This window comes from Carcharhinus amblyrhynchos, chromosome 12, assembly GCF_965287045.1.
Source record: "Carcharhinus amblyrhynchos chromosome 12, sCarAmb.v2.hapA, whole genome shotgun sequence".
NCBI lineage: Eukaryota > Metazoa > Chordata > Chondrichthyes > Carcharhiniformes > Carcharhinidae > Carcharhinus > Carcharhinus amblyrhynchos.
In genome coordinates, this window is record NC_137335.1 from 65,550,968 (window position 1) to 65,695,146 (window position 144,179).

Here is a 144,179-nt window from a genome sequence, read left to right on the forward strand (position 1 = left end):
TTTAAGTAAGCAAGATCCCAGGTTCCAATGGATTACACCAACAATTCCTCAAAGCAATTGGAGAGGTGACAGCAGAGGTATTAGGATCAATCTATACAGATTAATTAACTAGAAAATGGAACCATGCTGCAGAAGGGTTATAGAGAAAATGTCAGGGGCGATTAGCACTACAATTTACACTAATGCATTTAATACAAATCGTATAAATTAAGGTTAAGTGTTATGGGGCGGGGGATCTCACTGGGCAATTATTTATGCACATATAAAGAGACATTTATTGACACTGGTGGTGGGCTGTAGAGTTAAGGAATTTTAATTTGTTGGCAAAATCTTTTGGTCCCACAAGCAGTGAAAAGGTTGGCAGATGGGGGAACTTAATTTGGCCAAAAATCAGTTTCCCGGGATGTTCAAGGTGGATTAAGCCAGGACAAAGTTCATGATGTACAATGTCAGGAAGTCCTTTTGCATGCATTAATATGTCATGCATGCTCATCAAAAGGCATGCATTGAGTCATGTATCCCTTGAAATTAAGTTCCCTACCAGCAAGAAATTAGAATGTTCATTTTTTCAACTGCATATAAGAAGCGTGCACCTTGTGAGCTTCACTTCTTCCATGGCTTTGAGGTGAGTAGACGCTACTTCTGCCTTCTTGGGAGCTACTCATACCTTGACATATATCAGCTGCTGGTAAGACAAGGGTGTAGTGGGCTAGACACAGGAGGCAGGCTAAGGGTGAAGGATGGGTATGGAGGCTGGATTTGAAGGGCAGGCAAGGGCTGCAAGGGAATAGAAAGCGTCAGGAAGGAAGACACTGCCCAGAGAAGAACAAGTGTGTTCAGGAAAGGATGAGGTAAATAACATCTGGGGGAAAGAAGAGACTGTTGGGGTAAGGGGGTGAGGCAGTGAGGGGAATGTGAAAGTGCAGCAACATGAGATGGAGGGAAAGGCCTTTCATGTTAAGTTTGAGAATCTTATGGCTGGGTGGAAGAAGGGGGTTTATAACAATGATAGTTGGAGAGAGATGGTCCTATAGGATGGGCCTCAGTGCTGTCAATGGTGGGATCCTGGGGTTGAACTGAGGGCACTGGGCAGAAGAGGGAATAGTCAGGGGGAGAACGGGATGTGGTAGGATGGAAAGTTCAAGGTAGAAGTACAGTGGATGAAAGTTTCATAGGGTGATTGAAGCGGACTATGCAGGTTGCTTGGATAATTGGGGGCACGGGGCAATTTCAGCTGAGCATGGGGACAGCCCTGGAACGAAGGAAAGCATATGAAGGTGGAGGTGAATGGTAATCGGGTTCGGGGTAATGGAGGAAGTTTAGGGGTGTCAGAAGGGAGCGGAATGGTGATATTGCGTGGGTCTAAGCTGATGGGAGGGAAGTTGGTGATTGACAGTGGGAGGGTAAAAGGTAGTAGAGTCAGTCTCAAAACTGACTTGCACCATTTTTCCAGTAGCAAAGCAACACATTTTAAAACGGCAATGGCTAGAAGTGGAAGGGAGGTCTTTTCTGTGGCTGGTATTCAGGGGCAGTGTAATTGCCGACTGTAGGGACACCTAAATAAACAAGAGACAACTGCATGCCAACCATGCTCAATTATATTCTCCACTCCATGGTGAAGCCCACTTGGCAGCAATACAAATGTCTCAACTTTAAGATCCCAACAGGATGAACAGGAAGAACAGGATGTCCTCCAGGATGTCTTTCACCTGGAAGGGCTGGAGTGGGAAAGTCATGTCCAAACAGAAGCCAGAGACAAGGCTAAGCAATGGCTTGGTGGCTTTAAGATGGAAGCAAACCTGTAAAAAATATATTCAGTAGATTAATTACTTCAATTCATTCACACATCCACTGAGGCAACAGGGTGAGGAGCTGCCATTCATTCTGTGCCATTTGCCATCTGCTACTGTCAGAGACAGGGCTAAAGGGAGGGAGGTGGATGCTTCAAGGAGCACAGCTTGTGGATGGCAGCCAACTCCCAGCACCAAATCTCCGTCCTCCCAGGTGAATGGTCATGTCTGACAAGGGCTCATGTGATTAGTCTTTCTATGCTGTCAAGATAATGATCTTTCTATAGAGTCTGAAGAACAAGCTGAATAGTGTTGGAGGAAGGCTTCTTGCACATGGCTCTCAGCGCCCTGGTCAAAAAGCAATGCTTCCTTGTGCAGTCATTTATGAACAGAAAGAACAGGATGTCCTCCAGGACATCTTTCACCTGGAAGGAATGGAGTGGGGAAGTCATGTCCAAACAGAAGTCAGAGTCAAGGCTAAGCAATGGCTTGCTGGCTCTAAGATGAAGGCAAACATATAAAAAATATATTCTGTCAATTTATTTCTTCAATTCATTCACACATCCACTGAGGTATAGATGATGCAGAGTCCAAGAAACACTGCCTTTCTATTGGCTCTCGTCCAGATGAGGAGAAGGAGGCTGCAGGTTGGCACAGGGCCATGAGGAGCATGGCCTGAGCAGCAAGAAGCAGTGGGATGTCAAGAAGGTCAAGATGCTGGCAAATAGGGTTCACTGCATTGGAAAGCAATGGTTTGATCACAGCTATATCACAGGTAGCACAGCTATCTACAAATGAACAAAAGGTAATGTTGGAGGCGTCTTCAGATGTTTAGGAATGCGATGGCACAAAGCTTCTCCATGCCAGTTTCTCCACGATGACCTGCAGCCACAAAGAATTGGTGTAATCCCATGCTGGTGGCATTGAAGGTCACTGCCTAAATCTTCTCTACAAGTGCTCCTTCCAGGATTCCACTGTGGCTCCATACTGCATCTCCCTGTGTCAGCATACTCAAGTGCATTTGGTGGTGAGATGCCCTCTTCAGGAGAGCGCACCAATTTGTTCAATTCTGCCTGGATCTCAGAAGCCAGGCTCCAAGACAGTTGGGATTTGCAGCAATCTCAGGTTTGCTACAAGTGCAGGGTGCGATTGATAATATGCATGTGGCCTGAGAGCTTTTGTTTGTGCTCAGTTCCCAGGGAGCTCTCATGGCACCTACATTCTGACCCAACCCCAGGTGCCACAGGGTTCTGAAGAACCTCAGCGATTGCAGGGCTGGTTCCTTGAGGACAAGAAATACCCCCAAAGGACCTGAATAATGGCACCAGTTCGCTGTCCACAGAGTGCTGCAGAGGAGAGGTACAATTCCACATTGGCTCCTGGCTAAGCAAATAATAATTTTCTAAAGAAGAAGTTCAGATGTCTAGACTGCTTAGGCAGGACTCTCCAATACTTATCATTGTGTGTGTCCCAGATCGCAACTGTCTGATGCACCTTACACAACCTAACGCTACAAAGGGAGGTTGCCTTGGCTGAGGGAGACAAGGAGGACTGAAATGTAATCTCTGATAGGAGGATGGTAAAGGGGATGGAGCTAACGAGGACCAGGATGTCACCGAGCCACATGCAGAGGCCACAGCAGGACTGCAACGTGGCAGACAGACCCTTAACAATTTGATAACTATCAGATGCCAGGCAGTGTCTGCAAATTGCTCATTTATTTCTTTAATCTTCTGTTTTTTATCCTCTGCTGGCTGGAAGGCACAAGCTCATTTTTGGTTACAGGCACTGGTGGGGGGTAGGGGGGTTCTCCTAAAAAAAAAATCTTAAGTGTTGAATTTGTGTAAAAGCTGGAGTAAATCATGCTGGTTTACTCAGTGGGAATTTCAAAATGAATCTCCCACACTCTCTGCACTGCAGAGTGCACTCATGTGAATCAGTCCAAAGAGCCGTGGGTGGGGCCTATTCCCACTAGAGAGGCCAGCAGCATAGCACTGAGCAGGAAATTTCACATGTGCTGATCTCTTGGCACCAAGATTGGCGCATGCGCAGTGACCTCGCATTGCTGGTCTCCTGATTGCTGGCTAGCTCAATTGCTGGCCATGCAACCCCCCAACATTGCTGAATCACTGGCCCTCCAAACATGCCCAGGCCCGCTTCGACTTTTCACCCTCTTACCCACAGGCCGCTTCACTGTTCGCCCCCTCCCCACAACCCCGATCTGCCTCGTAGTCCCAATCCCCCCCCACCAGTATCCCAGAAGACCCCATAGCAGGCTGACCGCCCCTCCAACCATTCCCCTCCCCCCCACCCTCCCCGATGGCCAGCTCCAATCGCTGGCCTCCCTCCTTCCCTCTGTCACTCAGTCCAAATGCAGGGTGGCGGCAGGACCCCTCACCCCACCAATCGCCCCCAGAGCCCCATCCCCATTCAGCCTCACCCCTTGGCACTGCCCAATGAGTGATGGGAAGTGCCATGATTCTCCCTGGACATCAGTACTTTGCCTGTTGGGCAGCGCCAGGGGGTCCAGCTGGCATTGCTAAGATGGCAATGCCCAAGGGGCACCCAGCTCACCACCCGACCCTCTGGTGGACCCTTGATGGCCAGCCCCTTTACAACAGCGAGGTCAGATTGCCAGCACCTTGCAAGAGCAGAGCTATACTAAACCCTGCTGGAGTGAACCACTCCTGGCCAGGGCGGGGAGCAGGAGAAAGATACTAGCGTGCCTGGAGATTTCAGTCATGGGCCCGCTAATGAGATTGAAGTTGAATGCAAATGAATATTTGCATAAACTGTGCAGCTCCACACCAATTTCTGCAGCGAAACCAACGGCACCAGAAATCCGGCTGCCAGAGATTGCGGAGGCTGTGGCGCCCAGTGGGGAGCCTGCAGAAAGTCCTCTGCTAGAGTCTCCTGGCCCGCTGCAGTACAAAAGCAGTACAGTGGACTAGGAGAATTGCCTGCTATGCTTTTTTCTAGTGTACCTTGATAGCTGAATTAAATTGCACACGTTACCATTTGCCCTGCTGTTGGTTTGATCCTTTGTATGTATTAAACTATACTAATGTGCAGAACTCTGGTACTAAATGTACACATTAGAACCTGTATAGCACGCCATTCTCTCACAACCTTAGGCACCTGTAAGTAAAATTGTAATTGCACCCATGTCCTCACAAAGTTCTTATGTATGGCAACTTGGAAGGATTAGTAAATCTAATCTCGGCAGGAATGCACTCTTGAGTGACTACTTGCTCTCAATGGAGGGCTGATGCAGAGAACCAGATAGATGGGTCCACAGAAAACAGCAGCAACAGTACACCATTTGGCCACTCAAGATCATTCCTCCATGCATGTTGATGGAAGATCGTGTTCCTGTCTCCTCGCTCATAGAAAACCCATATCCTTTTACATCCTTATCCTGCAACAATATATTAAGTTAACTCTGGAGTCCACTCACCAAGAATGCCTCATCTGCATCATGGGTTTCTGAGGTGCAACCACTCAAGACCCTCCAATCATTGAGGCCCCTAGTCCTAGATAGCCTTAGCATTAATGCAGGAGTATGATCCATCATTGTGGACATCCCAACCAAGGTAAATTTTTTTGCATGGACTTTGCAGAGGCCTGTTAGAGCTGCTGATGTTTCACATGGATAGTCTCACTACCCTCAGCACTGTCCTCAGCACGGTCCAGTAGGTCTGTTCTATTCTCTCATCTCATGCACTAAAAGCCCACCCTTCAATGTTATCTGAGGCACTTTGGTAGCAAACCCTTTTTTTGAGTTTAAGATCAGGAAAAAGAAGGCTTAAGGGAAATGACTGGAGGCAAATTTACAATAAGCTGCTTCTTCGTGAATGGTACATATATTAGAAATAAGATGCCAGAACTGGATGAGAATATCAGAAATAAGCCCAGCTGTGGCATTCTGTGACACTATGGCAACTGACAGTGTTGGAAGTTTGAACATGGGGCAACAGGAGACTTTTAATGTTTACACCACACAGTATAAAAAGGGAAATCATTGCCTTCTTATCTAGGTTGTGTTTTGTTCCGCAGTGTAAATAAATATAAATTGAGTTGCATACAATACCAGCTTAAATGCTCTTTAAATTACTATATTTCTTCAATAATTTGTTCTTCTCATTGAGTATATTGTTCAAATGTTTTTGGATGCATCTTATGTTGTATTTTATATCTGTAAAGGTAGATGATGTACATTGTAGACAAGAGTTTCAACAGGCTTAAAGGTTTTCCCTTGAAGTACAAATCCATTTGATGTTGAAGCAATTCTGTAAATACAATAGGAAAACAATTTGTTATAACTGGATAAATTAACAGTAGCAGCATTAAGTGTTATTCAATATCTTTGAGAGCTGCATGTTATTGAATATGTCATATTATTAAACATATTTATTTGAGAATTGCACATTATTAAATATATTGGGGAACTGAATTCAATCATTTAGACAATTGAATGCTGTTAAACAAAAGCTTGTTATTGCTGGTTTATAATTCAGAATTGCTCATTGCTGAATATGTTTGAGAATTGTGTCTTACTGAATAACTTTGAAAACTGGGCATTGTTGCATGTGTTTGAGAAATATAAATTATTGTAACTTAAGTTTGAGAATTATGTCTTACTGTGTGTGAATTGTACGTTCTTGAATGTTGCATATTCCAATTGGATGGTTTTGACAGTATTTCAGAATTCTACAATATTGAAGAACTGTGTCATATTGAATGTATTTAGATTTGCATACTTTGAAGGCATCTCTAACGCCATTGACTACTTCATCCTCCTCCAATGTCCTTCCTTTGGTCCATCTCTGAGATACTAATCGATTTGGTTCCATGCTTACCTGACCTAACACAGGCACTAGGTTGTTGATAATGATTTCTCCTCCTCTCCTTTACAATTATCTGCACACTGCCCTTTGGAAACATTTTAGAGAAACATAGGGGGGAATATTACCAATAAATGGTAGAGTGTTGGTTCCAGTGAGAACCCAAGTTGTTTCACACCATTATGCAGCGGGGTAGGGCCTCAACATGCCAGCAAAACCTGGATGCACTGAGAATGGGGTGCCATCTTTAAAGGGCACCCCGATCATAACAGGAATAAACCTCTCCCAAAACCCACCACTGAGGTCTCAGGGGCTCTCCTCCCCAGAGTCAGCACTTCCTCCCTTCCCTGATCATTGACCCCTTCTCCTGACCATCAGCCCCTTACCCCCTCACCCCTCTCACAATGCCCCCCCACCCCCGATCTCCCACTCTATTGCTAGCATCCCCTGCTCCTCCATCTATTCTCAGTCCACAACCAAATCTGAATTAATTCCCGCCCCTCCCCATATAAGACTCCCATAGGGGTCAGTTCCTTGGTATAAATGGGCACAGGCAGGTTGGAATTGTCAGGTTGGCATGGGCATGATGCCAAACTGGCAGTGCCAACTTGTGCCAAGAGACAGTGCCAAGAGGCCAGGCCACTACCTGCCCATGAACCTCTCCCTTGGGGGCTGAACGTGCCTTTATGCCCCTGAGGAGACCCTCACAATATGTTTACATCTTGTTGTAAATGGCATCAGTGTGACGTCATGCGGATGCCCATGAATATCCGGCGGGAGGGGGGCAGAGGGGGGTTGGCCCAGAGATAATAGCTTATTATTGACATGCTAACGTATTAAAATGAGCTTCTTGGATGCCTGCGGCATTTTGCAAGCTACTCCGACTGGAACGTGGAAACCAACTGACATGAATTGCGCTGAGTCTCTCTATTTTCAAGTTTGCTATTTTGCAATTATGCTTAAAGGCATACATTCCCACTTGCTGCTGTTTAATAATTAATAATCACCTTCGACCTGCGGTCATTTCAGCAACTGAAGTTTTGTTTAAATAGATTCAATATTTCCTCCTTTTTTGAAAATACTAACGCACTGGGATAAATGGTAACATATTGTCCAGCTGCCCAATTCTGTGTGTGAGTGAAGACAGTGAATGCATGTTATTAGAACCTAAAAACAAGCATCAGAGGTAAATTTGAGCCCAGAATTTCCTGCAACTGCACAATCTGTGTTTAAATTACACAGTTTTGTGCTGTAAAACAAATACCATGGTTTCCTGGAGAAGTAATTTGATCATACTGCAGCAAGCAAACCAAGGGTCACAAAAGTGGTGCAGCCTATGGCTAATCATACTATATTGACGACTTAACTGGGCACAACCTGAATTATTGAATTCTTTTCACTAAGAATTAAACATGTTAAGAAAGAACAAACATTTTACTTTACTCAGTCAATTAGTGTAATTCATGAGTTCAAACATTCACGTTTTTCAGTCTCAGTAGTTACAGCAAGAAAACTTACACAAATTCAGCAAATGTGTTGCTGCATTGATATAATGCTGTTGGGAGGGAGAAGTGTAGTAGCACAGCTAGGATTATTTTGCACAAATTTTGATGACAATGCTGCCTGAGCAGCAAAACAATCCCATGAAATTATGGCATGGTATAAATAATGACGCAACTTACTTATGCTGTAATTTTATCTATCATTTGTGACAAAAAACTAATGCATTATTCCACTGGTGCAAGTATCTAGAAAATTCTGGGTCTTTTTTTTGATCTTATCCTCACCCTGACATTCACACATGCACAGTTTCCAACTGAGGTCACTGTACTATATTCACCAATGTGTTTTTTGCCTTCCTCTAGTCCAATGGCACAGAAGTAGATGTTAGTATTTACGCTACTGGTGAAAAGTTACCACAGTTAACTCAAAACAGACCAGAGATCAGAGCTAGAATCTCTTGAGTCTGTGTGTTTCATATTTGTGATGTGGACATGCCGGTGTTGGATTGAGGCCAGAACTCTCCATTCACCTGATGAAGGGGCTAACCCAAAAGCTAGTGAATTTACTATCAAATAAATCGGTTGAACTGAAACCTGGTGTTGTCAGACTTTTTACTGTGTTTCATATTTAGCAGCAAATATATTTGCCCGGTATGAGAGACTACTGATTAGACAATTATTTTGAACACATCAGGCTGGCACTTGCTGTTGATCTCTAAGAATGCTGCCAACAAAGGTCTCAATCCTCCCTGGCAAGTGGATTTTCCTTTTCTCAACGTCAGTTTGAATCTGGCGCCAAGTCAAGGGGATCTCCTCATGTCCAGCAGCATTGATGTTATCAAGCACAGTAAGCATTTTCAGACAGCAAACCGGGAAGCAACAATCACTTTTAATTTTAAATTTTACGTATAACAAAATAGATAATGGGGCCCACAATGGAATTCATGTAGAAATGTTAATTCTGATTTACTATTTTAAAAGTCTGTAGTATCAAAATGAAGAATTTGGCACTCAATAAATACAAAATTACTCATTCAAGGCAAGTGAGGCTATGTAACAGTAATTATGAACTTATTATCCACTTAAAAACCCTATCACACTGCATTTAACAAGATATAATTTTATCAAAGATCTTTACAATGTGACTAAAAGCATAAGAGTGGAAGTTCTCATCAGTTCATTGATTTAGAATTGATTCCATTCTGGGAGAACCTCAAAGGTTCACCCTTAGGGGAAGTGTAAAATAACTGACCGCAATGTCTCGATTTCTGCTTTTGCTTGTGAAAGTGTGGACTACAGAAATTGCTGTCAGTTGCAGAGGAGTAACAATGGAAAATATCGACAGTTTCAGTATCATTACAACTGTTGTGTTTAAAGCTGAGCATACTTACTCTGCTTTCACTTTCCTTCTAATGCAATAGTAGAAAATTGGTAATGCAAGCAGAAGTAACAGTAATGGGATTCCTATTCCCAACACCAGGCCTATCAGCAGTCTGTCTTGGTTGCCAGCATTGTCTGATTTAGAGTTAACATAAATGAACAGTGGTGAGAATTATACAGAAATATCTTACTAACTGATATTTTTACTAAGTATTGGAAGTAAGTTTTGCTTCAGTGCTAAAAGTTCTTATATTCATAGTTAAAATTAAAAAAAGCTAACATCATAATCCATACATAACTTTTTTCCTTCCAGTTCTCATTTAACTTGACTTATGTGCTTTCTATATATTAAATTCTCTTGTAGAACTTTCTAACATAATGGTTATGTTATTAAAATTATAATCCAGAGAACAGGAGCTCGTAGTTCCAACTTGGCAGCATAAAAAATCTGAATATAAGAAACTGGTACTAGTATATGTGATCATAAAGTTGTTGGATTATTGGAAAAACCCATAGGCACCTGAATAAGCTTTAGGCAAGAGAGCCAGTCAGCTTTGCCCACAGGTCACTCCAGTCCTGAAACAACATGTTTGACATTTAACTGCCCTTTCACCCAGTTGTATCACAAACTGCAGCACTTTCTTCAGGAGAACCAGGGTTTTACTCCTTAGAACAATCCAAAAACGTTAGTATAAAGATTTGTGCTATATCTAGGTGGATTGGCCCTGTTAGATTGCCCCCGAGAATTGGGGATCAGCAGGGTAAATATGTGAGGTTACGGGGATAGAACGTGGCTGGGGATTATTGTCTGTGCTCAACAGGCTGAATGCCCTCTTTCTACACTGTATGGATTCTATGATCCCATAATTTTATATCTCCCAATGATTAGAAAGCAAATCTGCATATTATTAGGATGAAATTTCAGCATTTAGACAGTTGCAATAGAAACATTTAAAGGAGGATAATGAATGAATAATGACATTATGAGCTTTGTTGATGACAACAAACTGCATGTAGATGATCTTTGTAAAGATGAGTAATCATATTCAAATGGGGAAGATGAGCTAAGGAACACAGGTGAATTTAATATGAATACATGAACTTGTGTTTTTCGACAAAAATGGACAGACAAGCTGTAGAACTTCACCTGGCACCACACCAAGGTGCTGCACATAATACTGAACAGACATTTTAAGTTACTTGTGCTTGCTGAGAACACCCTTTCCAAACTTACTTAAATTAACTCTGCACATAGGCAACATTGTAACTTTGGTCCCTGGGATTAAGGCTGCAATGGAAATGCTTTGAGATAGGTCAAAGTTTTATTGAATTTGGGATGGGATCGGTTTACAGTTTGTTACTACCCTATTTTGTCAGCAATGATGTTCAGGCCTTTTATCTTTAAACAAAGGAAAAGGACACAAAAAAATGATAAATTTTAGCTAGAAGCAAGATCCTGGACGTTAGCCTCCTAAGATGGGCAAGAGAGGGTCAAAATCTAAGATACATATAATATGAACCCAAACAGCTATGCAAACAGTGGCTGCCTTTGCTTTTATAGTGTCAGGTATCAGGGCATCTGAGTGTCTTGCACTTGACAAGTGGGATGTTAATTAATACATTTGTATCAGACAGTCACTGTGCACTTAGGAATCTGATATCAAATTTACCGTGCCATACAGGTTTCACAGGCATCTGGAAACTCGACCAAGAAGGAGTGGCAGGAGCAATCAGTTCCTAAAGATAACTGCCTCTTTCAGAACTACTGTGGACAAGGAGATTCAGGAGTGCTTCCCCAAGTTCCCACAAAAAGGATCTTCAGCTGCCCAGCCCTGATTGTAAACCCCCGTCAGCAATAACTGCCAATCATTCACCTGCTTTCCCACTGTGCGCCTCTTCCCACTTTTGATTTCAAGAATCTTCCTCCTGATTATCAGGGACTATCCCCAAAGGTGTCTTGTCACTTTTGTTGGCCCTCGTCCATTCACCAGATTGTCCATTTGGGCAGCAGGCGGATGTGAGACAATTCTATAAAATGGTCCTGCTATTGCCCGAGGCCCTGTTGCATCCTTCAGCCATTTTCAGTCTCACTCACACCTTGCTTCTCCATAAACATCAGGACTGAAGTGTTTGTAATCTGTGAGGTAAGGTGCAGCTGTAACAGTTTCTAATGGGTCAGAAGGACCATAAAAGAACGCTGAGGAACTATGATGGAAAGATAAATGCACTAGTGTTACCTGTGAGCTGACACTTGTTGCTCAGTCCACCCAAAGTGCACAGTAACTCATTTCTAACTAACAACCTCATTTTCAAGCTCCCTCTTGAACACATGGACTGCAATGGTTCAGGAAAGCTGGCCCATCACCACTTTAGTCAGGGCAATTAGGGATGGTCAACAAATGTTGACCTTACCAGTGACACCCACATCCTGTGAATAAGTGAGAAAAAAAGTATTGCTTGTTCTTGAGTAAATTAAGTTCCTACTGGAGCATGATTGTGATTCCATTTCATCTCTTCCATTACAAATGCACTTGAAGCCACCATAAGTGTTCTCACACAGGGCAGTTCCCTGACAGTTTGCTTCTCCACCGATACATTCATTTAAGTCTGGAAAACATAAGAAATTTTATTGTCATGCCTAGCCATGTTAATTAAATCAGCTGTTCTGCTGAATGTTAACCATCCGTTAGCAGTATTTAAAAAGGATTTGAGAATTATCCTAGATTTCTGCCTAACAACTAACACAACCTAAAGAAAAGATAAATTGGTTAAAAAAAGCACATTTCTTTGTGGGATTTAGTTGTGCAGAAAACAATTGCTGCATTTCTCCACAAAGAGAGTGTAACAGTACTAAAGTAGTTCATGGTAATTAAAAAATGTAAAGAAGATACTTCAGGGAGATGTGATAGAGTATTTTCCTTTTTTTTAACAACTCCCTATCCTCCTTTGATGAAAGTTATTTCAGGATTTCTTTGGAATACAGAAAATGCTGAAAAATCTCAGCAGGTCTGACAGCTTCTGTGGAGAGAGAATAAAGCTAATGTTTCAAGTCTGACAAAGTGTCATTCAGACTTGAAACGTTAATGCTATTCTATTATAACTTGACCATGGTTTGGCTTAACTTGATTCACTAATTAAATCTGGAAAAGTCCCATTATGATAATAATAATAGGTTGTAGAAAGCAGTCAAGCATCAATAACAGTATAATGGTAATACTAGGGTTATGACAACAAACAAACCTTTAAACTGTCTCAGATGCAGGCAGGCAATTTGTTTTAATTTTTAAAGGACTGGCTATTCAAATGACTTGACAGTTGACAGTCTTAAAGACCTTATCCGCCATTTATGACTTTTCTAAAGATTCAGAATTCCCAAACTGTGGGATGAGACCTCATAAGAACATAAGAAATAGGAGCAAGAGTAGGCCAACTAGCCCTTCGAGCCTGCCCCGCCATTCAACCTTGCTCCAACAAAAATGTGATCTGCTTCAACTCAGCACCCAGTTCAACTGGTCCTGCTGAGTTGGGATTCTTGCATGTCAGACTTACATCCCACCCCAGTTCCTCACCCACTCGCTAAAAATAAGATCTGTCAGAAATAGAGGTGGAACTTCCAAATCAGAGTCCTGACTATTGTATTGGAAGGTCCTTGCAACCTCCACGATTCTGAAGAAATCCGGGCTGAAGTATCCATTTCTTGCATTCATTTCAATGGTTTAAAAAGAACAATGATGACATTTTGCTTTGAGAAACAGATGAAAATGTACCTTCTACTGAAACTGATGGATCAACTCCATAATGTTCAGCAACTTGAATCAAGAAATCCTGTACAAACCAATGGGGAGTATCACTAGAAATATTCACTCGGTATTCAGCTGCAGGACCTCCACCTGGGAATGACTTCAAACTAAGATTGTAGAATTTATTCTCAAATCCTAGAGTCAAAATATCATTCAGCTGCAAAAGGAAACAAAAAACTTAATGTAATTTAAACAAGGGCTAATTTCCCATGCAATCAGTAGCTCCATTTTTTAAAACATCTATTGTGGTATAAACAGTACACAGTCAATGGTCAGCACAACAGGGCTGGTGGGAAGAGCTAGAAAATCCTGCCCATTTGTTACAATTTTTTCGCTCCACACTGCATTGTAGGAAGAAAAGATAAGGCACATTCGGCCAATTTGATAAATAATCCATGCCACAAAATTGTTTTAATGCAGCGTATGGTTACATTGCAAATAAGAAACTTTTGAATAAATTTCAGAGAACAAAATACACATCCTACCTTGTTGGCATATTTCTTGGCCTCTGTCTTGAACAAAGTACTGTTAACATTCAAGAGCACTTCAGACTTCCTTAATTTTTTCCATTTAAGAGTACAGTTGAAAACATTCCACCCTGAAAAAATTACAACTGCAGAATAAGTATAACTTTCTCAATCAAAATAAAACATTATTCTTTTTCTTAACTAATAACCTTCCTTGCAAGTAATCTTAATCCTCCTTTACATATACTCCTTGCAGTATAGTGTACAGCAGTTATGGATGTCATAATACATAGACCCATCTTTGAACTTGAAACATTTTCTTACTACTGATTCCAAATGAGAAAGAACAAAATTTGTTATTTCTGCTTCACAGACTGGCCTCTTCCAGCAGCAAAGGATAGAATTTTATGAAGCTTCCAGAAGGAAGAAATGATGCTGGCAGGGATCACTTCATTTAGCAGGGGACAAACTGTCAGCTTTCTGACAGTGGGGTGTAAGTTCTTTATTAAGCTGGTGGCTGATTGAGGGTGGATCATGTTTCTCAAAGGTAAGTAGTTGTAATTTTTTTTTAACATACAAGAATACCAAAAGTGCTCTAAAGTACAACTTTGTCAGATTAAACCACACACTTGCAATTATGTCCATCCATTGATTCTGTCTACACTTCCTGCTGCCTTGGAAAAGCAGCCAGCATAATTAAGGACCCCACACAACTGGACATACTCTCTTCCACCTTCTTCCTTCAGGAAGAAGATACAAAAGTCTGAGGTCATGTACCAACCGACTCAAGAACAGCTTCTTCCCTGCTGCCATCAGACTTTTAAATGAATCTACCTCACACTAAGTTGATCTTTCTCTACACTCTAGCTATGACAGTAGATCTGCACTCTCTCCTCTTCTTGTCAATGAAGGGTATGTTTTGTCTATATAGCGTGCAAGAAACAATACTTTTCAGTATACTAATACATGTGACAATAATAAATCAAATCAAAATCTGTGCAGCAAATGAGAAACACAGATTAAAGGTGGCATGCAGCAGGATGAAGGAGGAGTTGCTTTTCTTGAATGGGGAAATTTGTGAAAGGGGAAAGAGGCATGACTTACCGAGGGAGGGAGGTGGCAGTCTTATGAAAGCTCAAGTGGGGACACATAAGTTGAACTATATATGGAAAATATACCTATGGGTGGTACATCAAGCATGATTGTAAAGTAATCAATGGTTATATAGGGAAAGTCTTGAGTATTGATGGCAACACAGCAGGTCAAGGATGATAGAAGGAGGGTCACAGATGGCTGATCATGGGTAACAGGACTGGGAGGCTGACTGATGATGAGGGAAAGTTCTAAGGTGAAGATTAGTTGGTCAAGGATGAATGGTTACAAAAGTAAGGGGTGATGGAGTGAGGGTTGAGGGTGATGGAGGGAAGGTTGAAGTTGACTCAGGGAGCTGCGGGATGATGACTTCCAGCTCCAGGCATCCAAGGGGTGACAGATCCCAACTCCTCACGAACAACCTAACTGATGCAACCGAATGGCAAGGATTAAATGCCTGACCAAGTGCTATATGTGGCACCTGGACCTTTGACCTTGTGAGGTAATGATGGGATTGGTGACTTGCCCCTGAGCATGATTGGCCAGAGCTCTTGCTTCTGTATATCTATGTGCTATGTGATTGGATACAGCCAGCCATTCTACCTCCAGTCCAGCCATCAGAACCCTCAACTCGAGAAGAAAATTCCACCCATCTCAGGTAAGCACATGCAAGGAAATCAAACCTGGGCAAACCAGATAATAAGTGCTGATTTTCTTCTAAATCCTTGGAAAACCAAAGGCACCCCAACCACTTGTAAATTGCCATGGGCCATTACGTTTATTATACAATTGATGCTTGCTTTGCTGTCCCTGCATGTCAGGAACAACAATGGTGCCTGAATGCAATATAAAACAAACTATAAAGAAACTAAAAATAAGAATTACTTCCCAATGAGTTGATTCCTGAAAGCACATTGAGCATTTTACTAAGCCATACAGACCAGAAGGTTTCAGGTTCTGTGACAGAAGGTTTGGACACTGCACTAGAGATCTTGGTGGAGGAAGTGGAAAGGAGAAGAGATATCTTGTATCCACAAGGAGGATGGGGAACCTCCAGACAAATGATCAAAGGGCAGAGGGAGCAGACGGCTATGAGAGTCAGTGCTTAGAGCCCTGAAGTTCTGGATGCATGATGCATGACTGGAGAGCACAGTCTGGCACAACAGGTGAATTTTCTGTCCCTTCCCGAAACACAGAAGATAGGAGCAGGAGGAGGCCATTCAGCCCTTCAAACCTGCTTCCCTATTGTAAAGTGAATACCAGAGCCATTTTCAGAGTCCATCACTCTCCCAACTGATCGACGAATGAGAAGTGGAAAGGTTGTAAGACCAGCAGACCACCTGAATCGCTGATACAGGAAATTAAGGAGGTGGGGGTTCACATACTAAGAGTTAATTCATGCCATTTGTGTTAATGGTGTTTATGTTTATAATGAAATATAGAGTTAGAATAGTTTATAATGTTAACATTACATTTGGGAGAGAAGACTTAAGTAATGTAAGACTTGGAGCAAACTGTAAGTAAACTAATGTCAGTGTCTATCGAGGAGACAAAGATATGGGGGAGGAATGGGGGAAGCTGTAGTAAAAGGATCTAGTGCCTAAAGGGTTAACATGGGACTGAATACAGTACTGTCCACATGGCACCATAAGAAGGCACCATGACCTAGAGCTAGGGCTAGTCTACAAATGAGTAGCAATGTGTAAGAACCTATAATGGAATCCTCTTCACAATGTAAATATGTACATAGTTAAGCATTGTTAATAAAGACTAACTTGTAACATATACAAGACTGCTTCATGGTGTAGTATCCTTCAAGTATAATGACAATAGAATATATCATGGTACCTGCAATAAGTACTACCACCATTGTGGTTCCACCCACTTGTCTCTGCTACCATGATCTGACATTCAAAAATATCCAGAGAATTTGGGGAACAACCACCTTCCAGCTAGTTCAATTTAAATTTGGACTTACCTGGTGGATTTGTTTGTTCATCTGTGAAAAGAAACCATTGAGTATATCATAAAATAGTCTAAAAGGAAAATGAAGAATTCACTTATTATATGAAATGTACTAATTGTTAAACTTCCGTGTTGAATATTTAAGCTGGAGAAAAAAAATTACATTAGACATTTCCACTAACAAAACTATGACCATACTAGTCTGAAAGCTAAACTGTCAGCTAGAATCTGAAATATATCCACAATTCACTTTATGTTATTTTTATTTCATTCCAAATTTTAACAATGATTACTTTTTATAATAACATTATTTTGAAATATAAAGCTTGATTTTTTCCTTTGCAGACAATTGCAAATGGGTTCTTTAGTACAGACAAAAATAATTTTGAATCAAGCTTTTATTTCCTCCTTTTCCAACATCAGAGGTTTGGAGGGGAGAAATGATACTGTGCTGATGGTGTTGTCCCATTCATTGATGGCTGAAGTGTCCACAATGAAACTAAAACCAGAGAATAAGCTAGTCTTAGCTCTATAAAATGAACACTTTACTCTCAACTATATCATGATAATGAGTTAGTAGTCAGCAAATTGCTACTCTTTGCATTAATTGAGGAAGAGAAGAGAATCTTGGATAAGTTATTCAAAAGCTTGTTTTTGGCCAGTCCATATGGCTTCTTTACCCCAAAAGTATTGCTGCTCCAGAAGTATGCCAAGTTAAGTATGAGTCTATCGGTTTAGTAAATTAACATTTAGTTTATCAGGGATTTATGAATAATATATAAATATAAAAAGGTAAATGTAGGACAAAGCAAGTTATTAATTTTCGAAGCTTTCCAAAGGATTTCATGAGTATGACAATGATTTGTTTCACAAGAGTAGTATGTGTAAAACACTGTCACCATCCTCTATTTTGTCAAATTCTTACCCATATAAAATTACATTAAACTGGGCTTGGAATTAAATTTATTGTTAGCTGTTGTAATTTAATATTCAGTACCACTGCAAATAGTTGGCAGGGGAAACAATAGAATGCATCTCAAGCACAGCAATTTGATACTGTCCATTGTATCAGCACACAATTCTCATCTGTATCTTTGCTTGACTCAATGCTAGCTGGAATGACTCCTCTTAAGCTTTAACAGAGAAAGAAAGTGATATTGCAGACCAGTAGAGCAATTTTCAGATGTGCATATTTGGATGCTCTTATTATTTTATATATAGCTTGTATTCAAGTTCCTATTGCCTCTACTTAAATATAAATTATGAACAGAAAATGGCGACAAGAAAAATGAAATAATAAATTATATAGTTCCCTATCTTCATTTGAGACGTGTGGAGGAGTTCAGCCACAAATGTCTCCACTCATGCTATTAATTCAATGACCTAACAAGTGTATTCCAGAGTAAAATAAGAAGGAACATAAAACTTTTTTCTTTTCCTGAACCTTTCCTCCTAACTGACACTAACAAAATTCAGCTATTGAACTTGAGCTTGAATCCCATGTATTAGAAATTTCAATTATCGGAGATTGTTCACCATGTCTGACTAAATGGATTGAAGATTGACTAAATGAACTGTTTCATGCCTCACTATAAAGTCCTAATTTCTGAATATGTCCACTATTTTTATACCCACCGCAAGCTGCAGAGCCGTCCTCACTGTGATACCTGCAAACACATCGAGCAGAACCAATAGAGTTGATGCATTTATATTTTGCGTTAGTACAGAAGGACACATTCTTACATTCATCGATATCTGTAAACAGAAAAGAATTGTAAGAGGAGATGACAACAAGATGAAATTTAATGTAACAACATAATTGCAAAAGAAACATTGGGTGCGATTTTTCAGACCCATCAGCAGAGGGGCCAAAACTTCCTGCCCAAAGATAACGGACCTTTGGCTGATCTCCAGTCCACTCGCACTGAATCCTGCCACAGGTGAGACTTGAAAATCGCGGCCACTGTTACTCACTCTCACGGTCTCAGGAAACAGCTCAGACACAGACACTTTAGAGGACTACATAAAGACGGGACCTTCACACATGACACAAGAAGCCTGCAGGGAGGGCGGCGGACAAAGACAGTAGAGATGGCAGCATGCCAGAGGTTGAGACTGCATATGAGTTGTACAGTAGAGGAATGAATGAGGGCTTTAAATGGAGCAATCTGTAGAAGAGCACTGAAGCTTACAATGCTTTCTGGCAGGCCTGCCAGAAAGCCTGTGGTAAAGGTCAAGAGAAGTCTGACACTAACTTGGCATAGTCCTTTGCACAGAGCTTGGAGCCATCCTCTCCAGTGAGGAGGTAATGGCCTACTCCATAGTATACTTGCTGGGTGGTCCAGGCATCAAGTACATTTGCTGAAGTTTTCCAGCCCTTTCCACTGATCAGATTTTCCAGTCCAGTCAATGGTGACCCCGCAGTGCATCCCCTAGTGATATATGGTGCAGGACATGTAAAACCCCAGAGCCAACAGCGAGAATGGAAGTTCCTGCCACCAGCCATTGTCGGGAGTCTCCTTCATCCCACCTTGTGTAGCTGCTGTCCATGTGTACACACTGGAGTTATGATCCTTTGATTTGTCATGGTGGCTCAAAAGCATATGGTATAAGGTACTGCCACAGAATGAAGGCACCATGACTGCTGCCAAGGCATTGACCTGATTGATGCAGTGCGTATGGCTGCAGATCAGCTGAACATTGATCAAGTGGAAAACTTTCAGTTGTGGTACATTTCCGGGAGTTGACATGAAACCCACAAAATGGCCCTCATGTGGTCAATGGCACCCTGCAACCCTCACAAGGTCACGTGCTCATATCACCTGCTACTATTTGTCAAGAGAGAATGAAATGTATTTGGCTGGAAAATGGAGCTCATTGATCTTCCTTACACAATGAAAAACTGGGAGTTGTTACAGATATCTCAATCACAAGTTCCATCCCAGAAGCAACAAATAAAAGTTAACAACCACGTGATCTTCACAACCAATGGCCATGCTGTCATGTTGCAGCTTTATAGAACCTTAGTTCTATAAAGAATATAGTGTTGCCTAACTAATTCTGGTTGCCACATTACCAGAGGATATGGAGGCTTTGGACAGGTTACAGTAAAGATTTACCAGGATATTGCCTGGTATGGAGGGCATTAGCTATGAGAAGGGGTTGGAGAAACTTGGTTTGTTCCTACTGGAACAACAGAGGTTGAGAGGAGACCTGATAGAAGTCTACAAGATTATGAGAAGCATGGACAGAGTGGATGATCAGAAGCTTTTTCCCAGGGTGGAAGAGTCAATTTCTAGAGGGCTCATATTTAAGATGCGAGGGGCAAAGTTTAAAGGAGATGGACGAGGCAAATTTTTTTACACAGAGGGTGGTGGGTGCCTGGAACTCATTGCTGGGAGAGGTAGTGGAAGTGGATGCGGAAGTGACTTTTAAGGGACGTCTTGACAAATACATGAATAGGATGGGAATAGAGGGATATGATCTCCGGAAGGGTAAGGGGTTTTAGTTAAGTCAGGCAGCATGGTCAGTACAGGCTTGGAGGGCAAAAGGGCCTGTTCCTGTGCTGTAATTTTCTTTGTTCTTTGTCACCTGTTCAGAGACTACAGTTGTGGTTGTAACAAGTGCCAGATTGCAGTGAGGATATCCTTAGTGAAGTGGAGACATCTGTCACACTTGGTGGAATTTAATGCCCCCCCCCCGCCCCTCTTCCCGCAACCCCCCTTCCCCTCCACAATCTCCCCAGGATTTATAAACAAAATATAGCCTGTCAACTTTCTCAGCTGATGTCACCCAAATTTAGGAAACAACAAAACATAACTTTCACGCTATGAGAAAAGGATGAGGGCTGTGATGCTATGCTGTGTCAAATCCCATCATTCATCTGAAGCAGAGCTTGATTAATTATCACTGCTGTAAGTTCTCAAAGCACACTGTGTTTGCTATGATGATAATGTCAGTTTATTCCATAATGGCAGATTACAGTATTCAGCATATGCATCAGCGCAGAATTCAGTTGCCATCTGTGTATTCTTTCCATTCTCCCTCTAAAGTTTCCTCTCCTCTTCTCTAAAAGGCAGTAATACCATGCTGACCCACTGGGCTCTACAAAGTGGTCAACGTTCATGCATAAACCTGAATATCCACACATGTATGCTTTCATGGGATGTGGGCATCGCTAGCAAGGCCAGTTTTTGTTGCCCTCTTTAACTGCTCTTGAATTTAGTGACTTGTTAGGCCATTCAGAGGGTCTTTAAGAGTCAGCCATATTGCTGTGAATCTGGAGTTAAATGTAGGTCAGAGTAGATAAAGATGGCAGATTCCTTCCCTAAAGAGCAAGAGTGAAACAGGCAGATTTTAATGATAATCTCATACTTGCTATTAACTGAGACTCACCTTTAAATTTCACCAGCTTTCAGGGGGGGATTTGAACCTATGACCTGGCATGTAGCCTGAGCCCTACTAGATTACTAGCTCAGTTATATTACCATTACGCCACCATCTCTTCTTTCCAAGTTCCACCAGAAAGCAATCCGTAGTCAGAAGTATGGCTGATATTCTTTCAGAGACTTGGTTAGGCTATCTCTAATGCCTTTACCACCACCTCGGCTGAGTTAAGATAACTTAAATTGAACTGATTTTGTGCAGTTCAGAATCAGACTTGATTATACTTGGTAGCATTATAAAATCCTTTCCATTTATTGACACTGTTCAGTCAATGAGAGAACCATACCTATTCTTTAAATTATCATTTTTTTTTCAGAACCTTATATCAGACCCTGATAGACAGTATGGGCAATAAGCATCTATTAGGCTTCTGAAGCGGCTTCCTGTCATCAGCTGCTAAACAAAGGTGTCCAATCTCATGTATCAATTTTTTTTTTCACTGTGTCTTGCCTTCAATCCAATTACTTTAGCTATTGCTGAAAGTCCGAGGTCTTTTTTTGGATTCCTTTCTCCTGCCGAGTGTTGTATATAATGTTGTACAATAGCTTTTCCATGGTAAGCTGTCCTTACTACCTCCTGTCAGTTCGTGTTTACCCATCCCTTGATGTTGCTTGACTATGTAACCTTGGCAATCAGCTCCATTTACATTGATGTGATCTTCAAGTAGTGTTGTGTGTATATTGTTACACCTTATCAGATGGCCAAAATAAAATTTGGCTCTTGATCATGCCTATCATATCTCTTCTCAATTTAATTCTTCCTAAAACATTCTGTTCATTAATTTTCTTCTTCCAAAATATTCCAGGTATTCCTCTGTATACCCACGTTTCAAAGACTTTGAATTTTTTGATCACTTGGTTGCCAACAGTCCAAGTTTGATAGCTCTGGAGAAATATTGACCAGACACAATGGGTCCTATTTGACCATTTTGATTCTAAGTGCTGGGTGGTCAGAAACTGGGAGTGTTTCAGATCTCAAGTTTCCCCATCCGCACTCAGCCTGCAAAAATATCAGCATGTCCGAATTGCACTGTATAAAGCCTTTGGCGGGGCTAAATGTACCTAAAACCCTGTGCTCCAATCGGCATCTCCAACTGCACATGCGCAAAAAAGATGATAGAATGCTACTCCCCTGCCACATCCCTCCCAGGCTAGATAATCCCTCTCTGTGGCCCCCACAGACATTGCCCCTCCACCACAACATTACTGACCCCCTTATCTCCCAGCACCTCTCATCTCAGACCAATTATGGGCCCCTCCCATCCCCTTCTCCCCCACCAATCTCAGGCAGAGTGGCAGCGGAACCCCCTTTCCCTCCACTGATCTCAGGCAGAGTGGCAGCAGACCCCTCCTTCCCTTCTACTGATCTCAGGCAGAGTGGCAGCAGACCACCACCCCCCCCGCCCCCCCACCACCCCCCTGCCCCCAATCTCAAACAGAGAGCCATCAGACACTCGGCATTTACCTCCTCACTAACTGGAGCATCCGAATTGGACTTACAGGGAGCATGTCTGTTTTGCACGATTCTGGGTGGGCAAACACAGTGGCAAAGGGGGAAATGCCAGTAAAGTTGGGCAGGCAGCCAATTAAGTCAATTGAAACGCATGCAAATCCACTTAAATGGCTGACATGCCCGTTCGGGCACAGTCCCGATCACGGCCATTTTGGGGCCTTGGTAAAGGGGGAACCAGCATGGAGGTGAGCATGGATTGCCTCATGCCCGACTTTACCAAGTTTTCACGCCCAAAAATGGGCGCAATGCATTAGTAAAATCGAGCCCAATTTATGAGCAAATATTTTCTTGTACACAGGCTTATTTTCTTTGTTGTTAGAATCAAATTAATTTTGTTGAAAGCACCTCTTGCTATTTTAGCTCTCCCGATAATTTCAATGTCACATTTAACTTCTTCCACAATGACGTGACAAAGGTACACAAATTTGTTTGACATTGATTCCATCAATTGCAATTGTTTACCTATAGTTCTGTGGGCTTCTTACGAATATGTTATCTGAAAAATTGTGCATGCTAATCACAAGAGTTAATATCATGATGTCTCATCCATGCATTGCAGAATGCCTCTAAAGGCTACCAGCTGATTTTGAGTTTTCATTGCTTACCAGTGCAGTTTTTTCCATCACCCATGAACCCTGGCTTGCACTGACAGATATAGCTGTCTCCAGTGGTGAGGCAATTAGCTGATTTGTGACAGGGGAAAGCAAATGGCGGGAGGCATTTATCTGAAAAGAAGCAAAAATGTTATAAAAAATAATTAATCCAAGAAAATAAAACCAAATATTAATAATGAAATAGGTATCCTGCTGTTGGTAAACAATGCCTCTGAGACTAGTTGTGAGTCAAAGTACAGCAGGTTGATTACAAAAGCTTTTGGGAGAAGCCCAGTTCCTAAAGCAGTTCAACAGAATTTTCCCCAAACACAGGTAAGAGTAAATTTTATACATCCCAGTTCCCACCCCTAGACATGCCCACAGTTCTCCAGGCTGTCTGTCATGGTTTGCCATCCATCATGTAGTTATTGCTGCCTCAGCGGTTTTGTCCTTTGCGTAGTCCATTGTAATCATAGCTATCTCAAGGCCGCAACTGTCTCCGTTCTGTTCCTCTAGTGTGATTAGCAGTTATCGCATCTCAACATCTGCGGTGTGTTTAGCCAGCATACAAGGCTACAAGCTCGCACAAACAAGTTAACTGGCATACAAGGTTACAGGGGTGCAAAAACAAGTTTGCAATGCTTTGCACAAATCTTTAAATGTTACAAAATTCATTAACCTGTTCCCTTCTCCATATATTAATAGCATTGTGGTTGTTCAAGGTGACTGATCACCACCTTGTCAAGGGCAATTAGGGATGGGCAATCAATGCTAGCTTAGCCAGCAATGGCCACATCCTGTGAATAAATATTAAAAGAAGAAAAGTAACTGCACCATTCAATAATGTTAATGGGCATCTTGCTGCTGAAATGCTCAACACAAGACATATGGAAGTGTAGCAGAATCGAAATGTTTTCAATATGCTGCTCAATGCTTTTCATTGAAGAATCATAGAATCCCCACATAAAGGCCATTTGGCCCATTGAGCATGCATTAACAACAAACCCACCCAGGCCCCATCCCCGTAACCCCATGTATTTACTCTGCTGATCCCCCTGATACAATGGGGAGCTTGTAGGTGGTGGTGTTCCCATGTATTTGCTGCCCTTGTTCTTTGTGATGGAAGTGATTGTGGATTTGGAAGGTGCTGTCTAAGGATCTTTGGTGAATTGCTGCAGTGCATCTTGTCGATACTACACACTGCTGCTACTGAATGTCAGTGGTGGAGGGAGTGAATGGTTGTGGATGTGGTGCCAATGAAGTGGGCTGCTTTGTCCTGGATGGTGTCAAGCTACTTGAGTGTTGTTGGAGCTGCACCCATATAGCAAATGGGGAGTATTCCATCACACTCCTGACTTGTGCCTTCTAGATGGTGGATAGGCTTTAGGGAGCCATGAAGTCAGTTATTTGCCACAGTATTCCTAGCCACTGACCTGCCCTTGTAGCCACTATGTTTATTTTGAGATATTGTGGAAATTTTTCTGAGTTTGCATATTGGATCACTGTGATTGATAGAAACTGAAAAATCAGATGGGTCAGAATACATGTCAATCAAGGAATCCATTCTATTTTCTGACCCATTTGATTTTCTGCCAATATTTGTGCTCAGATGATCTGACAACTGACCATAAACTCAAAAAGATTTTCCCCAATATTAACTTGATCCATTTGTTAACTTTTCTGCCCAGTTAATTTAGGCTTAATTTTTTTTCTTGTCTTTCGAAACTTTGGGTGGGCTTTTCCGACCGTGCTCACCTCAAGGTTGGAAAATCCCGCCCGAGGTCAATGGACCTTTGCACAGTCTGTGTCCCGCCCACTATGATTCCCGTGGCGAGTTGGATGGGAAAATTTCGTAGTTCGTCTTTTTTCTGTCTCGCATCTACCCACGTTTGTTATTAAAGAACAATATCAGCCCGGGAAACAGGCCCTTCAGCCCAACGAGCCCGCGCCGCCATCTCAACACCACCAGTCCACCTCTCTACCCACGACACTAGTTACATTTGTTACTTGCCCTGTTTCTTTACCCAGATCTGATTCTAGCAACACATCTTTCCTTCTTAGGTTAGTAAATGTTAATCTAGGAAGCAATTTGGAAAAATTTTCACATTAGCTACATGCATTGGCTGGAATTTTCCAAAATCTGGTAGAGTGTAAGGTTCAGATTGAAGGAGGTGGGGCTAAGGGGCTGGGAGGATGAGACCCTGAAAAAGCATGGGCAGGGGAGGATGGAGAGGGCAAAATTAATGGAGTGGCTGTCCAGGAATCTTAAGTGTAAAGGTCTGACAGCAATGAGACAGGATGATGCTGCCCGAGTATGAATAGTGCCTCTTAGTTTTGCCTATCCCTGATTCAGAAAGTAATTGTGTCCCCTAACATTTCTGAGACTCGTGATGTCAAACTAATTGGCCATCAAGAATAAACCTTAAACAATGTCAGCTGCCCACATTCTCAAGGTCAAGGAGAAGGCTGATAACTCATTGTTCAAGGATAAATACTTGGGTACTCGGGATGGAGAGAAGCTGTACCTGCATAACTACTGGATTCCAGTGTCTGCCATTGCACATCTATTAGCCATCAAGGTGGACACAAATGTCCAACAGAACTTGCCTCTGTGGATAGGCAACCAATGAAACCTCCTGTCAGAACCCCTAGTGAAATAGAGATTAAGGGAGGAGCAACCAGATAGCAGTCCCAAAGTGACTTTGAAGGGGCGAGGACATTGACTGGGATTGCTGAAGAAATGGAGATGGAAAGGTACCTCAGATGTGAGTAAGTGCTAGTTGCTGGATAAGGTGTAGGATTTATGGGTGGACAGTGGGTGAGGGGAGGCTCCAAATTTAAGCTGCTGGAACACCAACCTAACTGTTTCTCTCTATCATCCCTTGCAGCTTAACAATGGAGATCAGTATGGAGCCAGTAGAGCTTGCAATGCAACTGATTACAGCCCTGAAGGAGCACAGACTCCATCAGCAATAAGTGGCAGGCAGCACCCAGGAAACACCCAGTGCCAAGACACCAGGTAGCTGCAGGACAGGCTCAAAGGCCAAGGGGCAGCACCAGCCAAACGGGGTTACAAAGGCACAAAAGGAGACTGAGGATTTACAGGACCTAAGTAATCTTCACGGAGCTGTCAGACAACATGTGGCACTGGAGACTCTGCCTCACCACTGAGACAGTACAGTACCTGTGCCACATAATGTCCAAATTTGTGCCAGATGCAGGCAGAGGGCACCCCCTCCCAGTGGCCATGAAGATAACAACAGCCCTCAACTTCTACACAGTGGGTTTGTTCCAGGGCTCCACGGGTTACTTGTGGAATTTCATAGTCATCCACCCACAAATGCATCCCTGACGCGACAGATGTGAGGACATCAGACTTCATTCATTTCGACCTGGACCAGGCCCAGCAGAACGAGAGAGTTGGTGGATTTTCTCCATTGCTTGTCTGCCACAGGTGTAGGGGGTGATTGACAGCACTCATGTCACTCTACGTGTCCCTGGCATCAGGGAGCCCTGTTCATCAAAAGGAAGGTGTTCCACTCCCTTAATGTCCAGCTGGTGTGTGATCACCAGATGAAGTTCATGCATGTGTGTGCATGATTTTCAGGGAGAATGCATGATAGCTTCATCCTTGGGCATCCCTGGCTGCAGGGTTGGCTTGTTGGGGACAAAGGATACCTGCTGAGGTCTCGGTTTAATTCCTTCTCCAGTGATCTACTTATGCTCTCTGGAAAGGCACTACTGTCACTTTTGTTGAGGTGAAAGTCATTCCTTTTGCACAACCTTTCCTCATTCAAGAACTTGTTCCCAAGTATATGGACTCTTCATCCTTGAAGCCATAGGTTGATCTTCCTAATCTTCCAGTCCCTAATCTGCTTAGTGTACAGAATAGAAATGAATCCAGACATCACTACCCTGACGTCTTCTTTTTCAATGTCACCTAACATTTAAAACTCCCTCTGTAAGATTTTTAAAGTCTATTTCTATATCACTGGTTCCAATATTGACAATGACTTTGGGTAGCTGACCCTTACTTTCCTCTTTTCCATGATTTTTTTTCTCTCTCCCTCTTCTCACTGTCTTTTCCTTTCTCTGCTTCCTGTCTTTATGGTGCCTTCTACCTTCTCTGTCTGTCTCTCGCACTTAAAAAAAGGCATATTAATGGTGAACATCATGACAGAAAGGATGAGAAAAAGAATTGGAAACCAACATCAATATCGCTCTTTGAATTAAGATCAGCGTGGGTAAGTGATGAAATTGCATATTTATTTTACTAGAAGCAACAATTGAGAATGTGAGAACTGCCCAAATGTAGATGGACAATAAACTGGAAAAGAAAAAGAATTAGAAAGTACTAGATGAGCAGCCAGTAAGTTAAATGGAAATATTTTTCATGGAAATGCAATGTAAGGTCAACTGGGATATATAAAATGAAACAGTTTTAATGTAAAGGATCATTAATGGCCACATTTTCTTATTTCCATTTTAATTTTGTTATATAATGATAATTGCACTTTAACGATATGAATAAAGGATAAAAGAATTTCTTAATCAATTCTCACCGTTTAAAAAACATTTGTATCCCTCTTTCCCAGTTGAAATTGTTGAAGATGGACATGGATCACATTGGAAAAGCTGTGGATTAATTTGGTTTGTGCATTTCAGCTCTGGGAAACAAGGTTGCCCTTTACAGTGATCTTGATAATCTGAGCAGAACTCTCCGGAAAACAGTTCTGAGCATAAACAGCCTACAACCTATAGTGAGAGAAGAACAATGCTGGGCATCAAAATTCTTGTCATATAAGCACTGGGCACTAGCCTCACAATTCACCACTGCCCCTCATTTACTGACCAACCAGCTGTGTTGACACAACTCAGGTATTTATTCATAGCTTCATTTCATCCTCACATACTTAGCACTTGGAGCATCTCACGCTTGCATGCATTACCAGCTGTTCAACCAGGACAGCCATACCCTTTCACCAGCCATGCTGCAGTCACTGATGTAGCATAGAACTGGCAAATGCATGCAGAAGATAAACACTAAGGAAATGCACAAGAGTGATTAGTTTACGTTCAGAATATGGAATGTGGAATGCTTTCATTTATACATTTAGTTTGGAATATTTATTTTATGATGGGTTTTAGTTTTGTATTCTGGCCAAGTAGATACTCTGATGGTCAGTCACAAAGGGAATGTAAGGTGTTGGATTGTTGTTGGATAGGAGATTGGCATTCATTGGCATCACACTTGAATTAGTTCTTCACTGACAGCTAGACAGGAAGGCTCTGTAAAGGTTACCCTCTCCTTCTTTCTCGTCCTCATCCTGTTTCTCAAGCTCCTGCTTTTTAGCTTTCTGTTTTATAGCTGGTGGCAAGGTCTGTACCCTCATCATGTGGAGTACGCAGCAGACAACCACAAATCTTGATGTGTATTTGCCAAGTACTGCAGGGCTTTCTCACAGCAGTCTGGGCAATGGAATTGCTGTTTCAGCAGGCCAATGGTCTAGTCATTTGGCAGCATAGTTATCACAACATGTACATTGTGCAGTTGTACATGAACAATGTCATCAGCATGTTCAGTAGATATCCTTGGATTTGTATTCATGGCTTAATTGCAGATGCCGCAGAATGAAGGCATCATGATTGATACCATAATATCAAGCACCATTCTCTGCCTATGGTTGCACATCAGCTATCACCGAGGGAATGGAATCCCTTTGGATTCCAGTATATGGCAGAATTGACCCTTGCAAAGCTTTGTGCCTGCAATCAATGGCACAGTGCAGCATCAGATAGCCTGTGAGCCCAGCAAAGCAACATGCTGACTCTGCCTGCTTGTCTCTGGCAAGAGAGGATTAAACGTAGTCAGCTGTCTTTGAAAAGTGAGCAACAGTGAACAGCAAACTATTTTCTGGTGTCTGCAGAGTTACTAACCTGGAATTTCCCCTGTAAGTAGGTCTGTATGATGGAATTGTAATCACATTCGCCACCGTCCATACAGTTACACATCAGGACAGTAGGATTCAGAAATGATCCGCGTAAATCATCATTGACTTGAATGGTTAGTTGAACTGGCTTGATACTTTGTGGTGTCCAGGTCAGAAGACCTGTGGCTGTATTGTTAGAAGAAACATCATACATACAAAAGTAAGTAATAAACATAGAAATATGAACATATGAATTTGGAAGAGGAGTGGGCCACTCGGCCCCTCAATCCTGCTCTGCCATTTAATAAGATCATGACTGCTTTGATTGTCAGCTCCAGATTCTACCTATCTCCATGATCAAGAATCTATTTACCTCTGCCTTAAAAATATTCAATCACCCAGCCTCCACTGCTCTCTGGGGAAGACGCACGACCTTCTGAAAGAAAACATTTCTCCTCATATCTACCTTAAATGGGAGACATCTCATTTTAAGCTATCTCCCTTATTTCTAGTTTCTCTCACAAGGGGAAACCACCCTGTCAAGTCCTCCCTGGATTTGATTTGATTTATTATTGTCATATGTATTGGGATGAAGTGAAAAGTATTGTTTCTTGTGAGCTATATAGACAAACATTCATAGAGTACATAGGGGAGAAGGAAAGGACAGGGTGCAGAATATAGTGTTGCTGTTACAGGTAGGGTGAAGAGAAAGATCAGCTTAATATCTGATAGGACCATTCAAAAGTCTGATGGCAGCAGGGAAGAAGCTGTTCTTGAGTTGATTAGTACATGCTTTCAGACTTTTGTATCTTTTTCCCAATGGAATAAGTGGAAGAGAGTATGTCCGGCGTGCATGGGGCCTTGCTTATGCTCTCACATGTTTTAACAAGATTATGTCTCATTCTTCTACACTACAGTGGATACAGGCCCAACTTGTCTAACCTTTCCACATAAGATAATCCTTCTACCCCTGATATCAGTCAAGTAAACCTTCCCTGAACTGCTTCTAACACATTTATATCCTTTCTTAAGTAAGGAGATCAAAATTTTATATAGTACTCCTGATGTTGTCTCACCAACACACCCCATACAGCTGCAGCAAAATATCCCTACTGTTATATTCTATTCCCCTTGCAATAAATGAACACAAATTTGCCTTCCTAATCTCTTGTTGCATTGCATGCTCGATTTTCCTCATTTGTGAAGAGCACCTAGATCCCTCTGTACCTCAGAGTTCTGCAGCCTCTAACCATTTAAATAACATACTACTTTTCTATTCTTCCTGCCAAAAGGGACATGTTTATATTTTCCCACATTATACTCTGCTTAGGGTAAAGAAGATTAGAGAGTTAAATGTGTGATTTAAAGATAGGTGTTGGAAAAATGGATTTTGATTTATGGGGCACTGGCATCAGTACTGGGAAAAGCAGGAACTTTACACCACTGGAATGGCCTTCATCTAAACAGGGCTGGGTCCAGTGTTCTGGCAAGTCTTATAACAAGGGCAGTAGAGATGGCTTTAAGCTAAGTAGTGGGGGTGAGGAATCATGTGAAGAAAGATGTAATAAATTAAGGAGAGGAAAGGGAAAGAGAGCAAGGTCACATTCTGGGAAATGATAATCAGAGTGTTGCAGGAAGGGATAGAACATAAAACACCAGCAGATAAGACTACAGGTTGTGGAAGTAGGGACTGCCAAGCTGGATATATCATGCTGAGGTTCTCAAATGAGTCAGCACCAGAGGATGAAGGACAGTGCCTAAAAGGGGTAATTTGGTCATAAGGGCCACACAAAACAGCAAGCTGTGGAGGATAGGGAGAAGTACAGCCAGGCAGAAAAGGTGCAGTAAGGGCAAATTATTGCTACATGGGAGTTATTACATCACGCAAAACGTGACGTCAATGCAATTGTCTTGTAATGAAGTTGTGGTTGGAATACTAACTCTGTTTCTCTCTCCACAGATGCTGCTAGACCAGCTGAGTTTATCCAGCATTTTCTGTCGTTATTTCATATTTCCAGTATCTGCAGTATTTTGTTTTGATTTGGGGATAGTACGATTCATGAGAAAATCATTACTCCAGAGGCAAATACAGAAGGAATGGGAATTGTTGATCAGCTGACAGAGTTGGAGCGGGCAGTAATGAGTGGGATAGGAAGAAGGATGAAAACATCAATACTGGGTGTACCACTTTGAGTGGCAGGGGTGGGGAGAGGAAAATGGGGAAATTATGTTTGCTGCTCATAAGAAGGCAGTGGTGGGAGGGTATCTCAATGGTCTCTTCAGAGAATGCCAGGAGATGGATAGAGATTAACAATGGAGTTATCCAAGGAAGATTGAAACCAGAGTGAGTAGCTGAAAATGGGAAGGCAGGAATAGTGATGAGTTGGGGTAAGCAGCTAATTACTCAAGAGCTAATACTCAACTGAAGACAGGAAGCAAATAAAAGCCAACAGAAAAAAAGGGGGATGGAAGTTAGGAGTTCCATATTGAAACAATGATAGGATTCTCAGTCACTCAGATTTTCATGAATAATTACATACCTGAGCTTATTGTTGCACCTTCAGGAATAGGTGGTACAAGTGCAAAGTTGACTTTATCATTGTTGAGGTCTTTAGCTGTAAACTGAACCTTTGTTGTAGTATTAACTTTAACCTGGATAAACAAAGGGCCAATAAATGTTGGAGGCATGTTTCCTAAATGTAACAAACATAAATGGAATTAATGAAACACAATATCAATGCAAAAGAACCGTGTTACATCAAGCATTCAACCTTTATCATAGTTATCTACAGACCCACAAGTGTAGGCAGGAACAAAAGCAAAGTTGAGTAAAATTGTTCCTTTTGATACAATTTGCACCACTTCTAGCCAAGATGTGGTGATGTGGGTGTCAGACTGGGGTGGATAAGATGAGAGGTCACATGACAACAGGTTATAGTCCAACAGGTTTATTTGAGATCACAAGTTTTCAGAGCGCTCCTCCACAACTTGCTCACTCTACACATTGGACAGTTTAAAAAAAGTATTGATTTAATACTGTGCAAATTGAACAAAACTATTAGCAAATCCTTTTTGAATAAGAAAAAACTGCATGCAATGAAACAAGCTTCATTTAATCCATAAAGTCACGTTACAAAATCCTTTCAACATTTCACTACTTGTTTATTCAATTTTAATTGCTAAATACTGGACAATAAACCATTCCAAGTTGGCCTTTATTTATATTACTATGTTGCATAAATGAAAAGGGCTTTTACTGTCTAAAGATACTGCCTTCTGTTAATATTTTTGACAGTAAGGTTGTATCTTGTTTTAAAACAGAAAAAAAAGGGAGAAGCAGGATGCTACATCCGATTTACAATTGGTCACCACTTGGGGAAAGCACACCACATTCTGATCATCAAGGCATGGAACCTTTATTCTAATCGTTCCAATGTAGTACTTCTGTGTTAACACTTTAGTCCTCACTATCCCCTATAATTTCAGATGAAGCATCTGATATCATACATCAGTCTCTGGTACTGAAAAATATAGGCCAATAAGATGCCCTGACTGAATCAGCTGGACTTAATCAAGATTGCAGCTGGAGACATTACACCGGCTCTAAATCTCTGATTGTGAAGAAGGAAAAAATCCAACAAGGCCCAATTTTAGTCAATAGCTTTTCATGAAAGTATAGATAAGTACATTTTGTTTGAAGAATGTTTAAATCTGATGCCAGCCCTTTCCTGAAAGATCAAGTAGTCTGCAATACTTAAAGAAGGTACTTTAGTGAGGTACTAAAGGCTAGATTCAATTATGTCCATAAAACTATTATTCCCATATGTCATAATTTTCTGGGGAGGAAGCAAGACAAGAGAAGGAAAGATGGAATACAGTAGAGCAAAGGCAAAAAACACTGGCTGTCCACTAACACCTTCATCAGAGAAACTTCAGAGTCTGCATTAATAGTTCTCAGATTACAAATAGTATTGAAGTTGCTTTATTCATAGAGTCATAGAATCATAGAGGTTCACAGCATGGAAACAGACCCCTCGGTTCAACTTGTCCGTGCCGCTCTTTTTTTCAGCCCCTAAGCTAGTCCCAGTTGCCCACATTTAGCCCATATCCCTCTATACCCATCTTACCTATGCAACTGTATAAACGCTTCTTAAAAGACAAAATTGTACCTGGCTCTATTACTACCTCTGGCAGCTTGTTCCAGCCACTCACCACCCTCTGTGTGAAAAAAATTACTTCTCTGGACCCTTTTGTATCTCTCCCCTAAAACCTATGTCCTCTAGTTTTAGACTCCCCTATCTTTGGTAAAAGATATTGACTTTCTAGCTGAATATTCCACTTTACTGTGGGTTTTCCAGTGAAAACAAGTGTAACTGTGGCATTTTAAAATATCAAAATATATTTAAGAACAGCCAAAATTGTATCTTTATTTTCTGTTTCCATCATGTGCTCTGCATGTGATCTACATTGACCCTTAAGACGTCATACCATCACTTTTAAAGATTTTCTAAAAATTAAAATCAGCTTGTAAAGTTAATCATGCCCATACTTCCTTTTGTAAAATGTCTCACTAGTTTCATCCACTTATCCAATATACACCTATCTAGAAAAGATATTACTAACCAAAAATCACTGTGGATTTCTCATACTTCATATAGTAGTCCTTAGTTTGCAATCCCACTTCTGTGTCATTAGTGACTAGGATATCATGAATACATGCAGTATTGCCAGTACAGGTTCTGTTGATATCATTTAGCCTTTTATCATCTGCTGATGCAAGGAGTGCTGATGTGAAGATTGGCCTAAATGTTTTCCATTCTTCCACTGGCTGATGTGAAAGAAAAAGACTTTCTGGAGGTGGCACCAACCCTAAAAAATACAATGCCAGGAAACAGGAGTTAAAGTATTCTGTCCTCCATTAACACATGAAGCTTTGTTGTTTCTATTCATCTTTAATTATCATAATACATTTCTCCAATGTGTATCCTCACTATGTTGAAATTAAGACACTTATTGTATGTTGTGTCAGAGAGTTTCCTGAAATTCAGATGGATAATTGTGGACTCAGAGTGATGGCGTAAAATGGGTGCAATGGCAGCTCTCCTGATTTTCATTTCCTTTGATTTATGTGATAATTAGCTCCTACATGGACCACAGCTATAGGCTACTGTCTGCCCTAACCAAATGTCTACCTACTAGGGAGGGTAATGTACCAGTATTGACTCTTAATGACTATCTATCCTTTTAATATTCAAATCTCTTTCTGCAACCACTTGTCAATTGATCACTTTCTTTTTTGTTCCCATTTACTCTCTGATACTGTAGTCTTATTCATGGCCAACTTCCCCGATATGCCTCGTCACAGACACTCAGCTCTGAATAGCAATAGGAATGTTTCAGGTGCTCAATGATTTTCTGCTTCTTCAATTCCCTTCCTAGCAAAAAAGATGAGTTAAATAAACAGACCCTGGACAATCTGTAAGTAATACCTTCTTCTGTTGAATGGTATAATGGCAAACAACAATCAATATAACTGACATCAGGGAAATTCAGTCCAATGTCGAATTGCTAGTGTAACATTTTTCCTTTCTTTGGAAGTCCTCCCCTGCTTGCAAAACCTCCTTTTTTACGTTTGCTACCAAATGTCATATTTTATTCTCTATTCATGTCCAAATCATCTATACACTGAGAATAATGAAGGGAAGCAAATGTCTAAAGGATGCACTAGCTTGATGTCCTAAAAATTCACTTTCTCTACCTTAAGAAAGGAACAAAGTGACCATCTGTTGGGACTAGAAAAGTAGGTTAGGAATTTTTTTTTAGGGATTAACACTTCCTCACCGGATTCCTCAAACCTTTATTGCTGCAGAACACATCAGATTGTCTCTAGCATCCACTTTCAGTCTTTGTTTCAGTAGGCTTTCCCTGGTAACTTACTCAATAACTCTATTAAATAATATATTGTCCACAAAACAGTCACTGCACTTTAAACTCAATGAATGACTTTGAGACATTTTTGCAAGCTGAAGTGCCACATAAGCACAAATTATAATGGTGACAATTCCCCCAAATTGGGACTAAGTGCCCACACCTTGAGGGTTTTCCATTGGTGTTAGCAGCATCTTTCAGGTGGGATTTTATTTATTGGGACATGCGGGGCCTCGAAGAGGTAGGGCCATTTGGTGGTCATTTGCCCCTCTGCTGATGCCAGGCTGCAGAAGAAGGCTGTCTCAAGGGTCTTTGGAGTTAGTGGGTTTGAGCCAGTGGCAGGGGATTGACCTCACCACTCTCCACTGGGAAGGGGGTGTTGTGGTTGGACTTCCCCTCCTAGCCATGGAGATCACGCTGGTATGGAGATTTCAGGCAGCCCTGTGACCAATATCTGCATTCCTGCCTGTCAGCTGTGAGAACTATGAAGTAGCCAGCAGCTGGGGATGGGGGAGGGGTTGGGGTGGTGGGGTGGCGGGGGGAGGTGGGGGCGGGAGTTAGTGCAAGAGGTAGTGGTGGGCAGAGGTTGGGTCCAGTCTGCCCAGCTGTACACTCAGCTCCACTGTTCACATACAGGTTTGATTGGTTGAGATATGTTGCCCCTGCCTCTCAATATGATGCTTTTCCTTCAGGGGAGATGAAGAGACATGTGGGACGCTGAGCCAGTTTAAAATAAGGTAAGATCAAATGTTGTAACTGACTACATAGACCTACAGGATTGTTGAAATTTATATATTTCCTCTTCAGTTGGAAGACTGCCACCCCGGAACTTCAGATAATCCCCATTTGGATACAAAAATTCATCTGCTGTTGTACTGCTCCACAAGCCAAGAAGACCAAGCGTCCTGTTGTAGAAAACATGTGGCAAATAGACTGTTGCCTGGAGGAAGCCATCTATGCCTAACTCCACTGTAACTTGTAGTCCAGAAAAATATACTGCGGAGCATCTGGTCCTCTTTTCACATACGAGCGCCAACTGATTCTGACTGAAATGATACACCTCTGTGAAGAGAAACAACAGAGAAATGGAAAGGTACAATTATTTACTGAAATTCCTTTGAATTGGTGTCAACATTAGTTATCAGAAGCTGATTAAAATGGCAAGTGACCGAATCTTAGAATCAGTGTTATTTAAACAGAGAAGTAAATTGGAACACATTTCACAAAATACATATTGTTACAATGACTAAATATTAAGTGATTAACTCACAGCTATTAATGCAACAGGTTAATTTATTTGACATATACATTTCAGAAAACAATTCAGAATTGAGTTATTTGTGTGCGTGTGAGATTTACAGATCAACTTCACAGTAGAGTCAATGCTCTCATTCCCACTCCCTTTGTTTTGCGTTCCATGACATCTTTGCCATTTAATCTTTCCTGCCCTCTAACTTATTTCTGGCCTTCTTTCTATTTTTCTTCATCTGCCCCTCTTTTCAACATAAAACCCATCACATTTCCACCCCTCGCCATTTCTGAAGATGAGGCATAATGGATTTAAAATGTTAACCCTGCTTCTCTCTCCACAGCTGTCGCCAAAATTGCTTTTCCTGCAATATTTGATCTTATTTCGGATCTCCAGCATCCGCAGTGTTTTGTTTTAATTTTTGTGTTTAATTCATTGCCACTTCACTTCCAGAAATGCCTACCTTGAAGAAATTCTGCTCCTCGCTTCAATGGGATTTCTGTTTCTCTCTTGTTCACCTTCATTGCATTCCCTCTCCTCCTGGTGTTTTGTGGCATTTATCAAAACTCACTTTCACATCCACATTTCCTTCCTCAGTGACTGTTGTCTGCCCTGACTTACCCCACATAGCTTCCAACTGAATTTACATCCTTTATATTTCAAATTCATATAGAGTTACATATATCTCCAAGACATACCACATCCCTCAGACTAGCCACATTCTGAGATCCACAGAGTGCTATGTGCCACTACATGTACACACTCAACCCAGCACTGACTCATCTTATCTCAAAATTCTCTTTCTCCTCAGTTCCATTTCACTCTTCGAATTAGCCGGTACCTTAACGTTTTCTCTTCTTTTCAGGTGTTAAGGATTTATCTGAATGCACGAAGCATTCTGAATAAAGTGGATGAGCTGGTGGCGCAGATCAGCACAAACGGATATGATCTGGTGGCCATTATGGAAATGTTGTTGCAGGGTGACAGGGACTGGGAGCTGAATGTCCAGGGTTATCAAGTGTTTAGGAAGGATAGACGGGAGGAAAAGGGGGGAGGGGTAGCTCTGCTGATTAAGGATAGTATCAGGGCGGTTGTAAGGGAAGATATAGGCTCCAAAGAGCAGAACGTGGAATCCTTGTGGATGGAGATAAGGAACAGCAAGGGGAGGAAGACATTGGTGGGTGTGGTCTATAGGCCCCCAAATAATAACATGGAGGTGGGGCGGGCTATAAACATGCAAATAAATGATGCGTGCAGAAATGGAATGGCGATAATTATGGGGGATTTCAATCTACATATTGATTGGTTGACCCATGTCGGACGCAGTGGGCTTGAGGAAGAGTTCTTGGAATGCTGCGGGGATAGTTTCCTTGAACAGTGTGTGATGGAACCAACAAGGGAGCGAGCTATCTTAGATCTGGTGTTGTGTAACAAGGCAGGTAGAATTAGGGACCTTGTTGTGAGGGATCCTCTTGGGAAGAGCGATCATTGTATGGTTGAGTTTTTGATGCAGATGGAGGATGAGAAAGTAGGGTCCCGGACCTGTGTCCTCTGTTTGAACAGAGGGGAGTACGATAGGATGAGAGAGGAATTGGCAAATGTAGATTGGGGGCGCAGATTGGTCGGTAGGACTGCTGAGGGACAGTGGAGGATCTTTAAGGAGATCTTTTTCGGTGCTCAGCAGAAATATATTCTAATGGTAAAGAAGGATCGTAGGAGAAGGGATAATCAGCCATAGTTAACGAAGGAGATAAAGGAGAGTATTAAATTAAAAGCTGATGCGTTTAGAGTGGCTAAGAGTAGTGGGCAAGTAGAAGATTGGGAGAGGTTTAAAAGTCAACAAAGATGGACGAAGAAGATGATAAAGAAAGGAAGGATAGACCATGAAGCTAAACTAGCACTAAATATAAAAAAGGATAGTAAGAGCTTTTATAAATATATAAAGAGGAGGAGGCTGGCTAGAGTGAATGTTGGACCCTTAGAGGATGACAGGGGGGATTTAGTGGTGGGGGATTAGGAAATGGCTGAGGCCTTAAATAAGTTTTTTGCCTCGGTCTTCACGGAGGAGGACGCAAATAGTTTGCCGGGTATTAAAGATAGGAGGATGGTAGGAGTTGAGGGTCTGAATGCGATCACAGTCACTAGAGAGGTAGTGCTTGATCGGCTAGCAGGACTGATGGTGGACAAGTCCCCAGGACTGGATGGAATGCATCCCAGGGTTCTGAAGGAAATGGCAGAGGTAATAGTAGATGCCTTAGTGATTATTTTCCAAACCTCGCTGGATTCCGGGGAAGTGCCAGAAGATTGGAAAATGGCTAATGTTACGCCGCTGTTTAAAAAGGGTAGCAGGCAAAAGGCAAGGAATTATAGGCCGGTTAGTTTAACGTCTGTTGTGGGAAAAATGCATCAAAGAAGAAATAGCGAGGCATCTTGAGAAAAATTGTTTGATAGAACAGACGCAGCATGGATTTGTTCAGGGGAAGTCATGTTTGACAAATTTATTAGAATTCTGTGAGGATGTGACTAGTGCGGAAGACGGAGGGGAACCGGTGGATGTGGTGTTTCTCGATTTTCAGAAGGCATTTGATAAGGTGCCGCACAAAAGGTTGCTTCAGAAGGCTAGGGGGCATGGAGTTGGGGGTAAGATGTTAGCGTGGATAGAGGATTGGCTGTCTAATAGGAGGCAGAGATTTGGTATCAATGGGTGCTATTCTGATTGGCAGTTTGGTGACTAGTGGAGTGCCCCAGGGATTGGTGCTGGGGCCTCAGCTATTTACCATTTATATAGATGATCTGGAGGAGGGGGCTGAGTGTAGGGTGTCGAAATTTGCTGATGACACAAAGATAAGTGAAAAAGCAAATTGTGCAGAGGGTGTGGAAAGTCTGCAGAGGGATCTAGATAGGCTAAGCGAGTAGGCGAGGACCTGGCAGATGGAGTATAATGTTAGCAAGTGTGAGGTTATCCACTTTGGCAGGAATAATAGTAGGAGGGACTACTATTTAAAGGGTGAAAAGCTGCAGCATGCTACGGTGCAGAGGGACCTGGGGGTCCTTGTGCATGAGTCGCAAAAACCCAGCCTGCAGGTGCAGCAGGTGATCAGGAAGGCGAATGGGATGCTGGCCTTTATAGCGAGGGGGATAGAATATAAAAGCAGGGAGGTCTTGCTGCGACTGTACAGGGCACTGGTGAGGCTGCAGCTGGAGTACTGCGTGCAGTTTTGGTTGCCGCACTTGCGCAAGGATATTTTGGCCTTGGAGGGAGTGCAGAGGAGGTTCACTAGGCTGATACCGGAGATGAGGGGGTTGAACTATGAAGAGAGGCTGAATAGACTGGGTTTGTACTCGTTGGAATTTAGAAAGATGAGGGGGGATCTTATAGAGACATATAAGATAATGAAGGAGATGGATAGGGTAGAGGTAGAGAGATTCTTCCCGCTCAGAAAAGACAGCAGGACTAGACAGCACAGCCTCAAGATAAGGGGGGGGCAGTTTAGAACGGAGTTGAGGAGGAACTTCTTCACTCAAAGGGTGGTGAATCTCTGGAATTCTCTGCCCATTGATGTGGTAGAGGCTACCTTGCTAAATATATTTAAGACATGGGTGGATAGGTTTTTGGTAGGCAAGAGAATTAAGGGTTATGGGGAGAAAGCGGGAAAGTGGAACTGAGCCACTTCAGATCAGCCATGATCTTATTGAATGGCGGGGCAGGCTCGAAGGGCTAGACGGCCTACTCCTGCTTCTATTTCTTATGTTCTTATGTTCTTAAAAGCCCAATACCTTACTGGTACTGACACCCCTCTGGTTTATTCCTCCCCTTCCCTTCCCTCTGACCCCATTCCTTCATCTAATCCCAGCCCTTGCCGTGTATCCAGTGTACCCTCTGACTTTCTCCCTTTGCATCATCACTTCAATGAATTTTGAGCCTGCCAGGATATTGAACTCTCCTACCATTGCCTTCTCTGCCATTCTCACTTCTTTGTGCAGGAGTCCTTCTTGCCACCCATCCCCTGCACCTTCTAACCCCACCCCCATCACCACATTCCTCCATGCAACAGACCTTTTCACCTGCCTCCAATATTCTCCCTCTGGTGGACATCTCCCACAGAACCCTTTTACTTGCTCTTGATCTTTTCACTGAGATGATTTCAATGATTGTATTGGTGCTGTTGCACGCTCATATCTAGAACTGCTTCCAATTCCTACCCTTCTCTCACCTTCACATGGTCCATCTCCAACATTTCTCTTCCCTTCTTGTGTATTGTTTCCCAAATTGATTTGTTAGGAAGTATGCAGTATTGTATTTTTTTAATATGATAGTACAGATTTGTTAAGATATGATGTTCACAATAACTAAATTCAAATAGAGATAAACATTTAATCCAAGTTTGACGATTTGCACCATAATGATAGATCTAATTTATTTGTTATGGCTCTCTGATCTCTTGCTCTACATGTGCATCGTATTAGCCAATGAACTACACAGAGGAGATCTCATGTGTTAGGAACCAGATCAGAAACTCCAAAGTATATTATAAAGTTAGCCTATATCCTAACTTTTTCTTTTGGTTTTGACATCAGGGTGAGCATAAGATATTTTGCTCCAGGTATGGTTCAATGGACCCACTGGGGAGTTTTCATCAAAATGATTTTATTTAAGAATATTTAAGAATAGTTCGAACATAACAAAAAGAATTAGCATAATTTTTACCAATTAAAATATTTAAACATGACAAAGTATAATTCTTAACAACTAGCAATCTCTATTGTTCCAATTTAAACCAATATTCCCATAGACATACATCCTTCTTCAGAATTAGTTAGCACAAAAGAAAACACATGTGGTGCTTGGTTTCCAGCCTTTTAATACCCCTGGACAGAGATCCAAACAGATTCTCACACAGCTACCCTCAGAGAAAGATCTACTCCAAAACAGCAAAATCTCAGAGAAAGAGACTTATTTCCTGGTAGATTCCAGTCTCCACTTCAGAGAGAGAAAGGGAGATAGAGAAAGCAAACACTATCCCAACAGCAACTGACTTGATTCTTCTGTATAAGCCTAGCTCCACCCGGTCATATCACCTTAGCTATCAATCAACCTAATCAAGCCCCATTCTGAAATAGCTCAAGGGATAACAATAAAATAATCACCCTGCATTAGTCCAGATTAAAACAAACATTGCAACTATCAAAATCAATTATGCTGCTGCAATAACAATAGAGTGCTGCTGGATCCAGACAAAATGGCCTTGAGTGCATAGAACTGCTACAACAGATGCTGCGCAAGGGATGTGACACAAATACAATTCTTAAAGATACACATTATCACACATGTGATTCAATCAATAATCTCATTTACACTGGAAATTTGTTTCTAATTGGTTGCCAGCTACAATTGACTTTCCAGCACTGCTGAGCATTTGCTGTCATTTGTGACAATTCCACTGACCTTTTCACAAACTCTTACCTAAATCTTCACCTTTGTGTAAGCTGATATCCTTATCATTTACCGTAACAGAAAGTTCCTTTTCAGACTTGGAGCATTCCCATTGTACCTAATTGAAATGAGAAAAGATTTAGTTTAAGATAGGAGATAACAGAAATGTTAGTTACTGTTTCAAAACAGAATTTTTAAACTATCTGGTCATGATTTTAAGAATAAACTACTTACTTTCATCATTACCATCCCTTGATAAAATGCAGCCAGCTTTACCAAGGCCACTGTATTTATAAAGGTGTTGTTTTTAATTGTTAGGTAACTTTGCCCTTGAAGAGTAAATATATTGTGTCCTTTGGCTGATGATAACCTGACAATGACGTACTCTCCGAGTCCATGAAATATGTAGTCAACTCCATCAAATGTTTTCACATGTAGGGTTCCATAAACCTGACCTTAACAATAAATAGTTTTTGAGAATTTATCCATATACAGTATTTATTTTAACTCCTCTTTCTCTCTAAAAACAAATGTTGTTGAGTCTAAATCTATTTAGTCTGAGTCCATGTTTGTGCTGTTGCCATTTTTCAATTACACTGTAAATTTAACAGGATGTATTTACATTGTTGCAGTTATTTTTCTTCTCCATCTTAAGTTCCTCATTCACTTCTAATTATACCTCTTTCTTAACACTCTTGAGTTAGCTACTAGTCAAGATCATCCAGGATGACATAACCTCTAATTCTCCATCCTTTTCTGTGGGGAAATATCTATCTTTGGAAATAAATCGGAACCGCCATACAACACTGTGATTCTGAAAATATGCAAGAACATTTATAACTGCAGCTGCCTCAATGGATTAGAGGATAAATGAACTGTTCAGTGTGGAAAAGGGTACCATAGTCTAGTTAGGTCTATGTTGATCTGCAGTCTATGTTTGGTTAGCTCAAATCACCTGGGTGGCATTTGAGTGCTGCATTTGGAATCAGTGCCCATGGAAATGGAATAAAATCAGGCAAACGTTCTTGCTCTTAACTCCAATGAAGTGAAACCTGCTTAAATGTGCACGGCATTGATGGAACAAGAATGTGTTGCAATGGATTTCCCATTAGTTAGATTATTTTTATTCATTCATGGAATATGAACATCTCTGGTTAGGCCAGCATTTATTTTCCATCCTTAATTGCCTCTGAGAAGTTGGTGGTGAGCTCTCGAACTGCTGCAGTCTACGCAAATGTACAAACATATGAAAAAAAAAGCAGGAGTAGGCCTTTCAGCTTCTCAAACCTGCTCCTCCATTCAATGAGGCCAAGGCTGATCTGATAGTAACCGCAAACTTGCACCTGTCTATCCCTGATAACCCTCTTCTTTGCTGAGAATCTATCCACTTCTGCCTTAAAAATATTCAAAGACTTTGCTTCCCCCTCCTTTTCAGGAAAAGAGTTCCGAAGACTCATGACTCTCCAAGTGAAAGGATTTTGCCCTATCTCCGTTTTAAATGGATGACCCTCTATTTTTAAACAATTATCCCTACATCTAGAGCCTTCCACAGGAGCAAATATCCTCTTCACATCCATCCTGTCAAGATCTGTCAGGACCTTACATGTTTCAATCAAGTCACCTCTTACTTTTCTAAACTCCAGCAAATACAAGTCTGGTTTGTCCAACCTTTTGTCATAGGACAAGCCATCCATTAGAGATATTAGCCTGGTAAACCTTCTCTGAACTGCACTCAACATCCTTCCTTAAATAAAGTGATCAGTATGGTTCACAATGCTTCAAATGTAGTCTTGTACAACCAAAGCATAACCTTCCTGTTTTTGTATTCAATTCCCCCTGCAATAAGTGATAACATTCTATTCGCTCTCCCAATTACCTGCATATTGGTCTTTTGCGATTCATGCACTATGACACCCAGATTCCTTTGTACCTAAGAGCTCTATAATCTCTCAAAATTCAGGAAATAATTTTATTTTTTATTCTTTCTGCCAAAATTCATATTTTCCTACATTATATTCCATTTGCCAGGTCTTTGTCCAGGTTGTGTAGATATAATCTGGGGTTTACCATCACACAATGCTGTTTGGGAGGGAGTTCCAGGATTTTGGCCCGGTGACAGTTAAGGAATGGTGATATATTTCTATGTCAGGATGGTGATTGGCTTGGAAGGGAACTTCCAGGTGGTGTTGTTCCTATGTGTCTACTATCCTTGTTCTTCTAGTTGGTAGCAGCTGTGGGCTTGGAAAGTGCTTTCTATGGAGCCTTGGTGAGTCCCTGCAATATATCTTGTAGACTGTACACACTATTGCCATTGCATATCAGTGGTGAAAGGAATGAATGGTTGTGGATGGGTACCAATCAGGCAGGTTGCTTTGTCCTGGATGGGTTCAAGCTTCTTGAGTGTTGTTGGAGCTGCACTCATCCAAGCAAATGGAGAGTATTGCAACCCACTCTTGACTAATACTTTGTAGATGGTGAACAGGCTTCGGCGAATCTGGAGGTGAGTCACTCACCACAGAATTTCCAGTTGCTGACCGGATCTTGTAGCCACAGTATTTATATGATTAGTCCAGTTTGGTTTTTGATTGATGGTAACCCCCAGATTGTTGGAAGTGAAGGTAACGCCACTGAATGTCAAGAGGTGATAGTTAAGTTCTCTCTTGTTGGAGATGGTCATTGCCTAGCACTTATGTGGTGCGAATGTAATTGCCACTTGTCAGCCCAAGGCTAAATATTGTCCATGTCTTGCTGCATTTGAACATAGACTGCTTCAGTATCTGAGGACTTGCGAATGATGCTGAACATTGTGTAATTTCCCCACTTCTGACCTATTTTGTCATTGTTTGAACCAAGATCTCAAGCTCCCAACCTGAATGGCCTGGTAGAACACAAACTGTGTCATTAAATAGGTTATTGCTATACAAGTGTAACTTGATAGCACTGTTATAGATGGCTTTCATCATCTTACTGATGATCGAGAGTATACTGATGAGGTGGTAATTCAATTGCCTTGCTTTTTGTGTACAGGACATACTGGGCAGTTTTCCACATTGCTGGGTAGATGACAATGTTGTCACTGTACTAGAACAGCTTAGCTAGGATGCAACGAATTCTGGAGCACAATTCTTCAGTACTATTGCCAGAAGATTATCAGGGCCCATAGACTTTGAAGTACCCAGTGCTTTCAACCATTTCTTGATATCACATGAAGTGAATCATATTGATTGAAGCCTGCCACTTATGATGCTGGGAACCTCTGGAAGAGGCCGAGATGGGTCACCCACTTGACACATTCAGCTGAAAATAGTTTACCAACACTCTTTAGTCATGAAGAATGGTCATGAAAATGCAATGCACTGATCCAATTCTCCAAGAGAAGTCAAAAGGGGAGATTGTTGAAGAAAAAGTATCTTATCAATTAGAAAGCACAAACACTAACCTAAACAGCCTACTTATTTGATTTCTGATACTCAAAGGCTGAGAGTGTGTATCCTACAGTTACTTATAACTTCAAATTGATTACCAAGGTTGGTTGGGTGTGTTTAAGCCATTCATGAGGCTGAACACAACATAATTACTAGTTCACCTTCAATAAGGCAAAACTGTTACGTTGCAGTTTTCCTGACTTCAGTCACACATCTTTGGGTAAATTATGGAAAATTGGTCTATATAGTCAGAGATATCTATGACTTTGTTCTCCTAGCTGGAGCTCAATGAGTGATTGATTGTAAAAGGGAACAACTGAAAAAGAGAAAATAACTTCTGAAAAGCACTGAATTAAATGAATACAACTAAAGCCAATGCAATTCTCAACATAGTAAGCCATAATAGTCACAATGCACAAAATAAATTGTCATTTGCTTACCTAAACCCAATGAAGTATAATTCTCACACATATCAATAGGTCGTTTTTCATAATACAAATTGCATAATGAAGATCTTCTGCAACACCATTCAAAAGGTTCCAAGTCCCCCTCTGTTAATATATAATAAAACAATTATGACTAAAATTCAATGCAAGCTGTTTATTATTTGCAAATATTGCATACATAAGATTGCATGAGTTCAGCACATCTGGCGTTTCTCACAATCAAAATCCACAATTTTGAATAACAATATATGTGTACAAGTTTCCAAATTGGGGTCTGTAATGTCAGTACACCTCTGTCCACCAGGAGACAAAAATGAGATACTCAGTCCCAGTCCTGAAATATTTATTGATAATAGGTGGTGGCATCTATTACATATATGTATTGAAATTTTTATTCTGTATGTTAGCTGGAAGCATTTGTTTCCAAATAGCTTAATGTCCATTTAGTAGATTTCTTATTGACTCCTATATTAGCATGGCCATGTATGAAATGTTACCATCTAACAATTTCACAGCTTGTTGTCTGGTTGCTAGCTATCAGCACTGTTGATGGTAGCAATGATAACGTAAATAATTATAATGTGTTCCACATACATCCCGAATGTTAGTCCACAGACAGGTGCTTTAAGTGGGAACTTTATGTATTCTTAGAACTAGAGCAGACTACTTCCAAGAATTACACAGGGACGTTTTTCTTTAAATGGATCTCATTCAGAGTAAAAATATCCCAAGCTAATTTCAAGAACATTCAGGTAGATTTTAAAGCTCTTATAGTTTTCTGCAGTGAAGCAAACTTTAATGTATATATCAAGTTGGCAATTTAATAATTCAGTGAACTGATCTAGGCTAATAGTTAGTGTGAATACAGCAAGATTATACTGAGCCTAAATCAACTTGATCTAAGCTGAGATCTTGTGATAAGACGTAGTAAAACATTTTGGATGTTAAACTGAACATGATTTGTCTAAAGTCTAATCTCTGAATAGTTGCATATTTATTTGAGTAAAGGGACATTTAATTAACCAGTTTTGAATGAGCTGTGTAGAAATATTTAAAATGGAAATTAAAAAAGCATCTGGTTAAAATAAAAGTCAATTTTCCACATGCTTTTGGGCTTTATGCTCAGGAAGCATTCATTATTAAGATTTTCAATTCATTTTCAACAGTAACAGCACAAAGTAGGAATCAAACATGCCTTTCTCCACCTACCTGTCTAGTTTTGGTGATTTTACATCTATGAAAAGGTGACAACGCTGACTAATTTTGATAGCACAAAACGCCACCAAGGCTCAAAAGGGTAGAGGAGCTTTTGCAGTGAAAATCAAAACGTAATAGTTAATGAATGCCAAGGATTGAAAAAGATTGCAGGAGGATTAAAAGCCAGGGGATGGAAGGAATTCTGCAGTTTGCAGGACATGAGAAACCAACAGTTAGAGCTAATCCCAAAACCTGTCATCAGTGTTAGCCACACATAAATTTCCAATCAGAAGTTACTTGCAATCAGTTAGAAGTTGAAATCCTGCCTGATTCATTTTCTAGGCATTAAGGCTACTGATTTCCCAACAGCATCAACTGAATGCTTAACCTTGGGCAACAGAAGTAATTTTAATCTATACTCACTTATGTGATCTTGCATCATTGTTGCTTCTGGGGAGTAAATAAAGTAACGATCAGTTATGCCCGTAATCAGATACCCTGAGCTATAGATGCATCTTCGGCCAGCCATGAACCTATTAGGTAATGCAGATTGAAATGTTATCCCCTCGCCTTCCAGCTTCTGTTTGGTTGAAGCATTGAATAGCATAATCTCTGGTATAAAACGGTTGTCTTCCTTTGCTTGTGACTCGTGACAGGGGCAAGAATGTACGTTGGTATTCCAGGCAGAAGGATTTGGTTCAGTTAGATACCAAAGCCAGCACTTTTGCTGGTAGCTTTTATTATATTTACTGGAGTTTTGCAGATCCAGCCGGTAAGCCCATTGCCCAAGGAGTCCTGTGTTTCCAATTGCTTGATCTGGCCTGTATCTTCCTCCTGGGCCATATGTGTTAACTTTTTGAGTTTGGGGATCATTGTAAAATATTCCTTTACCATTTGTGTAGCCAATCAATGCTCTGTGGAATAATCTCTGACCGGGGTACCAGAGCATTTTAGCATATTTTAACAAAGCAAAGGAGAGAATTCCATCCGTAGTCAATATGCACTGAAATGTGTTTGTCTGTAAATGAATATGTAGAGAAAAATTAAAAATATCTCTGAAAAAGTAAATAATGTCACATGAAAATAGCAATTACAAATCAACAAACCAAGCATTTTCAAATATTTAAGAGCATGTAGAGAATTAATTTAGCTTACAGAGACAATCAATTTGTTACACCTAAATGAGGCAAATCTAACAGTGGAATTACTCAGGTATGGAATAAAAAATATAAAATATGTTGGAAAAATAAATCACATTGATCAATGTATGAAGAAGAAAAAAGTTTAAAACTTTGAATGTGACCCTTCATTATAACCGATGAAAGACGCACAAAGAAGTTGAATTTAGAGTTAACCAAAACATGATTATTAACCAATTCTCATGGGAAAAATAAAATCACACTCAAGGCATCAAGTTTCCTTTCTCCTTGGACATTGGTTGGCCTGATTAAATTTCATTTACTTCTGTTTTTATTTCACACTTCCATCTTTGAGTTTAACTCACAAACGGAACAAAGAAAAAACAAAGTACAGCACAGGAACAGGCCCTTCGGCTCACCATGCCTGTGCCAATCATGATGCCCTAACTAAACTAAAAAACAACCTTCTGCCCTTACTTGGCCCATATCCCTCTATTCCCTCTGTATTCATCTATCCATCCAGATGTCTCTCAAATGTTGCTAAAGTGATGCTTCCACCACCTTCTCTGGCAGTATGTTCCAGGTACCTACCACTCTCTGTGTGAAAAATTTCCCCCGCACATCACTCTTAAACTTTCCCCTTCTCACGTTGAATCTGTGCCCCCTTGTAATTAACACTTCCCCCCTTGGAAAAAACCTCTGACTTTGTCTATACCTCTCATAATTTTCTAAACTTCTATTAGGTCTCCCCTCAGACTCCATCTTTCCAGTGAAAACAACCCTAGTTTATTCAACCTGTCCTCATTGCCAACACCCTCTAGACCAGGCAACATCCTGCTGAACCTTCTTTGCATTCTCTCCAAAGCTTTCACGTCCTTCTGGTAGTGTGGTGAGCAGGACTGCACACAATACTCCAAATATGGTCTAACCAAGATTTTATATAGTTGCAACATCATTTCCCAACTCTTGTGCTCACTGCCCTGGCTGAAGAAGGCAAGCATGCACTATGCTTTCTCAATCATATTGGCCACCTGTGTTGTCACTTTTAGGGAACTGTGAACCTGCAGCTCAGATCTCTCTGTATGTTAACGTTCCCAAGGGTTCTGCCATTTACAGTATAATTCGTACCTAACTTTGATTCTCCAAAATACATCACCTCGCATTTATCCGCATTAAATTCCATCTGCCATTTCTGTGTCCAAGTCTCCAATCTATCAAATTCTGTTGTATTCTTTGACAATTCCCAGCACTATTAGCAACTTCATGAATCTCCATGTCATTTGCAAACTTATTAATCAGACCACCCATATTTTCCTCCAAACCATTTATATATACTACAAACACCAAAGGTCCCAGCACTGATCCCTGCAGAACATCACTAGCTACAGATCTCCATTCTGAAAAGCACCCTTCCACCGCTACTCTCTGTCTTCTAGAACCAAGCCAATTCTGAATCCAACGAGCCAGCCCACCCCGAATCCCATGTGATTTTAGTTTTGTACCTATCTGCTATGTGGGACCTCACTCAAATCCTTATAAACTACATCCACAGCCCTTCCCTCATCAATTATTTTTCTCACTTCTTCAAAAAACTCAATCACATTGGTGAGACATGGTCTTCTCCCTACAAAACCATGTTGTCTGTCACTAACCTTAACTTACTTTCTTGTATGTAATTTGAATATACCTATTTGGGAATTTTAGGCCCAATTTTCACTCCTGAGATGAATGCGCAAAGTCTGGAGACTTCGAACTTGCTAAATCCACCTCAGGGAAAACAGTGCTCAGTGGCTGGATGTTCATTCGGACCCGGGGTGGGTGCATGCTGAAGCCAAGGTCACTGACGCCAGAAACAGTTTGAAGGAAGTCACACAGGCTGCCAAATGCTGATGTGGGCTGTTTAAGAGGCCCACCTCCGTGCTCTGGAAGTTCACTCCAATTATAACAAAAACATTTTGGCACTCTAGCCCTTAGCTCTTAAATTGCCTTACCCTCCATCCACTCCCCATGCCTCATCCATGCCAACTTACTCCCACCCATTTGTTCCCATGGCCCCTTATATATTCCATGCCAACCTATGCCCCCACTCATCTACGTGGCTCCTTATAGCCCCTATGCCAATTTAGTGGCAACTTCTTGCCTCCCCACCCACTATCTAAGCCCTTACACCTTCCATGCTAACTCACCCTGAATCCACCATGGGCAGACCCCAGAAACCATGCTGATATGAAATAAGATAAAGTTAAGTATCTCATACACTCTCATTTGTAGGGGAGGTGGTGACTTAGTGATCTTGTTACTGGATAGCAATCCAGAGACCCAGGTAATACTCTGGGAACATTGGTTTGAATCACACCATGATTGATGGTGAAATTTGAATTCAGTAAAAAAAATCTGGACTTAAAAGTCTAATGATAACTTTTATGACGATTGTCATTAAAAACCCATTTGGTTCACTTTAGGGAGGGAAATCTGCTGCCCTTACCCATTGTGATTTTTGTGTGACCACAAATCCACAGTATTGTGTTTGACTCTTAAATGCCCTCTGAAATGACCCAGCAAGCCAGTGACTTGAAGGGCAATTAGGAATGGACAATAGGTGATGTAACCAGTGACACCCACATCCCATGAATGAATAAAAACAAAGATAAAATCTCATTCAATACATCATATCCCCTTGATTACTTAATCACAAGTAGAAAAAAACAAACATTTGTATTTATCAATCCATATCAAAGATAATTTATCTCTGAATAACTTCTTGGAGCTGTCAATCAGACAGTAGACATACTGCCTCACACTATGATAATGATAGCCTGTGGAAGCAGTCAAGAAGTAACAACAATGTAATTATAACCTTCAGGCTTAAGCCAACAAATAACTATTGAATTTGCAATTTCATCATTTTTATTTTTTCAAAAGGGCAGGGGATTTAAATAACTAGGCTATAGGCAGGGGATTTAAATAACTATCTTATCCATCTTATCCATCTTTTATGCACATTCACATCAACTCTTAAAAAACGTATGTCACACATTGCATGAAACAGACTTTGCTCCAATGAAAATAGTGTCTTTTTGAACTCTGCACTGAATCCCGCATTGGGCACAGGCCTTGCTAAATTAGTGATAATTGTACCTATTTTAGACTCATAAAATGTGCACAGCAAATTTTAATTTTAACGTGATTAAGGTTCTCAATAACTCAAAATGCAGCCAATGATGTAATAGTTAATAGTTAATCCTAAATATAAATGCTTTTTATCTGATTGGCTTTTTAACTCTTAACCCACATTCAGTGGCTTTGTACCCACTGACTTACCTCACTAATATTTCTTTTCTGAAAGGAAACAGGTGAGATGTGATCCCATGTCACTTTTAATATCCACCTGGGGACAAAATCACCGTCAATGCTCTTTGAAAAATGTCTGTTTACTTCCTCAGTGGTTCTGTTGATAATCACTTGAGAATAGAAGTCCTTCTTACTGTCATTATATACCTGAGGAACAACAGAAATATTTTCTGCATTCTTCATCCAAAAGTTTTAAAATGTAACATCTTATATGTGGCTTATATTAAACACCAATTATCACCTCACTGTTGGCAGGTGATTCAATGAATTAATATGTTAATATATTCATAAATAATATTAATATGTTTAATAAACACTGAAATGTTATATCACATAATAATGAATGTATTATTCCATTGCGGGTAAAAGAAAATATTCATTTCTGGTTAGCAAGTTCAAATCTAACTAAAGAGAGTCGTAGAAGTTTATAGCATGGAAACAGGCCTTTCAGTGCAACTTGTTCATGTCACACTTTTTTTTAACCACTAAGCTTGTCCCAGTTGCCTGTGTTTGGCTCATATCCTCTATGCCCATCCTACCCATGTAATTGTCACAATTCTTTTTAAAAGCCAAAATTGTACCTGAGTCTATTAATATCTCTGACAGCCCGTTCCAGACACTCACCACCCTCTGTGTGAAAAAATTACCCCTCTGGATCCTTTTATATCTCTCCCCTCTCACCTTAAATCTATGTCCTCTAGTTTAAGATTCCTTTACCTTTGGGAAAAGATGTTGACTATCTAACTGATAGTTAAATATTCTTGGGTCATTCAGGATTTTATTGTTATTTTGTCACGAAACATTTCAAGTTGAGATACAAATTCTCATGTCCTTCTATGTTTAGTTGATTTTTAACCAGGGAAATTTACCAACTGCAATGCAGTTGTCAGTTCCAGGCTTCAGTTTAAAAGCATAAGTTATTTCCAGGTTGTTTTGTACCTGTGATAGAGTAATAGGATATCTTGTAGGTACCAATCCTGTCTCTGAACCAGAGGTTCTGGGTTCAAGATCAGACCTCCTCCAGGACTGACTGACCACAGAAGCAGTGTTTGAGGTGCGGCTCTATAGTGTTGATTATCAGCCTGTTAATCCTTCCTCACCATTCCTCAAAGGTCTATTTAAAGGAAGTATCAATTACTTTCACATTAATTGTTGACTGATTTCCACAGCCTTGAAAAGGAACTTGGACAGAGGCAGCACAGAAGAGCACAATCATCTGACAGAGGAAGGAAGACTAGGGTGAGGATAGCTCTCAGCAGGAGGCCTTATCCAATCATGGTCTTCCAGGAGCGTGGCCTACATAATGCTGCTCAAGAGTATGGCTGTCAGAAGGCTGCTGATTTTCAGTGGACGATTTTGCAGGATGACCTCAGGCAGGTTTGGGCCTATAGGGCCTGGCTTTGGACTGCACCATGTTGATATGGGTGACAGCAGTTGGGACTGTCAGGCTAACAGGCAACAGCAAAGGCACTGATGCCATAGCCATGATGGGAGGAGGATAAATGTGTTCCTCCTGAGAGAGGACCACAGGTTTATAATCCATAGAACTACTGCACAGCAGGAGGTAGAGCCTAGGAAATCCTAGGAATCTGAAAGACAAATTGCTGGACCACTGTGATACTCTGCAAAGCCCTCTGCACATTGGTATCTGTAATCATGAAGGCAGCAGCCTGAACCTATATGGTCACAAGCTGAGATTTCATCAGCTCAGTCTAAATTTCCACGACAGCACTTCACTCGAATAGTACTTCTGTATGGTTTGCGCTTCTGCTGCAATGGAAGCTGAGACATAGGCCATCAGATGCTATATCATGATCAGTTCCACAAGTTCCAACAGGAACATCGAGCCTGAACCGACAACAAGGCCCTATCCCTGTAACCCTACGTTTTTACTCCTCATCATATAATCACCTTTGTTATGTTACTAAATTACAATGGAATAGTATTAGGCATGCTAAGATGTGACTACTGTAACTACATTAACTATACATTGCACCTCTGCTTATGAGTGTTTCTGACTTCAGGCTGCAAATACTTGGACTTGATTATTACTTTCCCCATGTACAAATAGCATGCCTTCACTCACTGTCTTTTCAAGTATGAAGTAACGGTTACTTGGCTGAGGTATTGAAGAACTATTGGCGTCTATGGAGCCTCACCTTAGCAATCAGAAAATGTATATAGTTAAAAAAAGAAACAAACCTGATATAATAACTTCCCATCCCCAAATGTGAGGTTAGCATCGTCCCAAAACACAGCCAACATGGGGACCATTTCATTGCCTTCAAATCCATTCTTAAATGGGTTTGGATATAGATACTTCTCATTTGACTGAAAATTCTGAAATTGAATCAGGCCGTTATCTGAAAACTAGAAGGGAAAAATGCAGATAGGATTACAATATTTGTATTTCATTAGATTCCACTCCTGAAGAATCTGATTACACTGAGTAAACTGGGATCTGATTGACATAAGCAGTTCTTCATTCCCCATTTTCTCTATATTACACTTATCTAAAGACGTACCAGAGGTTGTGTAATTATAGCAACTATCCAACACAACTACTCTTTGTATCTTTCACACACCTTTCCAAAGCATTCGCTTGATTGTCAACACATATTTTATATTCTGACATCAAATATAAATGATCAAAATTGAAATGAGTTGTATGGCGGAGGTGATAGTGGATGCCTTGGTGGTTATTTTCCAAATGTCGCTGGATTCCGGGGAAGTGCCGGAAGATTGGAAAACGGCTAATGTTACGCCGTTGTTTAAGAAGGGTGGCAGGCAAAAGGCAGGGAATAGGCCGGTTAGTTTAACGTCTGTTGTAGGTAAAATGTTACAATCCGTCATCAAGGAGGAAATAGCAAGGCATCTTGAGGGGAATTGCTTGATAGAGCAGACGCAGCATGGTTTCGTTAAGGGGAAGTCGTGTCTGATGAATTTATTGGAGTTCTATGAGGATGTGTCTAGGGCGGTGGATAGAGGAGAGCCGGTGGATGTGGTCTTTCTTGATTTTCAGAAGGCGTTTGACAAGGTACCTCACAAGAGGTTATTGCAGAAGGTAAGGGGGCATGGAGTTGGGGGTAGGGTGTTAGCGTGGATGGAGGATTGGCTGTCTAATAGGAAGCAGAGAGTGGGGGTCAATGGGTGCTATTCAGATTGGCGGTTGGTGATTAGTGGAGTGCCTCAGGAGTCGGTGCTGGGGCCTCAGCTATTTACCATTTATATAGACGATCTGGAGGAGGGAACCGAGTGTATGGTGTCGAAATTTGCTGGTGACACCAAGATTGGTGGAACGGCAAATTGCGCGGAGGGTGTGGAGAGTCTGCAGAAGGATCTAGATAGGCTGGGCGAATGGGCCAGGAACTGGCAAATGGAATTTAATGTTGGCAAGTGCGAGGTGGTCCACTTTGGTAGGAATAATGGTAGGAAGGACTATTACTTACGTGGCGAAAAACTGCAGCAGGCGACGGTGCAGAGGGACCTTGGGGTCCTTGTGCATGAGTCGCAAAAACCCAGCCTGCAGGTGCAGCAGGTGGTCAGGAAGGCTAATGGGATGCTGGCCTTCATAGCGAGGGGGATTGAATATAAAAGTAGGGAGGTCTTGCTGCAGCTGTATAGGGTACTGGTGAGGCCGCAGCTGGAGTACTGTGTGCAGTTTTGGTCACCGCACTTACGCAAGGATATTTTGGCCTTGGAGGGAGTGCAGAGGAGGTTTACTAGGCTGATGCCGGAGTTGAGGGGGTTGAGCTATGAGGAGAGGCTGAATAAACTAGGCTTGTACTCGTTAGAATTTAGAAGAATGAGGGGAGATCTCATTGAGACATATAAGATGATGAATGGGATGGATAGGATAGAGGTGGAGAGACTCTTCCCGCTCAGAAAGGACAGTAGGACTAGGGGGCACAGCCTCAAGATAAAGGGGGGGCGGTTTAGAACGGAGTTGAGGAGGAATTTCTTCACTCAAAGGGTGGTGAATCTCTGGAATTCTCTGCCCGTTGAAGTGGTGGAGGCTGCCTCGCTAAATATCTTTAAGACGCGGGTTGATGGGTTTTTGATAAGCGAGGGGATTAAGGGTGATGGGGAGAGGGCGGGAATGTGGAACTGAGCCATGACAGATCAGCCATGATCTTATTGAATGGCGGGGCAGGCTCGAAGGGCTAGATGGCCTACTCCTGCCCCTATTTCTTATGTTCTTATGTTTTTCACCTGCAAATAAGACAATTAAAGAAAAACGGTAATGGATGCCCTGAAAATGGTCTTGGGATTCCTGGATTAGGAAATATAAATGAGATAGAGTTCTTGCTCCTGAATGTGACACTCTGGAAAATGGATACACGTGGATATGAATGAGGTCAGGATGGGGATTGACTGGTCCATCCTCAGGTAGGCTGTCAATGTTCATCCGGACACATATGAAAAATGCATACTTTGAATAGCATCAGGAGCTCATGCAGAATTGTACCCCAGCAGGAGTCAACTTCAGAAGTGCGGATGAGAATTTGTTTTTAATGTTGTTTCCAAATTCCTGTGGATAGAGAGGGGCACAAACAGTAGTTACAGCCAGAGGGGGACATAAATTTTGGGTTGGACACAGGCACATTTTAACAGAACATTGAAATACTGGTCAGCCATTTTTCACAGCGGTTCCCTCTTTCCCAACTGGCAAACCATGGGAAATTCTTGGATAAATTCTTCCTTTATACTCTTGAAAGGCTAAGTAGAAATCTTTCCATTGCAAACCTGGCATAAGTCTCACTGAGGCCTTTTGACAAGCTCAGACCAGGTAATTGCCTTTCATCTGATTCAATTATCTTCACTTGTCAGTACGGCTACCGTAGAAGCCAAAGAATGTGGGTCTCTGAAGGACTCCATTCGCTTTGGAAAGGCTTGGTGCAGATTTCTCTTTTGGTGTCAGTTCAACAAAAACTACACCACCAAAATTTGGGATGGGATCTAGAGTGTTGTAAAACCTGCCCAATTAAAATCAACAGAATGAAACTGAAAAGGGTTCTACAATAAGAAGGTTAGCTGCTCCACAGTTTGATTGCCCAGGTAGTGAAGATGAAAATCTACAGTATATTTTGGGAGGGTTTTCAAAGTTATAATCTAATTAATGGGTTCAGATTATTAGTATAAAATGAGGACTTTTTTTGCTTTGTAATGTCATTTAAACCTCTCAATTAGATTATTGCCTTGTAATGGCAGATCGCCAGTATTCTCTTCATAAATCCTTAAGTGGTTTAATGACACTAGCTGTGAAAAATTGACACGTATCTAATTACTGTCTGACATTGAAAAACTCCAATTCAAAATACAGAACCCTGCAGAGAATTACTCCCAAAATGATTAACTAATTTGTTTTTGTACGTTACTGTTTATAATAAGATTTGAATTTTTAACACTCTATGATCTTCGTGCTCTAAAATCAAAGTATAATCAAATTTGGAAAATGCTTCATATTTAGCAAAGTGAAATCAAGTGTTATCACTTCATAGCCTAATGCCCCGATCCATCAATTCTAAGCATTTTTGAAAATACCAAAGCCCCAAGACCCAATTAACTCCCTAGCAGAAAGCTCAAAAATCTTTGAATTAGCTCACCAGACATAATCATTTTTCAAGAGGGAAGTGAATTATCTCCAATAGATTCTCTGCTCTCAGATAATAGGAAACCAATGAGAAAAGATTTAAGGTTTACTTCTACTTACATATATCCTATCCCAAATTGAATCAAGGAATGGAAATCCCATGGGAGGAACAATAAAGGGGGAGTTTACATCAGCACCTGAAGCAGATACCTTTAAGTCTCCAACAGCCTCACCATGCAGATAAAGTACACTTTCTGTGGAAATAATTTAATTAGACTGTTGATAAAATGCTTTTATGTCACAATAATAAATACTTCATTAATATGTGGTTTCATTCTATTATCCACTTTTTTTTATGTGGGTGTTGTTGGCTCGACCAGCATTTATTGCCCATCCCTAATTGCTTGGCTAGGCCACTTCATTGGGCATTTAAGAGTCAATCACTTTGCTGAGGGTCTGGAGTTACATGTTCCCTAAAGGAAGGAAGGGCATTGGTGAATTAAATGAGTTTTTAACAACAATCAGTGATAGCTTCATGGTCATCCTTAGACCTCTTAAGTCCAGAATTTTACTGAATTCAACTTTCACAATCTGCCATTGTGTAATTCAAACCCAGTCCCCCAGAGCATTACCCTGGATCTCTGGATTACTAGTCCAGAGACATTATGACGACACTGCTGCTTCCCTTTGAAGGACAGAAGCATTAAAAAAAGGATGTTGGAAAATAAAGGGTTCAAAACACAACTGGGGAAGAAAGCATTGAAAATGTTATACAGTGAAAGGTACAAAAAGTATCAAGTTACACTTGGACAGAATCAATTGACTATAGAGCAGATTTTCAGAGTATTAATTTGAAGAGCCCAGATACACTGAAGGTTGCTCTCCTTGATGCGTGGAAGATTAATGAGCGGTTCAATAGAGATTTTCAAAATCATGAAAGGTTTTATAGCATTAATAAAATAAATCATTTCCAATGGAAAGAGGGTCAGTAACTGAATAACTCTGGTTTAAGTGATTTGCAAAAAACCAAGACAATATGAGGAACAATTATTATATGGCAAGTTACAATGATCTGGAATGCACTGTTAGGGGAGATGGTGGAAGCCAATTCAATCACAACTTTCAACAGGAATTGGATAAATATTTGAAGGGCAAATATTTTCAGGACTATGAGGGAAGTGCAGGGGAGTGAGAGCAATTGAATATGCTTTTCAAAAAGCAGACACTGGATAATGGACTGAATGGCTTCCTTTGGTGCAATACTATTCTATGATTCTATGAATGAACATTTAATTACCATGAGGCATTGTGATTCAGTGGTTATGCCACTGACCTGTTGATTCAGTGTTCAAATATCACATGGCATTTTGAAAATGTGAGTGCAATTTTTAAAATATTTGGAAATAAAGAGATGGTAGCAAGATAAAAAAAGGGACTATGTAACTGTCAGGTTGTCTTAAGCACCCAAATGATTCCCTATTGTCCTTTAAGGAAGAAAACCTACTGCTCTCATCCAGTCTGAATTAAATATGGCTCCATTTGACTTTTAACTTTCCTTTGAAGTGGTTTAGCTGGGTTGTATCAAACCACAAAACTATGATGTTTTAAAAAGAAGGCTCACCTTCTCAGGAAAATTAGGAAGGGGAATAAAAGCTGGCCTTTCCACATCCCAAAATTGCATTTAAAAGATTTGATACATTATTGGTTCCAATCCATCACTACTTAATTTATCTTTATTATAAATTAAGACATGTAATAGAATATTATTTGAAATTTATATCCCTCAAACATGTGGAAATTAGATTTAATGTTAATTTCAAATTAAAGCAAGCCCAAAATGTCAAAGAAACAATCTACTGTAAATGGAAAATAGAAAGACAAACCATATTTTAACAATTCACTCCCTCTGTACATTACAAATAATATCAGATAAGTACTTGGAAAATCCAACACAAGGTTTAGATGCTGATCACAATCTGCTTAAGCTTTACGCTCATAGCTTTTGTCTCTTAGACTGCCATTAGATTTCTTGAACTAATCCAATGCCTCATACTGGATAGGTTGTAGGTGATAAGGATAGCTTTCATGGTAGCCTAAGTTTATATCTTCCCAAAGTGTAAAGCCAATCCCCTAATGCAAAGCCATGGTCAGGCAGCTTCACTGCATTACAGCCCCACTTCCCCATTTCATTAGGCAGACTGTGTTATATATTAGATTGAATGACAAGGAATATAAAGGCTGTGATTCTCTCAAAAATAAATCAAAGTGCTGCTGCCAGCAGGAAAAACAGTGCTTTTTGCACTGATGCTGGTAGTGCTAACCACTCTTTGGCTGAAAAAAATCCTCCACCTGGTTTTTCTAGAAAGGTCAGAACAAAGAGAAAGCCTGTTTAAAATACTGCAGTCAGAATCAGCAACTGCTCTCATGGGAAGGCACTTCAGATCAAAGAGAAAGCCTGTTTACAAAAACCAACAATTGGAAAAGCAGCAGCTCAAAAGAGGAGCATGTCAGATTTAACTGATGTGAAGAGTAATAAAAACTAACTAGCTAAAACATCAAAGCTACTGCCTATTGTGAAATAGCTTGGACCTTTCAATCAAGAGGTTGGTAAAAGATACTGAAGTGTGAAATTGAATGTAAACAATCCAGTTCAAAGCTTTTAGATTTCTCAACATGACTAGAGACTTAAAAAGTTAAAGAGAAATGAACTTGAATGTGAAATAAATACTTCAAAGATTTCCACCACATTAGAGGAAAGACTTTCATCTTTATCTGACAAATCTTTGAACTTGACATGCTAGGAGATACATCAAAAGACCTCAAGGCTATAGAGGGAAGACCTGCCACATGAGCCCCATCTCTTGGAAAAGACCTGAGCTGAAAAGCCTCTCCAGTCCACCACACCTCCCCCCAACCCCTATCTCCCTTTATGGACCCACCTTGGCACCCTGGAGGTGAGTGTTGAGAAGGTGCTCACCCCCTTGTTCCCCCATGACACCTAGTTCCCATTCTTCAATTCCTGCACTAATTGCACCGTGACCTCCCACTGAGGGAGGTGGAGGTGTGGGAGCATCCCTGGAGGCGGCTGAATCTGGCTTCCAGCCTGATAATTGTATGCTAATACATTTAGATCAGTAGTCATGTGGCTCTCACCTGCTCTGGGTGAGAACCTGAGCAGGTCAGGCACAATGGGCCAGGAGACTCACAAAGAGTTTGATGCCTGGCGAGAATCCTGTTTGGCCCTCACGCAAAACCAGTAACAGTCTCTGACCAAATTAGGAGTTCAGAGTGTGTGTGGACATCATACACTTTCCTGAAATCTAAGTTTGTGCAAAGCTTAGTGCTTGTGACAACTTAGTACTTGGCCAATCATTGTGGCTGAAAACCATATAGATTGGGAATGTTCAAGCTTGACCTCAGATGTTTCATGCAGCCTAGAGTGTCAGCAGGAGTGGTACAAATGGGGGTGGCAGAGTCCCTAACCACTCAGCTAGGGTTTCTGCACTTGACTGCTGTTCAGTGACCTTTACTGAAAACTGTACTCATTGGGTTGTTATGTTAGGACAGGATCTGGCTTGGCACTGGTTACCTAGAGGATGAACTATCTGATAACACTGTCTACTTTATGAATTTCATGGGTTGCCTGTGCCCATGATGCAACACCCTAATATGATTCAGCATTTTCAGGAAATGAGAGAAAATTGGAAAAGAAATGAATATTTAGAACACAAACATTTTCAGCCCATATCACATAACAAATTAATTTATAGCAAGCTGTTTCTAGATGACAGTAAAACCTACATTCTTCCAAATCACAATGGTTTAAAATATACTTTCATAACTCATTTTATGAATAAAGGAATTATGAAGACCCATGATATATTCATATCACTAACAAAATTAATTCACAAGTTTACCTTTCAAGGGCTATTCAGTCAGTTGACATGCCAAATGCAAACCTTACATCATTTAGTCTTTATAATGCTTCCTCTAAACATTAATAATCAACATTTCATTATTTGACAAAATACAATCAGACTATAACACACCATTTGCTGCTTGTGGATAGCAAGTGTCATTGGATGAGCAAATGCAACTGTAACCCTTTTGCAAATTTGTGCATTTGCTATTTGTTTGACATGAATTAGATGTGGAACATTCATCAATAGCAGTGCAAGTTTGTCCAGTGCCAGTGAATCCTTGGTTGCACACACAGTAGAAACTTCCTATAGTATTAATACATGAAGCTACCGAAGGACATCTTTGATCATTCAGCTGGCATTCGTCGATATCTGTGCATATCTGTCCATTTCCGAGAAAACCTTTCTCACAAGAGCAGAGGTAGGAGCCTGGAGTGTTTATACAGTGAGCAAGCTGATGGCAAGCATTTTTCATTACCGAACACTCATCAATGTCTGTACAGTTGAATCCATCTCCAACAAAACCTGACCTGCAAGTGCAGGAGAACAAGCCTGGTTGATTGATGCAAAGAGCATCTGAGTGGCAATGGATATTATCCGGCAAACATTCATCAATATCTATACACGTTGTTCCATTATCTGAAAATCCACTGATACAGACACATTGAAAAGAGTTGGCTGTGTTAATGCACAATTGATCTTCCCGACAAATTGTATTGTTCAAACAGTCATCAATAGCACTACAGTCCTGTCCATTTCCAGTAAAGCCAGAATCGCATAGACATTGATAGGAACCATATGTATTCATGCACGAAGCATTGGTGGGGCACGTGTTACTGTCTGCACTGCACTCGTTAATGTCCACACATTCAGTCTCATTTCCAATAAATCCATCCAAGCATTCACAATAATACCCACCCCAGAAATTAATGCAGGTTGCAAATACATAGCAGACAGATGAATTTGTTATACATTCATCAATATCTACACATTCATTCCCATTGCTTTCAAAACCAGCCTCACAATTGCATTCAAATGAGCCCAATGTATTCATACAGTAGGAGTCTAAATGACATAGAAAAGACACATTATACAGAATGCATTCATCTATGTCTTCACAATATAACCCATTTCCGACAAATCCATCATTACACTGGCATGTGTAGGAAGCTTCGGTGTTAACACAGGTACTATATATGTGGCACAAGGTCTGGTTTTGGATGCACTCATCAATGTCATAGCATGTAGTCCCATTTCCTTCAAATCCTGTCGGGCACTCACAATAGTAGGCTCCAATAGTGTTGTTACAAGTTGCCTTTTCATGGCAAATTGAATACACCAGAGAACAATCATCATCCATACATTCTGTTCCATTTTCTGAACACTCATCAATATCTGTGCAGTTGAATCCATCACCAACAAAGCCAATTTCACAAATGCAGAGGAATGAACCAGGTTGGTTGATGCAAAATGCATCCGAGTGGCAAAGGAAACTATTGGTCAAGCAGTCATCAATATCTACACATACTGTTCCATTATCTGAAAATCCACTGGTACAGACACATTGAAAAGAGTTGTCTGTGTTAATGCACAATTGGTCTTCTCGACAAATTGTATTGTTCAAACATTCATCAATAGCACTACAGTTCTGTCCATCTCCAATAAAGCCAGAATCACACAGACATTGATAGGAACCATATGTATTCATGCACGAAGCATTGGTGGGGCACATGTTACTGTCTGCACTGCACTCGTTAATGTCCACACATTCAGTCTCATTTCCAATAAATCCATCCAAGCATTCACAATTATACCCACCCCAGAAATTAATGCAGGTTGCATATACATGGCAGAAAGATGAATTTGTTATACATTCATCAATATCTACACATTCATTCCCGTTGCTTTCAAAACCAGCTTCACAATTGCATTCAAATGAGCCCAATGTATTCATGCAGTAGGAGTCCAAGTGACATAGAAAAGATACATTATACAGAATGCATTCATCTATGTCTTCACAATATAACCCATTTCCTACAAATCCTTCATTACACTGGCATGTGTAGGAAGCTTCGGTGTTAACACAGGTACTAGATATGTGGCACAAGGTCTGGTTTTGAATGCACTCATCAATGTCAGAGCATGTAGTCCCATTTCCTTCAAATCCTGTCGGGCACTCACAGTAGTAGGCTCCAATAGTGTTGTTACAAGTTGCCTTTTCATGGCAAACTGGTTGGTTCAGAGCACACTCATTGATATCTGTGCAATCGGTTCCATCTCCTGAAAAGCCAGATTTACAACTGCAATAGAATGAACCTTGAAGATTGATGCAGTTTGCATTCTGATGACATATGGTCTGGTTGTGACATTCATTAATGTCCAAACATAGTTCATCAGCATTTCTAAATCCTTGTCGACACGTACATAAATAAGATCCAGGGGAATTGTCACAATCTGCATTTTTGTCACAGATAGAGGGTTTCTCACATTCGTTAATATCCACACAGCTGAATCCGTCTCCATGGAACCCTATGTGGCACTCACACTGAAATGACCCTTCTGTATTCTTGCATGTAGCAGAATCATTGCAAGTGTCGGTCGTGTGGCCAAGGGTACATTCATCGATATCCCAGCAGTCAGTTCCATTGCCAGTGAATCCATGGGAACAGATGCAGTAGAAAGACCCAGCAGTATTGTTGCATATAGCAGAGGGATGGCATCCTCCATTGGGACTTTGGCATTCATCAATGTCTATAATTCATTATTGAAATGCATAGTGTGAGGTACAATGAACACAAAGCGGACAACAATTATTTTAAATTCTTGCTTAAAAGTAAGAAAATCTGCAATCAAACACCATGGTGACACTTCCAAAACAGTTAATTAGGCAAGTGTGAATTAATCATAAATTATTCATGCATTACAAATTAACTTCGATGAAAACAAGTTGAACACAGGTTTACATTTGAATATATGTACAAGTATATGCATATTAACAGCAAGGGATCAGTTAGCTCAGTTGGCTGGACAGCTGGTTAGTGATGCAAACTGATGTCAACAGCATAGGTTTGGTTCCCATCCAGGCTGAAATGATTAAGGTGAAGTTTATTTATTGGTCACAAGTAAGGTTTACATTAACATTTCAATGAAGTTACTGTGAAATTCCCCAGTCATCATACTCTGGCACCTGTTCAGGTCAATGCATCTAACCAGTACGTCTTTTAGACTGTGGGAGGAAACTGGAGCACCCAGAGGATATCCACGCAGACACGGGGAGAACGTGTAAACTCCACACAGTCAGTGACCCAAGTCGGGAATCGAATCCGTGTCCCTGGTGCTGTGAGGCAGCAGTGCTAACCATGAAGATCTGCCTTCACAACCTTGCCTTTGCCTGAGGTGTGGTGATCTTCAGGTTAAATCACCACCAGTCACAACCTATGGTTATCTAGAACTACAGCGTTTTTACTTTAACCCATTAACAACAGTGATTTATTCTCACATTTGCTTCTCTTAGTCTCTAAATAACATGGTTCTCTAATTTGTATCCTTCATGTCTTATTCTAGTTTGTATATTCTCCAATCAGGCATTGGCCAACTGTTGCACTGTCAGCACTCACCTGATTGTTAAGAACAACATAAGAACATAAGAACATAAGAAATAGGAGCAGGAGTAGGCCATCTAGCCTTTCGAGCCTGCCCCGCCATTCAATAAGATCATGGCTGATCTGTCGTGGCTCAGTTCCACATTCCCACCCTCTCCCCATAACCCTTAATCCCCTCGCTTATCAAAAACCCATCAACCCGCGTCTTAAAAATATTTAGCGAGGCAGCCTCCACCACCTCAACAGGCAGAGAATTCCAGAGATTCACCACCCTTTGAGTGAAGAAGTTCCTCCTCAACTCCGTTCTAAACTGCCCCCCCTTTATCTTGAGGCTGTGCCCCCTAGTCCTACTGTCCTTTCTGAGCGGGAAGAGTCTCTCCACCTCTATCCTACCCATCCCATTCATCATCCTATATGTCTCAATGAGATCTCCCCTCATTCTTCTAAACTCTAACGAGTACAAGCCTAGTTTATTCAGCCTCTCCTCATAGCTCAACCCCCTCAACTCCGGCATCAGCCTAGTAAACCTCCTCTGCACTCCCTCCAAGGCCAAAATATCCTTGCGTAAGTGCGGCGACCAAAACTGCACACAGTACTCCAGATGCGGCCTCACCAGTGCCCTATACAGCTGCAGCAAGACCTCCCTACTTTTATATTCAATCCCCCTCGCTATGAAGGCCAGCATCCCATTAGTCTTCCTGACCACCTGCTGCACCTGCAGGCTGGGTTTTTGCGACTCATGCACAAGGACCCCGAGGTCCCTCTGCACCGTAGCCTGCTGCAGTTTTTCGCCACGTATGTAATAGTCCTTCCTACCATTCTTCCTACCAAAGTGGACCACCTCGCACTTGCCAACATTAAATTCCATTTGCCAGTTCCTGGCCCATTCGCCCAGCCTATCTAGATCCTTCTGCAGACTCTCCACACCCTCCGCGCAATTTGCCGTTCCACCAATCTTGGTGTCATCAGCAAATTTCGACACCATACACTCGATTCCCTCCTCCAGATCATCTATATAAATGGTAAATAGCTGAGGCCCCAGCACCGACCCCTGGGGCACTCCACTAATCACCAACCGCCAATCCGAATAGCACCCATTGACCCCCACTCTCTGCCTCTTATTTGACAGCCAATCCTCTATCCACGCTAACACCCTACCCCCAACTCCATGCCCCCTTACCTTCTGCAATAACCTCTTGTGAGGTACCTTATCAAAGGCCTTCTGAAAATCAAGAAAGACCACATCCACTGGCTCTCCTCTATCCATCGCCCTAGACACATCCTCATAGAACTCCAATAAATTCATCAGACACGACTTCCCCTTAACGAAACCGTGCTGCGTCTGCTCTATCAAGCAATTCCCCTCAAGATGCCTCGCTATTTCCTCCTTGATGACAGATTCTAACATTTTACCTACAACAGATGTTAAACTAACCAGCCTATAATTCCCTGCCTTTTGCCTGCCACCCTTCTTAAACAACGGCGTAACATTAGCCGTTTTCCAATCTTCCGGCACTTCCCCGGAATCCAGCGACGTTTGGAAAATAACCACCAAGGCATCCGCTATCACCTCCGCCATTTCTTTCAGAACCCTCGGATGCATTCCATCCGGTCCTGGGGACTTGTCCACAATCAGTCCCTCCAGCCTGTCGAGCACCGCCTCTCTAGTAACAATAATGTCATTGAGACCCTCCAGTCCTACCATCTTTCCATCGCTAACACCCGACAAATTATTCACGTCCTCCTCCGTGAAGACCGAAACAAAAAAGTTATTCAAGGCCTCAGCCATTTCCCCATCCCCTACCACTAAGTACCCCCTCTCATCCTCTAAGGGTCCAACGTTCACCCTAGCCAGCCTCTTCCTTTTTATATATTTATAAAAACTCTTGGTATCCTTTCTTATATTAAGCGCTAGCCCAGCTTCATAGTTTATCCTATCCTTCTTTATCAACTTCTTTGTCAATCTTTGTTGACATTTAAACCTCTCCCAATCCTCTTCTTGCCCACTACTCTTAGGTACTCTAAACGCCTCTGCTTTTAATTTAACACTTTCCTTCACCTCCTTCGTTATCCACGGCTTATTACCTACGGTCCTTTTTAACCATCGGAATAAATTTCTGCTGAGCACCAAGAAAGATCTCCTTAAAGATCCTCCACTGCTCCTCAGCAGACCTACCTTCCAACGCGCTCTCCCAGTCAACATTCGTCAATTCTTCTCTCATCCTACCGTACTCCCCTCTGTTCAGACAAAGGACGTGTGTCTGGGAACCCACTTTCTCCTCCTCCATCTGCACCAGAAACTCCACCATACAATGATCACTCTCCCCAACAGGATCCTTCACCACAAGGTCCCTAATTCTACCCGCCTCGTTACGTAACAATGTTAAAGAATGTTTTTATTTTGCAGGGTCATTTTTAGGGAAATAATTTGGTGAACTCCCAGCCCATAGAAGAAGTGATGGGTAAATTTAACAGCATACTGTCACTTAAATGAAAGACAGTCACAGATGAGAGTGTTAGTTTCTGAAAATGCTTTAGGATAATAGGCATTGGATGCAGCAGATTGTACAGATTTGTGCACTTCTCTGTGCCTATCTAATAAATGCAAAGCTAATTTTGCAAGATTTTTCTAGGTGCATGCATCTCTATATCAGCATACCAGCAAGTGACCTTCACTGCATCTCTTCATTGCCCTTCCTCTTCTCCGACCAATAGGTATATGAGCTGAGGAGGTTACTATTAAAAACCCTGCTGTTCTGATATCATAAACAAACCAGAGAAACTGCTCTGCCAGTAAACTTGGCATAAAGCCTCCTGATTAACAAAATGGCAAAAACGATGGAAAATAGCCTCAAAATGCTATTTTATTCACTTCTTCACTTAGCAACCACAGTTTAACATTTTTTATGACTGTGTTACAGAGTAAACAGTCTGAAATTGCCTGGATTTTTAAGTGATCAATGTGTAATGTTAATGAAACTGAAAATTGGCATGCACTTCAGGCATTAATAAACTTGATCACAGGAGTGGATGGGGTACTAATTGGCACAAGCCAGTTTAACAATTTTGCTCTCAATTTGTTGTCACTCGTCTGTAGCCACTTTCTGGTTATTTTATCAAACTGAAGTGACTGGAAAACGTGTGTATAACACTCTTGTCCTCTTGTACACGCATACCCATTGTACAAGTTCAAAAGATGTGCTGGTTCAGTGCACTGGCCATGCTAAGTTCTCCTTCAGGGTACCCAAACAGGCGCCGGAGTATGGCGACTAGGGGATTTTCACAGCAACTTCATTGCAGTGTGAATGTAAGCCTACTTGTGACAAATAAATAAACTTTACTTTAAAATAGATCTGTTAATGATGACACACACCTAAGCTGGGAACTACCACTCACTTTGGGAAGTACAAATTGAAGCCCTAAGCACAACTGTTGTCTTTTCACAAATTGCATGATACTCTTTTGCAGGAAGTGAATGATACAACTCTGTAACAGCCTGTCTTTTGAAGTAGGGGTTGTAAGGGGATTTTTGCTTCTTAATTGTTCAGTGCACTTGGAGAGATGTATAAATGTTGATCCCAGGGTAGTGACAAGTCTAAACAAAATGCCACAGGTTCAATTGTTCTTACACTTGTGTCCCTGCTCCTTCAAACTTTCCCTTGTTTTCCAATTATGCAAATATAAGGAACCCTCAAAATAATGCAAATCCTCACCATTTTGCGTGACATTATTTAGTTGGCAGTGTCAATAATGAATAATGAAGACAAGTATTGGACAGAAAAATAACTCATAAATATAGCTGTCCACCCAGCAAAACAAACTAATACAGAATGATCTAAAGTGTACTTTGGGTGGAACTTCCTGATCCCACCAGTGACAGAAATTGTGGTAGGTAGGGTTACTAAATTTGGCGTAAGGAAATAGGTCAGTTTCCCACCAGTCGGACTTTAACTGGGAATCTTGTCCTTCTGCCATTGATGGCTGGTTAAAGATGGATCAATTTTCCCTCTGAACTGTGTCAGTAACTACATCTGCATTCATTTGCAACTCATAAATGATCATTAAAAGCCAAGCCACTAGAATTACACCTTGCCTGCAAACAAAGCTCCCTGCCAGCGGATAATTAGAATGGTTTATTTCCCAACCATACATAGGATGACATGCACCTGGTGAGCTTCACTTCAGCAACAACTTTGAGATACGTAGACATCGATTTCACCTTTATTCAAGAGCAGTGCTGTAAAATTTGGGTGATTGTATCTCAAGCTGTGCCAAAATTTGTTGGGGAGGCAATGGAGAGGTGGTGGGTATGCTTGGGAAAGGGGGTTGGGTGTCTTAGAGTGTTGGTTCAGTGGTGTTGATGGTGGGGTTCCAAGGGGAGAACTCAGAATACTGATGGTAGGAAGGAACAGTCAGAGGGGGGAATGGCACACGGTTATGTGGCAAGTCTAGGGTGAGAGTCTGGTATGTGAAGATCTCATTGGGTGGGTCATGGAGGGGTACATGACAGATGGCTCAGGTAATGGGAGGGGGCAGGGTCAGGGTGGGCAGAAGGATGGTAATAAGTGTCAGCTCCGAGGAGAGGAAAGGCATGTGGAAGTGAATAGTGATTACGTCCAGGGTAATGGGGGAAGGTTCAAGGTTTGACAGGGAGGAGAAGAATGGTGTTATCAGGTGGGTCTATAGTGATAGGTGGAAGCTGGAGGGTGATGGGGGAAGGGAGAAGATGGTAGACTAGGTCCGAAAAGTTAACATGCACCATTTTCTTCAGACTGTTCTCGACAATACAGTTGCTCTGGACAGTGAGGGGCAGAAGTCCTGCTTGGCCTTTATTAAACCCATCTACAGCACCTTAAGGCTGCAGGTGGGACAAGCCAGCATGGAATAGGGCAGGGTGGGGGTAGGAGGAGGGGGTGCCCATGCTACCTCATTATGCAGCCCAAGACCTGATCAGTGAAGCAAAGTTCCCCTCACTCTGGATTTAGACTGTGATATGCCATTAAAAATGGGACAAATATAAGTATACCTTCTGTGTATATAGGAAGCAATGCAGTATTTTACTTCATTTATGCAGAATTGTCTAGCATCAATCATAGCTGATATATATATTTTGTATCATGTTCTTCAATCATGTGTGATGATCTACTGTTCCATCTGAATTTCTATGCCTGTGTCATAATGTTGGCATAAAGGTTTCCTGTCCATTGCCAAAGTGGACATGCAAAATTTAGGCTATGATATATTATTCTTACATACTGTACGTAGGAGTAGCAGTGTTAGATTAAAAAACTATAATATAAAATGTAAGTCCACCAATTGTGCACGTACTGCAAGAATTCTCTGGAAAAATTGGCCCAAATCTTCCATATAGGGAGGAACTCTTAATCTGACAAAAGCCATATGTATAATGACTGCTGTTAGTCTGCCACTGACCAAAAAAATCAAGGAATCAGACCCAGTCAAAGATTGTGCAGAGCTCCCCATCCTGTTTACTGGATGGTTCCTAGCTAATGCCTCATTAGTAAGAAGGAAGCCGATCTCTGATCTAAAGTTCTCTCTGGGTCCACAATCATCTCCAGTCCTTTCTCCCCCATTGCACGGTGAACCCTGTTGCCCTTTACCACACAGTGGAAAGACAGACATGAAACAATGTCCACTGTGGCATGGAAAGTGATATCTAAAAGTATTTGGTACTTTATATGGCACAGTGATAATACAGTGTGGACTGTGACAAAGGGTGAAATTGCAGAAAGATCCTGTACCAGCCATCCACTGCAGCTGACAAGCTAGATGTCTGCAAAAACAGCTGAGAGGGCAAAGACAGCAGCACATACCTTTCCTCCACTATAATCAAATTCCTCAGCATAAATTTAGTTGTAAAGTGTGAAATAATTTACAGCTTGGACATACTTGAATATAGAGGAGTCTACAGTCCACCACGGTATATCTGTAGTCGCTACAGTGTGCTATCATACTGTGAAAATCATGACCATTACAATATCCCAACCAATCCCATGAAATATTCTGTGCATTTTGTATGTGAATTCAGGAGATCATCCCGCCTTGCATTAAGAACGTCTATAATCACTGCAGCAACATATACTACTATGTATCAAGATCCTACTTTATGTATACTTGCAATATTGTTGAAGCAAGCGGACTAATAATATTCCTACATTATGCTGGGATTCATCGTCAGCTGTGTATATCTGTTCACAGCTTATTCATCTCATATCACAACAGCACATTTTTTGGTCCTGACATTCTTCAATATCTATATTACTGAATCTGTAATAATTTGAATGCATCATGTATTATTCTAAGACATTTTACAAAATGATAAATGGCCAACAGTAAGGAAATAGCAGTTCCTGGTTGGTACAATGTGCATCTGATACTACAAATAATTGTAACATGGCATTGTTTGCTTTGGACCCAAGGACATTTTTGCTGGATGTTTTGTAATTTTTGAATTGCATGAATAATACTAAAATGGCCGATAATCATATCACTAGCAAGGGGAAAGAGGACAAATCAACTAAAAGTCAAAATGAATGTTTCTACCACTCAGAACTGAATGTGTCCTGTTTAACCAAATGCAGCATTTCTACTGCTTTACCAGTGATTTGATGTCGCATTCTGAATCACAAGACCAGAGCTGGCCAATAGTTCCAGCCATTAACCCCATGTGGAGGAGTCAAAGAGCAGAAACAGCTCAGCACAGCAATACAATGCAAAACATGTAAAATGCACAATTAATTCACAATTGCGTAACACAAAATTTAACTCTTAAAATAGTCTGATACTAATGGCCAGTCTAAAGCCATTATCAAGTACATCAGAAAGCTGCCAAGATCTTGAGTTCTACATTATTACTAATTTACATAATAGGATATCACCAGAATTTGGCATCAGTAAGAATGTTTGACATATTGAGTTTGTGACAGAAGCAAACTTACCAGAGCAATTTTCCCCATTACCATTGAAACCACGCAAACATTCGCACTGATAACTTCCTATGTTGTTGATGCAACGAGCAAACTGGTGACACTTCTGTCTGCCTGTGGAGCATTCGTCAATGTCTGTAATTCCAAAGAAAATTAGAATCAACTTACAATGCTATTGTGCAACACTTTGTGCTAGAATTCACCAATATGCCACCAGAAACACTGGGGGCGATTCTCCCATGGCGACGTGCTAGTTTCTTAGCGCGTCAGGCTGAGAGAATCATGTGTAGGCCAATTCTCAGGATTCATGCGTGCATTCCCAACATGTGCGCATCTCTGAGCACCGAATGTCCGGCACAGTTGGGGCCATGCTGGAAGCCAGCAGGAACACAGGTAAATGATTTCATTCTATTTTTAGTGTTATTTAAATGTCATTATTAGGCCCAGGACTGAAGTCTCTGGGCCCATGAGTATCTCCTACTCGGTCAGTGCAATTTCACTCCGGCGGGGTTCAGACTAGTACCCCGTTTTCAGGGAACTAGCGGGACACCATGCTGGAGCAGAGGAGAAATTAGGGCCCCCTAGGGGGTCAGGCTGCTAGGGTGTGGTGTCCCCTGGACATGGGCACCCTGGCAGTGCCTGCCTGTGGCCCCTGGCATTGCCAAGGGCAAAGTGCACATGCCCAGGGGGCACGTTGGCACTGCCCACTGGGCATGGGGCAGTGCAAGGAGATGGGGTCGAAGGGGCAGGGCTTAGGGGCATCACTTAGGGGCAGACCATCTGGGAGCAGGTCTTGGGGGGGGGGGGGCGATTGGCGGGAGTGGGGCTCCTGGCGCAACTCTGCATTGGGATCAATTGAGGCTGGAGGGAGGTCAGCAATCAGGGTGGACTGGGGGTGGTTTGGTCTGCCGTGGGGGGGAGTCTGTCAGGAATGTGGGTGTCTGCTGGGATAGGGTCTGCCTCCTGTAAGTGGGGGGGGAGTCTGGCAGGGGGGATGGTTTGTCACTGATGGCGGGAGGGGGGGAGCTGGAGCTTGGGGCATTCCTGGATGGGGAAGTCGGGGCTGGCCCGGGAATGCTCTTGGGGGCTGCGATCAGGTCATGGGGTTGGGGGGGCCACACTGTAGTGGTCCTGGGCTGACCAGCGATCAAGCTGGCCAGCAAATTGCAGGCTGACAGAAAAGGGCCATTGCGCGTGTGCAGAGTTCTGGAACTTCAGACTCTGGTGTGAATAGGCCCCGCCCCCTGAGCTTCTAGTGATATTCACCATTGTAACCTCTATTACACAAATGTGGAAGATTCTTTTCTGAAGTCACACTGAAAAAACAAACTCGATTTACACTAGTTTTCTCATGAATTCAACAGTCAGAACATTTTTAGGAGAGTCACCCCCATTGAATTTACTTGTTATTTTTGGTATTTCAGTGACACAGAGTAGTGCAACCCCTTTTAATACTGGCACATTGGGGTGCTGGCTCAACACCTATACACCTGTTAATAAAGATCCATCTGGCCATGTTGCAACTGGACCTTTCTCAATCACTTTTTATACGGAGATGAGATAAAATATTTTAATTCAGAGGGTCATGAATCTTTGGAACTCTGTTCCTGGAAAGGTGGTGTAAGACTGAGGTGGTTAGATTCTTGGTAAGCAAGAGGGTAACAGGTTTTCAGAAGTAGGTGGGATGCAGATTTGACGTTACAATCAGATCAGCCATGATCATATTGAATGGCTGAACAGGCTCGAGGGGCTCAAAGGCCTATAAGTGCTCCTTATTCATATATTCATATGGTCAAGAAAAGTGGCCTACCAATTCAATCACACTCAAAAGTGGACAATGGGCTGCCATGGGAGGAGGCTGAGCTGGCCTTCAAACCCTCTCTCTTTCTCGAAGAAAGCATTTTGGTCATCATGAGGAGTGGCAGAGTCATGGTCATGGTGACTGGCAACTCTAGAAGCAACATTTCCCAGCGTTTCTTCAATTTTACCTTCTATTTGCCACATTCCTTCTTCATCACCCAGTAAACTCCGCATGACAAAGAGAAGCTTCTCTCTTCCTGATCTCCCTTCACACTAAAAGCTAGCTTTGATCTTTCTTGCACTTCAGGTGTTGAAGGCATGGACAGCGCTATACCAGTTGAAGAATAGCAATATTTCATGCTAATGCAGTGTCATTCAATTTCACCCTCACAAGCATAAGCTCAGATATTAATATCATATACACTTCAGAGGCTAGGTTACAGGAGAGGTCTTTATGTGATGAATCACCCACCACAAATATGCAGGAAGGAGGGCAGGAGTGTAGGACACAGCAGGCACCGGCTCACCAGAAGGCAAGATTGCTAAATAGCTCTGACTGTGAGGGAACAACCTAACGAAGAAGGCAGTCTGCCAATACGATAGAGCACAATAATTCAGAGCATGGAAGAATCCAACTCTAGCTTGTTTCCAGGATTTGGTGCGGAAGATGTAAGCCATTCTATTTAACATAGACCAAATTGTCCCTCCATCAATACATTAATGGCACCCACTGTCATGGAATCTCTTCTGACAGTCTCTCACAATTACTATACAAGCTCAGATAGTTCTCTCCTTGCCTCTGGGAACCAGAGTTGACGTGGAATCCCAGAATGTCATATCACTCATGCATTCCCTTGAGAAATGTTGAAGTGCATTCCAAAAAGAGTGGGCTTAGAAACATAGAAACTAGAAGCAGGAGTAGACCATTCGGCCCTTCCAAACCTGCTCCGCCATTCATTTTGATCATGGCTGATCGTCGAATTAAATGTTCTGATTCTCCTTCCCCCCATATCCCTTGATCTCTTGAGCCCGAAGAGCTAGATCAAATTTCTTCTTGAAATCAGACAACATTTTGGCCTCAACTACATTCTGTGGTAGCGAATTCCACATATTCACCACCCTCCAGGTGAAGAAATTTCTCCTCACTTCAGATCTACAAGTTTTATCCCTTATCCTCAAACTATAACCCCTATTCTAGACTCCCCCACCATTGGGAACATTCTTTCTGAATCTACCCTGTTTAACCCTGTTAGAATTTTATAAGTTTCCACAGGATCTTGGCTCCATGGGAGCTGCACCTGCTATCCTTTCTTAAGACAAGAGAGGACATCTGCTTCTCTGCTACTCTCTCTGCCTGTGCCCTTGGGCTAAGCTGCTCCGGACAATGCCAAGATGCTACAGCTAGGCCCTCGAAACCAAGAGCTGCGTGAAGTCATTCAACAACTTCATATGATATCCTGAATAGAAGTTCAGCAGCCTTCCAAGCTGCAAAACACTTCATTGGAATACCAGGAAAATGAGCACAAGACAGACACTAAGATCTTTCACCAGAATAATTCATCGTTAATTCGGTTAGCTGGAAGTGATGTAACATTTGACAAACTTTGTGGCAGATGAGCTCCCAAAATATCTGCAAAACCAATACCACCACATTTAATAAGAATATCAGGAATATCGTCAAATTCAATGGGCCAACTGAGAATATTATGACAGGTATAAAGAGGTGGCACAGCGATTAGTACTACTGCCTCACAGCTCCAGGCACCAGGGTTCAATTCCAGCCTTGGGTCATGTATGTGTGGAGTTTACACATTCTCCCTGTGTCTACATGGGTTTCCTCTGGGTGTTCTGATTTCTTCCATCGGCCAAAGATTTGCAGGTTATGCGGATTGGCCAAGCTAAATTGCTCCTTAGTGTCAGAGGAGAAGCTAGGATAAATGCATGGGGTTATGGGGATAGGGCCTGGGTGGGATTGTGGGTGGTGCAGACTTGATGGGCCGAATGGCCTCATTCTGCACTGTAGTAATTCTGATAAATTTGCTGGTCAGTTTCAAGTTCCTGAAAATCGTGCTTGTGAATATCTCCGAAATTAACATTTAATAGTGGAGTGACTGGAAGAAGGAAATATATCTGCTAAGTACAATTGGTCTGAAAGTCCCAAGTTCTCTACACTCAACTCGGTTACTTTTTTTTCCAATCAGTATACATTGAAACAGTGCTGCAAGGTGAACAGCACTGGACAGCGGCAGATGAAATGGGACCCCAAACAACTGCATGAGCTATCCAAGAAAAATGGCATACTTAATGGGCTGGATTTTACAGCCTTGCTCGACTCAAGACCAGAGAATCCCATTCGAGGTCAACAGACATTTCCATTGTCCGCCCCGCGCCTGCTATGATTCTGTGGCAATAGAATTCCAGTGAATATATTTTAAGTGGAACAATTGTAATTATCACCAATGGCATTAGCAAATGGTCAATCAAAAAAGGTGGTTCTCTAGGATAAAGAGGTGGGGATAATTGTGTCATTTTAATGGTAGAAATTACAAAATGCAAAAAAAAGTGATAATATATACCTGTGCACAAAGATCCATTCTCACTGAAGCCAATTTTGCAGACACACTTATATGAGCCAGGTATGTTTATACAAGCTGTGTGATTGTCTGGGCAAATATCTTCCTCGTTACATTCATCTACATCAACACAATTAGAATTATTGGCCTGAAATCCAACATCGCAAACACATTGATAGATGCTGCCTGCACGATGATGACACAGTGCCTGATCATGGCAAGGTGGAACACAATTATTACTCTGTGCCACACAAGTGCCATTGACCACAAGAGTACCATTAGTACAGGAACAAACATATGATCCCAATGAATTGATGCAAATGGTGCCTGATGGGCAAGTGTTATTTAGGCTGCATTCATTTATATCTTCACACTGCTGACCATCCTCTCTGAAGCCTTCTTGACATTGACAGATGTAACTTCCTGCAGTATTAATGCACAAAGTATTTGCATGACAGATTCCAGGGAAGTTGCATTCATCCATGTCTTCACAGATGAAACCATTTCCTTGAAACCCAAAACCACACTCACAGATGAATGAGCCAAATGTATTGGAACAAGTAGCATTCTGATCACATGGGTTGTTGAGACATTCATCAATGTCATTACAACTAATGCCATTCACCTTTGAGAACCCAGATTTGCACTGACAATGATAAGATCCTAAAGTGTTGAAACATTGCTCATTTGTCTGGCAGGGTTCATTCATTGTCCCGCATTCATCAGTGTCTCTGCAAATTGTATTATTTACAAGCTCAAATCCAACAGAACATGAACAATAGGAAGATCCAAATGTGTTTAAACATGTTGCATTGTCCGAACAGCCACCATTGTTAACTTTGCATTCATCAATGTCTTCACAATGAATACTTCCATTGCCAGAAAAGCCTACTTTACATGTGCATGTGTAGGTGCCAACCTCATTTATACAAATGCTTTCTGAGTGACACCCTCCATTGTTTATGAGGCATTCATCAACATCCTTACATATAGTACCATTTCCATTATAACCCCTATTGCAACTACAAGAAAAGGATCCTTGGAGATTGGTGCAGATGGCATTATTGTCACAGACACCAGCAGAGCATTCATCAATATCAACACACTCGCTGTCTTTCAGGGTGAAACCATTGCCACAGTCACAATAATAGGAACCTTCTGTATTAATACAGGAAGAGACAGCAGGACAGTTTGCTATCTCATTGCACTCATCAATGTCAAAGCAAGTAGTCCCATTTCCTGTGAAGCCTGATTTACAGTTGCAATTGTAGCTGCCCAAAAAGTTCTGGCAGTTTGCTTGGAAATGGCAATCGTTTGTGCCGATACACTCATTGATGTCCACACATGTCAATCCATTTCCTCTAAATCCTGTTTTACAGTGGCATCGATAAGAACCTGGTTGATTGATGCAATTAGAAAATGGACTGCAGAACTGACGAGCGCACTCATCAATGTCAGTACATTTGTTATCCTGTGCAAAAAAACCTGTGGAGCATGTACATTGGTATGAGCCTGGTAGATTCTTGCATCCTTTCCATCCACGTGCTGATGAGCAGATTCTCGGTGCCTCCACACATTCATCTATGTCCAAACACAGGTAAATGCCATTTCCTTTATATCCTGGGTTGCAAGTGCATTTGTAGGAGCCATAAGTGTTGGTGCATGTTGCATTCCAGTGACAAATGCCTGGCTTTGTGCACTCATCTACATCACTGCAAGTGAACCCATTGCCAGAGAACCCCGCATTGCAATGACAAGTCCTACTTCCAGCTGTGTTGATGCAAATGGCATTAACATGACAGCCACCATTGTCTGTAAAACATTCATTCACATCATTACATTCAAATCCGTTTCCTGAGTACCCAGGTTTGCACAGGCAATTATAGGAACCTGGAGAATTTACACAAGCTGCCTTTGCATGGCATTCATGTACATTTGCTGCACACTCGTCAACATCTGTGCACTGTGTTCCATTTCCAAGATACCCTGCTTTGCACACGCAAAAGAAGCTCCCTTCAAAAGTACTCTGGCATTCTGCATGCATGTGACACACAAGATCGGTGTCCCCACAATTCTTCACGTCAGCTGCAAATGAAAAACAGTATATTGAAATAAATTATTTTTGTTTTCACTGCATAGCATACAGCAATACAATATTTCTGCACAGAAATCTATAGCTGTACAAAAATTTTAAGTTTAAGCAACAGCAGTCAAGCATCCAATTACTTAATTACACTCCCCAGATAGAATTACAATTAACTCCATTTATAATGGATGTGTTTATCGTAGACAAAACACATATTAAATAAATTCAGAAAATTAAAATGAATGGGTGTTGTAAGACCATGAGACATAGGAGCAGAAGTGAGCCATTTGGCCCATCGAGTCTGCTCCACCATTCAATGAGCTCATGACTGATCTGATGTGATATATTCAACTCCACTTTCCTGCCTTATTCCCACAACCTTAATGCTGATATTAAATATCTTAATTTAAAGACATAAAGTGCTGACATAAAGGACCCCATTAGGCTGCTTTGTGGTGTCCAGGGAATTTTTTTTACCCAGGAACTATGGAGAATGATTGCCCAATCTGTGCTGAAACACCAATAAATGTTTACGCATTCACAATTTTCATCACTCTACCTATTGGTGTTCATGTCTTCAGTTACCAAGGCTAGAAACTCTCTAATCTCCTCCCAAAATACCTCTGCCTCCATATATCTCTCTGCTGTTTTAAGATATGCCTTAAAACCCATCTCATTGACCCAAGCTTATGGTCACCCGTTTGATTATCTCCTAAGTTTGGCAATGTCTGTTGGACAGGCTGGACAACACCAATTTCCATTGCTATTTTGTGTCTGATGCATAGAATTTCAAGTTCTAAATGTCATATTTTTAATACTGAAGAAATTTCAATATCTTGATTTTTAATAGTTTGAGAGCTTGAGGGTCTAGTATCAGTGATGTTTGCTCATTCATTTCCTGAATAAATTATTACTTGTTGTTATCTTATACAGAACCATGATTTATTATGACTTTGTGACAATTGTTTGCTTCAGACAAGTGCAGATCAATCTTGGCAATATACACTATATCAAATCCATTTGAATTCCTTATAAAACAGCCTGTCTAAACTGATTTATCTTTGTCAATTATGTAGTTATTGCATTTAATCTTAAAGGACTGCCCAATATGTTATATCACTCGTGTTCACTGTTGCACTCTGGTAACCTAATCTAAGCAAAAGATTTCCAATATGAAATCAGTGGTGCTAACCTCGGTGGCACAGTGGTTAGCACTGCTGACTCACAGCACTAGGGACTTGGGTTCAATTCCAGCCTTGGGTGACTGTGTGGAGTTTGTACATTTCCCCTGTGTCTGCGTGGGTTTCCTCTGGGTGGTCTGGTTTCCTCCCATTGTCCAAAGATGTGCAGGTTAGGTGGATTGGCCATGCTAAATTGTCCCTTTAGTGTGTAGGCTAAGGGGATGAGTAGGATAAATATATGGAGATAGATTGGGAGCAGGCGAATACTCGGTCAGAGAATGGGTGCAGATTTGATGGGCTGAATGGCCTCCTTCTGCACTGTAGGGATTCTATGATTCTAATATAACTGAATGTCAAATTTGGTTTTATAACATTCATGTGAAATGCTTTGGGATAATTTACAACATTAAAAGTGCTTTATAAATCATTGTAAGTTGTCAGGTTTATTCTAAGTCAAACATTTCTTGTCCCTTACCTGTTAATACTGTTTTTATGCTCATCCAAAATGATATTCCGCACAATATAATTATGCTGCAAAAGAGAAACATGCTAAATTTTAAAATTGCCTTCTTTACAATTTGGAGAAGTGAACAGAATCTTACAGAGAAAAACTACAATTGTTATAGAACTGTGAAATCTCGCTGCCGTTTACAGTCCCGCTGACGGCGAGTCCCCGTCGTGGGCTTCTTGTCATCCTCCTTGGCCAGCAGCATGACAGGGAGAATGAACAGGGGTGACACAGAGGAGCACATGATCCAAATATATTCCACAACATTTACTGACATACAGGCAATGATGACCCACACCGAGTGGCATCAGGATCTAACCAAAAGGTAAAGGCCTATGCTTGAATGTCCAAACCATCATTCCCTCCCATGGAGAAGTGGTACTGGCCGTGATCAAAAAGGCCGCTGTTGAGGCCTTGACCAGTGACGATTAAAGATGAGTGTACGCTCGCAATCTTTCTCCTCACACCTCATTTCCCTGACATCTCGCAATCTCTCCTGACTTATAAGCTCCAGATGGTGTCCAATTTCACTTCTTGCTTTTCCCTTCCTCTTACTATAACCTTACCCTTGTCTTTTTTTCCTTTCAGATGCTCAAAAACTGCAATCTAGCAAGGCATGGAAGGAAACTAACAAGACAGGGATAGAGATGCATATCACCTGATTTCACACTTGCAGATCCAGCTCGGATACTGAACTTCACACATCTTAGATTATAACATAGAGGTAGGATCTGCACATGGAGTCACTTGGACACAACTGGGGCTGTAGCCAGCGTTGGAGACAAGAATAGCAGAGGTGCCAGCTCACCAGTGGGTGAAGCTGCAGATATGTTCTTTTGCAGAGGACTCAGATAAAGACTTTGATGAACCAGCCTATAGAAGAATAACAGAGAGCCTCCATGCAAAGTCAACTTGATGCAGGAGTATTGGATCCCACCTTTTCCAGTGTGGAACTAGTGACCAACTCCTTCAATACACTCAGATTGATTGGCCATGTTAAATTGACTCTTAGTGTCAGAGGGGATTAGTAGAGTAAATATGTGGGATTACAGGGATAGGACCTGAGTGGGATTGTTGTTGGTGCAGACTCGATGGGCCAAATGGCCTCCTTCTGCACTGTAGGGATTCTATGACTTCAGCACGATACAACGTCTTCTGGAATGCACTGCCCAAGAGCATGTTGGAGACAGATCCAATCAAGACATTCAAAAAAGAATTGGGCTCTTCTTTGAAATGGAGGAATGTATAACCATTGATTGTCATGGGTTACAGAAAGAAGGCAGGAGAATGGTACTCAGCGCTCATTTGGAGAGTCAGTGCAGACACAATGGTCCAAATGACGTCTTTCTGCGCTTTAATAATTCTGTGATCTGATGGCTGAACTCACAATGCAGTATGAGCAGCTTCCACCAGCAGTCTGAGCACTGCAGTGGAAATTCAAACTGCTGTTATCAAGGCTCTAGATACCAGGGTTCAAGGGGGATTTCAGGGTTGCACGCTAGTTCAGCTATCTGTCCATCAACAGATTAACTGGGATTGCTGGCACACTCCTGGGATGTGGCAGTGCCTGCATGGGACATGAAATTTGCTGTTCTCTCTTAGGATAACAAAATTTGTGAACCCTTTCAAATTACGCCCACTGGAATGCACAAGGATCATTATTTAAATTTGTATTCAATTAGTGAGATGGCAGCATTGAGTAATCTAAAGGCCTAGTCTAAAATTCTGGGGACCTGGGTTCAAATCCTACTATGGCAGCTGGTGGAATTTAATAAATCCAGAATTAAAAGCTAGACCATGACAATCAATGGTTGTTAAAAATCCATCTGATTCACTGATGTCCTTCAGGGAAGGAAATGCCATCCGTACCCACTCTGGGCTGCATGTGACAACAGATTTCTACAACATGGTTGACCCTTAACTGCTCTCAGTTCAAGGGCAACAAGAGTTGGGAAACAAATGCTGACCGTGCCTGCAATGCCAACATCCCAGGAAAGAATTTAATATATTTGATTTGAAATGCTTATTTTGTGTTAGCATTTATTTTTGCATTCTGATCAAGAGGATATTGTGATGGTCAGTGACTGCAAGGGAAGGTAAGTAATGTGGATTCACAGTTGGGGTCAAAGTTATTAATATCACACTTAAATGACTTCTTCCTATACATCCCAAGTAGCAAGTGGCTATCAGTTGCAGCCCACCATCCTCTTCTAGCTCCTCTCCTTCTTTGTCATTTTTCTCTTTCTCCCTCCTCCCTCTTCTAGCAGCTTGTCCTGCTCTGCATGGTCTCTTGTCATTCTCCCAGTCATGCTCAATGCAAAGAGGAAGATGTAGAATGCCACAGACATCTGGATGTGATTTGGTTTGTGTAGAAGAGCTGAAGTCCAAAAAAAGTCCTTCAGTGCCTTCTACGTGAATTCTTATAAATACCTTAAACTTGAAACGACTCTGGAAAGTCCCCACCACCATCTCCCCATGTAATACCACCCTGCCCACCCCACGCCTGCACACCACCACAAAAATGTGTAGAATTACAGTGAAAGTCAGAAGAAATCCATCAACAACTAACCTGCAAGTTGATCACAGAAAGAATCATAGAAACTCTATGGTGTGGAAAGAGGCCATTTGGCCCCTTGAGTCTGCACAAACAACAATCCCACCAAGCCCTATCACCGTAATCCCACATATTTACCCAGCTAATTCTTCTAACTTATGCATCTGGGGACACTAAAGACAATTTAGCATGCCCAATGTACCTACCCCGCACATCTTTTCACTGTGGGAGGAAACCGGAGCACTCGGAAGAAACCCACACAGCTATGGGGAGAATGTGCAACTCCACATAGACATTGAGGCGAGGCTGAATTGAACTCAGGCCCCTGGCGCTGTGAGGCAGCAGTGCTAACCACTGTGCCACTGTGATATTAGGGAGGGGAGGTGGGGAGTCTTCCTTCATGCTGCTTAACACTTGTTCACCCATCTGAGGTTAAGAGAGAGAGCTGACAGGAGCTTTAAGCTCCAAGAAGGCTGCGCTAGTGCTCAATGAACATTCTGTGCTGACTGACATCATGATTTGCCAGCTCTAAACATTTCTGTCAGTTGTTAAGTGTGTGTGTGGTAACCCTTAAACAAGGCCAGCAGCATCCTGTCAAAACTGTAAGGAGACTATTTTACAAGCTAGAGGGCACATACAGCACACAAGAAACCAGTGCCACCGAATCCAGTGTCACACGCCTCAAGTTGGAGACTGCCTTTTAGAACTCACATTTGATGGTAAATACCTTGTACTTGGAAATCCACAGCTGATTTTGGGGATTCCTACTTGTTTGATTTTCAATAGAATGGTCGCAACCCCAGTCATAGGGGAATTTCACAGTAACTTCATTGCAGTGTTAATGTAAGCCTACTTGTGACTAAAAAATAACTTTAAATTTTATAGTTATCAGGCAAAACTTCTGGCCACAGAGCATCAGTCTGTTCCAATAAGACCAATATTATTGGGGTGGCACGGTAGCACAATGGTTAGCACTGCTGCCTCACAGTGCCAGGGACCCAGGTTTGATTCCCAGCTTGGGTTATTGTCTGTGTGGAGTTTGTACATTCTCCCCGTGTCGGCGTGGGTTTCCTCCAGATGCTTCAGTTTTCTCCCACAGTCCAAAGATATGTGGGTTAGTTTGACTGGCCATGCTAAAATTGCCCCTTGGTGTCAGGGAGGCTAGCTAGGGTAAGTGCATAGAGATAGGGCTTGGGTGGAATTGTGCTCAGTGCAGACTTGATGGGTCAAATGGCTTTCTTCTGCACTGTAGGAATTCTATGATTATAAAGTGGGCTACTTGTGCCACATTCAATCATTCAATCAGGTCCTGATGTATCCTTCTGTCCCCTCTCTGCTGGCCAGTATCAGCTATTTCCATGCTTGACAGTGGAGTGGTAGAGGTGCATCCTCAACCCAAATCATTTTTCTCCACTCCTTAACATCCGTGAACTAACTTTCAGCAGGTGTCACCCAATGTAGTTAGAATCTACGGTTTAGGAGCTTCACAAGAGTTGTCAGATTGAGGTCTCAGAGCTCTGGATCCATGAATATTTGACTGCATAAGTCTTGTCATTAAACTGGTTGATGTCATTTAATTGGTGAACCATTAGCAGAGTCATTGGCTTGAATTTTCAGAACGATGAATGCTCGGCATCTGCCATCATGAACATCGTGAAAAGTCTGACAACACCAGGTTTTAGTCCAACCTATTTATTTGATAATATACTCACAAGCTTTCGGGGTTAGCCACTTCGTCAGGTGAAAAGGGGCTAACCCCGAAAGCTTGTGAGTATATTATCAAATAAATAGGTTGGACTAAAACCTGGTGTTGTCAGACTTTTCACTGTGTTTACGCCAGTCCAATGCCGGCATACCCACATCATGATCATGAACATCAACAAGGAATACATCCCCACCAATTGTGACAGGCCCATTGTCATTGGGCACTGAATTGAGCATTGATTGGCAGCAGGCAGGTCTTCCATCCACCATTAGACTCCTGCCTTGAAGAGCTTGTTTGTCAATCAGATTGGCTGACAGCTCTCCAGCCCCTCCAGGCGCAGCGCAGCAGTGGCCAGAAGAAGTACTGCAACACCATGCCTGTGCCTAAATTCTAGGACCACACTTCAGGTCAATACCAGGAGTCCCAGGAGCAGGAGGATAGGGGCTGCCCTGGGAGAATTAGAAACTATCGATCTTAATGTCAGGAGTTGGGGGTTGGTGGGGGGGGAGGATGTAGGGCCAGAGTTTCCATGACCTAGAGAGGAGGGCACCCCAAATCTGAAGAGACCTTCAAATTGAGCCCCCCCCCCGCCCCCCTCCATCCCATCCTGCCTGAGATAGAGGGTGAAGACTTTTTCTGTTTGACACCCTGAGCCAGTGCTCGCCAGACTAAAAGTTCAGGTTGGGCAGGATAACGACAGAAGCCAGTTTCCTATCCGAGACCCTTCCTGCCCCATTGCAAAATTATATCTAGTCTTGGAGGAAATCCTGTCCATGCAATTTTACTTCCTCCCAACCCCTCACCCGCCTCAGAATGTTATTATGTTTTGTGTGAAAATGCATTTACTTCCAATTCTTTGAATTATTATACCATCAAGTGCATACTACATACAATAAGCCGTGGAGTGAAGACTACCCCCCCTCCCTGGTCTTTCCTAATGTTGCATTAAACTGATCAAGATAATTCAGTATGAGTGCAACAGTGACTTCCACCAGTTTTTCCTGTCCGCAATAATGCACCTGGCCTCTTTGTAGGACAGAGCATTTATATTTTGGGTCGGTTCATTCAGTGGTGCAGAATGATGCCAACAGCATGGGTTCAATGCCCATATCAGCAGTTCACTGAAGCCTGCCTTCTTTTCCTGTGCTTGATGCAGAGTGCTGCCCTTCATATCTAATGGAGAGACATGCCCATGGCCTTTCATGGGCAGTGGCTAATTACTAGGTATTGTTATTGCCTCAAATGACTGTGTTTGATACGACATATAATTAGCTATTCAAGACTCACCATGTTTTATAAATTTCGGAATCCATCAGTTAAAAACTTTCAACATTGGTGTAGATTTTTACTTAGACGCCTTGAGATTTTCAGAATTTTTCCAAGTGATGTTAGAGATACAGAGTCCACCTATATGCTGAGAGAAATTCAGGCATTATTAATTTATATATTTTTTGAACTGTGAATAAATTCGTTTTCATTGCTGAGACACCCATTTCCCTATATTTTGAGTTATCTTAACAGAACCAGATGGTGGTGAAACTGAACTCTGCTGCCTCCATTCTTGTGTGCAGTCTGATTGTGTGTAGAATTTCCTTGTAATGCAACACAATGATTTTCTCACCAAACAACTGTGAAACATTGGGGCTGAAATTCCACAGGGATGCCTCACAGCGACAGGGACCTAGGTTCAATTCTGGTCTTAGGTGAACTGTGTGGATTTTGCACATTCTCCCTGTGTCTGCATGGGTTTCCTCCCAAGTCCAAATATGCACAGGTTAGGTAGGTTGGCTATGCTAAAATTGCTCCTTAGTGTCTAAGGATGTGTAAATTAGATGGATTATTGATGGTAAATGTATGGGGTTATGTAGGTAGGGTGAAGGGGTGCGATGGGAAGGGATGCTCTTTTGGAGAGTCAGTGCAGAGTTGATGGGCTGATTGGCCTCTTTCTGTACTGTAGGGATTCTATAAACAGGATGGTTCTATGAAAAAGACTTGAGATCTTGAACAATGGATTTTTTGGCCATCTGAGCATGAGCTTGGGGAGCTCACACAAGAACACCAGATAAAATATTGAAACGTGCACATACTAAAGGAAAGAGAAAAAAATGGAACTTTGAAAGATAATGTAAAAAAGAGGAAACTGAATTAAGGAGAGACTGACACAACGGAAGAGAGCCAAAGGCAAACCCAGTTTTAAATATGAGCTTGTTTTAGAATCTGCATGTGATGCTTCTCAGCTGCTTAACACTGGAGTACACTTTCAGTCTATTACTTTAACAGCTGGTCACCGGTCACAGAGTTCAATATCACTGAACTCACCAGTTCTGTTTACAACTAGAACTTGGATTAAATTGCTATAAAATGGAGCACAGCAAAATGTATGAACAGCCATTACAGAAGATTCTTCACCTTCTCAGGAAGTTGACAGTGACAGAGGGAGAACATAACTTCTTAAAACAAAAAAAGGAATTTAATACTCTTGTTATTAGCTAAAACCGAATCACCTTTTGAGGACCATGAGGGGTCCATTTGCTATCTTTGTAATAATTCCTGTTTACCAGTTAGGTAAATAACAACTGCAACATTTATCTACATGTAAATGTTATACAGCCTCATGGCTGCCAGTCAGCTCCTAAGAACATTCTGGAACTGAAAACCGAGCTCCCAGGGTAATCCCCCAGCCTGCTCCCTGATTGATTCCCCTGGTCATTTGACCCTTATTGGATGGATCTTTAAAAGTACAATCACCACAGTCTTAAATATTTATATCAACACAGGCAGATATCATTGAATCATAGAAGGTTTACAGCTCAAACAACAGCTACTGAACAATTCCAAATCCTAGATACTTCTGACCAATACTTTTTACCAGCTACCCTAAAGAGATATTCCAATTTGTAAAGCTTCTTGAATCAACTATGGGAATTTTAAGTAATTTTGCCAAGATCTCAAGCCTTTTTCACAGAACCATCCTATAAATGGCCTGGAATTTTATAAGAATTAAGCGGATGGAAATGGAGGCAGGAAACATTGGAAAGGCATCAGGTGTCATAACCAATGCCTTCCCACCCCCATGCTTTTTGTTAGTGGCAGCAACAATGGCAGATAGATCCCCTCCCCCACATTCTGGAACCTAATTAAATGGCTATTTAATGGTCTATTCCCAACTCCTTCAGTATTTTGAGTAGAGGGGTGCCTTATACCACATGGGGAAACTGCCGGGTAAATCTTGGAAACCGATCAGTGGGTTTGTTGGGGGCCTCCTTTTTTTGGCATTCCATTACCCATGAAGATGTCAACCAGAAGAAATATCCTTCCATGTAGCATTGCTGCTGCCTGTCATCAAAAACCTCCTCCCTGCCCCCTTGCCAGGGCATGCCTGGCAGTTCTGAAGCCCTCGACTCCACATAACTTACTGTGAGGTCTGACGTCCATTGATCTGTCTTCTTCCTCTAGGTGCAGTTCCAGCAAAGGCCACTTCCAGTGATGGCATTGCTGAGTCTGCCCTCTGATTGGGCCAGCAGTTGCTGGGTGTGAGTTGCCATCCTTAATAAGAAGCAGCAGCCACTTACTTGGCTGCCACTGGTAAAATGCTACCCAGTGCCATACCACTCACTGAAGCATAGTCATTCCATGCTTTCAGCCCTGATGCTGGGAACCCTGCCCTGTTGGAAAAAGCTTAACCATAGTCTCTCAAAACATGTGGTTCCCAGAAGTGTATTTCATGATCCCAAAAAATTGCTGTATAAAAATTAACAGAATTAGCTGTTCAAACACTTGAAAGGGTATACCGCCTCTTTACTGGAACTGTCATCTACTTTAGTGGTATTCAGTGTAAAGGTTGCTCTGGGTAGATTTTCTGTCATGCTAATTACTAAATACCGACTGCAATTAAAGAAAAGTTTAAGTTTATTTATTAGTCACAAGTAAGGCATACATTAACACAGCAATGAAGTTACTGTGAAATTCCCCTAGCCACCACAGTCCGGCATCTGTTTGGGTCAGTGCAACTAAACAGCATGTCTTTCAGAATGTGAGCGGGAACCAGAGCACCCACACACAGACACAGGGAAAATGTGCAAACTCCACACAGTGACCCGGGTCCCTGGCGCTGTGAAGCAGCAGTGCTAACCACTGTGCTACTGTGCTGTCCCAATTATTGCTAGCATCCTGTACTATAATTTGTTCATCAGTTTCAAATTTGTCAAGAAACTGATGAGTTGATTGCTCTTCTCTCTTCCTGCAACTTCTGATCCTCAGTTGGTTCCTCAATGAGTGAAATAATTGCTAGCAATTATATTATATTGTAATATAATATATTATATCATAAATATACATCTACACCGTCAGGACCCCTCAGAATCTTATAGAAACATAGAAACAAAGAAGATAGGAGCAGGAGAAGGTCATTTGGCCCTTCAAGCCTGCTCCACCATTCATTACGATCATGGTTGATCATTCAACTCAATAGCCTAATCCTGCTTTTCCTCCATACCTATTGATCCCATTCACCCCAAATGTTTCTTGAATACATTCAACGTTTTGGCATTAACTACTTCCTGTGGTAATGAATTCCATAGGCTTATCACTCTTTGGGTGAAGAAATGCCTCCTCATCTCCGCCCTAAATGACCCTGAATCCTTAGACTGTGAGCCCTAGTTCTGGACTCCCCCACCATCAGGAATATCCTCCCTGCATTTACCCTGTCTGGTCCTGTTAGAATTTTATAAGTCTCTGAAATCCCCCTCATTCGTCTGAACTCAAGCGAAAACAATTCTAAACTAGTCAATCTTTCCTTATACATCAATCTCCCCATCCCTAGTATCAGCCTCGTAAACCTTTGCTGCACTTCCTCAAGAACATGAACATTCTTCCTCAGAAAAAGAGGCCAAAACTGCACACAGTACTCTAGGTGTGGCCTCACTAAGATCTATATAAATGTAAACACATCTCTGCTCCTGTACTCAAAACCTCTTGAAATGAAGGCCAACATGCCATTTGCCTTCTTTACCACCTGCTGCATCAGCATGCTTATCTTCAGTGACTGGTGCAGAACACCTAGGTGCTGCTCCCAATTTACAGCCATTCAGGTAATAATACCTTCTTGTTTTTGCTTCCAAAGTGAATAACCTCAAATTATACTACATCTGCCATTGATTTGCTCATTCATCCAACCTAACCAGATCATTCTGAAGGATCTCTGCATCTGCGTCACTGTTCATCCTCTCACCCAACCTGGTATCATCTTCAAACTTTGAGATGTTACATTTTGTTCCCTCATCCAAATCATTAATATATAATGTGAATAGCTGGGGTTCCATCACCGATCCCTGTGGGGCCCCACTAGTTACAGCCTATTAATTTGAAAAGCACCCATTAATTCTTACTCTTTGTTTCCTCTCTGCCAACCAGTTTTCTTTCCTTCTCAATACACTTCCCCCAATCCCATGCTCTTTAATCTTGCACAAAAATCCCTTTTGCAGGACTTTGTCAAATGCTTTCTGAAAGTCTAAATATACAACATTGAATGGCTCCTCATTGTAGTTACATCTTCAAAGAATTCCAACAGATTCATCAAGCATGATTTCCCCTTCATAAATCTATGCTGATTCTGTCTGATCCTGCCACTGCTTTCTAAATGCTCTGCTATAAAGTCCTTGATAATGGATTTGAGAATTTTCTCCACTACGAATGTTAAGCTTACTGGTCTATAATTCCCTGTTTACTCTCCACTCCCCCTTTTCGAATATTGGAGTGACATTAGCTATTCTCCAATCTGCAGGGACCGTTCCAGAGTCTATAAAATCCTGGAATTTGGCTACCAATGCATCCATTATTTCTAGAGCCATTCAATAAGTTCTCAGGGATGTGGATTATCAGGCCCTGCGGATTTATTTGTCTTCAATGCCATCAATTTTCCCAGCACCATTTCGCTACTAATATTGATCTGCCTCATTTCTTCCCTCTCACTAGATCTTGCATTCTCCAACATTTCTGGCATCTGATTTGTGTCTTCTCTTATGAAGACAGAACTAAAGGATGTATTCAGTTGCTCGGCCATTTCTTTGTCCTCTATTATACCATCGCCTGTTTCTGTCTCTAGAGGACCTCCATTTGTCTTCACCAACCTCTTCCTCTTCACGTATCTATAGAAACTCTTAGGGCATGATTTTACCATCAAGTTGTGCCCACTTTCGGGCATGAAAATGTGGAATAGACAGATGTGAGGCGAGTAGTGCGATCTGTGCCCACCTTCGCACTGGTTCTCCTTTTTGCCAAGGCCTGGGAATGGCCACGCTTGGGACCGTACCCAAAACTGACACAACATCCATTTGCATGCATTTAAATTGACTTAATGGGCTGCACGTCTAACCTTACCAGAACTTCCCCTTTTACTACTGCGTTTGCCCATCCAGAATCGATGCAAAATAGACATGCTCCCCAAAAGTCCGATTTGGGCGCTCCAATTAGTGAGGAGGTTAGTGCTGAGCGTCCAAGGGCGCACTGCTTGAGATCAGTATGGGGGGGAAGGAGAAGTCCGCTGCCACTCTTCCTGTGATCAGAGAGGGGAAGAGGGTGTCCGCTGCCACTTTGCCTGAGATCAGTAAGGGGGAAGGAGGGATCCGCTGCCACTCTGCCTGAGATGAGTGAGGGTGAAGAGGTTCCACTGCCATTCTGCTTGAGATCGGTGGGGGGAATGAAAGGGGATCTGCTGCCACTCTGCCTTTGATCAGCGGAGAGGAAAGGGTGTCATTCTGCCTGAGATCAGTGACGGTCCACTGCCATTCTGCCTGAAGCCAGTAGGGGGCAAGGTGGGAGAGGGGCCCATGATTGGTTGGGGTGAGGGGATCAGGGGTGGGGCAGTGTCACTGGGTGCCAGGGGAAGGCATTATCTGGCCCAGGAGTGATGTAACATGGGAGCTGCATTTTATCTTTTTTTTCTGCAATGCGCAGTTGGAGGCGCCAATCAGAGCTGCAGGGTTCCAGACACGTTAAGCCCTGCCCACAGGCTTGTGCGGGGCATTTCAAAATTGCTAATATTTTTTCAGGTAGACTGCATATGGAAGCACTTGAGAGCAGGTCTGGAAGTCCAATCTGAAACACTCCCAGTTTCAAGTCTGCTCAGCACTTAGAATCAAAATAATGAAATAGGGTCCATCATGTCAGACTTTATGTTCCCTGCAAGCTTATTTTCGTACTGTATTTTCCCCTTCTTAATCAATTCCTTGGTCCTTCTTTGCTGAATTCTAAATAGCTTCCAATCCTCAGACCTATTATTTTTCTTGGCCAATCTATATGCTTCTTCCTTAATCAGATACTCTCTCCGATTTTCTTTGTAAGTCATGGATTGGCCCTCTTACCCATTTTGCTTTTGTGCCAGACAGGAATAAACAGTTGCTACAGTTCCTCCATGCATTCCTTGAATGTTTTCCACTGCCTATTCACAGTCATCCCTTTAAGTAACTCTCCCCAATCTATCAAGGCCAACTCACGCCTCATATCCTCATAGTTCCCTTCATTAAGATTCAGTATCCTAGTCTCTGAATCAATTACTTCACTCTCCATCTTGATAAAAAATTCTATCATGTTATGATCACTCATCCCCAAGGGGCCTTGTACAGCTTGATTGGCAATGATTACATTCTCATTATACAGTACCCAGTCTAAGATGGTCTGCTCTTTGGTTGGTAGCTCCGCTTATTGGTCAAGAAAGCCATCCTGCATACACTCCAGAAATTCCTCCTCCACGGCATTGTGGCTAATTTGATTTGCGCAATCTATGTGCAGATTAAAATCACCCATGATCAGTGATATTCCCTTATCACATGCATCTCTAGTTTTGTGTTTAACACCATTCCCAATCTCACCATTGCAGTTTGGGGGTCTATATGATACCCACTAATGTTTTTTGCCTCTTGGTATTTCTCAACTTTACCCATACAGACTCCACGGTGTCAGAGCTAATATCCTTTCTCGCTATTGTGTTAATTTCCTCTTTAACCAGCAGTGCCACTCCCCCATCTTTGCCTTTATGCCTGTCCTTCCTAAATATTGAATACCCTGGGACATTTAATTCCCATCCCTGGGCCTCCAGCCATGTTTCCTTAATCCTAATTATATCATATCTGTTTACATTTATCTGCACGATTAGTTCATCCACTTTATTGCAAATGCTCTATGCATTAAGGCACAGAGCCTTTAAGTTTGTCTTTTTAACATTATTTTCCTTGCTCCCATTATTTTTCTCTATAGCCCTGTTTTGAACTTTGTTCTTGTTTTCTGTGCCTATCGCTTTTCTTATTCCCTTTTCTACCTTTTTTGTTTGTCCTTGCTCCCTCTTTTTCTGACTCCTTACATACGATCCCATCCCTGTGGCATGTTACTTTAAACAAATTATGTGTTTCAATCAAGTTGCCTCTTACTCTCCTGAAGTCCAGAAGATACAAGCTTAGCCTGTCCATCCTTCCTTAATAAGACAACCTACCCAGTTGACATAGTAATTTGGTAAATATTCTCTGAAGTGCTTCCTTAAATAAGATGACCAGTACATCATATGTGGCCTTTCTAGAGCTCTGTCTAACCTCCCTACTTTTGTATTCAATTCCCTTCACAATAAATTATAACATTCTATTAGATTTCCTAATTACTTGCTATTCCTGCATACTGGCTTTTTGTGATTCATGAACTAAGATACCCAGATCCTCTGCATCTCGGAGCTCTGCAATCTTTCACCATTTAAATAATGTGTTTATCTTTTACTCTTCCTGCTGAAATGGATGATTATGACTCCAAGACAATTTCACATTTTTCCACATTATATTCCATTTGCCAGGTCTTTGCCAACTCACTTAACCTACCTATATCTTTTTGTAGCCTCCTTATGTCTTCTTCACAGCTTGCTTTCCTATCTATTTGTGCGTTACAAGCAAATTTGGCAACCATCTCTTCCACCCCTTCATCTAAGTCATTTATATAAATGATAAATAGTTGAATCCTAGCACAGATCCCTGTGGCACACCACTCATTACATCTTATCAACCAGAAGAAGGCCCATTTATGTATACTCTGACTCCTGTCAAATAAGCAACACCAAATGACTACATAAATTTGTGCTGTCAGCCCCTCCCCTCCCCCAGCTCCATAAAGTACACATTGCTTTGATCACCAATTAGGTTGATTAAGGAATCCTACCATTGTTTGTGTTTTTCTAATCATCTACAATAGGTCTTATAAAACCATAAATGGTAGCCAGCATGGGAAAAAAAAACTTCCTACATTCAATAAATGATCCATGATTTGGTCAGGTAAATGAGAACTGCAATTTTATCTGACAACACTGCTGTGAAGTGTCTTGGGACATTTTACTGCATTGAAGATGCCACAGAAGTACAAGACGTTGCTTCTGTAAAATAACAGCTAATTATTTCTTATTAAAACAAGCAGAAATCAAAATAGCTGATTAGTTTGCATGCACATGTACCATGAGTTGTTATCCTTTTACAGAGCTTTGCTGTTTTATTTAGCTAATGCAAAAATGATTGACTTTCAGGCATGCTTTCTGCCAAAAAAATGTCCTGTTCAATGAAATTGAGTTTCTGAAAGTCATTTAATGGTTGTATCGATTCATTGTTCTCTGGGTCCCTTCACTGTGCCAATCGCTAAGTTTAACAGGTAACAGAAATCCAATTATGTCTCTCTTTCATAATTAATATCTATAAATGCATCAATTTCACATCTATGGAAAGCTGCATTAGTAAATATTTTATTAGTTTACTTAAAGAATTAAGATGACTATGAAAGACCATATACCTGTTGCTCTGCATTAAATGCAGAAAGATCAACAATTAAAACATTTCATGCTAAATATCTTTCATTGAATTTCTAAAATATTTCCTAGCAAAACAAAGCTTTGACATGAATTTGTCCAAAACAATCATAATTCAGAAGACTTCAATTAGCTCAGGCACTTACAGCCGCACAGATTGCCAAATATTATATCCAGGAATTATATTTCCATGACTATAGAAAACAAAGGGAAATGACCTAACTAACAGATTTGTGAGAGATTCACAAAACAGAACTCACAGGGGAAGATACGCAATAGTGAGATACTGTGCAAATAATTGACCTTGGAATTGCTAGCAGACATTTGTGAATGGACTCCGGGTGTGCTCAGTGGAAAGTTTCATAATTAGAAAGACAGGAAGAAATTGAATGATTTATCAAAGGCAAAATTGGTGCATTCGAGATGAAATTTACAGTTTATGTTGGCCATTTAACTGTTGCAAAAATATCTGGGCCACTGTAGATGAAGTGTTTGGTTATAGGAGCCTCCTGAAATGGAAGCCCTTGTTATTGAAAAGGCACTTGTAGATTTTTTACAATATACAAAATATAGCTTATTGTGAGACCATAATTTTCAACTTTTTTTTTAGAAAAGGAAGCACAGTAATAAATCTCACAATACCAGGTTAAAGTCCAACACCTAATGAAGGAACAGCTCTCTGAAAGCTTGTGCTACCAAATAAACCTGTTGGACTTTAACCTGGTGTTGTGAGACTTCTTACTATGCCCACTCCAACCCAATGCCGGCATCTCCACATTAAGGAAGCACAAAAGTGGTTGGTTTTGCTATTTAAGCAGACAACCTGCAGAAATATGAGGGTACAGCAATGAGGAAGTGATTATAATTTTGAGGCCCCCAACCTCATATCAGTTTTCCATGCATGTTGTGGCTGCCAACAGGAGTCCACCCTATTGCACCTCTAGGGTCTGGCTCAGGACCCTTTGCCCATCAGAGACAGGGAGGCCAGGTCAAGGCACAATATCTGTGAAACCAGCAAGAGCATTTCTGCTTCTTCCCCCCTCCATACAAAAAAAAACAATTTTATAAAATAATTCCTGGCCTTTCTGATCATAGTGCCACTACACATGACTATTCTAATGGAAAGCTCTACCTATATGGCAGTTAAAAGTGAATTCAGGTTCCTAACTATATTATTAGGTCCTTGATTTACATGGAAAAGAGACTTTACACTTGTGTCAAAGAGTCAGGTTAACTATCCATCATTAGGCTTTTATGAAAGTTACATTGGGCTGAACACAAGGATTACCGAGGCAGTCAGGCTACTGACCACGTTTTAGGCCCTTACTGTCCCACTCAAACCCATTCTCCCACAGAAAAATCAGTCCCAGGAAACATTAGTGGCACACTTCAGAAGATCACTTTTACCCACCTTCAGTCATGTTCCTATCCTTTGCCTTGGTAGCTCACACTGGCCTCATTAGCGATTTGAACACTGACTAACTTGTACCTGACAGGGCTGTTATGCGCCAATGACTTTGGGCGTTTTCTGACTTGTCCTGATGCCCTCCTTAGAATATATTTAGCGCTTATGCAGGTATTGTTTTTCTATAGTTCCGCTGTTTTGAAATCCACAAAGCCAAGAAAGGATCCTATTCAGTTACTTAACTGCATGTGCCCTGAGGCACAAGAATAACCTAGTTTGTCGCATAAAAAGAAAATGGAAACCCCATTTCATTGATGAACAGATCATGTTGCCATAATAACCTATTATAATGAATGAAGAACATGCCTTCTGTAAAATAATACTTTTACTTGATAATACCAGTTGGAAGAATTAGTTGGCACCCGAGAACTACACTGAGGTTTCTTTGCAGGTTTATTTCATGTCGTAAAAATGTTTATTTTTTTATCTTGAAATTCATTATGTAGCATTTGTAGCACATAAACAGACCAACGCAACAGCTAGGTAGAAAAAGTTTATGGTTTTCAGTGTGGAAACGAAGATAAACTACTATTGGAATGGTATTTCTCCCAGGTCAGCCAAGGTCCCGGATACCTTTTCAGGGAATGAATGAAACACTTAGATTTAATAAAAGAAAGAGCAGAGAGTACTCCATGTGACTAAACCAGAAGTAGTTTATCTAGATATTCATTCAGTTGCTGTTTGTGACATCTATTTGCCCCCAGCATCTCCCGATCAGAAATGACCCTCATCCTTTCACTGACAACCAGTCATGGTTGTGAACCACTAACCACATCCCCTCATCACCCCCTCCCCCACCCCCATCCCATCACCGTCCCTGCTAATTTCCTGATCAGAACTGGGAAAACTGGAGCTGTAAAGTGGGTTGAGAATGTTTTCCATCCCATTCCTCCCCTATCCTTCTCAATCTCATTGGATTTCCCACCAGAAGTGATGGGGCACCACACCATTACTGAAGTGGGCAAATTTTATTTAGAAAGGCAAATAGATGGTTCCTTGGGAAAGAGGAATATGAAAGAATATGTGCAGTAATTGGCTGGGATTTTACAACCTCACTCAGACCTAAAATCCTGCCTGACGCCAACAGAGAATTCCATTCTGCGACCCTTGGGGCAGGCATGCCGACAAAATTCTGACCATTGAGAGAATAAGCTGCTCATATGGAGGAAAGGATTGCCAAGGGTTGATTACCTGTTCATGTACTGTAATATGTTATAATTTCACAGTCTGGTCTCTTCTTTTTGCAAATTGTTGCAGTGTTTTCCAAAGTAGTTGCAATGGGACACCTATTTCCCTGTTTTATGCTAATTTGGAAGGAGCTCGTGTAGTGCAATGTCAGCATCTGTACCTCTGGGAGAGAAGCTCCCAGTTCATGTCCCACTCCAGGGTTGATGACTACAGAAGGTGCATTTATAACATGGCCAGACAGGTTGATTTTGTAATAATTGTGCAGCTCTACATTTCACCTTGGCAGGTGAAAGTAATGGAATTATTTATTTGAAGCAAACTATATACAAAGAAGGACAACAACGACCTCCATTCTCTTCAGCTCCCGAGGGTCAACCACCAATCTCCAATCATTCCGCCCTTTAATCACCACAACATGAGATCATGCTCCACCCCCCTCAGAATGCAAGTTTGGATTTGCAATCAAATGCAGCTCCACACTCTCGGCTCTGCGCTTTACCACTGCTCCACACTCCTAAATCTGTGCTCAGCCATCACGTAACACATTCTGCTGGTTACCAATATTATCAACCTATAAATCCTTCCAATATGCCTGATGGACATTAAGAGCAGGGCAGGGAGAGAAATCTTAGGCCCTGGTGCTTTTTCTGTTTCTGGGCCTCTTACATTCCCATCTGCCTCAATATCATGCATAATATTTTTTTCCCCTTTCAAAATTCACCAATCAATTGATCAAACAATCACAGAAAGATCTCAGTAAAATAATAATGCCTATTATTGGCATCTGATTACAAATATTGCCCAAGATATATGCGGCAGGGATCATTAATATTAAAAGCAGCAATGATTTAATGCAGCAGTTTTTTTTTTCCCCTATAGGTAATCCCACCATGATTATTAAACAAAACAGAGAATACAAATTTTATTTTAACAGTATCATGCAATAACATTAATTTAACAAGAAAATATCCCATTAGTTATTTATAACACTATGCAGATGATAACACTGATTTTGGTGACTGCCTCTGCACTCATTAACAGGTTCTGTACATTGCACGCAGAGATAGTAAATTCATATATGGGGGGAAGACTCATTACATGCAATCCAGATAAATAGCACAAGATGTTTTCCATTCTATGGAAGAAGTAGAAGACTCTCTCCTGCCTGGTGCATGATATTATTCAATATCATTCTTTCATATAAGGAGCATAATTGGATTTTATTTTATCAGTAATCTCATAGGGTAGAAAAAGCAAATGACTGCTAAGCAACAAAGCGGAATGACTCTCAGTGAGAAGAATTAAAGCCCTCAGATGTCTCTGCATGACACAACCTTTAAGAGGCCAAATGACAAAAACTGAATGGTTCACAATTGCATTTGTGTTTTCTTGATAAGCAAAACTGAAGACTGTTGATTTTGACTCTGAGGATGGTACCCAAAAGACTTGACTCTGAGGACGGTCTTTCAGCTCTTGCTGTTAAGTCTGATGATGTTTAAAACATCTAGGCTGAGTCCCACTTAGAGCTTCAGCCTTGTTGTTTAGCACTGCCTGCAACCCTAATGCAGACCGTAATTAGAAGTGGAAGAGGTTGCTGATCAGTTATATTGCCAAAGGCAATGGTGAACAACTTCAGTATTTTGGCAAGCATAATCAGAACCATCCAATGGAAGTCCATAGTTGCTAATGCCCTCATAGGGCCTGGTACCTGAAAGAGGCAGATCATTATTTGAAAAGGAGAAGTTAAATTGTGTGCCACAATAATTCCAAATGTAAATAGCCAATAAAATGCATTTTATTGATTTGTTCGTTGATATAATAGCAGCATAAAAATCCACAATTAATAAAAAATGTGCATTTTGAAGTGTGTCAGAAAGATTTAAAGTGCATTTTCCATCTGTTGTCATAGCAAAATCCTGCAAATGTTGGATATGGTATTGAGAGGTTGTAGTGCCCTCTGCTGTTTTAGATTCAATATGTTTTACAAAACACTTAATTGTTTCCATACAAGAATCTGAGTTACTTACTGCAGAGTCCTTATGGCAGTCCTTATGTCTTTAACCTTACCAGTATTCCTATACACAGAAGTATCCTATACTTCAGATACACCAACATATGCATCCTGAAGAAAAGCACAGAGGCAAAATTAATTCTTCATTTCATACACCATACCTAAAGGAAGATCACACTTGGAAAATTGCCCCTTTTAATCTGGGATATACTTCAATAGATTTTTTTCTTGAGAAACTAAAATGGAGAGCTAAGATCTTTAATGCACAAAAGCAAAGTTAAAAGCAATAAACAAGGTTAAGTAAATCTGGAAATAATGATTAGAAAGAAAAAGTGCATTTATAGAAATGAATGTGCATTTATATAGTAGTTTTCATGTCCCAAAGTCCTTTGCGGCTAATGAAATACTTCTGAAGTGTGGTCACTGGTGTAATATACGCCCACCTTGGGAGCTCAGCTAGAGTCACATCCTAGCCACACACATCGACCCCCTCAAAGATCATAATAAATTTTTGTTTTACTTTGATTAATCTCTGGGAGTCTCCATTCCAAAGAAAAATCATGGACTTGAAACGTTACTCTGTTTCTCTCTTCATAAATCCTGCCAAACCTGCTGAGATTTTCCAGCACTTTCCATTTTTACATCTGGGTATCAGTTCTTTTGATGGAAGGGAATGTTTACTATCCCACCCTAGCTAGACTAGATAAAGGCTCTCGACACTCTTCGCATCTTCTCTGACTTCTGTATCCTCATTTACATTCCCTTTGTCCAATTCAACACACCCTCCACCTCCCCCTCCGCCCCAATAGTACAAATCTCCACTGATTCCCTTTGCTCTTAGCTCTGATGAAGGGTCATCTAGACTCAAAACATTGGCTCTATTCTCTCCTCACAGATGTTTTGATGGGAGGGAAGGATCACTATCTCGGACGAGATAAAGGCTGCATTTTGTGGCATCCTGGATCCACAAGGGAGACAAACAAGTTCCAAGCTGACAAAATAAGACATTGCACCCCATCTTGGGCTTGATCTGTTGCTTGATCTTAGCCAAAAGGTCGAGAAGTGATAAATTTCAGGGAGCTGAGGGCCAGAGAAGAAACCTCTCCAGGAGACTGTTACGGCTGCAGGAGCAGCCTCCCCTGGACTATGGGACCTGCAATTTTAATGTCATTTCTAACCTGCCACAGGAAGGCCTCTTCCATTGAATGGGCAGCCACCCCTTACACAGGGCATTGCCTGGCCATTGGCAAAGGTGCTCCCATAAAATATCCCTTAAAAGAACCTTTAATTATGCCTGCTGATGCAGGGGGACAAATTAGGCTAATAAACATATAACAATTTAGGAACACCAACACGACACTAACATTAGAATGAATGATCTTGGATTATTGGAACGTAAGCCAGACAGGGCTGTTGCCATTGAAGACAGCTCTGCATAATTAACAAATATTTCTCATTTAAAACATATATTTTGAATTTACAAGATGGATGTGTTTTGCTTTTACATTTTGTGAAACTTCAGTCAGTGACAAAATATAGAGAGAGGGAAGGAACAATAGATTCGCTGAAAGCAGAAATGCTATCAGCAGTGGTTGGGAATAGAGATGGCTACCAATGCTAGCCTTATAAATAGGGTCATCCAACTCCGAGAGATAAGCAGGAGGCAAGCAGACATAAAGAATTTCTCAGGGTTGGACCAGAGTCACATGGGTTCAATTCAGTGGGAATCGTTTCACTGTCTAGCACCCCATATTGCTGGGCAACAGAAAGGAGGCAACATCCGTAATTTAATAACAAATGAAATCCCCTTAGGTCATGATGTGTATTGTTATTGGCTGGAGTTAATGACACGATGATTATTGACTGATTTATATTAAGGTTTACTGGGTAATGCCCACTGGAAAGGTGGGCAATATGATATTGGGAATGTATAATTGCCTTCACAGGGGCATTGTTCTTCAGCCTGATATCTGGCTGCCTGCATTCTATACCTTGAGTGCAGGGCTTCCTCATATCATTCTCCCACTGGTTAAATAAACTCACGTTATCAACATAAGCACACTGCATTCTTGAGTCTTTGTGTTAGCTTTAGTAGCTATACATAGCCTCAAGAGGAAACCCCTGTCTACACCTGCCTCACAGCTCATCACTGGCAACATTGCCCAGTGGTGGGAATTCATCTGGGACCCCTCCCAACACAGCTCCCCACTGTTTTAACAACCCCCCCTGCTGGCGCCCCCCTGGGGCACTGTATAATTCTGCCCAAAAAGTTCCTGATTTCCTTCCAAATTCATGCAGCTGCAAATAAACCACAAGGGGGCGTTCGTGGCACAAAACCAAAAGGCAGGATTTTCCGGCCACGCTCACCCCAAGACTGGAAAATCCTGCCTAAAACCAATGGACCTTTGCGTGGTCCTGTTTCACCTGCCACGATTCCCATGGCGGGTGGGAGGGGAAAATTCCGCCCAAAATGAATAAATAGTAAAACAATAGGATTCATGACACAGAAATGTTCGACCCAAATAGTCTGTGCTTCACATGAACCTTCTTCCACTTTACTTACCTACCCTTTCAACATATCCTGTATTCCATTTCCCCCTCATGTACTAATTAACTTCCCCTTAAATACCTATTTGTATTTCTCTTCAACTACTCCTTGTGGTAGCAAGTTCCATGTTGTAAGCACTGCCTGAGGAAAGAACTTTAAGCTGAGTTCTTTGTGGATTTATTAGTGACTATCTTAGACTTATCACCTCAAAATGTGGACATCCCCAAAAGCAGAAACATCTTCCTACTGTCAATTCGATCAAACCTTTCATAATTTGAAAATGCTCACTCCTAACACTTTTATAGAGTGAGGAGTTTTAAATATACTCAAAGCTAAATTGTTCTAAATTAAGGTTATCATAGCGATACAATGTTACAGAGAACCATAGAATCCCTCTGGTGCAGAACAAGGCTATTTGGCCCATTGAGTCTATCCTGATTCTCCAAAAGAGCATCTTACCCAGGCCCAAATCTCTCTCCTATCTCATAACCCCATGCATTTACCATGGTCAATCTACCTAACCTGCGTATCTTTGGACTGTGGGAAGAAACCAGAGTACCCGGAGGAAACCCATGCAGACACGGGGAATATGTGCAAACTCCACACTATCAGTCAGTCACCCAAGACTGGAATCAAACCAGGGTCCCTGATTTTTAACAAACAAAGGACAAAAACAGCCCAGGAAACAGGCCCTTCGGCCCAACGAGCCCGTGCCGCCATTTTAACATTACCAGTCCCCCCCTCCACCCATGACCCTTATCTATTGTTTTATGGCAATCCACGTTGATTTGATTTGATTGATTTATTATTGTCACGTGTATTAGTATACAGTGAAAAGTATTGGGACAATCCCCCAGCCCATTGTGCTGCTCTAGCAGCAATGATGTGGATGTGCCGGCGTTGGACTGGGGTAAACACAGTAAAAAGTCTGACAACACCAGGTTTTACCTAGCAGCAATGACCAGGAGATGTCAGAGGAGGCTGTTCAGAGAGCTCCCTGCTGGGCACCGTGATCTCCACACATCTCCAGGTCCCAGATTTCAGGCATCATCAGCTGGAAATATTAATATTAAATAAAATTACAATCACCATTTTATTAGCGGGCCCAGGACTGAAGACTGAAGGAGTGGCTCACTCCAGTGGGATTTACAGCAGCTCCCCACTGGCAGGGAGCTGGCGGCCCAACCCTGCTGGAGTGAAGGGAGGCTATATATGCCATCCCAGGAGTTTGGGGGTAAGGGACTCTCCCTTGGCCATTGCCAGCCTGGCAGAGCCAGCCTGGCCACCAAGCATTTCCTAGGGAGTGCCTTGGCACTGCACACTGGGCATCCGGCAGTGCCTCGGGGACAGGGTCAGAGGGGGTGGGATCAACTGGGGGACCAGGACCTGTGTAGAGGGAGATCAGTGGGGATGGGGGGCCCTACTGCCACTTTGCAGTCGGTATCAGTGGTAGAGGAAGGGAAAGGGCTGATCGGGGCTGGCCATCGGGGTGGGTGAGGGGGTCAGGGAGAATGGGACTGGCAGGTGAGGGGGCGAGGAGGGGAGTCATCGGGAGATATCAGGGAGGCCAGCGAGCGGGCGGTGGGCAGATCGCATGGCCAGCAATGGAGGGTTGCTGTGCTGGCCAGCAATCGAACTGACCAGCGGTTAGGAGGCCGGCAGTGTGAGGCAACTGTGCATGCATGCACTGATCCCCACTCTGACAGATGGGCGCATGTGCAGTGGCCCACTCAGTGCTTTGCTACTGGCCTCTCCAGTGAGAATAGGCCCTGACCCAGATTCTCAGAGCGAATCTCCCTTTGTGATATACCAGTGTGAAGATTCATTTTGAAAATTCTGCAAAAAAAAAGCAAGATTTTCAAAATGAATCTCCCACATGCCCACAGTTTTTACACAAATTTGGCACTTAGAATTTTCTTCAGAGAATCCCAGCCATTGCTTCTTGCGTGCTGTACAGACAAAGCATACTGTTCATAGAGAGGGGAGGGTATAGAATGTAGTGTTACAACCACAGCAAAGATGTAGAGAAAGATTAACTTAATACGAGGTAGGTTCATTCAAAAGTCTAATGGCAGCAGAGAGGAAACTTCTTGAGTCAGTTGGTAGGTGACCTCAGGAGGTTAAGGAACCTTTATACCTTTTTCCCAATGGAAGAAGTGGAAGAGAGTATGTATGGGCTGCTTGGGGTCCTTGATTATATTGGCTGCTTTTCCGAGGCAGCAGAAAGTATAGACAGAATTAATGGATGGGAGGCTGATTTGCGTGATAGACTGGACTTTGTTCATGACCCTTCGTAGTTTTTTGCAGTTTTGGACAGACCAGGACTATACCAAGCTGTGATACCAACTGAAAGGGTGTTTTTTATGGCATCTGTAAAAGTTGGCGGGAGTTGAGGTGGACAAGCCAAATTTCGTTAGCCTCTTGAGAAAGCAAAGGTGTTGGTGGGCTTTCTTAACTATAGTGTTGGCAGGGAAGGACCAGGACAGCTTGTTGATGATCTGAACACCTAGAAACTTGAAGCTCTCGACCATTTCCACTTTGTTCCCATTGATGTAGACAGGGGCATTACACTGCGAGGCAGCAGGCTAACCACTGTACCAATGTGCCTGTGTAAATTATGTGAATATGAGAGCGCTTCCATAAGGTGTACCATCTAATTCCAATCACAGCAGGATACTGTTGTTGCATTCTGAGATAACTGAAAGTATCATATGGTTCTAAATTACAGTAAAGTTCCACCATTCAGGAGGGTTATATTCCCACCAAATCTCGCAAACAGCAAAATGGAGAATGAGCAACACGCTTTTGAATAAGATTCAATTGGATAGGTTCCAGCCACATGAGGGTAGCAATGGTTTGGGAAGTCACTCTACAAAAGATTGTGGTGCAGTACCTGTATACAACACATGGGGGACCTCTGAGTAATTCATCAAAGATTTAAAGTTGAAAATAGCCATTATTGCAGATCTGGGCCCAGCAATTCGGATATTTCTGGGTTAATCCCTACATTTGAGCTGAAACCATTCCGGTCAATGTTGATTGGGCTTTGGACCTCAATCCTCTGAAGCAAGTCCAGTGTGCACCTACTATTTTAGATGCTCACCTATAATAGGTGTGCACTACTATTATTTTGGCATAAGGGCAGATACATAGTTTTTATTTAAGTATGGGATGCAAGCATTGCTGGGAAAATCAGCATTTGTTGTTCATTCCTAATTTCCTTTAAGAAGGTGATGGTGAGCCATCTTCTTGAACCGCTACAGATATGATGTAAATACATCCATGATGCTGTAGAGGAAGAGTTCAAGGACTTTGACCCAATAATAGTGAAGGAACAGTGATATGTTTCCAAGTCAGGAGTGAGTGAGATTGGGGAGGATCATGCAAGTGAATCCTATGTAATTCAATGGTGATCCCATGTGCCTACTGCTCATCCTTCTTAGTGGTAAAGGTTGTGGGTTTGGGAGGTGCTGTAGAAGCTTGGCAAGTTTTTTTTTGTTTACTTTATTTCAGTCCAATCAAGTCACATTAAAGCCAATTCAGAGTCCCAACAAGGTGGGACATTCCTGATCCAAGCTGACAAGACAGGGCTCTCACCTCCTGTCTTGGGCTTGATCTACATGATCCAAGCTGATTGGTGAAGGTGTAGCTCCTCCTCCAAGACTTGATCTTATCTGCATCTTAGCCAAAAGGCCGAGATGCCGCTTTAAAAAATTGCTTCAAAAGAAGCTGAAATGTAACCTAATGACTTCAACCAAGTGCAGCATGTCAATACTACACTTGATCTGAGCCAAAAAGAGTGAAGAATATAGCTAGTGAGGAACACTCTGGAGGGCCTAAATATTTAAGGTGGGGATCGGAGTAACAGTCAAGGGGGCTACTTTTAAGTGCAGCTGTTTGAGCGACATTAATTTAAGGTGGGTGTTGTTTTGTTTGGAAGGAGGTTTGCTAATGTCTGACAACAATCTAAGTTGATATTCCAGTACTGACAGAGTGCTGCACTGTTGAAGGCACTGTTTTCTGGATGAGATGTTAAATCAAGGCCTTGTTTCCCCATTTGAATAGACCAAAGATCACATGGTGAAGTTTTGCCATGCTGGGGAGTTGTACTTTGTGTCCTGGCAAATATTTCTCGCTCACTCAACTTGCAAAAGCAGGTTTTCTGATCATCATCACATAATTGCCTGTGGGAGCTTACTGTGCACAAATTGGCTGCTGTCTTTTGGCATTACGACAGCCATTATGCTTCATTATTCCATTGTAAAGTACTTTGGAACATTCTGTGGGCATGAGGGGCACCATATAAATGTAAGTTTGTTTTTCTTTTCTTCTGTGCTGTTAGCCTTGTGTTAATAGTGGCCCTGGATAGATTCATGATTTAAACCATCAGCACAGACTAGGTAACCTTTACTCAATAAACCCACAAAAACAGACTCACTTTTATAACTTGTATGTGTGAGCTTTGCTTGGTGGGATGCTTTGTGAAGTTGCTGACCCAATGAAACTTTGCACCTGTGGCTGGCAGTTGGTTGGGTGGACATTGTATTGTTTTAGTGCAACGTTAGGTACTGAGTGTCCTGACTAACTGTTTGACAGTTCCCCTTTACTGGAGTAAAGGGGAAGGCCCTGTGTGTACAACCAGGAATGTCTCTTCTAAAGCAAAACACTATGAATGCTGAAATATAAACAAAAAAAAACTCAGAAGATCAGGCAGCATCTGTGGCGAGAAACAGATTTAACCTTTCAGCTCACAATGCCCTTTCATCAGGAAGGACCTTTTATTAGGAATGACTTTTCATCACCAAGCACCCCATCTCATTCGTCATTCTTGCCTCTGCATTAAAATGTCTGCCACTCTACCTGCCAATCTTTTCATTGAGACATCTTCACTGCTTTCCCTCCTCAAACTTTGCAACGTGGCTTCCCTTCAGCCCCCTCAGTGAATCCAAACCCTTATCTCATTGCACCTCACCCTCTTCCCTCCTGAGTTGATTGATTTCCTATCCTCCTTTTAACATTTCTCCATTAGCCTCTCAACATTGACCTTTGCTGTGGCCTTTATTTTCTCACTGTATCATTGACAGGAAAGGTAATTTTCAGCCACTTCCTTGTATACCCCTCCACTCACATCCCCTTTCACCTCTTCCAACTTTATTTCCTTCTGCATTTTGCCCGGAATAAACTAGGTCACTTACAACTGCAGTTTCAGACTGTCAACCATCTAGCCTTAGGCCATCCACCTGCCCCCAATACTTCTGCAGCTACCCTTCTGCTTGGTCACTCCTTCACCTCCACCTTGCCCCTGGTTAACTCTCCTACCCTGCTCGTTCTACCTGGGAGAGCCTGGTAAAACATAATGTTACCTCCTAAACCCAAGTCTATATCCTTCTCAACCACATATTTCATAGATAGAATCATAAAGTTTAAAGTTTTAAAGTTTATTTATTAGTCACAGGTAAGTTACATTAACGCATTAACAATGAAATTACTGTGAAAATCTCCTAGTTGCCGCACTCTGGCACCAGTTTGTGTACACTGAGGGAGAATTTAGCAGGGACAATGTACCCAACCAGCACGTCTTTCGGACTGTGGGAGGAAACTGGAATACCTGGAGAAAAGCCACACAGGCATGGAGAATGTGCAGACTCTGCACAGTCATCCAAGCTAGGGATCAAACCCGGGTCCCTGGAGCTGTGAGGTGGCAGCACTAACTACTGTGCCGCCATGCCAACCTTGGCTCTGTAACCTCCACCCTCAACAACAATAACTATTGTTAATTCTTACAAATGATTAAGAAGTATTCAATGCACTAGATTTAGCCTGGTACTCTGAGCAGAAGGAGGCTATTCGGTCCATCGAGCCTATCCTGACAACAATCCCACACAAGCTCTATCCCATGCATTTACCCTATTAGTCCCCTTGATACTAAGGGGAAATTTAGCATGGCCAATCAACCTAACCCACACATCTTTGGATGTGGGAGGAAACTGGAGCACCCAGAGGAAACCCACGCAGACACAGGGAGAATGTGCAAATTCCACATAGACAGTGACTTGAGGCTGGAATTGAACCCAGATCCCTGGCGCTGTGAGGCAGCAGTGCTAACCACTGTGCCACCGTGCTGCCTCAATTCATTGCATTTCCATCCCAAAACAGCACTTTATCCGAGTCACAGTTGACATCCTCTGTGACTGGTGCACACCATCCTTCCTCATTGTTCTTGACAGGAGCCTTTGAGACAGTCAATCACATCTTCCTCCTCCCCGGTCTCTACTGTCTTATTGATTGGGACTGCCCTCACCTTGTTCTATTTTCATCTTACAAATCATGTTCAGGGAACCTCATAAGAACAGAGGAAATAGGAGCAGTGGGCCATTCGGCCCCCGGATCTTATTCCATGTCACAATCACGTGGGTGTACCTGCAAATGTATGAAAAAATGTTAACTTTAAAAACAATATGGAAAGTGGATGATCTGTGTTGTAACAAGATAGAGTCAATGGTTCAGGTGACTTCTTTTGTCACCTTCTGCCCCTGTTGGAAGCAGCCAACTTGCCTGGCCAGGACATTAAACTTTAAATGACCTTTTGGAGCATTTCCCCGAAAAGACGATAAAAATGCAACACATTCCTCCTGTAGATTTAATAGCTACTATTCTCTGAATATCTACAGAATTGATCCACAATGATCACTCTGAATTAGTGGCTGCAGAATGAAAATCCACAGAATGCATGTGAAGAAAAACGCTCTATCACAATTAGATGAAATTGGCTGAGATTCAACCCCCATAACGTGCCAGTGCTAACATGGTCAGCAGACCTTTATGTGGACAATGGGAACACCAATACTGTGGTCACCTGACAGAAACCAACTTGCGATAAGAACCATTTATCAACACGGCTTGCTTTTATGATTTCTCATCTGCACCCAAACCACTTCTACATCCTAGTTTCCTGAACAGAGACCAGCCCTCTCTAATGTGCCAGTGCCATCATTAAATTAGCAGAACCACCCTTTCATCCTTTTATAGCTTCCTATCCTTCCTAATGTCACATACACATTAATTTTCAGGTCCCAATCTGTCATCCTCCAGCCATATCTCTGTGATGGCTATCAGATCATACTGACATTTTTATTCGTACAATCAGTGCGTCTGCTTTGTTTCGAATGTCATGTGTAGACAGATACAGAGCCAACGGTTTTTTTTTCTGTCTTGGTAATCTCTAGCCTTGACTACTGTTTTATTCTTACATTTGTACACTCAATTCCTGTCATGTTCGGTTTATCATTTCCCATAATAATACCTTTCTCTCTTGCCTTGAATCTGCTCTTTGATTTATCACATCTTCCTAATTTTGATCCCTTACCTCCACTATTTAATTTAAACCCCTCTCTACTTCCCTTCTTATCCTGCTGAGTGGAACACTAGCCCCAATACAGTTCAGGTGTTGACCATCTCAATAACGCAGTTTCCACTTTCTGATATTGATGCCAGGACTCCATGAACTGGAGACCATTCCTCCCACACCAGTCTTTGAACAACACATTTCTCCAGTATTATTTGCCCAATGTCATTTTGCACATGGGTCACATAATAATCCAGGGATTATTACCTTTTGCAATTCCGCTTCTTAACATGGTGCCTAGCTCCTCATACTGTCTCTGCAAGAACCAAGTTCTGCCTATGTTATTGGTACCTACATGGACCACAACAACTGGTTGCTCCCCCACCCACTGAAAGTTCTGCTCCAGCCCTGAGCAGATATCCTGAACCTGGCACCTGCAACATAATGTGGAGATGCCAGCGTTAGACTGGGGTAAGCACAGTAGGAAGTCTCACAACACCAGGTTAAAGTCCCACAGGTTTATTTGGTAGCACAAGCCACAAACTTTCAGAGCACTGCTCCTTCATCAGGTGAGTGGGAGTTCTGTTCACAAACAGGGTATATAAAGACACAAACTCAATTTTGAAATTGGACTTTAACCTGGTGTTGTGAGACTTCTTACTGTTCCTGCAACATAGCCATCTGAATTTCCATTCTTTTGCACTCTTTGCCACAAAGAACAGTGCAAACTTCCCTCACAATATGGTTCCCCAACTATCACTACAAACCGTTTTGCTTAACGGTTTCCTGTACCACGGTATCATAGTCAGTCAGCTCATCCATCCTGCAATGCCCCACCCCGCCCTCCTCCCCACTCTCACCCAAACAAGCTAGAATAGCCTCAAACCCTTTGAACAAAAACAAAGGCTCCTGTGTTCCTGCTTTCTGGATCCTCTCATCCCTCCCTTTCAATCAATGATTTACAGCTATTTCTGGGATGTTACTTGTTTCCTCAGCAATGAAGGCCTTAATCCCCTTGCTTATCAAAAACCCATCAACCCGCGTCTTAAAAATATTTAGTGAGGCAGCCTCCACCACTTCAACGGGCAGAGAATTCCAGAGATTCACCACCCTTTGAGTGAAGAAGTTCCCCCTCAACTCCGTTCTAAACCGTCCCCCCTTTATCTTGAGGCTGTGCCCCCTAGTCCTACTGTCCTTTCTGAGCGGGAAGAGTCTCTCCACCTCTATCCTATCCATCCCATTCATCATCTTATATGTCTCAATGAGGTCTCCCCTCATTCTTCTGAACTCTAACAAGTACAAGCCTAGTTTATTCAGCCTCTCCTCATAGCTCAACCCCCTCAACTCCGGCATCAGCCTAGTAAACCTCCTCTGCACTCCCTCCAAGGCCAAAATATCCTTGCGTAAGTGCGGCGACCAAAACTGCACACAGTACTCCAGCTGCGGCCTCACCAGTGCCCTATACAGCTGCAGCAAGACCTCCCTACTTTTATATTCAATCCCCCTCGCTATGAAGGCCAGCATCCCATTAGCCTTCCTGACCACCTGCTGCACCTGCAGGCTGGGTTTTTGCGACTCATGCACAAGGACCCCAAGGTCCCTCTGCACCGTCGCCTGCTGCAGTTTTTCGCCACGTAAGTAATAGTCCTTCCTACCATTATTCCTACCAAAGTGGACCACCTTGCACTTGCCAACATTAAATTCCATTTGCCAGTTCCTGGCCCATTCGCCCAGCCTATCTAGATCCTTCTGCAGACTCTCCACACCCTCCGCGCAATTTGCCGCTCCACCAATCTTGGTGTCATCAGCAAATTTCGACACCATACACTTGGTTCCCTCCTCCAGATCATCTATATAAATGGTAAATAGCTGAGGCCCCAGCACCGACCCCTGGGGCACTCCACTAGTCACCAACCGCCAATCCGAATAGCACCCATTGACCCCCACTCTCTGCCTCCTATTTGACAGCCAATCCTCTATCCACGCTAACACCCTACCCCCAACTCCATGCCCCCTTACCTTCTGCAATAACCTCTTGTGAGGTACCTTGTCAAACGCCTTCTGAAAATCAAGAAAGACCACATCCACCGGCTCTCCTCTATCCACCGCCCTAGACACATCCTCATAGAGCTCCAATAAATTTGTCAGACACGACTTCCCCTTAATGAAACCATGCTGCGTCTGCTCTATCAAGCAATTCCCTCTCAACATGGAATCACCTGGTGAATCTCCTCTGAACCCCCTCCGGTGCCAGTATACCTTGTCTCAGGTAAGGAGACCAAAACGGTACACAGCACTCCAGGTGTGGGCTCACCAGCACCTTATGAGGTGCAACATAACCTCCCTGTTTTCAAACTCCATCCCTCTTGCAATGAAGGACAAAATTCCACTTGCCTTCTTAATTACCTGCTATACCTGCAAAACAACTTCTTGCGATTCATGCACAAGGACACCCAGGTCCCTCTGCACAGCAGCATGCCATTTAAATAAATGCCCATTTTGCTGTTATTCCTACCAAAATGGATGACCTTGCATTTACCAACATTGTGCTCCATCTGCCAAACCCTTGCCCATTCACTATCATCTCCCATTGCAACACTCAGCTTTTCTGGTGGGTCAGTTATTGGCCTTTTTCCAGGATTTGCACATGCATCGGGAACGCATATGCATCTCCCAGAGCTGGAGAACAACCGAAGTCCAGACCATGCTGGAAACTGGCAGGAAGTCAGGTAAGTGATTTGAATCTTTTTAAATGTAGTTTAAAAATGTTTAGCATTTCATTATCGGGAACTTGCTGGTTCCAACTGAATCTCTCACCTCACCAGGAATACTTCATTCTGGCGAGGTTTAGAGTAACCCCCCCCCACTGCCCCCCCAGCCACGTTTGGGGAACTAGTGGGAGACCCCGCCGGAATGAAGGAGGTGCAATCAGGGGTCCCCAAGGAGTTGGGCAGCGGGAGGTGGTACCCTCTGAGCATGGGCACCCTGGCAGTGCCCAAGGGGCAAAGTGCCCATTCCAGGGGTGGACCTTGGCACTGCCAATCAGGCATCGGGTAGTGCCAAGGGCTGGGCCTACAGTGGCAGGGCCTGGGCAATCAGTGGGGAGGGCGGGTAAGGGGTCCTGCTGCCACTCCGCATGGGGATCGGTCTGAGCTGGAGGGTGGTCAGTGATTGGGGTGGGCTGGGGGGTGTGGTCTGCCGGGGGGAGCCTGCCTACAGGGGGTGGAGTGTGAACGGGGACAGTTGGGGAGAGAGTCTGCCAGGGTGAGAGGAGTGGGGGATTGCCACTGCTGGGCTGGACATCAGGGCGCTCCAGGGCAGTGGGGAGGAGGGAGTCAGGGCTGGCCTGGGAATTGTTGTGGGGACTGAAATCAGGCCATGGGGGGAGCTGGAGGGCCAGCACTGCAGTGGTTCCAGGCTGGCCAACAACTGAGCTAGCCAGCAAACAGAGAGATTGACAGATCGGGACCACTGCGCATGCACAGAGTTCCAGAACTGTCAGACTCTGGCACGAATGGGCTGTACCCCCACCCCGGGTTTTTAATGACTTTCATGATTGGGATCTCTGCAATGCATGGAGTGCGGAGATTTGAGTGTGAAACTTTTGGGAGGATCGCTCCTTATTTCTGTTAGTCGACAGGTGGAAAGAGGAAACTATTTGACCATTTCCCTGTCTGTAACATCCACTGTTCACTAAGATCATGACTGATCTCCTGCAGTGACTTGTCTTCCCTTCCCACACAGTTACCAGTGTCACTAAAGATCCTTCTTTAACCGCCTCCTAGTCCCCATCAGTATGCTGCCCCACTTACATCACCCGCAAACACCACATTGGATTTTACCTGCACACAGCTGACTTCTAACTCAGCGCCACCTCTCTCAACCCGTCCACTGCCTTACCTTCCTCACGCTGCTGATATTGGGCGAACAGATACTTTCTCCCATGAAGGAATGACTAGGGTGAAGTTAGGGCCAGTCAAGGATAGTAGTGGGAACTTGTGCATGGAGTCAGGAGAGATAGGTGAGGCGTTGAATGAATACTTTTCTTCAGCGTTCACTAAGGAGAGGGACCATGTTTTTGAGGATGGGCGCGTGATACAGGCTGATAGGATGGAGGAGGTAGATTTTCTGAGGGAAGATGTACTAGCAATTTTGGAAAACCTGAGGGTCAATAAGTCCCCTGGGCCAGATGGGATACATCCTAGGATACTTTGGGAGGCAAGGGATGAGATTACGGAGCCTTTAGCTTTGATCTTTGGGTCCTCACTGTCCACAGGGATTGTGCCAGAGGACTGGACAGTGGCGAATGTTGTTCCCCTCTTCAAGAAAGGAAATAGGAATGACCCTGGTAATTATAGGCCAGTTAGTCTTATTTCGGTGGTCGGTAAGTTAACGGAAAGGGTCCTGAGAAATAGGATTTATGACCATTTGGAAAGATGCAGCTTAATCCAGGATAGTTAGCATGGTTTCATGAGGGGTAAGTCCTGCCTCATAAATTTGATTGAATTCTTTGAGGGGGTAACTAAATGTGTAGATGAAGGTAGAGCAGTTGATGTCATATACATGGATTTTAGTAAGCCATTTGATAAGGTTCCCCATGGTAGGCTCATGAAGAAAATAAGGAGGTGTGGGGTAGAAGGAAATTTGGCTGATTGGAGAAGTAACTGGCTGTGTCATAGAAGAAAGAGGGTGGTGGTGGAGGGAAAATTTTCAGACTGGAGGCCAGTTACCAGCGGTGTACCACTGGGATCAGTGCTGGGTCCTCTGCTATTTGTGATTTTTATCAATGGCTTGGTAGAGGGGGCTGAAGGGTGGGTTAGTAAATTTGCTGATGACACCAAGATTGGTGGAGTAGTGGATGAGGTGGAGGGCTCTTGTAGGCTGCAAAGAGACATTGATAAAATGCAGAGTTGGTCAGAAAGTGGTAGATGAAGTTTAACCCTGATAAGTGCAAGATGATTCATTTTGGTAGGACAAACTTGAATACGGATTACAGGGTCAACAGCGGGGTTCTGAGGAGTGTGGAGGAACAGAGAGATCTTGAGGTTCATATCCACAGATCTCTGAAGGTTGCCACTCAAGTGGATAGAGCCATGAAGAAGGCTTATGGTGTGTTAGCGTTTATTAACAGGGGGTTTGAGTTTAAGAGCCATGGGGTTATGCAACAGCTATACAGACCTTCATGAGACCACATTTGGAATATTGTGTGCAATCCTGGTCACCTCACTGTAAAAAGGATGTGGAAGCATTGGAGAAAGTGCAGAGGAGATTTACCAGGATGCTGCCTGGTTTGGAGGGTAGGTCTTATGAGGAAAGGTTGAGGGAGTTAGGGCTTTTCTCTTTACAGCGGAGGAGGATGAAAGGCGACTTAATAGAGGTTTATAAGATGATGATGGGGATAGATAGAGTGGATGTGCAGAGACTATTTCCTTGGGCGGATGTAGCTGTTACTATGGGGCATAACTATAAGGTTCATGGTGGGAGATATAGGAGGGGTATCGAAGTAGATTCTTTACTCAGAGAGTGGTTGGGGGGTGGAATGCACTGCCTGCTGTGATAGTGGATTCGGACACTTTAGGAACTTTCAAGTGGTTATTGGATAGGCACATGGAACACACCAGAATTATAGGGAGTGGGATAGCTTGATCTTGGGTTTGGACATAGCTCGGAGCAACATCGAGCGCCGAAGGGCCTGTACTGTGCTGTACTGTTCTATGTTCTATGAAACCGGAGCATCTGGAGGAAAACCACGCAGACAGGGGGAGAATGTGCAAACTCCACACAGACAGTGACCCAAGCCAGGAATTGAATCCCGGTCCCTGGCGCTATGAGGCAGCAGTGCTAACCACTGAGTCACTGTTCCATCCATGAGGAAACATTGGCCGGAATTCTCCCACCCAGCTCACCACTGGAATTTTATTGGACAGGTTGCAGGAAGTGCAAAAAGCCATTGATGGTTGGGTGGGACTTTCCAGCTTTTAGACTAGCACAGCCCTGGGGTGGCACGATGGCACAGTGTTAGCACTGCTGCTGCACAGCGCTAGGGACCTGGGTTCGATTCCTGGCTAGGGTCACTATCTGTGTGGAAATTGCACGTTCTCCCCGTATCTGTGTAGGTTTTCTCCCATACTCTGAAAGACATGCTGGTTAGATACATTGACCCAAACAGGTGCCAGGGTGTGGCGACTAGAGGAATTTCACAGTAACTTCATTGCAGTGTTAATGTAAGCCTTACTAGTGACTAATAAGTAAACTTTAAAACTTTTACTTCAAGAATTCTGCCCATTATTTCAACATTCACCAGATCATGTCCCCTTGGGATCCTTCATGTTTCATCGGAACATGGAGCAGCAATAGCCCATTCAGCCTATTGAGTCTGATCCATCAATCAACGCAATCATCAATGATCATCCAATTCAGTCATTTTTCCCCGTTTTCCTTCAAATCACCAGCATTTAGAAATCTGTCAATTTTCAGTTCAAATCTACTTAGTGAAAGGCCAGACATGCCCTTTCCCACTTTGATTCTGAAATATTGAAAATGTATCGTTAACTTCACTATCACTTACTCCCAGCCAGGTGGCCCTGTGATTTCAGTGTGCAGGCTGTGTTACTACTCAACTTGCCTTGAAATTCCTTTTTTCACCTACTCCAAATCCGCTGAATTCTGATCAGTGATTCACGCAGAAAAGGCACAAGTTGTGTGTGAACTTGCCCAGCAAAGGGGAATGCAATGTGTTAACAATACCTTTGTGAGCTGTTCAGAGATTGAGACTGACGTTCAGATATTGTATTGTGTTGTGGCAAAGTACAATGGTGACAGTAGGGGGTACCGAGTGTGAACTGAAGGAGACGGAGGTGAATTGTGTTATAATGAAGTACTAAAGAAAGTGTTGGAAACACTGGGGTTGGAAGTGATGGAGGTTTAAGCAAAAAATAAGAGAGCAACCTCGACAATTTGTGTAAAACCATTGAATCCTTTCTGTACTGATGCCAAATCCTGGAAGCTAATCTTCAGTTTCAAATCTACTCGCTTTCCATTTACAAGCAAATACCTTCACTGACAAGCTTTCTGTTCCAAGGATAAGGCACACTTTCCTTTTCCTGTCCACTGCCTAGGCCAGGGTCTAGAATACGCATCCTCTTTGCACCGTGCCTCCAGTCTAAAATTTCTTCTTGCCTGCACACTAAGTACACCTTCCCTTTAAGAGGTGTTGGATCCCTTTAAATGACATCAGTGAAGTTTGCCCTTCCCAAAGAGGCACAAAGTCAGCGAATAGCGTGGGTTCAGTCAACTCCACCATGCAAATTGTTGATGTCATCAGTTATGGAAATTATCTTCTGAAGGACAGGCGTTAAGGAACTGCTTCAAGTCAATAATAAAAAATATATATTTTATATATATAGTGTCAACATTAAGGCCAAACCCAATGTTTTATATAACATTCTCTGACCTCACCCATGGCTGGGATTCTCCAGTCCCGCTGCTGTAAATGGAGATTTGACTAAGCGCCAAGTTGTCCGTTCTCGCTGGCAGCAGTGGCAGGGCTTGAACAGCCAGAGGATTTCAGCAATGGATGGGTTTGTTCAGGAAGGTTGAAAACTGACTTTAAGCTAAATCCAACAACGATAATCATAAACTGCTCCGAATCCCCATCCAGGAACAGTGGAAGAAAGTCCCAGCAGAGGGTGCTGCAACTGATTACCGCACACTGGAACCCATTTTGTCCTCTGTTTCTCAGTCAAATGAGTTTAACCGTGGTGGAGGGGGTGGTAGGATGGTTTGTTACCTTTCAAGTCAGGAACAGGAAACGAGTGTTTTCTAGGGGGAAGCTCTGAGGTAAGATTCATTTGAGTTTTAATGATATAAAAAGAGGAACAGAATAATTTCAGCGAACCGCAGACATCTGAATTCCTGGCACTACAAAAAGAAAATACAAACCACACTCATCCATTATAGGATTTGTGCATTCGATTGTGTCTGGGTTCTTTGAGGGATCATTGAGTTAATATGATAGTGTCATACGCTGCAAGACTGTCAGGACTCAGCTTGTTTTTTGTTGAACAAACTGTACATGGGAGGAGTCTGAAACAGCAGCCAGGGTTTACATAGCTGATGTATTTATTGGCTGTATATGATTCTCAGTTAATTCCTCAGTGGTGACAGAGTGTGGACTTACCTCACAGATGCTTGAGTAGTTTTATCTCAATAGGTTCTCTAGAATTTATAAAATTCACTGGGGGAGCCCATTAGCGCTTTATTACAGCCCATTCACTGCTTGACCAATATGGACTTGAGATACGGAAACATTTCTTCATTCATAAGAAATAGGAGCAGGAGTAGGCCATCTAGCCCTTCGAGCCTGCCCCGCCATTCAATAAGATCATGGCTGATCTGTCGTGGCTCAGTTCCACTTTCCCGCCCTCTCCCCATAACCCTCAATCCCTTCTCTTATCAAAAACCCATCAACCCGCTTCTTAAAAATATTTAGCGAGGCAGCCTCCACCACTTCAACGGGCAGAGAATTCCAGAGATTCACCACCCTTTGAGTGAAGAAGTTCCTCCTCAACTCCGTTCTAAACCGCCTCCCCTTTATCTTGAGGCTGTGCCCCCTAGTCCTACTGTCTTTTTTGAGCGGGAAGAGTCTCTCCACCTCTATCCTATCCATCCCATTCATCATCTTATACGTCTCAATGAGATCTCCCCTCATTCTTCTAAACTCTAACGAGTACAAGCCTAGTTTATTCAGCCTCTCCTCATAGCTCAATCCCCTCAACTCCGGTATCAGCCTAGTAAACCTCCTCTGCACTCCCTCCAGGGCCAAAATATCCTTGCGCAGGTGCGGCGCCCAAAACTGCACACAGTACTCCAGCTGCGGCCTCACCAATGCCCTATACAGCTGCAGCAAGACCTCCCTACTTTTATATTCAATCCCCCTCGCTATGAAGGCCAGCATCCCATTCGCCTTCCTGACCACCTGCTGCACCTGCAAGCTGGGTTTTTGCGACTCATGCACAAGGACCCCGAGGTCCCTCTGCACCGTCGCCTGCTGCAGTTTTTCGCCACGTAAGTAATAGTCCTTCCTACCATTCTTCCTACCAAAGTGGACCACCTCACACTTGCCAACATTAAATTCCATTTGCCATTTCCTGGCCCATTCGCCCAGCCTATCTAGATCCTTCTGCAGACTCTCCACACCCTCCGCACAATTTGCCGTTCCCCCAATCTTGGTGTCATCAGCAAATTTCGACACCCTGCACTCGGTTCCCTCCTCCAGATCATCTATATAAATGGTAAATAGCTGAGGCCCCAGCACTGACCCCTGGGGCACCCCACTAGTCACCATCCGCCAATCCGAATAGCACCCATTGACCCCCACTCTCTGCCTCCTATTTGACAACCAATCCTCTATCCACGCTAACACCCTACCCCCAACTCCATGTCCCCTGACCTTCTGCAATAACCTCTTGTGAGGTACCTTGTCAAACGCCTTCTGAAAATCCAGAAAGACCACATCCACCGGCTCTCCTCTATCCACTGCCCTAGACACATCCTCATAGAACTCCAGTAAATTTGTCAGACACGACTTCCCTTTAATGAAACCGTGTTGCGTCCGCCCTATCAAGCAATTCCCTTCAAGATGCCTCGCAATTTCCTGCTTAATGACGGATTCTAACATTTTACCTACCACAGACGTTAAACTAACCGGCCTATAATTCCCCGCCTTTTGCCTGGCACCCTTCTTAAACAACGGCGTAACATTAGCCGTTTTCCAATCTTCCGGCACTTCCCCAGAATCCAGCGACGTCTGGAAAATAACCACCAAGGCATCCACTATCACCTCCGCCATTTCTTTCAGAACCCTCGGATGCATTCCATCCGGTCCTGGGGACTTGTCCACAATCAGCCCCTCCAGTCTGTCGAGCACCACCTCTCTAGTAACAGTAATGTCATTAAGACCCTCCATTCCTACCACCTTTCCATCGCTAACACCCGGCAAATTATTCACGTCCTCCTCCGTGAAGACAGAAACAAAAAAGTTATTCAAGACCTTCGCCATATCTCAAAGGGTGAAATTTTCCCATCCTGCCCGCCAGGAGAATCATAGTGGGTTGGCGGGGGGGAGGATAGACCGTACAAAGATCCAATGACCTCAGGTGGGATTTTCCAGTCTTGGGGCAAGTGCAGCCAGAAAATTTTATACCTCATAGGGTTGTGGATGCTCCATCGTTGAATACATTTAAGGCTGCGCTCAACTGGATTTTGAGTCTCAGGCCCAATGGGCTATATGGCCTACTTCTGCTCTTTTCTTTTGTGTTTTGTATCAAGGAGTCCGACAACCTTAAAATCCATAAACTCCCTGTGATTTACCTGAAATAAATATGAGGCTGTCTTTCATTTTTCTAACTGGTATGAGCGTTCTAGTTTGCCCTTGCTCCTGAAGTCTGTAAACAGGGGGCCAATTTTTCAAATGCACCTTCCTAATCTGGAGTATTGTATGCTGGAATTATGTCTTATTTAAAAGAACAGAGAAGTATGAGGAATGCCACATTGAAACAAAAATCTTTTGCCCCTTATTGCTGATGCTAAAAATTCTGGTCGCCATGAGTGTCCGCTGTAAGCTGTGTGGGTGTAGAACCATACTACAACCAAGAATGGGCCATGCAGGGAAAAAGGTGGAGGCCTGTGACCAGCGGTGTGCCTCGGGGATCAGTACTGGGCCCACAGTTATTTGTCATTTATGTTAATGATTTGGATGATAATATAGGGGGCATGGTTAGTAAGTCTGCAGATGACACCAAGATTGGTGGCATAGTGGACAGTGAAGAAAGTTATCTCCAATTGCAATGGGATCTTGATCAATTGGGCCAGTGGGTTGACGAATGGCAGATGGAGCTTAATTTAGACAAATGCAAAGTGATGCATTTTGGTAGATTGAACCAGGGAAGGACTTACTCAGTTAATGGTAGGGCGTTGGGGAGAGTTACAGAACAAAGAGATCGAGGGTCCATGTTCATAGCTCCTTGAAAGTGGAGTCACAGGTGGACAGAGTGGTGAAGAAGGCATTCGGCATGCTTGGTTTCATTGGTCAGAACATTGAATACAGGAGTTGGGACATCCTGTTGAAGTTGTACAAGACATTGGTAAGGCCACACTTGGAATACTGTGTGCAATTCTGATTACCCTATTATAGAAAGAATATTATTAAACTAGAAAGAGGGCAGAAAAGATTTACTAGGATGCTACCTGGACTAGATGAATTGAATTATAAGGAGATGGGGCTCTTTTCTCTGGAGCGTAGGAGGCTGAGGAGTGACCTTATAGAGGTCTATAAAATAATGAGGGGCATTGACTAGATAGATAGTCAACATCTTTTCCTGAAGGTAGGGGAGTCTAAAACTAGATGGCATAGTTTTAAGTTGAGAGGAGAGAGATACAAAAGTGATAGAGGGGCAATTTTTTCACACAGAGGATGGTGAGTGTCTGGAACAAGCTGCCAGAAGTAGTAGTAGAGGCGGGTACAATTTTAACTTTTAAAAAGCCTTTAGATAGTTATATGGGTACGATGGGTATAGAGGGATATGGGCCAAATGCGGGCAATTGGGATTAACTTAGGGATTTTAAAATAAAAGGGCAGCATGGACAAGTTGGGTCGAAGGGCCTGTTTCCACGCTGTAAACCTCTATGACCCTACGGCTCTAAGCAGATTGTGTGCAAGTAATATTCCCTTTAAGATGTTTGCATGCGTAGCTACATGGCCATCTTAAAGGGACTGCAAAGCACATAGCAAACAGAAGTCAGCAGGAACATTGCTCACAACTCCTGCCGAAAGGTGAGCACTATCGGGACAGATAAGTCTTTAGAGAACACGTTTTGAAAATAGACCAGGCCTAGCCATTACCTCACTATTATTGTCTCCAGTATATGCAGGAAATATCGATCTAACAGGTTGGAAATGCAGTAGAGACTATTCCACTGACTCACTGTCTTTACTTCCACATCGGGGATTTCCCATGAAAAATGACGTTAGATATACCTGACCGGGAATTCAATACTGAGAATAAGGCACCTATTTTAGCCTTGTAAGTATTAGCCTCGATGGAAACATGGCTAAGTGGTGATGACAGCTGTCTCCTTAATGAAACCTTCCCTCCTGATTACATTTTCCACTACTTGCCCTGTCAAGAACTGGTATGGCACTGATAACAAGTCATGATGTGGGTATGCCGGCGTTGGACTGGCGTAAACACAGTAAGAAGTCTGACAACACCAGGTTTTAGTCCGACCTATTTATTTGATAATATACTCACAAGCTTTCGGGGCTAACCCCGAAAGCTTGTGAGTATATTATCAAATAAATAGGTCGGACTAAAACCTGGTGTTGTCAGACTTTTTACTGATAACAAGGTCACACCTTGGCCCGACCCCTTCTCTGGACTTTCTCCTCCTTTGAGCATCTCACTTTGTTCCACCATGTACCCCCATCCCACACTCAGCCTCTCGATCAATGTCCTCATTCTCCACTGCCCTCCCGAGTGATATCTTTACAGCTTTCCTCCCTCAGCCTTTGTACCAAATGACTTCTCATCCTCAGTGATTTTAACCTCCATCTCTCCTCATCATGCTGTCTCTCCTTTGAGTCCAAAGGCCCCTTCTTCCTAAACTACATCCTCCTTGTAAACTCTCCATCCCATATTCTAGGCCATTCCCTTGATCTTGCCATCTCACGTGTCCTTGCTAATCCCTTCGTATCGATCACATGTTCGGCCATATCTGATCATTTCCTTCACTCAATCTCCACCCACACCCCTTCCACACTTCAACCATAAGTTGTTCTGGATCTTCAGGTACTCCCCAAGCAGGGGTGGTCACCCTGCTGGAAGGCCATCTTCTGGAGCAGGGTTAAAATCAACGTTCCACATTGATATGCCAACAAGTCTCCTGTTCCACCAGAGGCCCAAACATCCGAAACCACGGCTGCACAAATATCAAACATGCCTATCACTCTACCACCCACCCACACTTTGGCAAATCAGACCACAAGTGTGTGCTCCTCCTCCCAACTTACAAGCAAAAACTGAAATGGGAGAATCCATCAAAGAAAGTTGTGCAATATTGGTCTGAGGAATTGGATGATCTCCTACAGGTCTGTTTAGAGTCAGAGGACTGGTCAATACTTAAAAACTCTGCGATCAGCCTGAACGAGTAGGCCACTACAGTAACTGACTTCATTGGTAAGTGTGTAAAAGACTGGGCGTCAAAGAAGCAAATCCGCATGTTTCCCAACTGAAAACCATGGATAAACAGGGATGTCCACTGCTTGCTGAAGTCTAGGTCAAGTGACCCTGACCTCTACAAGGAAGCCAAATATGTCTGTTGGCATCAAAGATGTCAAAAGACAGTAGTAGACCACGCTAGAGTCCTAGGCTAGCCACACGGACTCCCGCTGACTATGGCAAGTTCTGCATGATATAACAGGCTACAAGATGAAGGCATGTAAAATCACTGGCACCAATTAACCCATTCCTGATAAGCTCCATACATTCTATGCCTGTTTTGAGGTTGCCATTGCAGGTGTCAGAGCAGCCTTCTCAAAGGTCATCCCTTGGAAAGTGACTGGCCCTGATGGGATACCTGGATGAGCATTCAGATCCTGCGCGGATCAGCTGGCAGGGTATTTGCAATCATCTTCAATCTTTCTTGACAACAATCTGAGGTCCCAACTGCTTCAAGAAGATGACCATCATCTCAGTACCAAAGAAAAGCCTTAATGACTGTCGTCTGGTGGCTTTGATATCCATCATTATGAAGCGCTTCAAAAGGTTAGCACGAATCAAATTCAGCCTCCCAGATTGCCTGGACCCACTACAGTTTGCCAACCACTGCAACAGGTCCATAGCAGACGCCATCTCCCTGGACCTGCACTCAACTCTGAAACACCCAGATAACAAAGACACCTATGTCAGACTCCTATTTATTGACTACAGCTCAGCCTTCCTAATTATTATTAACCATTATTATTCCTAACCATTATTCCTAATAAACACATCTCCAAACTCCGTGGCCTGGGGTTTGGCTCCTCCCTCTGCGACTGGATCCTGAACTTCCTATCCAACATAAGATGTGACTAGTGCGGTACATAAGAACATAAGAACATAAGAACATAAGAAATAGGAGCAGGAGTAGGCCATCTGGCCCTTCGAGCCTGCCCCGCCATTCAATAAGATCATGGCTGATCTGTCGTGGCTCAGTTCCACTTTCCCGCCCTCTCCCCATAACCCTTAATCCCCTCTCTTATCAAAAACCCATCAACCCGCTTCTTAAAAATATTTAGCGAGGCAGCCTCCACCACTTCAACGGGCAGAGAATTCCAGAGATTCACCACCCTTTGAGTGAAGAAGTTCCTCCTCAACTCCGTTCTGAACTGCCCCCCCTTTATCTTGAGGCTGTGCCCCCTAGTCCTACTGTCTTTTTTGAGCGGGAAGAGTCTTTCCACCTCTATCCTATCCATCCCATTCATCATCTTATACGTCTCAATGGGTAGACAGAGGGGAACTGGTGGATGGGGTGCTTTTAGATTTCCAGAAGGCATTCGATAAGGTGCCTCACAAAAGGTTGCTGCAAAAGGTTAGGGTACACGGAGTAAGGGGTAAAGTGTTAGCACGGATTGAGGATTGGCCATCTAACAGGAAGCAGAGAATTGGTATCAATGGGTGCTTTTCTGGTTGGCAGTTGGTGACTAGTGGAGTGCCGCAGGTATCGGTGCTGGGGTCTCAACTGTTTACCATTTGTATAGATGATCTGGAGGAGGGGGCTGAGTGTAGAGTAACAAAATTTGCTGATGACACAAAGATGAGTGGAAAAGCAAATTGCATGGAGGATGCAGGAAGTCTGCAGAGAGATTTGGATAGGCTGAGTGAGTGGGCGAGGACCTGGCAGATGGAGTATAACGTTAGCAAATGTGAGGTTATCCACTTTGGAAGAAATAATAGTAGGATGGAATATTATTTAAATGGTGAAAAGTTGCAGCATGCTACTGTGCAGAGGGACCTGGGGGTCCTTGTGCACGAATCACAAAAACCCAGTCTGCAGGTACAGCAGGTGATCAAGAAGAGGGGGGGAGCAGTTTAGAAAAGAGTTGAGGAGGAACTTCTTCTCTCAGAGGGTGGTGAATCTCTGGAATTCTCTGCCCATTGAAGTGGTGGAGGCTACTTTGTTGAATATGTTTAAGTCAGGGGTAGATAGATTTCTGATCAAAAAGGGAATTAAGGGTTATGGGGAGCAGGTGGGTAAATGAAACTGATCCACTTCAGATCAGCCATGATCTTATTGAATGGCGGGGCAGGCTCGAAGGGCTAGATGGCCTACTCCTGCTCCTATTTCTTATGTTCTTACGTTCAACTGACCACAATCAGTAAGAATAGGCAACAACACCTCCTTTGCTATCATCCTCAATGCAGCTGCCCCAAAAGGCTGTGTCCTCAGCTCCGTACTATACTCCTTACACACCTGTGACAGTGTGCCCAAATTCCCCTCCAACTCAATTTTCAAGTTTGCTGATGACACCATTGTAGTGGGTCAGATCCCAAACAATGATGAGATGGAGTACAGGAAAAAGATAGACAATCTGGTGAACTGGTGCGATAACAATAATTTTCCCTCAACGTCAACAAAACAAAGGAGATAGTCATTGACTTCAGGAGGACATCAATGTTTACATCAATGGGGACAAAGTAGAATTGGTTCAGATCTTCAAGTTTCTAGGTGTCCAGATCACCAACCTGACCTGGTCTCCCATACCAACACTATAGTTAAAAAAGCCCACCAACACCTCTACTTTCTCAGGAGGCTAAGGAAATATGGCACAACTGTCACAACTCTCACCAACGTTTACACATGCACCAAAGAAAGCATTCTTCCTGATTGTATCACAGCTTGGTATGGCTCCTGCTCTGCCCAAGACCACAAGGAACTATAAAGTATCGTGAACGAAGCCCAGTTCATCAGTCAAACCAGCCTCTCAACCATTGATACTTCTACATTTCCCGCTGCCCAGAAAAGCAGCCAGTGTATTTAAGGACCCCATGCACCCCAGACATACTCTCTTCCACCCTCTTCCGTTGGGAAAAAGATACAAAAGTCTGAGGCTACATATCAACTGACTCAAGAACAGCTTCTTCCCAGCTGTTATCAGACTTTTGATTGGACCTACCTCGCATTAAGTTGATCTTTCTCTACTTCCTAGCTATGATGGTAACACTAAATTCTGCATTCTTTTCTTCCCTTCTCTATGTATGGTACACTTTGTATAGCGTGCAAGAAACAACGCTTTTCACTGTATACTAATACATGTAAGAATGATACATCAAATCAAATGCCACCTTTATTTCCTAAGGTGGCAGAGCTGATGAAACTTTTGCATGGAACATTCCTCCTTTATGGAAAATAGTCATGAATTAATAAATGCTATATATTGTAAGGCGTATCAGAAGCTCATTAAAATTCAAAGTTGAATATTCACTTGTTGCCAACAGCAGAGCGAAATGCACTGCTTCCAAACATTGTGGAATAGACACACCCTTGAGTTCTTTTAACTAGTGCTGCCCTGTCTCCACCTTAATGGAGGACATTTTGTTCTGAGTTTTATCAACTCAGTTGCTTACTTTTATGCATAAAAATGTTGTTCCTGATGAAGAGGAAAGGAGTTTCAATTACTCTTTTTGATTGGTGTGTCATTTAGTCCACCATCTGAAGGAATATAGCTATCTCGCTTTTACCAATATTCCTTCAGGTTTACACAAAACAACTTTTGATTAATCTATAAATTAATTATATTGATACATAAAACAAATGGGCTCATTGTAGCTGTCAACCACTGCCACACGTAAAGTGAATATTCTTGCTGTTTTTATTTTTGATGTGAAAGCAGTATCTTTGTTCTAAGTACAAGCGAGTAGCCCTCCCTCTGACTCGCCAGTGCGGCACTGAGCTATATAAAACCAGGGAGGTGAGAAAGAAACTAAATACTGTCAAGGCTGCAATTAAAAACAGAAAACACTGGAAATATTGAGCAGCGGCTTTATAACCAGAAAAAGTTTAATGGCTTTTTATGAGAACTGGATAAGGTCAAATATGTAACTGGTTTTAAGCAAATATAGAAGTACGGAAAAGTGGAAGAGGAGCCTGCAGAGCAAAAGGGAAGTCAGGGATAAGGTGAAAGGCAAGAAAGGTCAAATGATCAAAGGAAGGATGGTGCAAGGCAAAACAAAACGGTAATGGAACAAGTAAAGAAACAAAAGAATGGTCCAGAGGAGTTGTACAAGGGAAATACAATCATCAACCAATACCGTCCAAAGAGACAGGGAACAGAGGTTATGATCTGAAACTGTTGACCTCAGTGTTGAAGTTTATAAATTGCCTGATCGAAAGATGTGGTATTATCCCTCAAGCATATGTGGAGCTTCATTGAAGCAGTGCAGAAGGCCAAAGATACAGAGCTTAGATTGGGAATGGTTCAGAGAATTAAAATGATAGACACCTGGCTCGCTGACTGAATGTAGGTGATCCACAAAGCAGTCACCCAGTCAATGTTTGGTTGCCCCAGTGTAGAAAAGGCCACATTGTGATCGATGAATGCAGTATGTTGAATTGAAAGGAGTCTTTCAGGCCATTGGCAGTGAGAGGCAATGAGGCTGCTTTCCTGTGCTTACGGAGAAAGGTGTGATGGGAAGGGAGCAGGCATTGGGGGTGTTAGTGAAGTGGACCAGGTTATCACATAGGGAGCACTCTTTATGGAATTTGGTAGGAAGGGAAGGAGATGGGAAGATGTGTTTGGTGGTGGTGTCACTTTGGAGATTGTAGAAACGGTGGTGGATGATCAGGTGGATGTATTGGGGTGAGGGCAAGGACCAGGAGCTTCCTATTGTGGCTCTGCGACAGAGGGACAGAGGAAGGCAGAAGTGTGTAAAAAGGATTGGACATGGCTGAAGGCCCTGTCAACCTCAGTGGTGGGGAATCCTCAATTAAGAAAAAAGGAAACACTGGCATGGATGGAGGCATCGCAAGGCAGATGTGACGGAGATGGAGAATCTGGGAGAATGGAATAAAGTCCTTACAAGACGCGAAGTTGGAAGAAATTCAATCAAGATAAGTCAATGGATTTGGAGCAGATATTGATCATTAATCTCCTCCAGAAATGGAGACAGAGTCAGGAAGAGAAGAGAAGAATCAGAGATGAACTATTTGAGTGCACTTGAAAAAGAGATGAGGGAGGATTTCTAGGTTGAAGGGAATAATGTATCATGCATCCTCCAAAAAGACAGGCACAGCTCAGAGCCAGATGGGTTTCTAAAGAAACGCCTATAATTTCGAAGAAGTGAATGGAATCCAAGGAGCAGCTGTTCATTGTGAGAACAGAGTCAACTAGGGAGAGGAGAGCAGTGGATGGGAATTGGCTGTGAAGAAATCAGTTCAGCGGAGCATGAACAAGCTAAAATGATGTGTCTACCAGGGCAGTCAGGTCGGCAATCTTAGGAAGAAGGTAGAAGGGAGCGAAGCTAGGTTGGAGGCCTATGATGTTGGAAAAAGTTGAGAGTTCACGTCCAGAAGAGAAAAGGTCAGTCACAATTATGAAAATGATGCCTTGACATTCAATGGTGGGTGGGGTCATGTTCTGGAGGAGATTTGTGTAGGGAGAAAGAAAAGCCTATCAGGTTTGCCAGCAGCCTCGTATGGGTAGTTGATCTGTACCCAATCAAGAGACTCAGCACAGGGAAAGGGGGAGGAAGCATACATCTCTATCTGGGGATCCATTAGCAATGCTCACAATAGGCCCCCTTTGGCACCGGCAGTGGCGATTGCACTTGTGCTGAAGACTGCCGGTCTATAATTGGCCAGCAGCTCTTGGGATGAGATTTCCATCCACAGGGTGCATGATTGCATGGGAGGTTGACTGTTGCCTGGTTACTTCAGAATAGCATTGAGCCTCCCAGATAAAGCAACTCAGTCTCCCCCTGATTCTCTGCATGGTGTGCAAGACCCCTGTCACTCACATTAAATTCCAGCCTCTGATGCTGGAATCTTATAAGGTAAGAAGTCTCACAACACCAGGTTAAAGTCCAACAGGTTTATTTGGTAGCACAAGCCACAAGCTTTCGGAGCATGGCCCTTCATAGATGAGTGGGAGTTCTGTTCACAAACAGGGCATATATAGATACAAACTCAATTTACAAGAATCTTACAAGAATCTTAAGCATTCCAAGCATTAAGCATTTCTATTGTTCAGAGTTCTGGAGGAGAGTGACACTTGTGCAGCCAGCTCAACCCTTATTCTTATCACGTAATTAGAGTACTCCTCAAAATGTGGGTGTGCAATTCTGCCATTGGTATAATGGAGCAAATTTTAGCAATGTTGACAAACCATTGCACAAGCAGTTCTCCCACATGTTCAGAACTGCACAAGTGCTAAATGGAAAAGTATCATTAGAAGCTTGAAAGTTACGCACATGAGCCTTGACATTCGGCTATGTCCAAAATCAGGTGCTCTGCGGGTGGGGAGATTTGGATACATTGACCACATGAAATTGGTGCTAGACTCTCATTATAATAAGCCAATCATTGTTGCTAATATGACCCATGCTGCTATTGGCTCTATGCATGTTCTGAGGAGTCTTTGGGCACATTGAACACATTGAAAGATGGACAGCAGCTTTTAAAAGGAAAGTTCGCTGTTGCTGTAGACCTTGTGAAAATAGAGATAACTGCAAGGCTTACCGATTGGCTGCCGGTGCCACTTTGGAAGACCTGGTCTAGATGTTGGTGCAGAAGGTTCAGAGGGAGAAGAATGGCTTCTGAGTAACATTACATCACAAATAGGAAGAAGTGGCAAAGGAGGTAAATATGAGGAATTTCCCTCCCAGGAGGTGGCTAAAACGCCAATAATAGTTGAATAATCTCAGTAAATATGTCAAGATAAGGATCCTACCCTTGCATAGGGCTTGGAGAAGCAGCATCTCATCTTCCAGTTGGGCACATTGCAGCCCCTAGGATTCAATATTGAATTCAACAACTCTTGATTGTGATCTTTCTCCTCCATCTTAAACCCTTTTTCAAAAAAAATACTCAAAACATGCATTGCCTCAATGCAAACCCCACCCAACACCACCACCACTCCAGGCCATCTGTCTTTTATTCTTAAAGTTGCTACACTTTAATATCTAACACATTCTCCTTCTCTGCAGTTCTGATGAAGAACTAAAAGGACTCGAAATGTTGACTCTGGTTTCTCTCCTTACAGATGCTGCCACATTGAAAACAAACCCTTGTTCTTTTCTTTCATTGCATGTGCTGAAAATGTTGAGGCTCTGTGCCAGAACAGGAAAGAGAGTGAAGCTTTCTTATCTTTGCAGATGCAGCAGCTCTCAGGCTAACACTAGCAGATACCAGCTCAGCAGAGACTGACACTGAACCTTAGACCACAGGCTGTTGGGAGAGTTCTTCACATGGGTAATTGCTGACACAAGTATACAGAAGCTGGGAGAGAGGGTATAGCATACCATGGACAACGGCATGCTGGAGAATGAGATTCTGTTATTGTGGGGTTGTCAAAAGAGATAATGGTTTTCTAACAGTACAAGAGATCTTGCTGGAGGCAATGGTCTTTTCTTCAAACTACTTATATTTCCATAGCTAATTATATATAAAGTTACAGAGTGTCAGGACATAGCTACTTGTGTAGTATTAGGGTGTTCGGGATTGAAAGGGTTAATGTGTGGGACTGGAGAAATAGTACCACCCAAAAGACAATGTAAGAGACTCACATGACTCAAAAGCGAGAAGGAGAACGCGTATGGCTTAGAGTGGGTAATAACTGTAGTCTTTATCAGTGAATAGTTATGTTCATACAATAAACCAGTTATTGTTCAGATACATCCATGCCTCTGCAATGGTTCCTTAGTCAGTCACAACCCTGATGCAACACAGTTCCTCTCCAAGATGCTTCTTACCCATCCTCTCTCAGTCACTGGCATCACTATGACAGAACATCTTACACATATGTTCAATGGTTATTATAGAATTAACTCTTTAATCTACAGGGATGGCCTACAAATTCTGCTGCAGATAGCACAGATGCTGACCGTGAGGTCCCCGACAACCAATAAAGACTGAAAAATTAGGAAATGTGAGGTGTGTTGGGCAGCATTGAGCTTGGACCTACTGACTGGTAGCACATGACGTCCAATTCCAATTTGTGTCACAACTTTATGCAGAGCAGGGAAACTGCTGTGTCAGTCATGGAGTAAGTGTTCAGTTCCCCAAACGTGGGGCCCACCATCAGAGAACCCCTGGTGACAACTGTGACAGCTTCCATAGCAGCTAATATTGCTTGTGAAGCAGAGACACCTCTCTCATTGCTCCTTTGTGAAGTGAAGCTATGAGAGGTTTTCCTTGAAAACACATTGATGAACATTGAGGTCTCACAGCACCAGGGACACAGGTTCAATCCAGCCTCAGTTTACTGCCTGTGCTGCACGTTCTCCTCGTATCTGTGTGGTTTTCCTCCAAGTGCTCCACTTTCGTTCTACAGTCCAAAGATGTGCAGGTTGGATGGATTGACCATGCTAAATTGACTCTTAGTATCAGAGGAATTAGCAGGGTAAATACGTGTGGGATTGCTGTCGGTGCAGGCTCGATGGGCCAAATGGTCTCCTTCTGTACTGTAGGGATTCTATGATATAGCCTCCTGAGCAGCATTCCTCTCCAAACTCTTTAGCCAATTGCTCCTTTTCTCTTATTTCCTACATTACAACAGTCACTATACTTCATAAACACTTCATTAACTGTAGGTACAGTAAGTTGTCTCTCAATACCAGGTTAAAGTCCAACAGGTTTATTTGGTAGCATAAGCTTTCGTAGCACTGCACCTGATGAAGGGGCAGCACTCCAAAAGCTCATGCTACCAAGTAAACCTGTTGGACTTTAACTTGGTGTTATGAGACAACATAATGTGCCTACCCCGATCCAACACCGACAACTCCACATGTTAGCTGTTAGTGCTTTGGGATACCCTGATCATCCAGGTAATATATAAATGGAAATCTTTCCTTTTCTTTCCCTCATTATAGGTGAGACAGTGACAGCAGAGACAAGAAGATTCCTTCCTTTCGATTATTTCCACTAGTTTTGCTCTGGAGCAATTGTATGAAGTGAAGCAGAATTCCAGCCAGGTGGGAATGTTCAGCCGAATTTCCCTGTAACCTTCTCCTCACCTTCCCTGATCAGCACTCATGCTGCCGTTTGGTTCTTGTCTCATAGAGCAGGGATCATAAAAAGTTCAACAGTCCCTCACTTCCCTTTCAGTTGCTGCACGCTGATGTTTGTACTAAATAGTGTTTATCTGAAAACACCTTGTTGTTTCCAGTGAAATCCAGCCTTTGAGTGCAGAAATGCAAGTGTTCTTAGTAGAGTCAAGGTCTCAGAGACATAATTACGGGAATCCTACAGCATTGATTGTACCACCTCTATGCCATCCACAGGGGATCCCATAAAGGGCTCAAGGCCAACTCTTCAAAGGATTTCACTTATCCCCTGGGATCCATCCTCATACTATGGGAATTTGAGTGAAACCCTGAGGGAGCCTGGACTGACGGAGGATGAGAGTTATGGCAGGAACAAGGAAAACGAGTGCACATCTGGAGGAAGTTCTTATATAATATAAAAACAGGAAATGCTGGAAATAGATCTGGCAAAATTTGTGGCGAGAGTAACAGAGTTAACACTGTACGTCAAAGATCTTTCCTCAGAACTGAATAATTGGACGTTGAGACATAAGAGCCCTTCCTGTTGATAGATCTCACTGGCTAGTTGCTGGCTGCTTTGATGGTGCAATCAGTGATGCCCTGTGCCTGTGAGAATTCAGCAATGGAGATAAAACTCAATGTCCTCTTTCTCTGTGAGGCTGGTCTGTTATGAAATGAACATACTGCCCAGCTCTGGCAAAGAGGGCATCAGTGACCAGTGAAATACAGGATTGTGCACCCCTTTATGGGATGCTATTAAGCTTCACATCATATCCTCAGAAGGAGCCAGTAGTGAGGTTTTTCAGTGACAAGGGCACAGACGTCAGTGCGTTCCGCTCGGCGAGTCAACTCTCCTTCAGCGCTGATTCTTATTTCCAGCTCACTCAACCTTTGGTGTTCAATCCTGTGTTTGGCATCCGTTCCCTTCCTGCCCTTCTTTACTTTCCCATGCCTTCCAGATGCCCAAGTTTCTGCCCTTCTTGCCCATCATCGCCACACTGCCCAAAATCAGAAACAGGTACCCCATGGCCAGAGGGGAAATTGAATAATTGGCTGCCCAATTATCCTTGGCAGTCCTGCCCACATTCTTCTGCTTCTTGATGGTAGGGGAGTGCTGATCTTGTTCAAAGCCAGGGCACTGAATACCTACTCGTCCTGCCACATGTACAGCACAAAGTGCTCCTTTGCTACCAAGTGCCCAGTCCCCCTTTGCCCCACGGAACATCTTATAGGACTGAGATGATGCTTTGGGTCCACTTTCTATCCAATTTCCCTTCATTGTTCTTTAAATGCGCCATCTTCCCTTCTTCCACAAGCTCATAGAACCATAAAATCTCTACAGTGCAGAAGGAGGCAATTCGGCCCATCAAGTCTGTACCAATCCTCTGAAAGAGTATCTTATCACCTCTTCCTCTCCATTCCTGCATCCAAAAGCATCCAGGTGGCACGGTGGCACAGCAGTTAGCACAGCTGCCTCACAGTGCCAGGGATATGGGTTTGATTCCCAGCTTGGATCACGGTCTGTGCAGAGTCTGCATGTTCTCCCTGTGTCTGCATGGGTTTCCTCCAAGCGTTCCGGTTTCTTCCCATAGTCCAAAATATGTGCTGGTTAGGTTCATTGGCCGTGCTAAATTCTCCCTGTGTACCGGAACAGGTGCCTGAGTTGTAACCTGGGGATTTTCACAGTAACTTCACTGTGGTGTTAATGTAGGCCTAGTTGTGACACTAATAGCTAAATTTAAAAAACTTTACCATGGCTAATCCACCTAACCTGCACATCTTTGGACTGTGGGAGGAAACCAGAGCACTCAGAGGAAACCCACACAGACACGGGAAGAATTTGCAAACGCCACTAAGGCTGTCACCCAAGACAAAAATCAAACCCGGGTTCCTGGCGCTGTGAGGCAGCAATGCTAACCACTTAAACAGCTTTTTATGAAGTATAATGGCCTTAATAGGGATGAGGGAAGAATTCCTTTCCCGCCCTCCACCCACACTGCTCACCATTGTCGGCAGATTGACGCCTTGAAATTGGTACACATCCCGCCCCCTCATCCACCCCCCTCTCCTGGAATTGGGTGACCACCATCCACCCAACCGCCAGGTCCTTCTCTGTCTACCTGCCTCTGTGACCCAGAGTGTAGAGTCAATGGTGTAACGTCTCCACTGAAAAAAGACTTGCCTCCGTTAGCGTCTTTCACAAACTCTGGGCTGAAGTGTTTTACAACCATTAAGCATCGTTGTAATCTAACAAAGATTGTCTAAGACAATAGAGATCAGGGTTTGAGCCTGGTGTGGGTAGATGGAAGTAGTCTCACAACACCAGGTTAAAGTCCAACAAGTTGTTGGGGAAGTGCCGGAAGATTGGAAAATGGCTAATGTTATGCCGTTGTTTAAGGAGGGTAGCAGGCAAAAGGCGGGGAATTATAGGCCTGTTAGTTTAACGTCTGTTGTAGGTAAAATGTTAGAATCCGTGATCAAGGAGAAAATAGCGAGGCATCTTGAGGGAATTGTTTGATAGAGCAGACGCAGCACGGTTTTGTTAAGGGGAAGTCGTGTCTGACGAATTTATTGGAGTTCTATGAGGATGTGTCTAGGGCAGTGGATACAGGAGAGCCGGTGGATATGGTGTTTCTTGATTTTCAGAAGGCGTTTGATAAGGTGCCTCACAAGAGGTTATTGCAGAAGGTCAGGGGGCATGGTGTTGGGGGTAGGGTGTTAGCGTGGATAGAGGATTGGCTGTCAAATAGGAGGCAGAGAGTGGGGGTCAATGGGTGCTATTCGGATTGGCGGTTGGTGACGAGTGGAGTGCCCCTGGGGTCGGTGCTGGGGCCTCAGCTATTTACCATTTATATAGATGATCTGGAGGAGGGAACCGAGTGTATGGTGTCGAAATTTGCTGATGACACCAAGATTGGTGGAACGGCAAATTGTGCGGAGGGTGTGGAGAGTCTGCAGAAGGATCTAGATAGGCTGGGCGAATGGGCCAGGAACTGGCAAATGGAATTTAATGTTGGCAAATGTGAGGTTGTCCACTTTGGTAGGAAGGACTATTACTTACATGGTGAAAAACTGCAGCATGCGACGGTGCAGAGGGACCTCGGGGTCCTTGTGCATGAGTTGCAAAAACCCAGCCTACAGGTGCAGCAAGTAGTCAGGAAGGCAAATGGGATGCTGGCCTTCATAGCGAGGGGGATTGAATATAAAAGTAGGGAGGTCTTGCTGCAGCTGTATAGGGCATTGGTGAGGCCGCAGCTGGAGTACTGTGTGCAGTTTTGGTCACCGCACTTACGCAAGGATATTTTGGCCTTGGCCGGAGTGCAGAGGAGGTTTACTAGGCTGATACCGGAGTTGAGGGGGTTGAACTATGAGGAGAGGCTGAATAAACTAGGCTTGTACTCGTTAGAGTTTAGAAGAATGAGGGGAGATCTCATTGAGACATATAAGATGATGAATGGGATGGATAGGATAGAGGTGAAGAGGCTCTTCCCGCTCAGAAGGGACAGTAGGACTAGAGGGCACAGCCTCAAGATAAAGGGGGGACGATTTAGAACGGAGTTGAGGGGGAACTTCTTCACTCAAAGGGTGGTGAATCTCTGGAATTCTCTGCCCGTTGAAGTGGTGGAGGCTGCCTCGCTAAATATATTTAAGACGCGGGTTGATAGGTTTTTGATAGGCAAGGGGATTAAGGGTTATGGGGAGAGGGCGGGAATGTGGAACTAAGACACGACAGATCAGCCATGATCTTATTGAATGGCGGGGCAGGCTCGAGGGGCTAGATGGCCTACTCCTGCTCCTATTTCTTATGTTCTAAGTTTATTTGGTAGCAAAAGCCACCAGCTTTCGGATAGCTGCTCCTTCATCAGGTGAGTGGGAGTTATGTTCACAAACAGGGCACATAAAGACACAAACTCAATTTACAAAATAATGGTTAGAATGCAAGTCTTTACAGGTAATCAAGTCTTAAAGGTACAGACAATGTGAGTGGAGAGAGCGTTAAGCACAGGTTAAAGAGGTGTGAATTGTCTCCAGACTGGACAGTTAGTGAGATTTTGCAAACCTAAGTAAGTTGTGGGCGTTACAGATAGTGTTACATGAACCCAAGATCCCAGTTGGAGCCGTGAGCCTGATGGTGGGATGGAACTTGTTGATGTCATCATATAGTTGTTTCAGTGATTGTTCACCATGAGTCCAAAGGAAGAAAGTGTCGTCGATGTATCTAGTGTATAGCATCGGTTGAAGGTCCTATACTGTGAAAGGTCTTGTTTGAACCTGTGCATGAAGATGTTGGCATATTGAGGTGCGAATTTCTTTGAGGACAGCATGAGGACAGCCTCAACCAGGATCTTGGGTTCATATCACACTATCTGTAACCCCCCACGATTGCCTGGGCTTGCAAAATCTCACTAACTGTCCTGTCTGGAGACAATACACATCTCTTTAACCTATGCTTAACATTCTCTCCACTCACATTGTCTGTACCTTTAAGACTTGCTTACCTGTAAAGACTTGAATTCCAACCATTATTTTGTAAATTGAGTTTGTGTCTTCATATGCCCTGTTTGTGAACCTGACAAAGGGGCAGCGCTCCAAAAGCTAGTGGCTTTTGCTACCAAATAAACTGTTGGACTTTAACCTGATGTTGTGAGACTTCTTACTGTGTTTACCCCAATCCAATGCTGGCATTTCCACATCGTGGGTAGATAGCCCAGAGTATAAACGCAGTCAGTTACAGAAACTACATGAACATTATTTAGCAATTGAGTGGTTTCTACAACAGGAGCCTGACATACAACATCAGACTTACACATGGGCAACAAGTTGAAGATCAGCCCCGTGGGACATTTCCCTTCTATAGTGCTGAGGGAAATAGTTTTGTTAAAAGTACTTTTGTGTGAATAAAGAGAAAACGATGATGGGGCCAGCATCGCTGACTGTTCAGGTAAAATTGCTTCCACTTACTTGAGTGAAAACTCAGGAAATGTGAGCATAAATACAAGCTGAATGTGCAGAAAGAAATGAAGTTAGATTGATTCTCCCCTGCCCTTCCCCCAACCAAACTGGCTGTCTGGAATGGTTGTTAGGGACCACACCTTACCAACCACTGTTTGTGCTTCTGTAATTGAGAAACAGGTATGGCCAGTTTCAGAGTTTCAGGCTGTTCTCTCTACCTCACTGCTTTGATTTGGTAACTGTAACGAGCTACAGTTGTTGTGATCTGTAACTTTCTGCTATAGCGTAATTTGCATCCTGAATACTAATAACTTACCTTCAGCTCCAGAAGTCATTGATTCTTACTGGCGTCCAGTTCTTCAATAACAGTTCCCCCACTCCCTATACAGATCAAGCCAATACTGCAAATGGAGACATTGGGCAATCTAAGGCAAGAGAAGCCCAATCCTCTCTCAACATTTGATCGCTTCATTAGGAGTCAGTGATCAGCAGTGGGCAACCCTGATTTAATGTTCCTTTCTCCAGCTCTGGGTTATAATGAAGTCAAACATATTATTTTCTGCTGGCTATATCAGATTAAACCAGCTGGGACCACTGGATACTAATAATATTTTGATGAAATACTTTGGCCTTGATCTTTCCTTTCTCTTTCTCTAATGTGATGCCAGGTGAACAAATATCTAATGGGAATTTCAGTCCTGATCTTTACAACCTATCACAGTAGGTGATGTCATGGTTCTCCAGGTAATTATAGACAAGTTACGTGTTATCTAAAAGCAGAAAATAAGCTCCAAAATTTAGTTCCAGTTACCCACAGGTTTGATTTGATTTGATTTATTATCGTCACATGTGTTAGTGAAAAATATTGTTTCTTGCGCACTATACAAAGAAAGCATACCAAATATAGAGAAGGAAAGGAAAAGAGTGAAGAATGTAGTGTTATAGTAGGGTGTAGAGAAAGATCAACTTAATGCGCAGTAAGTCCATTCAAAAGTTCTGATGGCAGCAGGGAAGAAGTTGTTTTTTGAGTTGGTTGGCCCATGATCTCAGCCTTTTGTATCATTTTCCCAACAGAAGAAGGCAGAAGAGAGAATGTCCGGAGTGCACGATGGAGTCCTTGAATATGCTGGCTACTTTTCTGAGGCAGCGGGAAGTATAAACAGTGTCAATGGATGGAAGGCTGGTTTGAGTGATGGACTGGGCTTCATTCACAACCCTTTGTGGTTTATTGCAATCTTGGACAGAGCAGGAGCCATTCCAAGCTGTGATTCAGCCAGAAAGAATGCTTTCTATGGTGCATCTGCAATATTTGGTGAGAGTCATAGTGGACGTGGAAATTTCCTTAGTTTCCTGAGAAAAGTTGCTGCACGTTTCACACTCAAACATTCATTCACACGTGTAAATGAGGCAAGTCCACAGAGAGCGAAATTAATTCTGTATAATATGTTTATTTAACAACAATGATAAGACTGGCCGCAGATTACATTATCTTATCAGTTTAACACAACCGAGATTTAAGGTTATTGGTTTACATTGCCAAATAACTTCTGGGAGCCAGCAATGTCTCAGGGCACTTTACAGAAAGGTAGGCCCCAGAGAAGAGGAAATGTTATTATATAAAATATTATAATACATTAAAATACAGTAAAAATGTATAGGTATTCTTGGAAAGAAGGAGATGAAGAGAAAATTTGTTAGAGATGTTCAAAATCATAAGACAGCTGGATGGAGTAGATAGGGAGATACTGCGCTCATAAATGGATCAAGAATGAGAGGTCACTGATTTTGCAAAAGAAGCAAATGTGACATGAGATAAAACCTTTTCTTGAAGTGAATAGCTGGGGTCTGGAATGCACTCCTGGAAGTGTGATAGAGGCAGGTTTAAGAGTGTGTTAGATGATCATTTGAATAGAAACAACGTGCAGTTATATGGGGAAAAGACAGGGGAATGCACTAAGTCATGATGCTCGTTTGGAGAGTTGGTGTTAACATGATGGGCCAAATGGCCTCCTTTAGCGCCATAACATTGTGATTCCTTTTTTTTGGTGATTGTTCAATTAAAGGATAATGGCCCTGAAATTCCTCTTGGGCTATTTAATTTACAGAACGTGCAAAATGGGAAGAGAACTCTGAAAAAGTCAGCTGTAGAGCTAACTCCAGTTCAAAGATCCAGTGGTACATTCAACTCATGTAATCACTTATCCAGTTGATATTCATATCACAGCTGGGCTTTGAATAACAAATTATAGTTTTGACTATGACATTTGAATCATAGAATCCCTACAGTACAGAAAGAGGCCATTCAGCCCATTGAGTCTGCACCGACCACAATCTCATTCAGGCCCTATTCCCGTAACCCCACACATTTACCCTGCTAATCCCCCTGACAATTTAGGGTCAATTTAGCATGGCCAATCAACCTAACACACACATCTTTGGACTGTGGGAGAAAACCGGAGCACTAGAGGAAACCCACGCAGGTACGGGGAGAATGTGCAGACTCTGCACAGACAGTGAACTGAGGCCGGAATTGAACTTGAGTCCCTGGAGCTGTGACGCAGCAGTGCCACTGTGCCACCGCGCGCCCAATTGGGAGAATGCTATTCAGCCATTAAGTGTATGCTGGTTCTCTCTGGTACAATTCAGTCAGTCACTGTAGACAGTGCATCCGTGGCTTTTGAGAAACTGCCTACAGTTTCGTTACAGCAGAAGGTATCGGGGAAGCTTTGCACAATATTTATCTTATTTGTAAATGAATTGGATATTAGCATTAGCCTGTAATAAGAGTCCCAACAGTGCAGAAGGGGGCCATTCGGCTCACCAAATCTGCACAAACCCTCCGATACATCATCTTACCCAGACCCTATCCCCATAACCCCACCTATCCCCATAGCCATACTAATCCTTCTTACATATCTTGGGACACTAAGGGGCAATTCAGCAATCCACCTAACCTGCACATCTTTGGACTGTGGGGGGAAACCGGAGCACCAGAGGAAACTCACGCAGACACAGGGAGAATTTACAAACTCCACATAATCATCTAAGGCTGGAATAGAACCTGGGTGCCTGGCACTGTGAGACAGCAATGTTAACCACTGTGCAGCCCAATTCAAGATGACAAAGTCCCATTTTACTTGCAATGTTTATTTAAATGTGAGGAATTTAATGAAGAAAGTATGTTTAGCCTCAGTAAAGCATTTCTATTAAATTAATTTCAGTTTTGTGATACCCATGTGATACACAATTATCTGTTCTGATCGCTACTGTAAACTGGACATTTTTGCATACACAAACACATTCCCTATTGATCAATATTTAAAGAGCTGAGACAGAAACTAGACGAAATGTCATGCAACAAAATATTCATTCAGGAATGAAAAATTTCACCAGAGATGAAGTGAGTAAACAAAATGTGTTACATTCTAATCCAACACCTCCAAAAAAAAGAAATAGTTTAATAAAAGTGCATTGTAAAATATTGAAGTATTAACACGTTACTCATGTTATATATTTACATTTTGACCTTTGCTGGGTTTAGCGGATCAGAATACTAGATTATGTAGCAGATGTTATATTTAAACATATGTTATTATTGTAGATACCGTTCATCAAATAAACTAAATGACTAAAATGGAATCCAAAAGTATGCCTAATGAGGCAACGGTTAAAATAAATCTTCAGTTAAAACCAACCCAAATACAACCTGAAAATAATTGCATTAGGAATTGCTTAACTTATCCTCAGCCTTCTGTCCCACCAGCCTTCATATTTAACAGATCATTTTCTACCATCTCCTGTGGGTCAAAATAAACAACAACTTGTATTTCTGTACTGCCTTCAGTGTGTGGAGACATTCCAAGGCACCTTCCAGAATAGTTAGAAAGGAGAATATGTCTACCGGATAACATAGATGGGATGATGAATTGGCCAGAAGATAATGTTCAGTAGAGAAAAAGGCACATTAGGAGGACGAATATGGAAAGTTCATATATCAGAAATGCTACATACATTTGAAAAGTGTAGATGAGTTATGATCTGGTGAGGGACCAGTAACTTTTTGTTTAAAGCAGCCACAGTTTAAAATCCCAGGAACTTATTAAGAAAATAAAGTCACAAGATTCTACGGCTTTTAAACAAACAAAAGGTTGTGAATTTAAAAATGAGTCTCTGGTTGAACAGGAGTTTATATATTTAATAAATAAACTCCTGTTTATTTATTAGTTACAAGGCTTACAGTGACACTGCAATGAAATCACTGTGAAATTCCCTAGTCACAGCACTGAGGTGCCTGTTCAGGTCAATGTACCTAACCAGCATGTCCCTCAGACCATGGGAGAAACCAGAGTACCCAGAGGAAATCCACGCAGACACGGGGAGAACGTGCAGACTCCGCACGGACAGTGACCCAAGCTAGGAATCAAACCAGGTTCCTGATGCTGTGAGGCAGCAGTGCTAACCACTATGCTACCCTGTTGGCCCAGTGTGGGTCAGGAGGCAATGTGGGTCAGCTCTCAGGCCACTTCAACCTCCTGAATAGCCATTTTCCTCACTTACCTTCTCCTTTTGCTGTATACACCTCCATTTAATGCTGGAAAAACTCAGCAGGTCTGACAGCCTCTGTGGAGAGAGAATAGAGCCAACGTTTCAAGTCTGGATGGCCTTTGTCAACTCAGAGCTGCTGGGTTTTTAACATAAGAACATAAGAAATAGGAGCAGGAGTAGGCCATCTAGCCCCTCGAGCCTGCCCCGCCATTCAATAAGATCATGGCTGATCTGTCGCTGCTCAGTTCCACTTTCCCGCCCTCTCCCCATAACCCTTAATCCCCTCTCCTATCAAAAACCCATCAACCCGCGTCTTAAAAATATTTAGCGAGGCAGCCTCCACCACTTCAACGGGCAGAGAATTCCAGAGATTCACCACCCTTTGAGTGAAGAAGTTCCTCCTCAACTCCGTTCTAAACCGCCCCCCCCCCTTTTATCTTGAGGCTGTGCCCCCTAGTCCTACTGTCTTTTTTGAGCGGGAAGAGTCTCTCCACCTCTATCCTATCCATCCCATTTTTCCCGCATTTCCTGTTTTTGTTTCAGATTCCAGTACCCGCAGTATTTTATCTTCCCTTTTGTTATTCATGCCTGCTACCATAGAGCCTCTCTTTGTTTCTTCCCTTCTCCTGTTCACCCTTCCCCCATTGTATTTGCTTAAAAAACCGTCCTCTAACTTCCTACAGTTTTGACCAGAGGTCATCGACCTGAATTGTAACACTGTGGTTCCCTTACAAATGCTTCCAGATCTGCTGAGCACTTTGAACCTTTTCTGTCCTTATTTCTCAGATCTTTTGAAGCGTCGTAGCACTTCATGTTTTATTTCATTTATAAAGCGGATCATGCGACAGTTTGCTTCCCGGTCTACCTTTTAAAATGGTTAGATTAAAAAAAGCTTTGGCGTGACTAGCTCCTGGTTAGTGAAGATTAAAAGTAACATAAACAAAACCATCTTCTGATTTCACATCAGAATTTGGCATTACGTGATCCTTGGGGATGGCGGAATGATAAAAAAAATCTCAATGATTCATTGTCACGCCCTTGTTGGGTTTCTGCATTTGGTAGGTGGGAGTGAAGAAGACTCTATTTCAATATACATATGTATGTGTGTGTGTAAAATGTATCCTCAACCAGCCCAGAGAGAGAGAAAGGGTGGGATCACACCCTCCTTAACTGAGAACAGGAAGAGACAAATATGGTTTGTGGGAGAAGGTGCTGAGTGATGTGAACCAACGGGAAAAGACTGTCTCCAGTTTCAGCAGGTAATGAGTTGACGTCAGTTTCTGAAGGTATAAGTACCTGTCAACAAGCTGAAACTGGCATTGAGACTACAGTAGGAACACCGTGTGCTTCAGGAGGTTTATTTCATTCCCACCGGATAAGATCAGAGGCAACCAGCCGCAGAATTAAACCTTGTGTGTTTGCAGTGGAGAATTGGTCTTGTGTCTGAACTTGTCCAAGCGCCTGTTGGAAGCAGAGGGAGTGAAGACTCGGCAGCCGAGAAGAGACCTTCTGTCCGCAGAGAAGGGTTTTTAATATATCGTCCTTGGGGAAGGGGAAGATGCGTGTTCTAGTCTCGCTGCTTGTGTTGGCGTCGGTCGCCCTTGCTGAAGAAGGTGAGTGAGATGGGGGGGGAGCTGGCGCTTTGTTCCCCAGGTGTAGCTCCACCTGGACGCCCCAGTGACTTTAATTAACATATCTAATTCACTTAACACCAATTGTACTCTGAATTGATTTAAGTGCGTTTTAAAACGAGTATTTGCCTTTACATTTAAAGTTTGGGTTGGTGGAATTGATTGGTTTCGAACCAGTCTCTGGTGGGTTTGGGCTTCCTGCTCCTGTTTGGAGCAGTGAGGTGGGGCAGCCTGCTGTTCCAGCCCTGGCCACCAGGGGTGACCAGATGCTTCCTCCACCTCGCGACAGAGGTCGCATGCAATCGCCCTCTGGTTCCTGGAGGGTGGGTCCAGTCCAATGGAGTTGTTGATTTAAACCCAAGTGAGATTTCAGTTTTGAATGTTGGCCCTACCATCCCTCCCACATTCCTGTATGTATTTTCAATCCCTCCTACATTCTCTGCACCTTGTGAACAATAGGTGCCTTGGCTGGCGTTTAAATTACAGGTTAGTTTGGTTAGCGTTCTTATGAGTCAACAAGCTGTAGGGCCCGACCTTGTCCAGGGTAATCTAGACTAGTTTTTGGCTCTGCTTTTGAATTGATCTGTTGTTGTTGTATTGGGATACATGAAAAGTATTGTTTTGTGTACTGAAAAGGACAAAACTGATAGCACTGTTTTGAATGTGCTTGGGACAATTTTGAAGCTTAATTATGGATTCACATTATCAAGGGGAAATCATAAAATCCCTACAGTGCAGAAGATGACCACTCAGCCCATTGAGTCTGCACTGACTTGCCAACAGAAAATCTATATTACCTTGCTAATCCCCCTAACACACATGCCCTAAGTGGCTATGCTAAATCATCAACCTGCACATCTTTGGAGTGTGGGAGGAAACTTTTGTGCAAACAAGGGGAGAATGTCTGTCTGTGGAGTTTGTACAGTTACTCAAGGCTAGAATTGATCCTCATCTCCTCAATGCTGTTGGGCAGCAGTGTTAACCACTGTCACCCCCAGAAAGCAGCAAGAAGATTAATTTAATGAAGTCTTGGAGTTGGAATAAAATCTGTCAGCTATGATATTTTATGTATAGCTGGACTTAAATCTTAACTCTTACTTTTCAGACTGTCCTGTGTGTGCAACAAACCAGTTTGCCAAATGTCTACCTGATGATGATGGTGGTTGTAGCTGTCTCTTGAAACTAGATCCTAACACAACTCAAAAAGTAAACTGCAGTGCATGTAAGTTTTTTTATTTCTCTTATTATGATCCTGTAAAGAGTAAAAGTAATGTTTTAAGCCAGTTATGAAATAATAAAGAATACATTAACCAAACTATTCAATCTCAGCGACCCTATAATGTATTAACCTTTTAATGTGAATGCAGAATTTCTGGTTCAGAAGCATTGCAATAAATTCTACAATCTAAATCATCTAACAGTAAGTCTCCAGTGAATGAGAATGTGCCTTACAATTGGATTTTCTGCAGAGGGCGTCTGAATGTAAAACTTCCTTGCAGTATTAGCCTACAAAATGGCAATTGTAGCCAATTCGGAACCTAGATGCACAACTCCACCTGAGAACCAAAAGGCTTGGAAAACGTCCTGCTTTGGACCTGCTACAGTTAAGCATGAAGTACTTTGTGGGTTAGGTTTTTCTAACTTTCTCAGACCTAGGACTTCTCCATTCCTGAAGCCCCAGATCTCATTTCTGCATGCAGTGTGCATAGCTTCAGTATCATTTCCATATTTGTTTTGGTCCTTTTTTATTTGGGTAGGTCTTCAATGGCACAGCTGTGTTGTGCCAGTCAATGGGTAATTTCTGAAATTGCATGTTATACAACATCTATTGGTGGAACTCCCAATTGTAAATCAGTTGGTGTCTGTTAAAATTGAAGTTTAATTATCCTACATCCCACCATGTTAGTGATAGAGGCCAGTTCCATAAGAGGGTAATGTCACCTAGTCATACAATTGAACAATTTGAGGTAGATGACAACTTGCTCATTTCCCATGGCTTGAGAATCCATATTTCTCCAATAGACTTAAGCATATTGGAAATACTACATGCAAGATTCATACTGAGCTATTTATTTTCTACTTTGGAACCCTCTAGTGACCAGGAAATGCTGGATGATGAAGAATGAGATGTATAGATTGAAAAATAAGCTTGGGACCCGTAGAAAGCCTACTGAGCATGCCATGTTGGACAATGATGGCATCTATGACCCTGACTGTGAGTCTGATGGCAACTTCCATCCCAAGCAATGTAATGGCACTGACACCTGTTGGTGTGTAAACACTGCAGGTGTTCGAAGGACTGACAAGGGAGATCAAGACAAGAAGTGTCCTGAACTGGTGAAAACTTTGTAAGTATTTTTCTGTGCATTGTAATGAAATGAAGGGAGATGTTCTGATGCTTCATGTTGCT

The 144,179-nt window shown here is 42.5% G+C and overlaps 5 protein-coding genes across 5 annotated transcripts in view; 1 reads left to right on the top strand and 4 right to left on the bottom strand.

Moving 5' to 3' along the window:
* Positions 1–4,249: 4,249 nt before the first annotated feature.
* LOC145350464 (mucin-like protein) lies at positions 4,250–37,126 on the bottom strand. Its single transcript, XM_080199664.1, has 14 exons — positions 37,120–37,126; positions 36,024–36,311; positions 33,945–34,190; positions 31,862–32,014; positions 29,329–29,507; positions 27,954–28,146; positions 23,404–23,523; positions 18,476–18,595; positions 16,854–16,874; positions 13,802–13,914; positions 13,284–13,473; positions 12,001–12,123; positions 9,528–9,651; positions 4,250–6,079 (listed from the first exon to the last, which is right to left on the bottom strand). The coding sequence occupies exons 1-14, from the start codon at positions 37,124–37,126 to the stop codon at positions 5,980–5,982; spliced, it is 1,977 nt and encodes a 658-aa protein (XP_080055790.1). The 3' UTR covers positions 4,250–5,979.
* A 4,847-nt stretch (positions 37,127–41,973) lies between these two features.
* On the bottom strand, positions 41,974–57,283 carry LOC145350621 (mucin-4-like). Its single transcript, XM_080199827.1, has 6 exons — positions 57,204–57,283; positions 53,693–53,860; positions 51,461–51,637; positions 47,424–48,018; positions 45,798–45,908; positions 41,974–42,050 (listed from the first exon to the last, which is right to left on the bottom strand). The coding sequence occupies exons 1-6, from the start codon at positions 57,243–57,245 to the stop codon at positions 42,025–42,027; spliced, it is 1,119 nt and encodes a 372-aa protein (XP_080055953.1). The 5' UTR covers positions 57,246–57,283; the 3' UTR covers positions 41,974–42,024.
* A 3,838-nt stretch (positions 57,284–61,121) lies between these two features.
* On the bottom strand, positions 61,122–73,586 carry LOC145350465 (uncharacterized). The gene is made up of 3 exons (XM_080199665.1): positions 73,541–73,586; positions 71,565–71,687; positions 61,122–63,754 (listed from the first exon to the last, which is right to left on the bottom strand). Exons 1-3 carry the CDS (start codon positions 73,584–73,586, stop codon positions 61,122–61,124), a joined length of 2,802 nt encoding a protein of 933 aa, XP_080055791.1.
* A 1,300-nt stretch (positions 73,587–74,886) lies between these two features.
* LOC145350467 (uncharacterized) lies at positions 74,887–78,004 on the bottom strand. The gene is made up of 2 exons (XM_080199666.1): positions 75,810–78,004; positions 74,887–74,982 (listed from the first exon to the last, which is right to left on the bottom strand). Exons 1-2 carry the CDS (start codon positions 77,967–77,969, stop codon positions 74,887–74,889), a joined length of 2,256 nt encoding a protein of 751 aa, XP_080055792.1. The 5' UTR covers positions 77,970–78,004.
* Positions 78,005–141,445: 63,441 nt separating this feature from the next.
* epcam (epithelial cell adhesion molecule) overlaps positions 141,446–144,179 on the top strand; it is a 6,690-nt gene continuing 3,956 nt past the window's right edge. The window contains exons 1-3 of the mRNA XM_080200651.1: positions 141,446–141,751; positions 142,875–142,991; positions 143,865–144,117. Coding sequence (XP_080056777.1) covers positions 141,697–141,751; positions 142,875–142,991; positions 143,865–144,117 — 425 coding nt within the window. The 5' untranslated portion in view covers positions 141,446–141,696. The remainder of the gene's footprint in view (positions 141,752–142,874; positions 142,992–143,864; positions 144,118–144,179) is intronic.

Bases quoted from the DNA above. Each gene is read 5' to 3' on its own strand.
- LOC145350464 (XM_080199664.1), bottom strand. The intron at 12,124-13,283 runs GTACATTTTCAT...TATGTTTTCCAG, and splicing joins TCCATCAGTTTCAGTAGAAG to ACTTAAATGAATGTATCGGT. The intron at 9,652-12,000 runs GTAGGAACTTAA...ACTCTAAATCAG, and splicing joins GGAATCACAATCATGCTCCA to ACAATGCTGGCAACCAAGAC.
- LOC145350621 (XM_080199827.1), bottom strand. From the start codon at position 57,245: ATGGGATTTCCATTCCTTGATTCAATTTGGGATAGGATATAT. The intron at 51,638-53,692 runs GTTTGTTTCTTT...GTTGTTCCTCAG, and splicing joins ATGGGAAGTTATTATATCAG to GTATATAATGACAGTAAGAA. The intron at 45,909-47,423 runs GTGAGTATAGAT...ATATATTAACAG, and splicing joins AATGATGCAAGATCACATAA to AGGGGGACTTGGAACCTTTT.
- LOC145350465 (XM_080199665.1), bottom strand. From the start codon at position 73,586: ATGCGGAGTTTACTGGGTGATGAAGAAGGAATGTGGCAAATAGAAG. The intron at 71,688-73,540 runs GTAAAATTGAAG...TTGGAATTACAG, and splicing joins AGGAATGTGGCAAATAGAAG to ACATTGACGAATGCTCCACA. The intron at 63,755-71,564 runs GTAAGTTTGCTT...AATGAATTATAG, and splicing joins TAATGGGGAAAATTGCTCTG to ACATTGATGAATGCCAAAGT.
- LOC145350467 (XM_080199666.1), bottom strand. From the start codon at position 77,969: ATGCATGCAGAATGCCAGAGTACTTTTGAAGGGAGCTTCTTTTGCGTG. The intron at 74,983-75,809 runs GTGATAATTACA...TTGGTTTTGCAG, and splicing joins ACCATTTGCTAATGCCATTG to ATATTTTGGGAGCTCATCTG.